At 41.6% G+C, this 144,179-nt stretch overlaps 1 protein-coding gene across 4 annotated transcripts; it reads left to right on the top strand.

Annotated features, from left to right (window-relative positions):
- The first annotated feature begins 44,645 nt into the window (after positions 1–44,645).
- On the top strand, positions 44,646–130,928 carry Cmpk (cytidine/uridine monophosphate kinase Dak1). Of its 4 annotated transcripts, none has more exons than XM_053772042.2 (5): positions 44,646–44,784; positions 78,527–78,653; positions 79,265–79,420; positions 127,781–127,909; positions 129,538–130,928. In XM_053772042.2, the coding sequence occupies exons 2-5, from the start codon at positions 78,531–78,533 to the stop codon at positions 129,745–129,747; spliced, it is 618 nt and encodes a 205-aa protein (XP_053628017.2). In that variant the 5' UTR covers positions 44,646–44,784; positions 78,527–78,530; the 3' UTR covers positions 129,748–130,928. The 4 variants fall into 4 exon arrangements, with proteins under 4 accessions (XP_053628017.2, XP_053628019.2, XP_053628016.2 ...); XM_053772044.2 differs by having other exon boundaries at positions 44,684–44,705; XM_053772041.2 differs by lacking the exon at positions 44,646–44,784 and adding an exon at positions 44,789–44,841.
- Positions 130,929–144,179: the final 13,251 nt, after the last annotated feature.

The following is a 144,179-nucleotide window of genomic DNA, read 5'->3' as shown; positions in this document are numbered from 1 at the left end:
GACCCAGGGCTATTGACCCAGGACTATTGACCCAGAACTATTGACCCAGGACTATTGACCCAGGACTATTGACCAAGAACTATTGACCCAGAACTATTGACCCAGGACTATTGACCCAGGACTATTGACCCAGGACTATTGACCCAGGACTATTGACCCAGGACTATTGATCCAGGACTATTGGCCCAGGACTATTGACCCAGGACTATTGACCCAGGACTATTGACCCAGGACTATTGACCCAGAACTATTGACCCAGAACTATTGACCCAGGACTATTGACCCAGGACTATTGACCCAGAACTATTGACCCAGGGCTATTGACCCAGGACTATTGACCCAGAACTATTGACCCAGGGCTATTGACCCAGGACTATTGACCCAGGACTATTGACCCAGGACTATTGACCCAGAACTATTGACCCAGGACTATTGACCCAGAACTATTGACCCAGGACTATTGACCTAGGACTATTGACCCAGAACTATTGACCCAGGACTATTGACCCAGAACTATTGACCCAGGACTATTGACCCAGGACTATTGACCCAGAACTATTGACCCAGGGCTATTGACCCAGGACTATTGACCCAGGACTATTGACCCAGGACTATTGACCCAGGACTATTGACCCAGGACTATTGACCCAGAACTATTGACCCAGGACTATTGACCCAGGACTATTGACCCAGGGCTATTGACCCAGGACTATTGACCCAGGACTATTGACCCAGGACTATTGACCCAGGACTATTGACCCAGGACTATTGACCCAGGGCTATTGACCCAGGACTATTGACCCAGGACTATTGACCCAGGACTATTGACCCAGGACTATTGACCCAGGGCTATTGACCCAGGACTATTGACCCAGGACTATTGACCCAGAACTATTGACCCAGGACTATTGACCCAGGACTATTGACCCAGAACTATTGACCCGGGACTATTGACCCAGGACTATTGACCCAGGACTATTGACCCAGGGCTATTGACCCAGGACTATTGACCCAGGACTATTGACCCAGAACTATTGACCCAGGACTATTGACCCAGGACTATTGACCCAGGGCTATTGACCCAGGACTATTGACCCAGGACTATTGACCCAGAACTATTGACCCAGGACTATTGACCCAGGACTATTGACCCAGGACTATTGACCCAGGGCTATTGACCCAGGACTATTGACCCAGGAGGATCATTGACCCAAGAGGATTATTAACCTTGAATAGTCTAACAACGCTATGTATTCAGGCTTCATTTCCATTGTGGTCCACCTCTCTAACGACAACCGACGACTTACTACTTGATATTTCTTCACAGACAGGTATGCATACATGGGCATTAGGTGTTAAAAGATTTGCTCATAATCGATACCAGCTCGGGAATCAAACACGGGTCCCTCGGTTGTGACCAAAGCGCTGTTAGCTTGTGAGAGGAAAGAAACCCTGACAGGCGTTGATTATAAGATGACATGTTCATTGGTACTGGCACTATGGTTGGGGTGCAGAAAGAGTATGTCTAAGGACACGTGAAAGTGGGGTAAGTGAAGGCCCTTTGGCGGACCAGCGTCAACGACCTCTGGCTTACCCAGTTTGATTCACTCAGTGGTCTGAGTGAGCCACAGGCTTTGACTACTGATCTGTATGTCAAGGTTAGAGAGCTATGTGAATGTTAGGGAGGTGATAATCGATAATCTCTCACAAACACTTGCAATATTCCCAAGAGTCATCGCTCAACAATTTGCCGGTGGGATTTATCAACGGCGGCTATAATAAATAAAGATCTGCTTATTCGTGTAAGAATCTTGCTTGTTGCACTTTAGTAACACTCATCAGTGTAAACACACAGGTGTAGCAATCACTGGTTGCTACATACGCCCTCACAGACAGGAAAAAAAAGTTTAGTGGTATGCATTTCTACCTCACACTGAGACCCTCTTCAGCAGACTATATAAGCTCCAGGTTTTAAACATAAGAATCCATGGATGACAAAGACACGTGAAACAGCGTAAGTCCTTATTATAACAATATTTCACTCGAGGAGAAATTTATTACGTTATACAGAAACTAGAGCAACTACTTATCGCATATATATATATATATATATATATATATATATATATATATATATATATATATATATATATATATATATATATATATATATATATATATATATATATATATATATATATATATATATATATATATATATATATATATATATATATATATATATATATATATATATATATATATATATGCTGTCTGGTCAGGGGAAGAGTGGAGGTCAGGACTTGGGTCATGTGACTGAGGTTACTGTGTGGGTGAGGTCAAGGGAAGGATGTTGATATTAAAGACTGTGGGTGAGAAATTTAGTATGTGCAAAAGTGCCTTGATTTAGTTCAATAATATTTTAGAATCGGATAAAAAGCGGCTTCAATGCATTTCCTTCTTACTCTGTCCTCCCTGTGTAATATGAGTTGGGCTTTTAACCTGGCTAAAATGTGTGCGTTCTTGTTCCTGTGTATTACATGTACGTTGTTGGTGTTGTGTATTCTACATAGGTACTTATGTTCTAAGAGTTGTGTGTAAAATCACGTAAGTCAGCAGAGGCGTCGCTAGAGTTGGTGTCACCCGGGGCGGAATCTTTGGTGTCACCCGGGGCGGAATCTTTGGTGTCACCCGGGGCGGAATCTTTGGTGTCACCCGGGGCGGAATCTGTGGTGTCACCCCCATGAAATTCAAGGGTGGGGGGATGGGGGGAGTAAACTGCAGTTACGTCACTACTACGTGACCAGTGACTAATGTTTAGCAATAAGAAAGTTTAAGGGCCATAAAATGAACAGGAGAATACTTCTCAGCTTTATTAATGATAAAATATATAATCGTAGTAATATTGAGGAAACATAAACTCAAATACCACTTTGAGTACAGCAAATAGATCCTACATTTATTCATCTTCAACAATGCAAAAAAAAAAAAAAAACTTGAAAAATAAAGAAAAACACTAGTTCCGATTTAACTTTGAGTACGGGTAACATCTCAGTGAATCTGATCTTACATTTCCTTGCCTTCAATTATGCAAAATCATCTATCACATCATCAAAATCATCTATCACATAATCAAAATCAATGATTTTTCCCTATATAGGCTTATTTGTACTTTCTTAATATATAATAGGCTATATGGAAACGAAGGATTCTTCTCTTATGTTGGTGCAGCATAATTTTGGTCATATGTGTCACCTTCTTTAGAGGCTCTATGGTGTCACCCCAAATATGGTGTCACCCGGGGCGCCCCCCCCTTACGACGCCCCTGTTAAATTCAGGATAACCCGGAGTAAGGATAACCCAGGGTCAGGATAACCCAGAGCCAGGATAACATAATGAAGTGTGTCATCGAGGACTGTCTGCCTTATTTCCATTACGGTTCTTTAATCGTGTCCCCCAGGATGCGACCCACACCAATCGACTAACGCCCAGGTACCTACTTGCTGCTAAGGTGAACAAGGGCAGCAGGTGTAAGGATTATTATTATTATAATTATGGGGAGCGCTCTACCCGTAGGATTATACAGCGCATGTGGGGGGGTATTCAGGCTCAATTCAAGGAACCGGAGCACAAATCTAATTCCCTAGATCAAGAGCCCCTCACCAGCGTCAAGGAACCTCCCTTGAGGGCAGGTATAAGTAAAAATGCTCAGTGTTCCCAACGTGGCTCTCTCCTATGTGGAATTTGTTTTACCCAGCACAGTGAATGGTGTAAATTTCAGCCGTGTTGTTAGACGTATTGGAAATACAGGATCTAGTAACGTTCTTAATATTTCTGGAGAAAAATACTGTCACATCAATTTTAACTTTATGGAGAATGTTTGCAACTGTTATAACGGTGTTACCGGTGGGAAGAACAATACACCTGGTGACCTTGTTCTCTCTCTCTCCGGGAGACTCCACGATACGTTGTGCCTTATGTTTGTAATTCTCATTAAAATTCTGGGGGCTCTTAAGCCTGGGAAAGCCGTCAGAGACATAGTGACACTCCTTTTCGAAATATACAATGATGCAAGCCTTGTAATCCAACTTCAAGTAATAATTGATTGCTTGTTGTTCACTTGTAATTCCTAAATTCATCTTTTTTTTTAACCTTCAGTGCTGTATAGCCCTTGTGGCTTAGCGCTTCTTTATTATTATAATAATAATTAACCTTTAGTGTCCATATACATAAACAATTAATTAGTTATTGCCATTTTTGTTTAAGTTAGGCTTAAGTTTGCCAGAAATGCTCTGCAAAACTATGAGATTTCTGCATGCATGCCTAAATGTCACCCATCTCTGTACATTGTATTATGTTGAAATTAAAATTATTATTATTATTATTATTGTAGGGGTTGAAGAAGAACCCGATCAGAAACCCACACTCGATTTTTTTTCTGTAATAGTGAGAGAAGAAATGGATAGGATCATAAAGACCATGACTTTCAACATCCTGGCATAGTAAAATATCGAGGAATGAGAGAATTGTCTCTCTTGCTCAAGAATGAATTACATAGACGATTGCACAAAGTCGAGTCTGTGTCTAAGTCCCTCAAGGTTGAGATATCCGAGGACCACGTCAAGGATGTCGTTCTTGTATCGTAACCAGGTGACTCATGTGGGGCGATTATGTTAAAAGCGATGGTTCTCAAAATGATCAATACAGAGGCTGGTCAGTACTGTACTAAAATGTGAACCCATGGCCATACCAAATTTCTGTTTAAGGAAGTTAACACCGACAGAAAATAATACAATGATTAAAGTGAACTCTTGGCGTAGCACTGAGAGATATACACATCTCAGTGTGTACTTATAATGATGAATATGCACTTCTAAGTATATGTGGAAAATAGTGTATATATTTTCCAGAAATACAGTAGTTATATGTAAATAGATGGCCATACTGTATTTAATAACAATTATGTTATAAAAAATGGGAAACTCTGCGCCTGCGCAGAAGAGACTCGCCATGTTTGAATTGAGACAACACAAACGTTAGTGAATAATAGGAAGAATTTTCGTGCTCTAGAGGTAAAATTGGACTGATACCTCTCAAATAGGAGCCGAAATTGTTGGATGTGCATTCCTGCATAACTTGAGATATCAGACGACTGGACAAGATAGTTCCAGGAACCTCAGATAAGCTATCTAGATTTGTGTTATAATTCTGGCCAGCATTATTTTCATAAATTTAGTTAGAATGAGATTTTTTTGAGTATGATACATATTAATCTCCAGTCAAATTGGTGAGTGATATTAAGATATATTCTCCTTCTGTTCTGTAAATGTGTGTATATATAATCATTTATTAATTTTAATATACAGTCCACAATTTATATATTTACCAGAATTCCTTGTGATACATATTTCATTTGTAATTATAGGTCTAGAGCAACTTGTGGACATGACAGTTGTAGGTATCGAAGGGGGACATTTTTGCGACCTAGGTGTCCCAAATTCCTACTTGTCTATGTAACTTTGATAAATAATAATTATATTTGTTATTTACTGGTATGTACCTTATAAATTACATCCAGACAAATGTAATTTTCCACAGTATATATATATATATACCTTTTGTAAAATCAAGACAATTTAAATAATGCATAACACAATTGTTGACGATCAGATTTATATTAAGATAATTAGATTTTGCAATTCATTTATATTAGAATAAAAGAAAAAAAATCCTAAATTGTAGTAGCAGCATTCTGTAGCGACTTTATCGTTAAATATCCTTAATTAAAGCTTTCAAGTGGTATGGTAGGACGATAATGACTCATCAGGGCACTGTCTGGTTATCACTCTCACCAAGATAACATTAATGTTGTCAGATATCCCCACACTTAGTGTAGATATAGGCTGCTTAACCTTCTTAATGTAGATCACTTCTACCACGGAACTAATACACAGTAATATTGTTAGCATCCGTATTTAAGATCTCGTCATTCGCTGTTTTTGATAAGTTTTTAGAAATATTTTTTTTAATTCTGGGATTACATAGCATGATACAATGTTTCTAGATAGAATGTTTAAGGCTCAAGTAATTATAAATTAAACTTAGCATCCTCCAGCCATGCTAAATGAACCACACGGTATATTATCACTGAGGATCTTATAATAAATACATCCTGTGTTGTATCACAGTCGTAGGAGATAATAATCATCTTCTGTATGTAACCTTCAGTACAGTTACCTATGAGATACAGTATCATTAGTGCCAATTTAGTCAATACATTATTTTTTTCCTCCATTGATTACGTAAGTTATATAACCAAGCAGAATATTATATCGGTTTAGTCTCTGGTTAAGTTTTAAAACACATGTCTGTGTGTTTTTTGATCGTAAATAAAGATGCAGGTCACTTTTTACACTTCATTGAAAAGCCACTATCTGGTATTGTGCCTTTTTTGTTCTTTAAAGGTCACTTACTATATCATTATCCTGTATTTATATGTATAATTGTATATACATTATATTCTACATCATTTACAGTGTATGCCTTTATACACAAAAACGTTCAAATTTATTGTTAACTTTGTACCATCTGGTTAATATAAACCACTACTAACTCTCAGCACCTGACTCACTGATGTTTACTTGTAGACAAGATAAGGAACGTTTCTTAACTTATATTTACTGTGCAATACAACGATGGAATTTTGAGTGAAGATGACAATGTTCCTTTATCCACGGTGAACATGTTAATGTTTACATATAACACTTAGACAGTCACTGCTTTAGTAGTGTGAAGGTGAGTTCGTCTTGAATATCACTTTCGTGTGAGGATAAATGCATCTTAAATATCATTCTGTTCTTCTTGAGTGAGGATTGGCTTTCTTTGGTAACGGTCAATATATTCTTGACCTTGCAAACATAAACTTTTTGGGTATAATTAACCTACTCACGTTAATCAGAAACAGGTTAAAGAGAGAGCTATAAGAGCATATCCATCAACGATCTCTCCACAGGACGCTGACATGTCCCTAGGGGAGCTCTGCATCAGGCTGCTAACGGAGTCACTGGCTTCTTGGACCTCTTGGGGAGGGTCGATGGTGCTCGTGTTAGCAGCAGATCCCAGGGCAACTTGCTGCTGTTTGCAATGGCTGTCTACCGAGGAGAGACAGGCACCTAGCAACATCTGTTGTTGGGGCAATGGATGAATTCCCTGCTATGTTTGTTAACTGCTCATTACTCTGTAATTTATCTATGATTGTAATCTTGTCATAACGTGTTTATCATTCATTACCTTTGAAACTTGTCATGATTTTGACCAGCTCTACCTGGAGCTCATTACCTTTGTAAATTCTCATGATTAATGTGTTTATGATTCATTACCTTTGCAATTATTCATGAGTGTGACCAGCTCTACCTGGAGCTCATTACCTTTGTAACTTGGTCATGATTATGACCAGATCTAGTTCATTACCATTGTAACTTGCTCAGCTATCAAAACTTTGGAGTCCAGTCCCTGGACCAATTATGTACCTCTGTAATCTTTTGACTACCGCCCACAGGATGGGTATGGGGTGCATAATAAACATATTAAACTAACTCCACACATGTGAAAAACTATTAAGTTACGTGAACCCACTTGTACAAATAGTTCGTAATAAGATTCGTGCACCTGTGTACCCTCGCTCTCTCCTCTCACTCATTTCTACCACCAGTAGTTGAATCCTGCCTCAGTCTATCACAACTCTTCATTAGCTGTAAAATGGTTCCACATAATTTAGCAACTGATCCTCGAGAGACTGTGTGGGCGGAGGGCAGTTTTCTCCTTCAATGAGGAACGTAGGTTATGAAGCTTAGCAATAGCATGTGAATCTCTCTCTCTACCTAGAGACAGGAGTCACTTCAAACGATTACAATAACTGGCTTCTTTTTATTATGGGACCATAAATCACTAAGCCAGGGTACCTCCCTTTTCCTGGGCAGGTATATGATTTAGTTCTAACAATAGCTGACTGCAGACAGGACGGCAGACCAAAAGGAAATTGAAATAATTAATGGAGAACTTGTTTTCATCCTGTCCAAAAATGTATCATAAGACACGAGAAAAAGGCTTAAAAGACTGCTTAAAGTAGTCTTTGTCTTTCTTTATTAACGAATTTAAGTGAATTCGCTTTGTGTGGCTACCCACATCAGCGTTATATTTTTACCAGGTTAGAACAAGAAATGTTTAATAATACTCCCTTAGCGCAGGAAGGTTTCTCTTTTATATTCCATCACACAGGATAGTCTTCCTATGAATCATATTTCATCACACAGAATGGCTTCCGTGCCATATTACGCCATATTCTATCACGCAGGATGGTCCCACCATCATACATCACACAAGATAGGTTTCACGCATTAGGTGAGGAAATTTACCAGCCTAAGCTTACAGACTTCAAGAGAACGATGGGGATATCGTCAGATATTTTACTAGGGATTCAGTAGCTAAGGTAGCTTCAAAAAATTCGTTCCAGCAAGGTTAGAGTTTCTGATACATGGGAAGTATCACTCTGGATAGCCTCTCGTACACGGAGTAACAATGTCGAAAACATTACGTTGTCTTAGTTTAATAAAACATCCTGTGGGCGGTAGTCGATTACAGAGGTACAAAAGGGACTGGGCCTCAAAGTTTTGATAGTAGGTGACTTACACAGCCTTTGTCATATGCAACACGTAGCTACATCAAGCTTCATACTCTGCTAAGAGGATCATTATATCAACGTTGTCAGTAGCTATGTTCTTGACATAACTGATAAAATATATGCTGAGTCACTTCTTACACTCAAATCTGTGTCTGTGCGTCCCGTTTTGGCACAGTAATTGTGACTATCATCCTTAAAGGTGCGGCGAAGAGGCTGGAGGCAGTGGTGTGATTTTTTATCACTTTTCGACAGTGGATTTGGGAAATTTTAGGCTACAACGTTTCCCAAGAGCGTTTAGTGTTCACTGTATAAGATAGCCATCAGTTTGGTAGGACGTATTTGCCAGAATGTATGGAGTACGAAGTATATGGTCTTCCATCTTACTGCAACTTTCACTATGGCGAAATTGCTTGTTTGTATACACAAATATCCCAAACATAGGAGAGAAAAGCTTCTGACGACGTTTTGGTCCAGCTTGGACCATTACAAGTGTGACTTGTAAATAATATAATATAATAACAATATAACTTTATTTACTACAAGCACATGTACAAGGTATACAGACATAGCTGACATTAAGACGCCTATAACAATCGGTGCCATTTACCGGATACCTCACACAAACATCCCAAATTTCAGTGAGAAATTAAAGTCACTAATAACAAACAGACAAATGAATAAGCACCACCTTCTCTTAGCTGGAGACTTCAACATCAACCTTGGCTTACTAGATGATCAGCCTGTAACTGATTTCATCAACAATATGAACAACACACTTCTCATACCAACAATAACTAAACCAACCAGGCTCACTGAGACAAGTGCAACCATAATAGACCACATATGGACCAATATACTAACCCCCCTTAAATCAGGGATAATCACAGATAGCACTACAGACCACTACCCTACCTTCCTCCTGACAAACATTAGTAAACCACCACTTGAATACAACAAAGTCTCATTTAGACTCCATGACGAGGCCTCAGTAAGGAAGTTCACAGCAGACCTAGAGACTGTTGATTGGCCTACAGAATTCTCCAAGGCCAATGGTATTGATGACTGGACAGACATCTTTCTTAACAAATTACTTAGACTATACAACAAACATTGTCCTATAAAAACAAAACAGATCACAAACAAACGGCTTGGTTGCCCATGGCTAACCAGCACCATTCTGAAATCCATAGACAAGAAACACCAATATGAAAAGCAATATAGACAGGGCTTAATACACAAAGATACTCTTAAACACTATTCATCAGCTCTCACCAAAGTAATAAAAAAAGCCAAACAACTATACTACTCCAGTAGATTCACAGACACTAGAGGAGATATAAAAAAGACCTGGAAAACACTCTCTCAGATTCTAGGGACCCACAAACTGAGAAAAACCAAGAATATTGTCCTAACTAAACCTAATGAAACACCACTACATCCCACTGACACAGCTAACAAGATAAACGACTTCTTCTCAAACATAGGATCTAATCTTGCCAGTAAAATCCCACATACCAATGCCCATGCCGGGGACTACCTAGATGGTAATTTCCCTAATTCCTTCTATCTTGCACCAACTGAGCCCACGGAAGTCATTGGGATCATAAAGTCACTTAAAAATAACTCGGGGAATCTGTCTCATGTCCCACCATTACTGTATAAGCGAGCGGCCCATGTCCTTTCGCATGCTATTTCATTACTTTTTAACAAGTCAATAGAGACTAGCACCTTCCCGAAACTACTCAAGATGGCAAGGGTTACACCAATACATAAAGGTGGTTACCCTACAGACTTAAACAACTATAGGCCAATATCTAACTTACCATTGCTATCCAAAATCTTTGAGAAACTCGTGTACAAGAGACTATATTCATTTATAACGGCTCAAAACATACTCAACCCCTGCCAGTTTGGATTCAGGAAAAATAAAAGCACTAATGATGCAGTCATAAAAATGCTAGATCTGCTTTACACAGCATTGGAAAATAAGGAATATCCACTAGGAATTTTTATTGACCTAAGAAAAGCTTTTGACACAGTAAACCACCAAATCCTACTCCACAAACTTGACCACTACGGTATAAGAGGCCATGCGCTTGCTTATTTCAAATCTTACATTATTAATAGGTATCAGTACGTCACCATTAAAGACACAGCATCAGCAACACGGCCACTTGATACTGGAGTTCCGCAGGGAAGTGTCCTTGGTCCCCTGCTCTTCCTCATATACATCAATGACCTTCCAAACGTATCCCAACACCTGAAACCCATTCTCTTTGCTGATGACACGACTTATGTCATCTCTCACCCTAATCTTGCCACCCTCAACACCATTGTGAATGAGGAGCTGATTAAAATATCGACTTGGATGACAGCCAATAAACTTACGCTTAACACTGACAAAACTTACTATATTATGTTTGGTAGCAGAGCAGGAGATGCACAAATTAACATTAAGATTGACAACACTCTAATTACCAGAAATAATGGGGGAAAATTCCTAGGCTTATACCTTGACAACAACCTGAATTTCAGCACCCATATCCAGCATATAGCCAAAAAAGTATCCAAAACGGTTGGGATCCTCTCCAAGATACGATACTACGTGCCGCAAAATGCTCTTCTCACACTATACCACTCACTTATTTATCCATACCTCACCTATGCTATTTGTGCTTGGGGATCAACTGCAGCAACACACCTAAAGCCAATAATAACCCAACAAAAAGCTGCAGTAAGAATAATCACTAAATCCCATCCCTGGCAGCACACCCCCCTACTCTTCAAAGATCTAAACTTACTCCCAGTTCAGTACATCCACACTTACTACTGTGCAATCTATATCTACAGGGCCTTAAACTCTAATATCAACCTTGACCTAAAACGCTTTCTTGATAGTTGTGACAGAACCCACAGGCATAACACCAGACACAAACATCTCTACGACATTCCCCGTGTCCGACTAAACCTTTACAAAAATTCAATGTATGTCAAAGGCCCTAAAATCTGGAATACCCTACCTGAGAACTCTAGAACTGCAGACACATTCATCACCTTCAAAACTACCATTAGAAAACATCTTATCTCCCTGATACACCCCGTCAACTAACTACACGAATACCACCTTGTGGTTCACACTTACACTTGCTCACTCATTTGACCATAAACAGAAATATTAATCTCAGTCTTAAAATAATGAATCCTGTGATACTCCAATACTGAAACTATATACTGTGCCAAAACAAAAGCATTCACATTGCTAAACTCATAAACTAGTATTTAGTCACTTAGCCATAAGACCAACTTACCTCATAATTTGTAATATTTTACAATTAAGAATAAAACTAAGTATGCCCGAAATGCCTAGCCATGCTAAGCGTTCTAGTGGTACACTCTGTAATCACAATTTTACTACATGTAAACCAAACAATAACCAAATTTCTGTAAACTCAGCATTGTAATCCTTATAGAGAATAAACTTTGAATTTGAATTTGAATTTACTACTATATAGAAAACCGCTTGTTATTACCTGGAGTTTACCTGCTGAGCATTTCAGGCATATTAGGTCAGTTTTGTCCCATGATGCAATCCACGCCAGTCGACTAACGCCCAGGTACCCATTTTACTGATGGGTGAACATAGACAACCTGTGTAAGGAAACACGCCCAATGTTTCTACCCTCGCCGGGAATCGAACCCGGACACTCACCGTGTGAAGCGAGAGCTTTTGTCACCAGGCCACTGGGCACCAAGCCGGACCGAAACGTCGTCATAAGCTCTCTCCTACGTACGGGTTATTTGTGTATTGTTCCAGTCACGGTATTGTGAATTTGTTCCTTCTGGTTGAATGTGTCAGTATTATGTTCATTTGGTCTAACAAGGTCGCTCTTTCCCAGGCTTCAGTGGCCTGATGAGGTCATACTATTGAAATGCCATGGAGCAATAAAGATTAAAACAGCCAAACCCTGAGATAAACACTGAACGTTTCAATCCCATCAAAGTCCGTGATTGTGAGAGTGATAAGATAACAAAGTTCATTTGTCAAGAAGATTTAAAATAAAGCCTTACAGTAGGCCTAGCGTTTCCTGTCGAATGAAGTCGAATTTCCTTATTTTATAAGTATCCTGATATGATCTTTTTTAATATTAACTACAGTGCCATTGTTTGGGACGTAATTTGTTAGTTGTAATTCACAAATTGTGGAAATGTGGAGAGTAATTCACTTGTTAACTTATTTGACTGTCGTTACTGTAATTATTAATTGATCATGTATTGCTGCGGTTATTTATTACTCTGATTTTGACTGGATTAATTTGCTATACATATGTCAGTTTTATATAGCGACACTCTCTCCCTCCTCCTCTCTCTCTCTCTCTCTCTCTCTCTCTCTCTCTCTCTCTCTCTCTCTCTCTCTCTCTCTCTCTCTCTTTTTACACAGGTTTGACAAGGTTAAGGATCCCTAGCTTTATTGACAAGTTAAGAGCTGTTACCTACGTCAGCTCATTTGAAAGCATTTTTATTGTTATGGAACATACAAGTATTTTTATTATTATGAGACATACAAGTAGGTAACAGGATGAAGTTGGAGCCATCTGTGGGCCAGCCTTTTAATCTGATCAACTGACTTTATCTCGTTGACATCATTATGCTGTACGAATGTGTTCCATACTCGAGTTATCCTGGGGATAAATGATCTCAGATGAAGTGATGTTCTGGAGAAGGGTACAGCCAGAGTGAAGTTGCTGCTTTCTGCCCGTCTTGTGATATAGAAGCTTGCTTCTCGAAGTGGATCCAAGTGTGATACTTCGACAATATTGGCCTTGTACGTAACAGTAAGACTACTCACACCCCTCCTGTGTTGAAGGCTCTGCTGAAATGACAGATCTATCCAGGATTGGTCCAGACGAGAGATGAGACGTTTTGCTCTGTTCTCTACTCTGTCAAGCAGTCGCAGATGAGAGGGGGGAGGCAAACCAAGAAAGTGGAGCATACTCAAGGTGTGAGCGTACTTGTGCCTCGTATAGAATCTTGCATCCCCTACTGTCAAGCGGATGCGAGATTCGGCGAAGTGCTGTAAGCTTCCTGGCTGCCTTGTTTGCAAGATTTACGTGGTTCTTCATGGTCAGCTTGGAGTCAAATTTCACCCCAAGGATAATGTGTCGGCTTTACTTGTTTCTCTTTCGAAAATCACCTCTTTCAACAGACTTTTGGTCTACCCATGGGCTCGCCACTCAGTGCCGTCCTGGCGAACTTATACATGGAACATCTGGAAGCCGAGCGTTTCTCCACCATTATTCCTTCGACTGTCACCTGGCTCCGTTATGTTGACGACATTCTCCTCATAACTCCCAGGCGCTTCAACGTTCAAGCTCTCCAAGACAAGCTCAACCAGGTCGAGCCCTCAATCCAGTTCACACTTGAAGAAGTCGACAACACTCTTCCTTTCCTTGATGTTCTTCTCTGCAAAACTGACCATGAACTTCGTTTTAAAGTCTATCGAAAACCAACCAACCAAAACGATCTCCACTTCTACTCTCACCACGACACCAAAACTAAACGTGGTGTAATTATAGGCTTCTTCCTGCGCGCACTCAGAATCTGCAGCAATGAGTTCCTTGAGGAAGAATGCACTATAATTGAACAAGCATTTTCTAAACTCCACTATCCTCGTCACTTCATCAGAGACTGCAGACGGCGGGCATTAAACATCTTCAACACACCCATAGAAGACACTGCCGAGAAGAGATACATAGTCCTCCCCACCAACTCCATTGCCAAACATGTTTCCAACATCTTGTCCAATACATCATTCCAAGTATCTACCTCCACAGCCACGACCATCAAGGACATCACCAGTAGTAGACAGGACAAGCTTCCATCCTCTGCAGGGGTATACATAATCCCTTGTAATGACTGCAACAAATTATACGTGGGCGAAACATCAGGAGACCTCCAAACACGTATTTCAGAACACCAATACGCAAGCAGGACTGACGATACAAGGAATGCCTGTGTACAACATCGCAATTCACACAACCATTTAATTAACTACAGAAACTCAAGACTTATCGCCACAGAAGACAACACTCAATACCGAAGAATCCTGGAATCATCGCTTATCTCTATAACCAACAATTTCAACCAGAACAATGGATTCTATAACATAGCTGAACCACTTGCCAAGAAGCTTCTTCATCGCTATCCCACATAAGAACATAGAACACTGCAGAAGGTCTGCTCACAACTTGTCCAATACCCCTGCCAAGCTACCCAAGACTCTATAACCCCACCCGGTAGATCATCAGATGCAGCATTCTCCACCTGACCTCAACATTCTGAACCTGACTATAAATACTCCCGTACCTTCCACCCCAGGTAGATATGTTTATGACATGAAAAAGGCCACTGTGTGGGCAAAACGTTGTCAATAAAGGATCACATTAAACTGCATATGCGTTTATGTTTCCATTGTGTCGGTATTTTATACCATTTCTTTTCACCTCGTTCTGTTGGGATCTTAAGTGTCGTAAAAACAGCCTTGTGGTCAGATGATCCAACGTAGCTGAGGGGTTGACAAGTGACTATACTTCTGCCAGATCACTCACTACTGGGTCAAGGGAGGAGCCAGAGATGGGAGTAGGGAAATCAACAAAGTTTCTCATGCCAAATACTGCAAGAAGGTCATCAAAGTCCCTTTGTATAAGGTGTTGGTTGAAGTCACCAACAATTATGACATGTTGACAGTTGTGTTGGAGCAGAAGGGAGTCAACATTTTCCATTAGGAAGTTGATGGGGTCTGCATGTTGCCATTGAGGTCTGTACATTGCACATGCTAGTACAGAGGTACTAGTGTTTATGCATAGCTTGAAGAACATCATTTCAAAATGATTAGGGATGGCAACATAAATGTGCTGGGCATGTACACTTTTAGAGAAGCACATAGCAACACCTCCTTGCCCTTGCCTGTCTCTTCTCATCCATGAGGTGTAGCCAGCAATTCTTGCAAAATTTTCTGGAGTCCTGTCGTCCAAAAATGTTTCAGCAACAGCTATCATGTCGGGACGTCGAGTGCTCTCCAACATTAGTAATGAAACCTCTAATGTTGGGCGACAGGATGCTGATAGACTGGCTCCTCATGATGTGTTCAGCTTGAGGTGGTGGGTGTGTAAGGTATGTAGGGTGCCTGCCCTTGAGAGAGGTAGGGCAGCGAGGCAGCTGCAGGGATGTAGGTCTGTGGTCTTGTATAAGGCACAATACCACCTGCTTTGCTGAGATAGGAGTAGCTGAGTGGGTGACGTGTGAGTGTGTTCACCAATTCAGAGATCCTGCTAGTTTGTTCCGAGAACAGGTCTCTAAACAGGTGGTCCTGTCTGTCAAGTTCCTTTTTCTTCCGACACTGGTCATCCTGTTGTCCTTTCTTGTGGCAGTAATTGCACCTGGTATCTCGCAGGCAGTTGTTAGTGGCGTGCCCCTTCCGGCGACAGCGAGAGCAATGCATAGGTGCCTGGGAGGGTGGATTAATATTTGTTGAACCTCCTGTGTTTTGCTGATTTGTCTGCAGGTTCTGCCGCTGGGACTGTGTTGGTGGAAAGTGAGACGGCTGTAGATGTCTTCCTCCTCCACATCCTCTTCTACGTCCTCTACCAAGTCCTCTACCATGCCCCTGTGCAGTTCTGACAGATGTATCCCTGCTGTTCGTGCTTTGGTGCAGTAGGTGTTCAGGTGCAGTGATAGTTCCCTGATTATTAACTGCACCAATCTCTGGGGGAGAAAAACCTGACTCAATACTTGCCGGTGAAGCACTGCTGCTAGATGTTGGAATAACGTCGACAGGTGTGAACTGTTTAGTATACTCTCCCTCCTCTTTTTTTTTTCTTTTGCACAGGGTTTGACAAGGTTAAGGATCCCTAGCTTTATTGACAAGCTATTTACAGCTTAAGGATCCCTAGGTTTATTGGCAAGCTAAAAGCTGTTTCCTACATCAGCTCATTTGAAAGCATTTTTATTGTTATGAGACATACAAGTAGGGAACAGGATGAAGTTGGAGCCATCTGTGGGCCAGCATTTTCATTTGATCAACTGATTTTATCTCGTTGACATCATTATGCTGTACGAATGTGTTCCATACACGAGTCATCCTGGGTATATATGATCTCAGATGGAGTGATATTCTGGAGAAGGGTACAGCCAGAGTGAAGTTGCTGCTTTCTGCCCGTCTTGTGGCATAAAAGCTTGTTTCACGCTGTCCTCGAAGTGGATCCAAGTGTGGTACTTTAACAATAGTGGCCTTGTACATAACAGTAAGGCCACCCACATCCCTTCTGTGTTGAAGGCTCTGCTGAAATGCCAGATCTATCCAGGATGGGTCCAGGCGAGAGATGAGACGTCTTGCTCTGTTCTCTACTCTGTCAAGCAGTCGTAGATGAGAGGGGGGCAGGCAAACCAAGAAAGTGGAGCATACTCAAGGTGTGAGCGTACTTGTGCCTCATACAGAATCTTGCAACCCCTACTGTCAAGCAGATGCGAGATATGGCGAAGTGCTGTAAGCTTCCTGGCTGCCTTGTTTGCAAGATTTACAACATGGTTCTTCATGGTTAGTTTGGAGTCAAATTTCACCCCAAGGATATCAACTTCTTCTCCAGGTGCCAACACCCTCCCATTCATCCTTACTACTGCACCAGCTTTACCATCATGGTGCCTAGAGACGATCATCATTTGCGTTTTCTCAGTTGCAAATGTTACTTGCCATCTATTTCCCCAAGCTGATATAGCTCTTAGCTGGTGATTGATGTAGCTTAGAGCAGCTGGCATTTCTTCTCTTGGATAAGTGAATGTCAGTGTACAGTCGTCTGCATATGCATGTGATTCTGGGATGAGATGAAGAAGGTCGTTGAAGTAGACATTCCATAACAATGGTCCCAGCACGCTTCCTTGTGGAACACTTGCCCCAATAGGATGTCTTGCTGATTCCGTTCCACTGAGAACTACACTTAGAGATCTACCATGAAGGTAATCACTGAGGAGACGTAGTGTAGAGCCTGCAATTCCCAGTGCTTGAAGTTTTGCTAAGAGGCCATGGTGCCACAACCGGTCGAAAGCGCCAGCAATGTCCAGTGCTACCACACAGCTGACTTTGGATTCATCCAGTGACTGGTGCCACTTAGTGGAGAGGTTTAACAACAGATCAGCAGCAGAGTAACCTTTCCTGAAGCCATATTGGCGATCACAAAGTAGTGAGTGGTAGTCAAAAAACTCTGTCATTTGTCTTGAGATTATTGTCTCGAGGATCTTACCAGTGATTGACAGGAGTGACACTGGTCTGTAGTTGCTGATTTCTGCTCTGCTCTTCTTTTTGTGAACAGGGACTACATTTGCCTCTTTCCATAGAGAGGGCCATTTACACTGTACAAGGCAGTGCTGAAAGATGCGAGTCAGAGGTGCTGCTAGCTGGTCTGCACTTCTTCTCAGCAATCTTGGGCTCAACTTGTCTGGGCCCACAGCCTTTTCTTGGTCAAGCGATTTAAGAAGGAAATGCACCTCTGACAGTTTTGACACAGTTCTTGCAGCTAGCCAAGGAGAGTCCCTTGCTGGATCAGGAACTTGCATTTTGGTAGTAGTGTTCAGCAAAGAGGTCCGCCTTCTCTTGACTACTAGTAGAGGTGGTTCTATCCTGTCGATTTAGAGATGGAATGAGTTCATCAGGCAGATAACCTTGTCTGTCCTTGACCAGGGACCACGAGGTTTTGGAGCCTACCCTACCTGATGCTAGCTTTCTTTTAGTGTCCACCTCCCATTTAGCAATGGCCCACTTTTGAACATCGCCCATATGCCTACAGGCTTGCCTGTGCAAGTTCCTGTTATAGGTGGTAGGATGTCTCTTATACGTTCGCCATGCTTTGTACTTAGCAGTAGCAGCCTCTCTACAACGAAAGCCAAACCAAGGCTGATCTGTAGGCTTCGTCACATATTGCCGGTGAGGAATGTGTTCTTGTTGTAGATTAAGGATGTGTCCAGTGAAGGCTTTCACTTGGTTGTCAACATCCCCTAGCTGCTCCGACCTCCATCAGACACTCACCACTTTAAAAAATGGGTCAGTATCATAATCTTTGGATACCCTCTCTGCATGGACCCATCCCATCTGACTCTAAGTGAGCATATCATCAAGCCTAAAAGACTTAAAGGAAAATCCCAAATTATTGCCAGTTGGGTAGGTCCTGTGCCCCTCCCCCGGAATATCTGGGTGCATGGTTTACGTTTCCTAAACATCGAAGTGTACCTACCCCCTAAACGTAGGTGTTACAAATGCCAGCACTATGGCCATGTTGCAGTAAACTGTGGAATACTACATTCTTGGTGTGGTAAGTGTGCTGGGAAACATTCCACTAGAGAATGCACAGTAGGCCCTGACAGCCGAAAATTTAAGTGTATTAACTGTAAAGAAGTTGGGGTTACAGTTTCCCACAAGGACTGCATTCAGAACCCAAACAACCTTCGATGTAAACCTGATAACAGTCCTTTAATGGTAACTGAGGATGGGGCCATCCAGCCTACCACAGCCAGATCTGAGACTGAACCTCTGCAAAGTGTGCAAGAACCCCACCTCACTGCAAAGGATTCTGGTGATACCAGAATGCCATCACACACACCAGCTGTGGAGGAGCTAGCCATCCCTGCTAGCACATATGGAACTACTGGTCTGCCACTACAGATACCTATGGCTACACCTGAATATGGGGATGAGTTTGTCATTTCTCCCAATACACACAACTACAACAGTCAGACGGACACCACACAGGTAACCTCCCTGGAAATTGGAGATGAGTCAGATGCGCAGGACCTACCTGCAATGAATGATGAAACAGAGAACACTAATGTAACCATGGTACCTGTTAAGGTGATAGGTGTTAAAGAAAGCACTAACCCAGAAGTGCCATCCTCCGGAGAGGCATTGGATTCGCCTGACCTTCCTCATATTATAACAACTTTCCAGAAAAAAATTGAGCATCTTGAACAGATCCTGACAAGTTTAATAAATATATGTAATCAGGATGATGATCTTGAGCATGGTGATGATGTCAAAAGTGCAGCAATCTCCGTTCAGCTTCCAGCAATTTGTGAGAAAGAAGCCCATAACTCTTGCCTTCAAAAATTGCCTTATCACTGGCTGCCAAAATGCCGAAAAATGCTTAAAAATAAAGGTCCTGAAGATAAAGACGTACAAACTATGCTATTTGCTCTTAAGTATCTGCACACTGTAGTCAAAGCATAATAGTTTTACCATCTTATGAGCAAGAGATTGTAATAACTCACTACAATGGATACATTACAAATCTTTTCATGGAACATTGCTTCCATCAGGAAGCGGTTGCCTGACTTACATCATATTAGTGCAACCAAGAATATTGATGTCATCTGTTTGCAGGAATGTAGATTGAAAGATGGAGCACCTCCACCAAACTTGCCTGGATATGCAGCTTATAACCTAAGGTCAACCAACTGTTGTGTGATGTATGTCAGAAAGAACTTGCCACATTCACTCCTTTCCTTGCAGAGTCGAGTTAACATGCAGTATCATGGTGTCAAAGTATATGCAGGCGATTTTTCCATAAACATTTTTAATCTCTATGCCCCAGCGAACCAGCTTCGACCTGATGCTTTACCAGATCGCATCAATAGTGAACCTACCATCATTCTTGGAGATTTTAATGCCAGACATAAGAATATTGGTGGGTCTATAACAAACACCAATGGAACTAAACTAGTGAGATTGCTAAATGAGCATGATAATGTTCGAATTGTGGGCACTACTGAGCCTACTCACATATATGGTGGCATACTAGATCTGTGTCTTGGATTTAATACCTGGAGTTTACCTGGAGAGAGTTTCGGGGGTCAACGCCCCCGCGGCCCGGTCTGTGACCAGGCCTCCTGGTGGATCAGCGCCTGATCAACCAGGCTGTTGCTGCTGGCTGCACGCAAACCAACGTACGAGCCACAGCCCGGCTGATCAGGGACTGACTTTAGGTGCTTGTCCAGTGCCAGCTTGAAGACTGCCAGGGGTCTGTTGGTAATCCCCCTTATGTGTGCTGGGAGGCAGTTGAACAGTCTCGGGCCCCTGACACTTATTGTATGGTCTCTTAACGTGCTAGTGACACCCCTGCTTTTCATTGGGGGGATGGTGCATCGTCTGCCAAGTCTTTTGCTTTCGTAGTGAGTGATTTTCGTGTGCAAGTTCGGTACTAGTCCCTCTAGGATTTTCCAGGTGTATATAATCATGTATCTCTCCCTCCTGCGTTCCAGGGAATACAGGTTTAGAAACCTCAAGCGCTCCCAGTAATTGAGGTGTTTTATCTCCGTTATGCGCGCCGTGAAAGTTCTCTGTACATTTTCTAGGTCGGCAATTTCACCTGCCTTGAAAGGTGCTGTTAGAGTGCAGCAATATTCCAGCCTAGATAGAACAAGTGACCTGAAGAGTGTCATCATGGGCTTGGCCTCCCTAGTTTTGAAGGTTCTCATTATCCATCCTGTCATTTTTCTAGCAGATGCGATTGATACAATGTTATGGTCCTTGAAGGTGAGATCCTCCGACATAATCACTCCCAGGTCTTTGACGTTGGTGTTTCGCTCTATTTTGTGGCCAGAATTTGTTTTGTACTCTGATGAAGATTTAATTTCCTCATGTTTACCATATCTGAGTAATTGAAATTTCTCATCGTTGAACTTCATATTGTTTTCTGCAGCCCACTGAAAGATTTGGTTGATGTCCGCCTGGAGCCTTGCAGTGTCTGCAATGGAAGACACTGTCATGCAGATTCGGGTGTCATCTGCAAAGGAAGACACGGTGCTGTGGCTGACATCCTTGTCTATGTCGGATATGAGGATGAGGAACAAGATGGGAGCTAGTACTGTGCCTTGTGGAACAGAGCTTTTCACCGTAGCTGCCTCGGACTTTACTCTGTTGACGACTACTCTCTGTGTTCTGTTAGTGAGGAAATTATAGATCCATCGACCGACTTTTCCTGTTATTCCTTTAGCGCGCATTTTGTGCGCTATTACGCCATGGTCACACTTGTCGAAGGCTTTTGCAAAGTCTGTATATATTACATCTGCATTCTTTTTGTCTTCTAGTGCATTTAGGACCTTGTCGTAGTGATCCAGTAGTTGAGACAGACAGGAGCGACCTGTTCTAAACCCATGTTGCCCTGGGTTGTGTAACTGATGGGTTTCTAGATGGGTGGTGATCTTGCTTCTTAGGACCCTTTCAAAGATTTTTATGATATGGGATGTTAGTGCTATTGGTCTGTAGTTCTTTGCTGTTGCTTTACTGCCCCCTTTGTGGAGTGGGGCTATGTCTGTTGTTTTTAGTAACTGAGGGACGACCCCCGTGTCCATGCTCCCTCTCCATAGGATGGAAAAGGCTCGTGATAGGGGCTTCTTGCAGTTCTTGATGAACACAGAGTTCCATGAGTCTGGCCCTGGGGCAGAGTGCATGGGCATGTCATTTATCGCCTGTTCGAAGTCATTTGGCGTCAGGATAACATCGGATAGGCTTGTGTTAATCAAATTTTGTGGCTCTCTCATAAAAAATTCATTTTGATCTTCGACTCTCAGTCTGGTTAGCGGCTTGCTAAAAACTGAGTCATATTGGGACTTGAGTAGCTCACTCATTTCCTTGTTGTCATCTGTGTAGGACCCATCTTGTTTAAGTAGGGGCCCAATACTGGACGTTGTTCTCGATTTTGATTTGGCATAGGAGAAGAAATACTTTGGGTTTCTTTCGATTTCATTTATAGCTTTTAGTTCTTCCCGCGATTCCTGACTCCTAAAGGATTCTTTTAGCTTAAGTTCGATGCTTGCTATTTCTCTGACCAGTGTCTCCCTGCGCATTTCAGATATATTGACCTCTTTTAGCCGCTCTGTTATTCTTTTCCGTCGCCTGTAAAGGGAGCGCCTGTCTCTTTCTATTTTACATCTACTCCTCCTTTTTCTTAGAGGAATAAGCCTTGTGCATACATCGAGTGCCACAGAGTTAATCTGTTCTAGGCATAAGTTTGGGTCTGTGTTGCTTAGTATATCTTCCCAGCTTATATCGGTTAGGACTTGATTTACTTGGTCCCACTTTATGTTTTTGTTATTGAAGTTGAATTTGGTGAATGCTCCCTCGTGACTAGTCTCATTTTGTCGGTCTGGGGCTCCACGCATACATGTCTGAACCTCAATTATGTTGTGATCTGAGTATATTGTTTTTGATATGGTGACATTTCTTATCAGATCATCATTGTTAGTGAAGATGAGGTCTAGTGTATTCTCCAGTCTAGTAGGCTCTATTATTTGCTGGTTTAAATTGAATTTTGTGCAGAGATTTAAAAGCTCATGTGAGTGTGAGTTTTCATCAGAGCTGCCTCCTGGTGTTATTACTGCAACAATATTATTTGCTATATTCCTCCATTTTAGGTGCCTTAAGTTGAAATCCCCCAGGAGCAAGATGTTGGGTGCAGGAGCTGGAAGATTTTCCAGACAGTGGTCAATTTTTAACAGCTGTTCCTGGAATTGCTGGGATGTTGCATCCGGAGGCTTGTAGACTACCACAATGACTAGGTTTTGGTTCTCGACCTTTACTGCTAAAACTTCCACTACGTCATTTGAGGCATTAAGCAGTTCTGTGCAAACAAGTGACTCTGCAATGTACAGGCCAACCCCCCCCTTTTGCCTGTTCACTCTGTCACATCTGTATAGGTTGTAACCTGGGATCCATATTTCGTTGTCCAAGTGATCCTTTATGTGGGTCTCAGTGAAAGCCGCGAACATTGCCTTTGCCTCTGCAAGCAGTCCACGGATGAAAGGTATTTTGTTGTTTGTTGCTGGCTTTAGACCCTGTATATTTGCAAAGAAGAATGTTATCGGCAAACTGAATTGTTTGCAATCCTAATGGCGCTAAAGCTAACCTATGACACTGAGCTTGACTCTATCATCATTACTGATTCTATGTCATCACTGAAGGCTCTTGACTCATATAATGACTCCGACAACATGCTCATTGGGGAAGCCAGGTATAGATACTCAAAAATTAGGGACAAAGGAATTAATGTACAATTGCTATGGATCCCATCACACATTGGATTACTCCTTCATGATAAAGTTGATATGTTAGCCAAGAAGAGTATCGAGAAGGAGAATGTAGAATATAACTTTGGTATAACTGTGTCTAGCATTAGGAATAATATTAGGAGAGAAGTAAATAATGAAAATGATTGTTATAGGAATGCAGTTAGAAGCCTGAGTAGATCTATAACCCACTATGATAACATGAACGTAGATAAGTATGTTTATGGAGCAACTTGCAATGTGAACAGACTGACTGATGTTGTAGTGGCCAGGCTTAGGCTTGGTTACAAGTACTTCTGGCAGTTTGGGAGACACACAGATGATGATCAAACTAAATGTAAATTATATGATCAGGCATATGGTCACTCTCTTGAACACTATGTGCTTAATTGTCCACTTATTGAGGAATACAGAGACAGACAGTATAATAACCTATGTGACATGTCAAGATATCTTATTAATGAAAATAAGATACCAGATATACTAAGCAAATTTCCTAAATTTGCTTGTAACAGATAAGTGAACTATAGATATGTAGATATAAATCCATATGTATTCCTGTTAACCCTTTGGGGCCTAGTTCCTAGGCCTTTTGTGTATCCATATGCTCTCGCGCTACCGTCCACAGGATGGATATGGGGTGCACAATAAACTAGCCACTTCGGTGGCAAAATCAAAAATCTAAATCCCTTGAAGAAGAGCATTCCAATCGGTGGTGGCGAGCTCAGAGCAAAGGGCTATCCAATTACCTCTTTCCCATAGCCAGGTTGTGCGTGTGGACTCCTCACCTCGTTCTGTTGGGATCTTAAGTGTCGTAAAAACAGCCTTGTGGTCAGACGATCCAACGTAGCCGAGGGGTTGACAAGTGACTATGCCTTCTGCCAGATCACTCACTACTGGGTCAAGGGAGGAGCCAGAGATGTGAGTAGGGAAATCAGCAAAGTTCCTCATGTCAAATACTGCAAGAAGGTCATCAAAGTCCCTCTGCATAAGGTGTTGGTTGAGGTCACCAACAATAATGATATGTTGACAGTTGTGTTGTAGCAGAAGGGAGTCAATATTTTCCATTAGGAAGTTGATGGGGTCTGCATGTTGCCACTGAGGTCTGTACATTGCACATGCTAGTACAGAGGTACTAGTGTTTATGCATAGCTTGAAGAACATCATTTCAAGATGATTAGGGATGGCAACATAAATGTGCTGGGCATGTACACTTTCAGAGAAGCACACAGCAACACCTCCTCCTTACCCTTGCCTGTCTCTTCTCATCCATGAGGTGTAGCCAGCAATTCTTGCAAAATTTTCTGGAGTCCTGTCGTCCAAAAATGTTTCAACAACAGCTATCATGTCGGGACGTCGAGTGTTCACAAGACTATGTGTGAGCTCTCCAACATTAGTAATGAAACCTCTAATGTTGGCTGACAGGATGCTGATAGACTGGCTCCTCATGATGTGGTCAGCTTGAGGTGGTGGGTGTGTAGGGCATGTAAGGTGCCTGCCCTTGAGAGAGGTAGGGTACTGAGGTAGCTGCAGGGATGTAGGTCTGTGGTCTGGTATAAGGCACAGTACCACCTGCTGGGCTGAGATAGGAGTAGCTGAGTGGGTGACGTGTGAGAGTGTTCACCAGTTCAGAGATCCTGCTGATTTGTTCTGAGAACAGGTCTCTAAACAGGTGGTCCTGTCTGTCAAGTTGCTTTTTCTTCCGACACTGGTCCTCCTGATGCCCTTTCTTGTAGCAGTAATTGCACCTGGTATCTCGCAGGCAGTTGTTGGCGGTGTGCCCCTTCCAGTGACAGCGAGAGCACAGCCTAGGTGCCTGGGAGGGTGGACTATGATTTGTTGCACCTCCTGTGTTTTGCAGATTTGTCCCCAGGTTCTGCCGCTGGAACTGTGTTAGTGGAGGGTGAGACGGCTGTAGATGTCTTCCTCCTCCATGTCCTCTCTCTCTCTCTCTCTCTCTCTCTCTCTCTCTCTCTCTCTCTCTCTCTCTCTCTCTCTCTCTCTCTCTCTCTCTCTCTCTCTCTCTTTTACACAAGGTTTGACAAGGTTAAGGATCCCTAGTTTTATTGACAAGCTATTTACAGGTTAAGGATTCCTAACTTTATTGACAAGCTTAGAGCTGTTACCTACATCAGCTCATTTGAAAGCATTTTTATTGTTATGAGACATACAAGTAGGGAACAGGATGAAGTTGGAGCCATCTGTGGGCCAGCATTTTCATTTGATCAACTGACATTTTCTCGTTGACATCATTATGCTGTTGTTTAATACTCGAGTCATCCTGGGTATATATGATCTCAGATGGAGTGATGTTCTGGAGAAGGGTACAGCCAGAGTGAAGTTGCTGCTTTCTGCCCGTCTTGTGGCATAAAAGCTTGTTTCACGCTGTCCTCGAAGTGGATCCAAGTGTGGTACTTTGACAATATTGGCCTTATACATAACAGTAAGGCCACCCACATCCCTCCTGTGTTGAAGGCTCTGCTGAAATAACAGATCTATCCAGGATGAGTCCAGGCAAGAGATGAGACGTCTAGCTCTGTTCTCTACTCTGTCAAGCAGTCGCAGATGAGAGGAGGGGGGAGGCAAACCAAGAAAGTGGAGCATACTCAAGGTGTGAGCGTACTTGTGCCTCATACAGAATCTTGCAACCCCTACTGTTAAGCGGATGCGAGATACTACGAAGTGCTGTAAGCTTCCTGACTGCTTTGTTTTCAAGATTTACGTGGTTTTTCATGGTTAATTTGGAGACAAATTTCACCCATAAGATATCAACTTCTTCCTCAGGTACCAACACCCTCCCATTCATCCTTATTACTGCACCGGCATTACCATCATGGTGCCTAGAGACCATCATCATTTGCATTTTTTCAGGTGCAAATGTTTCTTGCCATCGGTTTCCCCAAGCTGATATAACTCTTAGCTAGTGATTGATGTAGTTTAGAGCAGCTGGCATTTCTTCTCTTGGATAAGTGAATGTCAGTGTACAGTTGTCTGCATATGCATGGGATTTTGGGATGAGATGAAGAAGGTCATTGAAGTAGACATTCCATAACAATGTTCCCAGCACCCTTCCTTGTGGAACACTTGCCCCAGTAGGATGTCTTGCTGATTCCGTTCCATTGATAACTACCCTTAGAGATCTACCAGAGATCACTGAGAAGACATAGCGTAGAGCCTGCAATTCCTAGTGTTTGCAGCTTTGCTAAGAGGCCCTGGTGCCACACCCGGTCGAAAGCGCCAGCAATGTCCAGTGCTACCACACAGCTGACCTTGGATTCATCCAGTGACTGGTGCCACTTAGTGGAGAGGTTTAACAACAGATCAGCAGCAGAGGAACCTTTCCTGAGGCCATATTGACGGTCACAAAGTACTGAATGGTGATCAAAAAACTGTCATTTGTCTTGAGATTATTGCCTCAAGGATCTTACCAGTGATTGACAGGAGTGACACTGGTCTGTAGTGTAGACACTGGTCTGGTCTGCTCTTCTTTTTGTGAACAGGGACTACATTTGCCTCTTTCCACAGAGAAGGCCATTTACACTGTACTAGGCAGTGCTGAAAGATGCTAGTTAGAGGTGCTGCTAGCTGGTCTGCACATCTCAGCAATCTTGGGCTCAACTTGTCTCGGCCCACAGCCTCTCTCTCTCTCTTTTTTTTTTTTTACACAGGGTTTGACAAGGTTAGGTTAAGGATCCCTAGCTTTATTGACAAGCTATTTACAGGTTAAGGATTCCTAACTTTATTGGCAAGCTAAGAGCTGTTACCTACATCAGCTCATTTGAAAGCATTTTTATTGTTATGAGACATACAAGTAGGGAACAGGATGAAGTTGGAGCCATCTGTGGGCCAGCATTTTCATTTGATCAACTGACTTTATCTCGTTGACATCATTATGCTGTACGAATGTGTTCCATACTCGAGTCATCCTGGGTATGTATGATCTCAGATGGAGTGATGTTCTGGAGAAGGGTACAGCCAGAGTGAAGCTGCTGCTTTCTGCCCGTCTTGTGGCATAAAAGCTTGTTTCACGCTGTCCTCGAAGTGGATCCAAGTGTGGTATTTTGACAATATTGGCCTTGTACATAACAGTAAGGCCACCCACATCCCTCCTATGTTGAAGGCTCTGCTGAAATGACAGATCTATCCAGGATGGGTCCAGGCGAGAGATGAGACGTCTTGCTCTGTTCTCTACTCTGTCAAGCAGTCGTAGATGAGAGGGTGGCAGGCAAACCAAGAAAGTGGAGCATACTCAAGGTGTGAGCGTACTTGTGCCTCATACAGAATCTTGCAACCCCTACTGTCAAGCAGATGCGAGATATGGCGAAGTGCTGTAAGCTTCCTGGCTGCCTTGTTTGCAAGATTTACAACATGGTTCTTCATGGTTAGTTTGGAGTCAAATTTCACCCCAAGGATATCAACTTCTTCTCCAGGTGCCAACACCCTCCCATTCATCCTTACTACTGCACCAGCATTACCATCATGGTGCCTAGAGACGATCATCATTTGCGTTTTCTCAGGTGCAAATGTTACATGCCATCTATTTCCCCAAGCTGATATAGCTCTCAGCTGGTGATTGATGTAGCTTAGAGCAGCTGGCATTTCTTCTCTTGGATAAGTGAATGTCAGTGTACAGTCGTCTGCATATGCATGTGATTCTGGGATGAGATGAAGAAGTAGACATTCCATAACAATGGACCCAGCATGCTTCCTTGTGGAACACTTGCCCCAATAGGATGTCTTGCTGATTCCGTTCCATTGAGAACTACACTTAGAGATCTACCATGGAGGTAATCACTGAGGAGACATAGCGTAGAGCCTGCAATTCCCAGTGCTTGAAGTTTTGCTAAGAGGCCCTGGTGCCACACCCGGTCGAAAGCGCCAGCAATGTCCAGTGCTACCACACAGCTGACTTTGGATTCATCCAGTGACTGGTGCCACATAGTGGAGAGGTTTAACAACAAATCAGCAGCAGAGTAACCTTTCCTGAAGCCATATTGACGATCACAAAGTAGTGAGTGGTAGTCAAAAAACTCTGTCATTTGTCTTGAGATTATTATCTCAAGGATCTTACCAGTGATTGACAGGAGTGACACTGGTCTGTAGTTGCTGATCTCTGCTCTGCTCTTCTTTTTGTGAACAGGGACTACATTTGCCTCTTTCCATAGAGAGGGCCATTTACACTGTACTAGGCAGTGCTGAAAGATGCGAGTTAGAGGTGCTGCTAGCTGGTCTGCACATCTTCTCAACAATCTTGGGCTCAACTTGTCTGGGCCCACAGCCTTTTCTTGGTCAAGCGATTTAAGAAGGAAATGCACCTCCTCCTGCCTTATTGTCACCACTGACAGTTTTGACACAGTTCTTGCAGCTAGCCAAGGAGGGTCCCTTGCTGGATCAGGAACTTGCATTTTGGTAGCAAAGTGTTCAGCAAAGAGGTCCGCCTTCTCTTGACTAAGAGAGAGAGAGAGAGAGAGAGAGAGTAGAGGTGGTCCCATCCTGTCGATTTAGAGGTGGAATGAGTTCATCAGGCAGATAACCTTGTCTGTCCTTGACCAGGGACCACCAGGTTTTGGAGCCTACCCTACCTGATGCTAGCTTTCTTTTAGTGTCCACCTCCCATTTAGCAATGGCCCACTTTTGAACGTCACCCATATGCCTACAGGCTTGCGTGTGCAAGTTCCTGTTATAGGTGGTAGGATGTCTCTTATACCTTCGCCATGCTTTGTACTTAGCAGTAGCAGCCTCTCCACAACGAAAGCCAAACCAAGGCTGATCTGTAGGCTTCGTCACATATTGCCGGTGAGGAATGTGTACTTGTTGTAGATTAAGGATGTGTCCAGTGAAGGCTTTCACTTGGTTGTCAACATCCCCTTGGAGAAGAGCATTCCAATCGGTGGTGGCGAGCTCAGAGCAAAGGGCTGGCCAATTACCTCTTTCCCATAGCCAGGTTGTGCGTGTGGACTCCTCATCTCGTTCTGTTGGGATCTTAAGTGTCGTAAAAACAGCCTTGTGGTCAGACGATCCAACGTAGCCGACGGGTTGACAAGTGACTATGCCTTCTGCTAGATCACTCACTACTGGGTCAAGGGAGGAGCCAGAGATATGAGTAGGGAAATCAACAAAGTTTCTCATGTCAAACACTGCAAGAAGGTCATCAAAGTCCCTCTGTATAAGGTGCTGGTTGAGGTCTCTCTCTCTCTCTCTCTCTCTCTCTCTCTCTCTCTCTCTCTCTCTCTCTCTCTCTCTCTCTCTCTCTCTCTCTCTCTCTCTCTCTCTCTCTCTCTCTCTCTCTCTCTCTCTCTCTCTCTCTCTCTCTCTCTCTCCCCAATATTGCAACATTCAATTCAATTCAATTCAAGTTTATTCTCTATAAGGGTTACAATGTGGGGTTTACAGGATTTGGGTATTGTGTGGTTTACATGTTATAAAATACTAATTACAGAGGGGGCCACTAGGACACCTAGCATGGCTAGGCATTTCGAGCAGACTTAGATTAATTCTTAACATTAAATCCTTACAAATTATGGTATTAAGGCTAAGTGACTACATCATAATTTGTGAGTTTAGCAATGTGAATGCTTTTGTTTTGGCACAATACAAAGTGTCTATATTGGAATATCATAGGCAAACTTACGACTAGTTAGGATTTATTATTTTAAGATTAAGATTAGTATTTCTGGGTTTATAGTCAGTGGGTGAGTGAGTTTAATTTTGAACCACCAGGTGGTTATCATGTAGTTAGTTGTCGGGGTGGATCAGGGAGATAAGATGTTTTCTAACTGTAGTTTTGAAAGTGATGAATGTGTCTGCAGTTCTAGAGTTTTCAGGTAGGGTGTTCCAGATTTTAGGTCCTTTGAAATACATTGAATTTTTGTAAAGGTTTAGTCGAACACGGGGAATGTCATAGAGATGTTTGTGTCTGGTGTTATGCCTGTGGATCCTGTCACAACTATCAAGAAAGCGTTTTAGGTCAAGGTTAATATTGGAATTTAAGGTCCTGTAGATATAGACTGCACAGTAGTAAGTGTGGATGTTCTGAACAGGGAGTAAGTTTAGATCTATGAAGAGTGGGGGGGGGGGTGTTGCCAGGGATGGGATTTAGTGATTATTCTTACTGCGGCTTTTTGTTGGGTTATTATTGGCTTTAGGTGTGTTGCTGCAGTTGAACCCCAAGCACAGATAGCATAGGTGAGGTATGGATATATAAATGAATGGTATAGTGTGAGAAGGGCAGTTTGCGGCAAGTAGTATCGTATCTTGGAGAGGATCCCCACCGTTTTGGATACTTTTTTTGTTATGTGTTGGATATGGGTGCTGAAATTTAGGTTGTTGTCGAGGTATAGGCCAAGGAATTTGCCCTCATTATGTCTGGCAATTAGAGTGTTGTCGATCTTAATGTTAAGTTGCACAACACCTGCTCTGCTACCAAACATAATATAGTAGGTTTTGCCAGTGTTAAGTGTAAGTTTATTGGCTGTCATCCAAGTCGATATTTTGAGCAGCTCCTCGTTAGCAATGGTGTTGAGGGTGGCAAGATTAGGGTGGGAGATGACATAAGTCGTGTCGTCAGCAAAGAGAATGGGTTTCAGGTGTTGGGATATGTTTGGAAGATCATTGATGTAAATGAGGAAGAGCAGGGGTCCAAGGACACTTCCCTGCGGAACTCCAGTATCAAGTGGCCGTATTGATGAGGCTGTGTCTTTAATGGTGACATACTGATACCTATTAGAAAGGTAGGATTTAAAATATGCAAGCGCATGGCCTCTTATACCATAGTGGTCAAGTTTGTGGAGTAGGATGCCGTGGTCTACTGTGTCAAACGCTTTTCTTAGGTCAATAAAAATTCCTAGTGGATATTCCTTATTTTCCAATGCTGTGTAAAGCAGGTCTACCATTTTTATAATTGCATCATTAGTGCTTTTATTTTTCCTGAATCCAAATTGGCAGGGGTTGAGTATGTTTTGTGACGTTATAAATGAATATAGTCTCCTGTGCACGAGTTTCTTGAAGATTTTGGATAGCAATGGTAAGTTTGATATTGGCCTATAGTTGTTTACGTCTGTATTGTCACCACCTTTATGTATTGGTGTAACCCTTGCTGTCTTGAGTAGTGTCGGGAAAGTGCTAGTTTCTAGTGGCTTGTTAAAAAGTAATGCAATAGCATGCGAAAGGACATGGGCCGCTCACTTGTACAATAATGGTGGAATGTGAGACAGATTCCCCAAGTTATTTTTAAGTGACTTTATGATCGCGGTGACTTCCGTGGGTTCAGTTGGTACAAGATAGAAGGAATTTGGGAAATTCCCATCTAGGTAGTCCCCGGCACGGCCATTGGTACGTGGGATTTTACTGGTGAGATTAGATCCTATGTTTGAGAAGAAGTCGTTTATATTGTTAGCTGTATCAGTGGGATGCAGTGGTGTTTCATGAGGTTTAGTTAAAACAATATTCTTGTTTTTTTCAGTTTGTGGGTCCCCAGAATCTGGGAAAGTGTTTTCCAGGTCTTTTTTATATCTCCTCTTGTGCCAGTGAATCTGCTGGAGTAGTACAGTTGTTTGGCTTTCTTTATTAATTTGGTGAGAACTGTTGAATATTGTTTAAGAATATCTTTGTGTATTAAGCCCTGTCTATATTGCTTTTCATATTGGTGTTTCTTATCAATGAATTTCAGAATGCTGCTGGTTAGCCATGGGCAACCAAGCCGTTTATTCGTGATCTGTTTCGTTTTTATAGGACATTGTTTATTGTATAGTCTAAGTATTTTGTTAAGAAAAATGTCTGTCCAATCGTCAATACCATTGGCATTGGAGAATTCTGTAGGCCTCGTCATGGAGTGGTGGCTTACTAATGTTTGTTAAGAGGAAGGTTGGGTAGTGGTCAGTAGTGCTGTCTGTGATTATCCCTGATTTAAGGGGGGCTAGTATATTGGTCCATATGTGGTCTATTATGGTTGCACTTGTCTCAGTCAGCCTGGTTGGTTTAGTTATTGTTGGTATGAGAAGTGCGTTGTTCATATTGTTGATGAAATCAGTTACAGTCTGATCATCTGGTAGGCCAAGGTTGATATTGAAGTCTCCAGCTAAGAGGTGGTGTTTGTTCATTTGTCTGTTTGTCATTAGTGACTTTAGATTCTCACTGAAGTTTGGGATGTTTGTGTGGGGTATCCGGTATAGGGCACCGAATGTTATAGGCGTCTTGAGGTTTTTTACAGTAAAATTAGCAAAAATGTATTCCCCATATTCATCACTAAAGCAATTAGTGCTAATACAAGATACTTGGTTAGAGTAATAGATTGCAGTACCACCCCCAACTTGGTATGGTCTGCAGTTGTGGATTGCTGTGTATCCTGGTAGTGGGTAGATATCAATTGTGTCCTGCTTAAGCCAGGTCTCAGTAAGAATAATGCAGGAAAAGGGTGTCTTTAGTGATTCAAGGAGTGCCAGGAGGTCATCATAGTGTTTGCTTAAAGACCTGATGTTGTAGTTAAGAACTGATAGACTTTGAGCAGTGTTCAGGATAGTGCTTGCTTGTGATGCTGTGTAATAAAGGCAGTTACTTTCCAATAAGTTTTGATTGTGTGTTAGATTATGGAGGTTTAGATCAGGGTCAACGTGATCATTCATCTTTTAGGTTTAAATAATGGTTGTTTATATCCTGTATTATGTGGTGGGTTCTAATACTGATTTCAGTAGTGGTGGGAGGTTTGGATAAGTATACCGCTAAAGCACTTTGGTCATGTAGAGTATAGTCACTAATAAACATAATGAAATTGATATTTATTTATTTATTTATTTATTTATTTATTTACAATTTGAGCATACATACAGAGGTACAAAAAAATACAGATAAGAGCAGCATGCCAAAGCCACTTATACTATGCATAGCATTACGGGCTGGCTTAAAATTAACTAAGCAATGATGAAATCAGTGATAATACATTATTGTAAACAGATAACTATAAAGCACAAATGAGTATTACAAAGACAGGTCATATGGTTGCATGCATTGTTGCACATTCAGTCGTATGGAGTATTCTGTTAGGTAGTGTATTTAAAAAATAATAAAGTTAGATTGGGTTTTAGGTTTAACATTTATGTGATATAATTGTGAGAAACATTTAAGATATACAATTTATAAGGTTCAGTTATTCAGTATTTATTTGGTTTTGAGTGAGTAAGTGATCTTTGAGAAGAGACTTGAATTTATAAACAGGTAGTGTTTCTTTTATATTTACTGGTAATGAATTCCAGATTTTAGGGCCTTTTATGTGCATTGAGTTTTTGCATAGCGTGAGATGGACACGAGGAACATCAAAGAGTGATCTGTGCCTTGTGTTATGGTCATGTGTTCTGTTGAGGTTGGCAAGATGTTTGAGGGGAGGGTTAATATCAGAGTTAAGTGTTCTATGTATGTAATAGGTGCAGTAATAAGTATGGATGTTTTGTATGGTGAGTAGGTTTAGAGTATTGAATATTGGTGGAGTGTGCTGCCTGTAGTGAGATATTGTCTATGTGTTGTGCTAGAATGAGCTAAAGTACAACTAGGTATAAACTAATACTATAAAAAAAAATTACAAGTGGCACCAGACTCACTCTTGTAATTGCACTAAGGTCTAATATAATGAATTTATTGTTGTCTAAGTATTGAGCTAGAATGAGCTAAATTACAACTAGGTAAGTTAGTTTAGGTGTTGTCTAAGTATTGAGCTAGAATGAGCTAAATTACAACTAGGTATAAACTTATAATATAAAAATACAAATTAAAATGGTACTTGCAATTGCACTAGGATCTGATATAGGTTGTTAACAAGATCAAGAGTATAACTAGATTTAAATTGACAAAACAAAATTCACAAATTAAAGTACCAAAAGAATAATAAGTAAAAAATAACAATGGCAATGACTTGGTTATAATATGATAGTAAGATGGTAGACAGGTAGACAGGTACACAGGTACACAGGTAGACAGGTACACAGGTACACAGGTACACAGGTACAAAGGATAATATAAAGGTTGGAGTTGAATATACAAACTTGAAAATTTGGCAACAAAATGTTATGAAAAGTATAAAATAATGATTAATTTACAGAAGTAAAATTGACTGGTAGTAAATATGGCGTTTAATAAAATTTTAGTAAGTAATAATGATTACACAAAAGATTAATTACCAAAAAAAAGAAAAAAAAAGTGAAAAAGTAATGTTTATTTCAAATATTAAATTTTAAAAACAGTTATTTAGATTCAATATTGGACTGGTAGTTATACTAGAGGTTATCTGGTAGTACAAGGTAATTAAGAGTACTCTAAGATAGTAAATGTGGAATTAAAACAGGTTATGGTAATTAGACAAGTAATGGTAATTAAATGATGTCAAAAATGTTAAGAGTAAATTGTACTGATACTAAAAATTACCTGGAGAGAGCTCCGGGGGTCAACGCCCCCGCGGCCCAGTCTGTGACCAGGCCTCCTGGTGGATCAGAGCCTGATCAACCAGGCTGTTACTGTTGGCTGCACGCAAACCAACGTACGAGCCACAAACCGGCTGGTCAGGTACCGACTTTAGGTGCTTGTCCAGTGCCAGCTTGAAGACTGCCAGGGGTCTATTGGTAATCCCCCTTATGTATGCTGGGAGGCAGTTGAACAGTCTCGGGCCCCTGACACTATTGTATGGTCTCTTAACGTGCTAGTGACACCCCTGCTTTTCATTGGGGGATGTTGCATCTTCTGCCAAGTCTTTTGCTTTCGTAGTGAGTGATTTTCGTGTGCAAGTTCGGTACTAGTCCCTCTAGGATTTTCCAGGTGTATATAATCAAGTATCTCTCCCGCCTGCGTTCCAGGGAATACAGGTTCAGGAACTTCAGGCGCTCCCAGTAATTGAGATGTTTTATCTCCGTTATGCGTGCCGTGAAGGTTCTCTGTACATTTTCTAGGTCAGCAATTTCACCTGCCTTGAAAGGTGCTGTTAGTGTGCAGCAATATTCCAGCCTAGATAGAACAAGTGACCTGAAGAGTGTCATCATGGGCTTGGCATCCCTAGTTTTGAAGGTTCTCATTATCCATCGTGTCATTTTTCTAGCAGCTGCGATTGATACAATGTTATGGTCCTTGAAGGTGAGCTCCTCCGACATGATCACTCCCAGGTCTTTGACATTGGTGTTTCGCTCTATTTTGTGGCCAGAATTTGTTTTGTACTCTGACGAAGTTTTAATTTCCTCATGTTTACCATATCTGAGTAATTGAAGTTTCTCATTGTTGAACTTCATATTGTTTTCTGCAGCCCACTGGAAGATTTGGTTGATGTCCGCCTGGAGCCTTGCAGTGTCTGCAATGGAAGACACTCATGAAGATTCGGGTGTCATCTGCAAAGGAAGACACGGTGCTGTGGCTGACATCCTTGTCTATGTCAGATATGAGCTGCCTCAGACTTTACTCTGTTGACTACTACTCTTTGTGTTCTGTTTGTGAGGAAATTATAGATCCATCTACCAACGTTTCCTGTTATTCCTTTAGCACGCATTTTGTGCGCTATTACGCCATGGTCACACTTGTCGAAGGCTTTTGCAAAGTCTGTATATATTACATCTGCATTCTTTTTGTCTTCTAGTGCGTCTAGGATCTTGTCGTAGTGCTCCAATAGTTGAGACAGACAGGAGCGACCTGTTCTAAACCCATGTTGCCCTGGGTTGTGTAACTGATGGGTTTCTAGACGGGTGGCGATCTTGCTTCTTAGGACCGTTTCAAAGATTTTTATGATAGGGATTTTAGTGCTATCGGTCTGTGGTTCTTTGCTATTGCTTTACTGCCCCCTTTGTGGAGTGGGGCTATGTCTGTTGTTTTTAGTAACTGGGACGACCCCCGTGTCCATGCTCCCTCTCCATAGGATGGTAAAAGCTCGTGATAGGGGTTTCTTGCAGTTCTTGATGAACACGGAGTTCCATGAGTCTGGCCCTGGGGCAGAGTGCATGGGCATGTCATTTATCGCTTGTTCGAAGTCATTTGGTGTCAGGATAACATCAGATAGGCTTGTGTTAACCAAATTCTGTGGCTCATAAAAAAATCATTTTGATCTTCGACTCTCAGTCTGGTTAGCGGCTTGCTAAAAACTGAGTCATATTGGGACTTGAGTAGCTCACTCATTTCCTTGCTGTCATCTGTGTAGGACCCATCTTGTTTAAGTAGGGGCCCAATACTGGGCGTTGTTCTCGACTTTGATTTGGCATAGGAGAAGAAATACTTTGGGTTTCTTTCGATTTCATTTATGGCTTTTAGTTCTTCCCGCGATTCCTGACTCCTATAAGATTCCTTTAGCTTAAATTCGATGTTTGCTAATTCTCTGACCAGAGACTCCCTACGCATTTCAGATATATTGGCCTCTTTTAGCCGCTCTGATATTCTTTTCCATCGCCTGTAAAGGGAGCGCCTGTCTCTTTCTATTTTACATCTACTCCTCCTTTTTCTTAGAGGAATAAGCCTTGTGCATACATCGAGTGCCACTGAGTTAATCTGTTCTAAAAATGGTAGTTAATTATTAATTTTAGTAAGTAATATCAATTAATAATATTTAAATAAATATGAGGTAGTAATATGGACAGAGAAAGTATCAATTCAGCTAATATTTAAGCAAACAATAGAAAATAAGAAAATTACATAAGGTGACTTATGCTTACTAGTAAAATAAAAAATGAGGTATTTGATTATTTAATTACTAAGAGATTGTACTATGAAATTTGAACAATAATGGAGCAAAACATACACTACACTACGTAGGCTTTTAGGTTGGACATTGTTTAGTTATTCTCTGTAAGATTAGTATCCCTGAGAAATCGTGATAGATCATTCTCTTTCGTGATTGTGTACAGTTGACCTACATTTGTTTTCCTAACTAGAATTTTCTCATCCCGTGTGAAGTATTGGTGTATTGTGTCATTATTCTCCCGCTTAAGTTTTCTGACTCTATACAGGAGGTTCTGACGTTTTTTGGTAAGACACTCGTTTATGTATACCTCTTTCTTTACTTTGATAGATGCAATTATTAAGTCTTTTTTCCTGTCATGTGAGTGGAATCTAAGCATAACACTTTTTCTACCATGGGATCCTAGTAACCTGGCTTTCTTTATTTCTGACTCTGGTACTGTAACTTTTGTTTGGTCCTTTATGATCTGGAGAGTAATTTCTTTACTGTTCGTTTGGTTCATATCACTGGGAAAAAGTGGACTGTTAACCATTACTGCGTCCGATAGTTTATCTTGTTCAGTTTTATCTTCTTGGAGAGCAAAGTAGTCACTGAACTGGTTATCTAAGTTGTTCTTCCATTCTTTTACTGCTTCTTCAACCTTTGTATTAAGAGATATTATTTGTTCTGCATGGCTATCTATGACTGTTTGGATGGTCTTGCCATAGTTAGTCATTCCTGGTGTTGATAACTTTTGTTCAAGACTAAGGATTTTGTTCTCGAGTTGTGTCATCCTGGTGTCTTGTTTTGTTAGCGTCTCTCGAAGATTCATATTTTCAATAACTAAGGTAGAGATGCATGACTTTAGGGTATCTGGATCGTTGGTCATGCCTGAGAGACTACTTGGTAGGTTGAATCCGGGGAAGAGAGGGGTGGTTGGGCTGAGGGCAGCCATGTTTGTTGTTATTGTTGTGGTGTCGCCTTGAGCGGTGGTGAGAGGGGTGGTAGCTGGGCCGGCGTCCTCCTGGCTACACTTGTTGAATAGTTGATTTTTCGGTGTTTTCTTGCTGGCCTTGGTGCTGTTTCCTTTGAGACTGCGCCTCATAATACTACAGGAATTGTTGTAGTTAAGAAGAAGTTGTAGTTATACAAAGCTTAGGGTTACGTTGTTCGGCTGGCAGCGGGGTGTTGCTTTGGGTTTGAGGGCAGTCTTCCTCTGATCTCTATTATTTTCGATTTGTAGGTTTCACTGTTGGTAATCTTTGGCCATTCTGGGTGCTACGTTGGGTAGTGCAGTTTTGCTTGTAACTAGGTCATCATAGGAGCATTGGTGGCTCTGATAGTTGGAGAAAAGTACGGAGCTTGGAGGTCGCTGCTGTTGCTGCCACTAGAAGAAGCCGAAATGTAACTGGATTACACTTTTAAGTTAATTACACGCCGGGTCACCATCTGGAGAAGACCCGGGCCGGAAGTACCGGCAAATCATCAAGAAGAAGAAGTTAATTACATTTGAATCACTGCAGAAAGAAAGAGACAGATGCAGACAGACAGAGACATGTAAGCTGTCATTTCACTAAGGGCGGACGAAATTTACCGTGAGAGTCATACCCAAAATTTCACACGAAGACCATAAATAACATAAAAACCCATCTTACAGCCGGGCTGGAGAAGGAAAAAAATGGTCTAGCTAGGCTTGCCTCCCACACAAATAAATAAATACACGATTTTTTTTTTTACAAATGACCATAGCCAGTACAAACAGGTATATATGTGAAGCACTTGTATTAAATGTATGAAAACTCATGTAGCTGCTGTATCTACTTAGTGCAAGGCAGATTATTCTTGTCATCCACGGAGAACCGCTGAACCCATACTGGTCAATCAGCGCCTGGGGAATGGGAGGCATATAGGTTTGATTCGAGGAAGCGGGCTACGACCCACATCCGGGTTGTGGGTCGTACGATCGACTGCGAGCAGCCTTGGTCCACCATGAGGCCTGGTCACAGACCGTTCCGCGAGGGCGTTGACCCCCGGAACTCTCTCCAGGTACACTCCAAACATAGCCACAGTAGGAATACTTTCTTGTTATACTACATCACCCAGGATGGTTTTCTTCTCATAATTTTTGTTCAGGCTTCAAACACCTTTTACGGAACAGCGATGAAAGAGTGGAACAGACTACTTGCACAGGTCAAAGCCTATCCTAGCATAAGCCAGTTCAGGAAGAGAGCTGATGGGTATATGGTGAATGAAGTTACAAAGACGTACCTAATGAACGAAGCTACGGAAACGTACCTAATGAACGAAGCTACGGAAAAGTGCCTAATGAACGAAGCTACGGAAAGGTACCTAATGAACAAAACTACAGAAAGGTACCTAATGAACGAAGCTACGGAAACGTACCTAATGAACGAAGCTACGGAAAAGTGCCTAATGAACGAAGCTACGGAAAGGTACCTAATGAACAAAACTACAGAAAGGTACCTAATGAACAAAGCTACAGAAAGGTACCTAATGAACGAAGCTACGGAAACGTACCTAATGAACGAAGCTACGGAAAGATACCTAATGAACGAAGCTACGGAATGGTACCTAATGAAAGAAGGTACAGAAAGGTACATAATGAAAGAAGCTACAGAAAGGTTCCTAATGAACAAAGCTACAGAAAGGTACCTAATGAACAAAGCTACAGAAAGGTACCTAATGAACGAAGCTACGGAAAGGTACCTAATGAACGAAGCTACGGAAAGGTACCTAATGAAAGAAGCTACAGAAAGGTACCTAATGAACGAAGCTACGGAAAGGTACCTAATGAAAGAAGTTACAGAAAGGTACCTAATGAACAAAGCTACAGAAAGGTACCTAATGAAGGAAGCTACGGAAAGGTACCTAATGAACGAAGCTACGGAAAGGTACCTAATGAAAAAAGCTATAGAAAGGAACCTAATGAACAAAGCTACAGAAAGGTACCTAATGAACGAAGCTACGGAAAGGTACCTAATGAACGAAGCTAAGGAAAGGTACCTAATGAATGAAGGTACAGAAAGGTAACTGATGAACGAAGCTACAGAAAGGTACTTAATGAACGAAGCTACAGAAAGGTACCTAATGAACGAAACTACAGAAAGGTACCTAATAATGTAATACAGCTTACAAGGTACCTAATGAACTAATGAACGAAGCTACGAAAGGTACCTACAGAAAACTAATGAATGCTACAGAAACAGAAAGGTAACTGATGAACGAAGCTACAGAAAGGTACTTAATGAACGAAGCTACAGAAAGGTACCTAATGAACGAAACTACAGAAAGGTACCTAATGAATAAAGTTACAGGAGGGTACCTAATGAACGAAGCTACGGAAAGGTACCTAATGAACGAAGCTACAGAAAGGTACCTGATGAGCGAAGCTACAGAAAGGTACCTAATGAACGAAGCTACAGAAAGGTACCTAATGAACGAAGCTACAGAAAGGTACCTAATGAACGAAGCTACAGAAAGGTACCTAATGAACGAAGCTACAGAAAGGTACCTAATGAATGAAACTACGGAAAGGTACCTAATGAACGAAGCTACAGAAAGGGACCTAATGAACGAAGCTACAGAAAGGTACCTAATGAATGAAGCTACAGAAAGGTACCTAATGAACGAAGCTACGGAAAGGTACCTAATGAAAGAAGCTACAGAAAGGGACCTAATGAATGAAGCTACAGAAAGGTACCTAATGAATGAAGCTACAGAAAGGTAACTAATGAACGAAGCTACGGAAAGGTACCTAATGAAAGAAGCTACAGAAAGGTACCTAATGAACAAAGCTACAGAAAGGTACCCAATATACGAAGCTACGGAAAGGTACCTAATGAACGAAGCTACGGAAAGGTACCTAATGAAAGAAGCTACAGAAAGGTACCTAATGAACGAAGCTACAGAAAGGCACCTAATGAACGAAGCTACGGAAAGGTACCTAATGAACAAAGCTACGGAAAGGTACCTAATGAAAGAAGATACGGAAAGGTACCTAATGAAAGAAGCTACAGAAAGGTACCTAATGAAAGAAGCTACGGAAAGGTACCTAATGAAAGAAGCTACAGAAAGGTACCTAATGAACGAAGCTACAGAAAGGGACCTAATGAACGAAGCTACAGAAAGGTACCTAATGAATGAAGCTACAGAAAGGTACCTAATGAACGTAGCTACGGAAAGGTACCTAAGGAAAGAAGCTACAGAAAGGTACCTAATGAACAAAGCTACAGAAAGGTACCTAATAAACAAAGCTACGGAAAGGTACCTAATGAACGAAGCTACGGAAAGGTACCTAATGAAAGAAGCTACAGAAAGGTACCTAATGAACGAAGCTACAGAAAGGTACCTAATGAACGAAGCTACGGAAAGGTACCTAATGAAAGAAGATACGGAAAGGTACCTAATGAAAGAAGCTACAGAAAGGTACCTAATGAACGAAGCTACGGAAAGGTACCTAATGAAAGAAGCTACAGAAAGGTACCTAATGAACAAAGCTACAGAAAGGTACCTAATGAACGAAGCTACATAAAGGTACCTAATGAACGAAGCTACGGAAAGGTACCTAATGAAAGAAGCTACAGAAAGGTACCTAATGAACAAAGCTACAGAAAGGTACCTAATGAACGAAGCTAAGGAAAGGTACCTAATGAATGAAGGTACAGAAAGGTAACTAATGAACGAAACTACAGAAAGGTACTTAATGAACGAAGCTACAGAAAGGTACCTAATGAACGAAGCTACAGAAAGGTACCTAATGAACGAAGCTACAGAAAGGTACCTAATGAACGAAGCTACAGAAAGGAACCTAATGAACGAAGCTACAGAAAGGTACCGAATGAACGAAGCTACAGAAAGGTACCTAATGAACGAAGCTACAGAAAGGTACCTAATGAACGAAGCTACAGAAAGGTACCTAATGAACGAAGCTAAAGAAAAGTACCTAATGAACGAAGCTACAGAAAGGTACCTAATGAACAAAGCTACAGAAAGGTGCCTAATGAACGAAGCTACGGAAAGGTACCTAATGAAAGAAGCTACAGAAAGGTACCTAATGAACAAAGCTATAGAAAGGTACCTAATGAACGAAGCTACGGAAAGGTACCTAATGAACGAAGCTACGGAAAGGTACCTAATGAACGAAGCTACAGAAAGGTACCTAATGAACGAAGCTACGGAAAGGTACCTAATGAACGAAGCTACGGAAAGGTACCTAATGAAAGAAGCTACGGAAAGGTACCTAATGAAAGAAGCTACAGAAAGGTACCTAATGAACGAAGCTACGGAAAGGTACCTAATTAAAGAAGCTACAGAAAGGTACCTAATGAACAAAGCTACGGAAAGGTACCTAATGAACGAAGCTACGGAAAAGTACCTAATGAACGAAGCTACGGAAAGGTACCTAATGAAAGAAGCTACAGAAAGGTACCTAATGAACAAAGCTACAGAAAGGTACCTAATGAACGAAGCTAAGTAAAGGTACCTAATGAATGAAGGTACAGAAAGGTAACTAATGAAGGAAGCTACAGAAAGGTACTTAATGAACGAAGCTACGGAAAGGTACCTAATGAACGAAGCTACAGAAAGGTACCTAATGAACGAAGCTACAGAAAGGTACCTAATGAACGAAGCTACAGAAAGGTACCTAATGAACGAAGCTACAGAAAGGTACCTAATGAACAAAGCTACAGAAAGGTACCTAATGAACGAAGCTACGGAAAGGTACCTAATGAACGAAGCTACGGAAAGGTACCTAATGAAAGAAGCTACAGAAAGGTACCTAATGAACAAAGCTACAGAAAGGTACCTAATGAACGAAGCTAAGGAAAGGTACCTAATGGACGAAGCTACGGAAAGGTACCTAATGAAAGAAGCTACGGAAAGGTACCTAATGAAAGAAGCTACAGAAAGGTACCTAATGAACAAAGCTACAGAAAGGTACCTAATGAACGAAGCTACAGAAAGGTACCTAATGAACGAAGCTAAGGAAAGGTACCTAATGAATGAAGGTACAGAAAGGTAACTAATGAACGAAGCTTCAGAAAGGTACTTAATGAACGAAGCTACAGAAAGGTACCTAATGAATAAAGTTACAGAAGGGTACCGAATGAACGAAGCTACGGAAAGGTACCTAATGAAAGAAGCTACAGAAAGGTACCTAATGAACAAAGCTACAGAAAGGTACCTAATGAACGAAGCTACAGAAAGGTACCTAATGAACGAAGCTACGGAAAGGTACCTAATGAACGAAGCTACAGAAAGGTACCTATTAAACGAAGCTACAGAAAGGTACCTAATGAATGAAGCTACAGAAAGGTACCTAATGAATGAAGCTACAGAAAGGTACCTAATGAATGAAGCTACAGAAAGGGAAGAGAGTGATTTCTTGTATAGCTGCTGATCATCTTTCTCTTAATATAAATAATATAACATTACAGGTTTTCCAGGACACACAGTGGACATGAGTCACTGCCTGACTTTTTTTTCTGGGGGGGGGGGGTTATCCTTGGTAATTTATACTTGTATATTACTATGTATGATAATTGTACTTATGTTTACCTGTACCTGAATAACTTACTTACTTACTTACATGCTACTTACATCCTTATCTATCTACTTGCTTACTTATTTATGATGATTATCTTATATTCCAGAGCATCACGTTCACGCAAGAGTTAATATATTTTATCTCCATCACATTTTGTAAGATTTAGAGCGATATACAACTATATGTGTTTAACCCCCCTGTTTCCCAATACGTTTCATCATACATTATCTTTTTTTTCATTAAAGTTGAGCAATAATAATAAATTCAGTTATCTTGAACGCTACCAGTGTTACCACACACCACACCCATCACACTCAACTCCATTATTTTGTTTTACATGTTATATCCTTCGGGTTAATTAGCCATTTGAAAATATAACATTTATCTTATATAGAAAGTTAACATATACAACCAGATGTGGTAGGAAAATGCTTTCTATATATTGATTTGAAATTAAATATATACATATTTTTTGTTCTGGTAGTTGGTCAGCCCAACTTTAATACAAATATTGGTTCCTTTACGAATGATTAACAACAAGATATATATTTTAGAATTACGGGCTCCAATAGAGTAGAACAAGAACATTAAAAGTCACCTGAAATTATGGTTAACGTAGAGTTCCTTAGGGTATAGACTGGTATCAGGAGAGGCGCCTCACTTCACTTTTGACAGGTGAAGAGGTGAGTCTGGTGCGCCGGCTGGTCTCCTGGTTTATCATTACATTCCACTTTATTAAGATATTTCTAGGAAAGTTATCAGGTAAAATGGTTCCCAGTTTATGCATGGTAGCCCAGGCACCGGTACTGCGGAGCTCTGGTAACCTAACTGGCTTGTAATGGGGGTATTAACCTGTGGTGGTGGTCTACTGTAGTGTTTACCTTATCTAGTGTAGTTTACCTAGTAATTTAACCTATAATTCACCATGTAATGACTAGCTTTGTGTTAATTAATCTCTCCCCTCTCATGTTTAATAAAGTAGGAAGGTTTATGCTAAAGTAGACGGCAGCTGCTCTGTGGATTTCGGTCATTATTAATTTGGATTATTATTTTGTTTAAATGGTAGATGTAACCTAACCTTAAGTACCCTAACATTACTTAACCTTACCCGTCTTCAAGAATGCACTGGACAGGTACCTTAAGTCAGTACCTGACCAACAAGGCTGTGGTTCGTACGTCAGCTTGCGTGCAGCCAGCAGTAACAGCCTGGTTGATCAGACCCTGATTCACCATGAGGCCTGGTCTCAGACCTGGCCGCGGGGGAGTTGACCCCCGAAACCCTCAACAGGTACCCCGCCAGCGGTACTGCCGCTTCTTTCTTTACGTAAACAATGATGCATCGATCATAAACAAAGATACATCAGATGTAAACAATGATACATCGATCGTAAACAAAGATACATCAGATGTAAACAATGATACATCGATCGTAAACAAAGATACATCAGATGTAAACAATGATACATCGATCGTAAACAAAGATACATCAGATGTAAACAATGATACATTGATCGTAAACAAAGATACATCAGATGTAAGCAATGATACATCGATTGCAAACAAAGTTCAGATGTAAACAGATATATAAGATGTAAACAATGATACATTGTAAACAAACATCAGATGTAAACAAAGATACTTCAGATGTAAATAAAGATACATCAGATGTAAGCAAAGATATAAGGAATAAGCTCAAGGCTTATTCCTTTAAGAAAAAGGAGGAGTAGATGTAAAATAGAAAGAGACAGGCGCTCCCTTTACAGGTGACGGAAAAGAATAACAGAGCGGCTAAAAGAGGCCAATATATCTGAAATGCGTAGGGAGTCTCTGGTCAGAGAAATAGCAAACATCGAACTTAAGCTAAAGGAATCTTATAGGAGTCAGGAATCGCGGGAAGAACAAAAAGCCATAAATGAAATCGAAAGAAACCCAAAGTATTTCTTTTCTTATGCCAAATCAAAGTCAAGAACAACATCCAGTATTGGGCCCCTACTTAAACAAGATGGGTCCTACACAGATGACAGCAAGGAATGAGTGAGCTACTCAAGTCCCAATATGACTCAGCTTTTAGCAAGCCGCTAACCAGACTGAGAGTCGAAAATCAAAATGAATTTTTTATGAGAGAGCCACAGAATTTGGTAAACACAAGCCTACCTGATGTTATCGTGACGCCAAATGACTTCGAACAGGCGATAAATGACATGCCCATGCACTCTGCCCCAGGGCCAGACTCATGGGACTCCGTGTTCATCAAGAACTGCAAGAAGCCCCTATCACAAGCTTTTACCATCCTATGGAGAGGGAGCAGGGACACGGGGGTCGTCCCACACAACAAACAGCCCCACTCCACAAAGGGGGCAGTAAAGCAATAGCAAAGAACCACAGACTGATAGCACTAACATCCCATATCATAAAAATCTTTGAAACGGTCCTAAGAAGCAAGATCGCCACCCATCTAAATACCCATCAATTACACAACCCAGGGCAACATGGGTTTAGAGCAGGTCGCTCCTGTCTGTCCCAACTACTGGATCACTGCAACAAGGTCCTAGATGCACTAGAAGACAAAAAAGAATGCAGATGTAATATATACAGACTTTGCAAAAGCCTTCGACAAGTGTGACCATGGCGTAATAGCGCACAAAATGCGTGCTAAAGGAATAACAGGAAAAGTTGGTAGATGGATCTATAATTTCCTCACAAACAGAACACAAAGAGTAGCAGTCAACAGTCAAGTCTGAGGTGGCTACTGTGAAAAGCTCTGTTCCACAAGGCACAGTACTCTCTCCCATCTTGTTTCTCATCCTCATATCTGACATAGACAAGGATGTCAGCCACAGCACCATGTCTTCCATTGCAGATGACACCCAAATCTTCATGACAGTGTCTTCCATTGCAGACATTGCAAGGCTCCAGGCAGACATCAACCAAATCTTTCAATGGGCTGCAGAAAACAATATGAAGTTCAGCGATGAGAAATTTCAATTACTCAGATATGGTAAACATGAGGAAATTAAAACTTCATCAGAGTACAAAACAAATTCTGGCCACAAAATAGAGCGAAAAACCAATGTCAAAGACCTGGGAGTGATCATGTCAGAGGATCTCACCTTCAAGGAACATAACATTGTATCAATCGCATCTGCTAGAAAAATGACACGATGGATAATGAGAACCTTCAGAACTAGGGGTGCCAAGCCCATGATGACACTCTTCAGGTCACTTGTTCTATCTAGGCTGGAATATTGCTGCACACTGACAGCACCTTTCAAGGCAGGTGAAATTGCTGACCGTGAAAATGTACAGAGAACCTTCACGGCGTGCATAACGGAGATAAAACGCCTCAGTTACTGGGAGTGCTTAAGTTCCTGAACCTGTACTTCCTGGAATGCAGGCAGGAGAGATACATGATTATATACACCTGGAAAATCCTAGAGGGACTAGTACCGAACTTGCACACGAAAATCACTCACAACGAAAGCAAAAGACTCGGCAGACGATGCAACATCCCTCCAATGAAAAGCAGGGGTGTCACTAGCATGTTAAAGAGACAATATGATAAGTGTCAGGGGCCTGAGACTGTTCAACTGCCTCCCAGCATACATAAGGGGGATTACCAATAGACCCCTGGCTGTCTTCAAGCAGGCGCTGGACAAGCACCTAAAGTCGGTACCTGACCAGCCGGGCTGTGGCTCGTACGTTGGATTGCGTGCAGCCAGCAGTAACAGCCTGGTTGATCATGCTCTGATCCACCGGGAGGTCGGGTCACAGACTGGGCCGCGGGGGCGTTGACCCCCAGAACTCTCTCCAGGTAATACATTAGATGTTAACAGATGCATTAGATGTAAACAATGATACATTGATCGTAAAGAAAGATACATGATATGTAAACAAAGAGACATCAGATGTAAACAATGATACATCATATGCAAACAATGATACATCAGATTTAAAACAGATAAATCAGATGTAAACAGTGATTCATCAGTTGTAAATGATACATCGATTGTAAACAAAGATTAGATGTAAACAAAGATACATTAGATGTGAACAAAGATACATTAGATGTAAACAAAGATACTTCAGATGTAAAAAATGCAATGATCATAAACAAAGATACATCAGATGTCAACAATGATACATTGAATGTAAATAAAGATATATCAAATATAAACTGATACATGTGGAAGATACTTTGTAAACAAAGATACATTGAATGCAAAGATAGCTAACATGTACTTACAAGAACATAAGAACGAAGGAACACTGCAGCAGGCCTACTGGCCCATGCGAGGCAAGTCTCCTACCAGCTTAAGCCAATGCACCCAACCTAGTCAGGTCAGGTCACATTCTGTGATCTGATCCCCTCTCTTTAATGTTAATAACAAAGTTTAGCTTATTCCTAGTATATCTCTTTATTCTAAGTGCTTTTCACACAATTGAGTTACTTAGCTGTTTTAACATTTAAGGTTTAAATAGTATGATATTGCAAGGACCACAATGGAAACAAATCACTTTGACTTTTTGGGATTATCAGATTTAGGCTCAGATTCATTTATTTCTTTGCAAGTAGTACATGGAGATTATATTTTTACAATAATGGGTTACAGTGCAAAGAGAGCCTTTATTATGCCTTAGCATTATGGGCTGACTTAATTCAATGACTTACTGACTACTTATCACTGAAGAAATTATCATAGTTGTACAGTAGTTCTATTAATAATAAGTGAATCTAATTTACACAAACAAAAGGATATATTCATGTATTCAAAAATGCTTTTTATGAAACATGATTCAGTAGTAGTTTACAGCATGAGACTGCTACAATTTGGTGAAGGGTAGTACTGGTTTTGGTATCCTGGGTAATCTACACATATGCTGCTGTGTGTGGGGAGTTGTGTAACTTTGTGTACCTGTACCTAAATAAACTTACATTAAATGTAAACTAAGGTACATTGAATGTAAGCATACATTGTAAATAAAGATGCACTCAATGTGAACAGATGCAGATGCACTCAATGTAGACAGGGGAATTACCAATAGATCCCTGGCTGTCTTCAGGAAGGCACTGGACAGGCACCTGAAGTCAGTACCTAACCAGCCGGGCTGTAGTTCGTACAGCGGTCTTCGTTCGGCCAACAGTAACAACCTGGTTGATCAGACCCTGATCCACCACAAGGCCTGGTCTCAGCCTGAGCCAAGGGGACATTGACCCCCGAAACCCTCTCCAGGTATACTCCAGGTGTAGATACACTAAATGTAAACAAAGGTACATTCACTGTGAACAAAGATACATTGAATATAAACAGATACTTTCAGTATAAAAGATACATTGAGCATAAACAAAGTTACATCAGATGTAAAGAAAGTTAAATCAGATGTAAACAAATATGCGTTGAGTATTAACAGCTACATATAATGCAGGCAAAGATTTCATTGAATGTAAACAAACATGCATTGAACATAAGCAAAGTGCATCAAATGTAGTTTGCTTATGCTCAGTGCATGTGCATCACATAAAAAAGCTGCATCAAATGTAAATTAAGATGTGTCAAACATAAACAAAATGCATCAAATATAAACAGGATGCATCAAATGTAAACAGTGACCAGCCGAATGTAAACGATGACTCCTCAGCAGTAGACACATTAAATGTAAACAGATGAATCGAACGTAAAAAGATACATTGAACATCAACAGATACATCAAGCATAACGGCTGCATCACTCATTAAACAAGCAATGCATCAGTCATAAACAAAGATGCACCATTCCCACATCTACCACAGGCATAGTAAGGTTGTTACATTAACCTTCTCTTCTCTGTTTCTTAATGCCACTAGGACCAGCTTGAGAGTGGCTGGAGTCCTGTCTTGCAAAATAACTGTCCAGAGAGCTCTGTTTCTGGCGTCTCTTTAACTTTTCCCTAAAATGGGCCAAGACTTTGTCACTGTACATGTTGCCAACATGGCTTGCAACAGCCTTATCAGGGTGATGTTTCTCCATAAATCTTTCCATCTTACCCCACATTTCAAAAATCTCCTTAATTTCTGAAGAAGGCAAATTCTTCCATCTCTCTTCCTCCTCCTCTGCAGCAAAATTCTGAGCTGCGATCTGTTGCTGTTCCTGCTGAAGCTCTTGCAGCTCCTCAGTGGTGAGCTCTTCGTTGTGGTCTTCCACATCCTCCAAACTCACATCCAACCCCATGGAACTCCCCAGTGCCACAATAGATTTAACAACAGACAGGCTCATCAGGGTCAGCCCCAAACCCTTCAAAATCCCTCTTGTGGACACAATCTGGCCACAATTTTCTCCAAGCAAAGTTCAAAGTCCTGGTAGTCACTCCCTCCCAAGCCGTACCTATAAGGGTCATGCAGTGGAGGATGCTGAAGTGTTCTCTCCAAAAATCTCTTAGGGTCAAGTGAGTGTCTGAGGTCACATTCAAGCACCTTTGAAACATTGCTTTGGTGTAGAGTTTTTTAAAGTTTGCAGTGACCTGCTGGTCCATGGGCTGGAGGAGAGGAGTGGTATTTGGGGGCAAGAACTTTACTGTGATGAACCCAAACTCCTCGAAAATTAGGTCATCCAAGTTTGGAGGATGAGCAGGTGCATTGTCCATTACTAGGAGGTACTTGAGATCCAATTTCTTTTCCAGGAGGTAATTCTTCACACTTGGGCCAAACACTTCATTGAGCCACTTGACGAAAATTTCCCTCATGGCCCATGCCTTACTATTAGATTTCCAAAACACACACACTATTTACTCTTCATAACATTGTTTTTCCTGAACACTCTGGGATTTTCAGAATGGTACACTAGTAACGGCTTCACTTTGAAATCCCACTAGCATTAGCACAGAACATGAGTGCCAGCCTGTCTTTCATAGGCTTGTGTCCTGGCAGTGCCTTTTCCTCCTGTGCAATGTAGGTCCTCTTTGGCATTTTCTTCCAGAAGAGGCCTGTTTTGTCACACTTGAACACTTGTTCAGGTTTCAGTCCTTCAGCCTCTGTGTACTCCTTGAATTCATGCACATATTTTTCAGCTGCTTTTGGTCCGAATTGGCAGCCTCATCATGCCTTACCACACTGTGTATGCCACTACGGTTCTTAAATCTTAAATTCACTCACATCACCACTAGTTGCAGGCAATTTCTTTACCAGATCGTCGTGCAACTGCCTAGCCTTTTTACAAATAATCGACGTCATAATATGTACTATCTCCTGCTAGTTGTTTCTTGTTTATCTCAACTCAACCTCTTCGAGTATTGGTGATCTCAATTTTGTCAGCATATTTACCCCCTTTGCAACAGCAGCATCCTTGATTTCCTTTTTCTTGGCCACTATGGAACATATGGTTGTATAGGGTTTGTTATACATCCTGGCCAGTTCGGCCACATGTACGCCACTTTCATATTGTTCAATGATGTTTTTCTTAAATTCAGTCGTATTTCTCACTTTCTTTACCACAGGCTTGGCACTAGGAGCTTTCTTTGGAGCCATGGTAGCTTATTTAGTACTTGCAAGCACTAAAATGAATGGAATATTATGAAATATTTCATATGAGCAAGTGAGGGGACCGTCGCTCACTGGTGAACAATGCCACACTGGCTGGGAAGGGAGGCTGCCCCAGCTCAGAGCATGCGTACGCGTCCCAGACGAACTACTATTCGCGAGTCAGTCTACGATTAGCGAGCCCATGTTTCTACGAAAATATCGCTACGATTTCCGAAAATTACGACTCTCGAGCCCTACGATTATCGAGGGACCACTGTATTTGTAGATGGGGTTGTAAGAGGAGTGAATGCGAGGGTCTTGGCAAGAGGTGTGGAGTTAAAAGATAAAGAATCAAATACAAAACAAAGTGGGAGTTGTTACAGTTGCTCTTTGCTGATGACACTGTGCTTTTGGGAGATTCTGAAGAGAAGTTGCAGAGGTTGGTGGATTAATTTGGTAGGGTATGTAAGAGAAAAAAATTAAAAGTGACTATAGGAAAGAGAAAGGTTATGAGGATAACAAAAAGATTAGGTGGTGAAAGATTGGATATCAAATTGGAGGGAGAGAGTATAGAGGAGGTGAATGTATTCAGATATTTAGGAGTGGACGTGTCAGCAGATGGGTCTATGAAGGAGGAGGTGAATCATAGAACTGATGAGGGGAAAAGGGTGAATGGTGCACTTAGGAGTCTGTGGAGACAAAGAACTTTGTCTGTGGAAGCAAAGAGGGGAATGTATGAAAGTATAGTTGTACCAACACTCTTGTATGGGTGTGAAGCATGGGTGATGAATGTTGTAGCGAGGAGAAGGCTGGAGGCAGTGGAGATGTCATGTCTGAGGGCAATGTGTGGTGTGAATATAATGCAGAGAATTCGTAGTTTGGAAATTAGGAGGTATGGGATTACCAAAACTATTGTCCAGAGGGCTGAGGAGGGATTATTGAGGTGGTTTGGACATGTAGAGAGAATGGAACAAAACAGAATGACTTCGAGAGTGTATAAATCTGTAGTGGAGGGAAGATGGGGTAGGGGTCGACTTAGAAAGGGTTGGAGGGAGGGGGTAAAGGAGGGTTTGTGTGTGAGGGGGCTTGGACTTCCAGCAAGCGTTCATGAGCATATTTGATAGGAGTGAATGGAGACGAATGGTTTTTAATACTTTACGTGCTGTTGGAGTGTGAGCAAAGTAGCATTTATGAAGGGATTCAGGGAAACCGGCAGGCCGGACTTCGAGTCCTGGAGATGGGAAGTACAGTGTCTACACTCTGAAGGAGGGGTGTTAATGTTGCAATTTTATAACTGTAGTGTAAAGCACCCCTCTGGCAAGACAGTGATGGAGTGAATGATGATGAAAGTTTTTCTTTTTCAGACTACCCTGCCTTAGTGGGAGACAGCTGATGTGTTAATAATAAATAAATTAAATAATTTATCCTACCTTTAATCTGAAAGTATGTATAAGTGTATGCATCTTTCTGTGATCATTGATTGCTTTCATAATGTTCAATTTAGTCTGACTGTTTTTATGTTAATCTGTGTATAGTAGATACTTATATAAAGTTTAAATAGCAAAGTTTAACAGTAAGTTGTTTAAACTGTACATGGTGAAACAGACAAGGTGAACAGAACATTCAGCTTTCACCTCAGGCATAGTACAGTAGGAGTGAGATGGGGGTACATAATCTGCAACCTTGACCATTAAAGAGAGATTTCCTCCTCACAGTGAGTGGGTTGACTTGCTCACTGTCAGTGATCTGCCAGCAAGCTGGGCAGTAAGGCTTTGTTATTACCTACAGCACAGGTAATTTATATTTCTTACAGTATTTGTAGTTGCAGAGCTATGCTCATGGTGCTCAGTTTCCCCCCTCTTTTTTTTTTACGAAGAGAGGAGCTTACGACGACGTTTCGGTCCAACTTGGACCATTTACAAAGTCACACCAACAAAAAGGAGAGGAGGAGGGAGTATATATAGGCCAGGAGGTGGTAGTGGTAGTAGTGGAGGTAGAAGGTAGTAGTGGGGAAGGTAGTATGGTGGAGGTGGAGCCAGTCAAATACTAAGAAAGAGGAGCACTGCAAGGGAGCTAGGGGCCACAAAGGGTAGGAGCAAGAATACAGAGGGGGGGGGGGAATAAATAATTAAGGAACAAATACTCAAGGCAGAAGAAAGACAACCCAAAGGAGAAAGAGGAAAAAGGAAAGGGGAAGAGGGAGAAGAAGAAAAAGGAATCGGGTTAAGTCACGGGTGTTCTGAAGTTTGGAGCATTTTACAGTGTAGTGGGAAAGGAAGGCATCTACAGAGATGAAGCCAAGACTAAGATTCATACAAGGTCCTGGCTTTGTCTCTGTAGATGCCTTCATTTCCCACTACATTGTAAAATGCTCCAAACTTCAGAACACCTGTGACTTAACCCAGTTCCTTTTTCTTCTTCTCCCTCTTCCCCTTTCCTTTTTCCTCTTTCTCCTTTGGGTTGTCTTTCTTCTGCCTTGAGTATTTGTTCCTTCATTATTTATTTTTGCCCCCTCTGTATTCTTGCTCCTACCCTCTGTGGGCCCCTAGCTCCCTTGCAGTGCTCCTCTTTCGTAGTATTTGACTGGCTCCACCTCCACCATACTACCTTCTACCTCCACTACTACCTTCTACCTCCACTACTGCCAATACCACCTCCTGGCCTATAAATACGTACTCCCATCTTCTTTCCTTTTCGTTAGTGTGACTTTGTAAATGGTCCAAGTTGGACTGAAACATTGTCATAAGCTCCTCCCTTCTATGTGAGGGTTATTTGTGTATCGTTCCAGTCACGGTATTATGCCTTTTTTTGTTATCTACTACAATATTTTCCTGCCTGTTGTCGGTTTTAACAAAATCTTGTCTGTTTTCATTTCTTTTTACAAGAGTTTGATACATTTGTTTCAATTCTGCACTCTAATCAAATCTGAATTTGACACTTCCATCAGACCTTTGAATCAGGCATAGTTTACCCCCGGTTGTACTGGTTCATTAACCCTTTGACTGTCGCAACCCCCAATCCTGAGGTGTCTCCTGGTGTCGCAAAATTAAAAAAAAAAAATTATTTTTTCTTATGAAATGATAGAGAATCTTTTCCCGATTGTAATGACACCAAAAAAACGAAATTTGATGGAAAACTGACGGAATTATGCTCTCGCGAAGTTAGCGACCTCGGTGCTGTTTACAAATCGGCGATTTCGCCCACTTTGAGCCCTATTTTCGGCTAATTCCATTGTTCCAGTCGCCCAAACTCATAGCTATTTCTTTAGAACTCCATTTTTTCTATCGATTGAGTATAAGAAACTGCCCATTTACCGATTTCAACTACCTAATAATGTGGTCAGAAATTTGCAATTTGGGCAATTTCACGAAAACTAAAAAATATGACAATTTCAAAATAAGGTTCAGAATGAACAATGCAGACATTCCTGGCTCTAAAACATTTTCTTTGTTCATCAGTCATGTCTCCAGGCCCCTCTGATATTACTCTTGCTTTCTATTTTTAATTTTTATTCAAACAAAAAATAGAAGACTTACTATTATGCAGACTACTGCAATACTGAAATAATTGCATAAATAACATCAACCCATTCATGACTGCATATTAGAATGGCTAGTTGGACATTTATTGGACAATGGCATCATTTGTTTACTTTTGAACATTGGCAAAAATCAAACATTTCCCCTACTTTGAGCTCCATTTCTAGGTTCTTTTTATAGTAAAATCAATCAAAATCACCTCTATTTCTATAATATGTTTTCCATTCTATCAAATGAGACCAAGAAAACGAGAATACAACCATAAATACTATACGAAAATAGACCACAAAGTCGGCATTTTAATTAAAAAAAGCGGTCGGAGTTTTTTTTTCTCATTATGCACTGCGTGCTCCAGGATTTTTTTTTATATGGTGCACACTGACCACACAGACCCATTCTCTCACATGTGGGCCTACCAGCTTTCTCCTGCTTGATTTGAAGCCGCTAGAATTTATGAGTATACAGTGGACCCCCGCATAACGATTACCTCCGAATGCGACCAATTATGTAAGTGTATTTATGTAAGTGCGTTTGTACTTGTATGTTTGGGGGTCTGAAATGGACTAATCTACTTCACAATATTCCTTATGGGAACAAATTCGGTCAGTACTGGTACCTGAACATACTTCTGGAGTGAAAAAATATCGTTAACCGGGGGTCCACTGTATATACGTCAAACACGGTACCTCGTAAGACGTATATATATGGCCGCAACAGTCAAAGGGTTAAGAGAGACCCCTTGATAAGTGAACAATAACATGCAATACTGAAATAGTTATGTTAGGAATTAAATAACAGGTTTCATCAATGCCTGAGAGTGTCGAATATGGATATTGTGAAGTTCAAACCATGGTACCAGCTGGGCCAGCTGATCCAGTGGCTGATGCACCTGTCTAGAGTTTTACGACTCACTAGCCGCAAGTTCAGTCCCCACCTGTGCCATGGTTTGTTTGCAATCATATCATTACAATTTTGTGAGTCACGAGTATTGTGAAGGCCCTTTGATATTATATTTTACAAACAATGTTTGGGCACATGTAAAGCAATGTACCAGTACTGTAATTTTCCAAATTTAATTGTTTTATTTTTCTTTGTATTGTATTTTTTTTAATAATTTGAGCTGAAAATCTTATAATGTGTGTTTTCAGTATGTGAAGATGCTTACAAAAAATTAAAAGGATAGTTCTCTCAGTGTGTCACTCATGAAATTAAAAAAAGCTTGGAGGTTTTAAAGTTTATTTTATAAAAAAAAAAACTTTAAAATCATGCATACAGTGTGAGGTCAGATATAAGGCTGCAATCTGTGTAAAGAGGTGACTTTAGGTGCCACAGTGTGAGAAGCTGTGGGACCAGGCACAAGCCAACACCACATACCCAGAGCTTAGGTTATACACTCACAGAAACAGTACCAGGCTCTGGGTGCATGCAGTCTTCAATTCCAGGGAGAATTTTTTAAACTGTCAGGAAGTGTGTGGGTTACATTGAAAACCTACCTCTTCAGATTTAAAGTCATCATGCCTGGCATACTTTGTCTGCTGTTCTCTCTGACAGTTCCACCTTTACAGCAGAAACAGTTGATTTTTGAGCTGCTTTGTTACATATCTGATCTCTCTCCTTTCAGTTGATGCTCTCTCCCCAACTCCCTACCTCCTGCCAAAATTTTTAGACAGATTAACCCTTTCAGGGTCTGTGCCATAGCTCTAAGGCTTTATATTAACCCTTTGACTGTTTCCCACGTATAAATACGTCTTACGAGCCAATGTTTCTGATGTATTTATACGCATAAATTCTAGCAGCTTCAAATCAAGCAGGAGAAAGCTGGTAGGCCCATATGTGAGAGAATGGGTCTCCATGGTCAGTGTGCACCATATAAAAAAAATCGGGGAGCCACTGGTGCATTGTGGGAATGCCATTTCAGTTGTCCATTTTCAGCATGTCTAGCGATAAGAAATATGTGATTCCCCAGCAAATCTGGGACTCTTCCCAAGTGATGCTCTAACACAGATGGAAGTGTCAGTGAAGATCAATTTCATGATTTGGAGGAGTTTGAGACCAAAAGCAATGGAGGAGGCAGAGGGGGAGGAGGGGAGGAAGAGGAGGAGGAGGGGAGGAAGAGGAGGAGGAGGAGGAGAAGAGGAGGAGGAGGAGGAGGAGGAGGAGGAGGAGGAGAAGAGGAGGAGGAGGAGGAGGAGGAAGAAGAAGATGTAATAATATTGTTCCCTTGAAGCAAGAAAAAAAAAAGTCCACCCCATGACAGTGACAAGATAAGGGGAGATAACATCTGATAAGAGCTGACTTTGATGAGCGTAAAGGAGGGTAGAGCTAAGGAAATATTACATGACCATCGCCCTCCCTTTGTTTTTGCTGGTACACAAACATTTCTGTCTGTCTATTTGTCTGTCTGTCAAGCTCCCTGTCTGTCCATCTAGCTCTCTGTCTCAGAGAGAGCCACAAGACTGTGTCATCACTTTTACTCACATCTTCAAGCAGAGTATAGCACTTTGTCTGGATTTCTTGGGTTATCCTAGGTAATTTACACTATGTATACTTGTATTTATGTGTACCTGTGAGACAGAGATAGGCAGACAGATAGAAAGAGAGACAGATTGAAAGATATAGAATGAGGGAGAAAGATAATTAGATAGAATGGAGGAGGGGAAGCAGCATCCGACCCCATTGTTTTGACAGGCGGGAGGGGGAGTGAGTAATGAGACAATATGTCACTTTGACAGCTGCCGACTTCTGACTCAAAACAATTATAAGCCACACACTCGCACACAAGACAAGGAGGAGGAGAAGGAGGAGGAGGAGAAGGAGGAGGAGAAGAAGAAGGAGAAGGAGGAGGAGGAGAAGGAGAAGGAGGAGGAGAAGGAGGAGGAGGAGAAGGAGGAGGAGGAGGAGAAGGAGGAGGAGAAGGAGAAGGAGGAGGAGAAGGAGGAGGAGGATGATTGTTTGTTTGTTTTTGTAAACAAGTTTTGTAAACAATATATTGATAATTATGTTTGTGTGCTTATTGTGTTGTATACAACGAGTGTATATATGTACATTGCACCTTACTTTGGTCTCATAGGCCACATAAGTTATGTGAAAAAATAAAATAGTGAAAAAAACAAAAAAACCTTCAATTACAAGTAAACTAAAGTTTACCGGGTGAGCGGCAGTCACCGCTGTTGCCATACGCGGCTCATTTTCTGCAAACTTCACGGCTCTATATCGGCTCTATATCTCGGTAAGTACCGATGGCAAAAAATTTTTTAAAGGACTAAAACACTCAGAAAAATAATCTTAACATTTTCATTAGAAAAAATAATTTTTTTTTTTTGAATATTTGGCGACATAGAATGACAGTTTCAGAGAGGGGCCTGAAACAGTCAAAGGGTTAAGGGTTCAAACCGTAGATCTATGCCATGAGCTCAGCTCACTCGGATAAGCTGTGAGCGGTAAATTTGGGCCTAGATATGAGAGAATACATCTATGTGGTATGTGTGCACCACAAAACAAATCCTGCAGCAGAGTGCATAATGAGAGAAAAAAAATGAGACCATAATTTTCGATTAAAACAGCAACTTTGCAGTGTTTTTTCGTATGTTTTTTATAGTTGTATTTGCGATTTCTTGGTCTCATTTGATAGAATGGAAGATATATTACAGAAATAGAGATGATTTTGATTGGTTTTAGTACTGGAAATGGCTTGAAACTGAGCTCAAAGTAGCGGAAATGTTAAATTTTTGCCGATGTTCAAGAGTAAACAAATGACCTCACACGTCTAATACACGCCAGCTGGTGGGTCTGATATACGTTCACAAATCTGTTGATATTATTTATACAATTATTACAATATTGCATGACAGTAAATCTTCTATTTTTTGGTTTGAATAAAAATTCATTGTGAATAAAAAATCAAAATGGAATTCATTTGTAAAGCCTGAAAACATAACTAATGAACAGAGGAAATGTTAGTTTAGTGCCAGGAATGCCTGCATTGTTTATTCTGGACCATGTTTTGAAATTGGAATATTCTGAACTTTTCGTTAAATTGGCCAAATTACCAATTTCCGATCACTTTATTTTGTAGTTTAAACCATTGACTGGGAGATTTCTTGTGCTCAATTGATAGAATAGAAGTAATACTAGTGAAATAGCTAAGAATTTGGTCAACTGGAGTAATATAATTGGCCTAAAATGGGAGTCAAAGTCGGCGAAATCGCCAGTGCGTATTACCTGGAGTTTACCTGGAGAGAGTTCTGGGGGTCAACGCCCCCGCGGCCCGGTCTGTGACCAGGCCTCCTGGTGGATCAGAGCCTGATCAACCAGGCTGTTGCTGCTGGCTGCACGCAAACCAACGTACGAGCCACAGCCCGGCTGATCAGGAACTGACTTTAGGTGCTTGTCCAGTGCCAGCTTGAAGACTGCCAGGGGTCTGTTGGTAATCCTCCTTGTGTGTGCTGGGAGGCAGTTGAACAGTCTCGGGCCCCTGACACTTATTGTATGGTCTCTTAACGTGCTAGTGACACCCCTGCTTTTCATTGGGGGGATGGTGCATTGTCTGCCAAGTCTTTTGCTTTCGTAGTGAGTGATTTTCGTGTGCAAGTTCGGTACTAGTCCCTCTAGGATTTTCCAGGTGTATATAATCATGTATCTCTCCCTCCTGCGTTCCAGGGAATACAGGTTTAGGAACCTCAAGCGCTCCCAGTAATTGAGGTGTTTTATCTCCGTTATGCGCGCCGTGAAAGTTCTCTGTACATTTTCTAGGTCGGCAATTTCACCTGCCTTGAAAGGTGCTGTTAGTGTGCAGCAATATTCCAGCCTAGATAGAACAAGTGACCTGAAGAGTGTCATCATGGGCTTGGCCTCCCTAGTTTTGAAGGTTCTCATTATCCATCCTGTCATTTTTCTAGCAGATGCGATTGATACAATGTTATGGTCCTTGAAGGTGAGATCCTCCGACATAATCACTCCCAGGTCTTTGACGTTGGTGTTTCGCTCTATTTTGTGGCCAGAATTTGTTTTGTACTCTGATGAAGATTTAATTTCCTCATGTTTACCATATCTGAGTAATTGAAATTTCTCATCGTTGAACTTCATATTGTTTTCTGCAGCCCACTGAAAGATTTGGTTGATGTCCGCCTGGAGCCTTGCAGTGTCTGCAATGGAAGACACTGTCATGCAGATTCGGGTGTCATCTGCAAAGGAAGACACGGTGCTGTGGCTGACATCCTTGTCTATGTTGGATATGAGGATGAGGAACAAGATGGGAGCGAGTACTGTGCCTTGTGGAACAGAGCTTTTCACCGTAGCTGCCTCAGACTTTACTCTGTTGACGACTGCTCTCTGTGTTCTGTTAGTGAGGAAATTATAGATCCATCGACCGACTTTTCCTGTTATTCCTTTAGCACGCATTTTGTGCGCTATTACGCCATGGTCACACTTGTCGAAGGCTTTTGCAAAGTCTGTATATATTACATCTGCATTCTTTTTGTCTTCTAGTGCATTTAGGACCTTGTCGTAGTGATCCAATAGTTGAGACAGACAGGAGCGACCTGTTCTAAACCCATGTTGCCCTGGGTTGTGTAACTGATGGGTTTCTAGATGGGTGGTGATCTTCCTTCTTAGGACCCTTTCAAAGATTTTTATGATATGGGATGTTAGTGCAATTGGTCTGTAGTTCTTTGCTGTTGCTTTACTGCCCCCTTTGTGGAGTGGGGCTATGTCTGTTGTTTTTAGTAACTGTGGGACGACCCCCGTGTCCATGCTCCCTCTCCATAGGATGGAAAAGGCTCGTGATAGGGGCTTCTTGCAGTTCTTGATGAACACAGAGTTCCATGAGTCTGGCCCTGGGGCAGAGTGCATGGGCATGTCATTTATCGCCTGTTCGAAGTCATTTGGCGTCAGGATAACATCGGATAGGCTTATGTTAATCAAATTTTGTGGCTCTCTCATAAAAAAATCATTTTGATCTTCGACTTTCAGTCTGGTTAGCGGCTTGCTAAAAACTGAGTCATATTGGGACTTGAGTAGCTCACTCATTTCCTTGCTGTCATCTGTGTAGGACCCATCTTGTTTAAGTAGGGGCCCAATACTGGACATTGTTCTCGATTTTGATTTGGCATAGGAGAAGAAATACTTTGGGTTTCTTTCGATTTCATTTATGGCTTTTAGTTCTTCCTGCGATTCCTGACTCCTAAAGGATTCTTTTAGCTTAAGTTCGATGCTTGCTATTTCTCTGACCAGTGTCTCCCTACGCATTTCAGATATATTGACCTCTTTTAGCCGCTCTGTTATTCTTTTCCGTCGCCTGTAAAGGGAGCGCCTGTCTCTTTCTATTTTACATCTACTCCTCCTTTTTCTTAGAGGAATAAGCCTTGTGCATACATCGAGTGCCACCGAGTTAATCTGTTCTATGCATAAGTTGGGGTCTGTGTTGCTTAGTATATCTTCCCAGCTTATATCGGTTAGGACTTGGTTTACTTGGTCCCACTTTATGTTTTTGTTATTGAAGTTGAATTTGGTGAATGCTCCCTCGTGACTAGTCTCATTATGTCGGTCTGGGGCTCCACGCATACATGTCTGAACCTCAATTATGTTGTGATCTGAGTATATTGTTTTTGATATGGTGACATTTCTTATCAGATCATCATTGTTAGTGAAGATGAGGTCTAGTGTATTCTCCAGTCTAGTAGGCTCTATTATTTGCTGGTTTAAATTGAATTTTGTGCAGAGATTTAAAAGCTCGTGTGAGTGTGAGTTTTCATCAGAGCTGCCTCCTGGTGTTATTACTGCAACAATATTATTTGCTATATTCCTCCATTTTAGGTGCCTTAAGTTGAAATCCCCCAGGAGCAAGATGTTGGGTGCAGGAGCTGGAAGATTTTCCAGACAGTGGTCAATTTTTAACAGCTGTTCCTGGAATTGCTGGGATGTTGCATCCGGAGGCTTGTAGACTACCACAATGACTAGGTTTTGGTTCTCGACCTTTACTGCTAAAACTTCCACTATATCATTTGAGGCATTAAGCAGTTCTGTGGAAACAAGTGACTCTGCAATGTACAGGCCAACCCCCCCCTTTTGCCTGTTCACTCTGTCACATCTGTATAGGTTGTAACCTGGGATCCATATTTCGTTGTCCAAGTGATCCTTTATGTGGGTCTCAGTGAAAGCTGCGAACATTGCCTTTGCCTCTGCAAGCAGTCCACGGATGACAGGTATTTTATTGTTTGTTGCTGGCTTTAGACCCTGTATATTTGCAAAGAAGAAAGTTATCGGACTGGTGGTATTGTTGGTACTGGGGGGGGATTTTTTTTCCGGCATTAGTATCTGTATCTGTTGGTTTGGAGTGGAGGCCATCGACTGTGGTTCCACTCCAGGAGTGACTGGATTTGGTGTACGATTTCTGCCATTTCCTGCCAGTTTTTTTTCCTTCCTGGCACTAAAAAACCTCTCCCTCTTGAGTGGCTGTGGTTACCCAGGTTTTCCCATGGCCTGGATGTTTTGTATCTTTTTGTCCCCTTTAGATGGTATGCCTGTCAATTTAAGTTATAGCACAGTCTTTCCTGTACTGAAGAGGTACACAGTTCAAGGTGAAAAAGCTTACAGGAAGGGAGTTTGCATTTTCCTGTTGTCATATGGGCATGACATTTTCTAGGGTGGTCATAGTTGCACGTCCCATCTGTTTTTCCAGATTTCCCATGCCAGCAGATACCAAGTGCATAGTATGTGCACAGGCTTGGTTTCCGTTTGCCTTGGGTTTCTGTGACTGTATTGCTGACACATCAAAATTTGTGAGAGCATAATTTTGTAAATTTTCCATCAAATTTCGTACTTTGTTTTATTACCTTCAGAAAAAGATTCTCTACCATTTCATAAGAAAAAATAACAAATTTTTTTTTGAAAATTGTTGGACCCTGGTGCACACTTGGAAATTTGGCCTCTGGACCCTGAATGTGCTAAACTTATGAGTTTAGCACATTCCATGATTTTTCCTGAGGAAGGGTAGAGCTGCTCCCTTGTCTGATTCATGAGTTTTACTGGATCTGTTTCAATTTTGGTAATGGCCTAAACCATGACTGACTATTCTTGATTATATTTTGTTATCCAAGAAATAGAGTAAAACTTGATTTTTTTGTGATGTATTGAAAATAGAGGGCACATGATTGATGAACAGAGGAAAGGTTGCTGAAAAGCCTAAGTTTGACTTTGTTGATTTGTTATTAAATTGAAATTTGTTGAATATTGTGTAAAATTGGCCAAATTACTGAATTGTGTACTTTATAGGGTAGTTCTGATAGTTGAGTGGGCAGTTTCTTTTGCTCAGTCAATAGAATGGAAGGTATACTAGTGAAATAGCAAGGAATTAGTTTAAAATAGGATTAAAGTGGGTGAAATTGCCAGTGCCAAAAATGGCACCCAGATCACCAACTTTGCACCTGCATAATTCCACAAGTTTTCCATTCAGTTTTGCATTTTTGGTATCAATATCTTCAAAAAAAAAAAAAAAAAAAAAAAGATTCTCTACCATTTCTGAAGGCAAAATGCCATTACAGTTTTTTTATTAATTTCTCTTCGTATTAACTTTCTTATTTTAACCCTTTCACTGTTGATGCCATAATATTACAGCTTGCAAGCCAGTGTTGGTGCCATAGTATTGCACCAAAATTCTAACGGTTTCATATCTAGCGGGAGAAAGCTGGTAGACCTACATGTGAGAGATTAGGTTGGTGTGGTTGTTGTGTGCAGTATAAAAATAATCGGGGGGCCAGTGGTGCATTATGGGAATGCCATTTCAGTAGTCCTTGTTTACCATGCCTCGCGGTAAGGAATATCTCACTCCCCCGCTAATTAGGACTCTTTTTTTTTCTTCCCAAGTGATAGTTCTAACACAAATGGAAGTGTCAGTGAAGATGAATTTCATGGTTTTGAGGAATTTGTGACTGAAATAGTGCTGAAAACCCAGATGAACCTCAACCTTCCACCTCTGGTGCTGGCCCATTTTGTTCACGTTCAGTTGTACAAGGGCAAAAGAGGAAACTCATATTTTCCCATGTCCAGGACTCAGATGTGAGCAGTGTTGATGATAGTGATAGTGACTGGGATTTCCAAGTATAATAGACCATCGTTTAACACAGTAGTTATGTTCCTGAAAATGCTGTGTTAGGCAAAACCGTGTTAGACAAACTGAAGAATGTATGGGAAAAATAGGGTTACATTTCTGCGAGCCCCTCCAAAAAGCCAAACAACTTTTTTTTGGACCAGCATACAGACCTTACAAGAATGAAAGTGAATGTGTAATTGTAGTTCATTGTCGTGATATTTTATGTTGTTTTTACTGCGTAAGATTACAAATGCAACAGAAATAATAGTATTGTGGGTGCTGGTGTTTGTGGATGATTGTGAAGAGAGTGGAGAGTTATGCTGTGGTTCTACTGGGCTGAGGTGGATGGTAGAGGTATTGGTACTGAAGTCGATTGTAGTACTGGAGTGTGCATAAATTCTGTAAGGGATTTCTGTTCTGTTTTATCCTACAGTACGTTATACAATTTTTGGTAAGGCATCAGTTGCTCTAGACACCATTTCAGGGTCCTCTTCAGTGAAAAAAGTCTAACTTTAGGTCATTCAGTAAGTCAGTCAAGTCATTCAGTCAGTCAAGTCATTCAGTCAGTAAGTCAAGTCAGTAAGTCATTCAGTAAGTCATTCTGTCAGGCAAGTCAGTCAGTAAGTCATCACACAAACTCATATTTACCTCATTCTTTTTGTGTACAAAATGACGCTCTTGTCTAATACAGTGGTACCCTGAGTTTCATACAGCTCCCAACTCGAACAATTGTGTAAATGTATTATTGTAAGTGCTTTTGTAAGTGTATTTTTGGGAATCTGAAATGGACTAATCTAATTTACATTATTCCTTATGAGAACAAATTCATTCGGTAACAGCACTTGAACAGCCTTCTGGAACGAATTATGGCCGAAACTCGGGGTACCACTGTATCTATTTTCTTCGTTAAGTCTAAGACCCTTTCAGGGTTGGTGCTGTACTAGTATGGCTTGTGCGCCAGGGTTGGTGCCGTACTAGCATGTATAAATTCTAGCGGCTTCAAATTAAGTGGGGAAACAGCTGGTAGGCCTAGATGTGAGAAAATGGGTCCGTGTGGTCGGTGTGCGTGGTAGAAAAAAATTCTGGGACCCAGTGGCGCATTGTGGGAACGCCATTTTAGTAGACCTTGTTCACCATGCCTCGCGGTAAGAACCTCCTCACTCCTCGGCGAATTGGGACATTTTTGTTCCCCAGTGACAGCTCTAATACAGATGGAAGTGCCAGTGAAGATGAGTTTCAAGGTTTTGGTGAGGTTTTGACTGAAACTAATGACCATAATACCGGTAATAGTGAAAACCCAGACGACCTTCAGCCTTCCATCTCTGCTGCTGGGCCGTCTTGTTCATGTTCAGTTGTACCAGAATCAAAGAGGAAACTCCTATTTTCCCAAATCCTGGACTCAGATGTGAACATTGGTGATGATAGTGATAGTGAATACGAACTACAAGCTCTTGAAAACAGTTCCAGTAGCGATAGTGAAGTGGAATATTCTCCAGTGAAGCGTCAGTATATATGACGATATATGCGCTCTGGTAGTGTGCCGAATGGAGGAACACTGCAGAAGGCCTACTGACCCATGCGAGGCAGGTCCTTATCAAAACAACCTCTACCTTAAGCTACCCAAGAAATAACTCCCATATCTAATGACACCAATTAAACCCAGCCCCTCCCACTCATATATTTGTCCAGTCTCTTCTTAAAGACCTAAGGTCCTAGCCTCTATCACCCCACTGGGAAGACTGTTCCACGCATCTAGAACTCTGTTAGAAAACCAGTACTTACCTATGTCCTTTCTAAATCTAAATTTATCCAACTTAAATCCATTATTTCTGGTTCTTACCTGGTTCGACACCCTCAGTACCTTATTAACATCTCCCCTGTTCATGCCCGTCATCCACTTACACACCTCAATGATATCTCCCCTCATTCTACGCCTCTCCAGAGAGTGGAGATTTAAGGCTTTAAGTCTATCTTCATACGAGAGGTTCCTTGCACAGTAAATCATTTTAGTCATTCTTCTCTGTATGTTCTCTAATGAGTCTATATCCATCCTGTAGTAAGGGGATCAAAACTGAGCAGGGGAAGGAGTACATCTTGGAGTACATCCCGTGATTGTACAACAGGAACAGACAGTGAAAATGAAGATGATAGTGTTGCAACTGGGATGGAAAATGTGCATGGTGGTGGTAGTGGTGGTGCCGGCCGTGAGGCACCAGCAGTGGGCCATGCTGCCACCCATGCTGCCACCCACGCCGCTACCTCAGCTGATCTACAACAAAGGCCACCATCCCCCACCCACCCACCACACCAGCCTCCACAACCACCTGTCAATATCCAGTACTCACCAGCAGACCACACCTTGAATTGGCAGGAAGCTGCCAATTTTGTTCCCAGTCCCCATCACTTTGATGAAAGCCAAAGTGGAATACGGCTATCTTGTACACTTGGGAACAATGCCAGTGAACTGGAATGTTTTGAGTTATTCTTTGACGAACCCCTGATGGAAATTATTGTCAGGGAAAGCAACAGATACTATGAGTACACCATGGCAAACACAATACAGTGGACCCCCAGTTTACAATATTATTTCATTCCAGAAGTATGTTCAGGTGCCAGTACTGACCGAATTTGTTCCCATTCCCATAAGGAATATTGTGAATTAGATTAGTCCATTTCAGACCCCCAAACATACACATGCAAACGCACTTACATAAATACACTTACATAATTGGTCGCATTGGGAGCTGATCGTAAACCGGGGGTCCACTGTACTTTCACCAAACTCATGCCTACACCAGTGGAAGGAGACAACTGTGGGTGAGATGTATCTTTTGTTTGCCACAATAATGCTTATGCCACTTGTGTATAAGCACAGTGTGAAATCATACTGGTCAACAGACCACCTGATTGCAATCCCAGGTTTCAGTGATATAATAGGAGTGAATCGATTTGTGCCACCATTACGTATGCTTCACTTCTCAGACAAAACCAGGCCTGACCGAAATGACAGGTTATATAAGATCAGGAATGTGTTCATGTGTCTGAAACAGAAATTCAGTATGCATTTTTATCCCTTCAGGAAGCTTGTTATTGATGAGTCTTTGATTCTGTTCAAAGGAAGACTCTCATTCAAGAATACATACCAAGCAAGAGGAAATGCTTTGGTATAAAATTGTTTGTGCTTTGTGATTGTTACAGTGGTCTTGTATTGGATATAATTGTGTACACTGGAAGTAATACATTGCGAGATACCAGGAAGTTACTGGGTATCTCCGGTGATGTGGTTAGAACAATGATGGAACCATATCTTAGTAAGGGACATATTTTATATACTGACAACTGGTACACAAGCCCCTTACTCAGTGATTTCTTGTGAGTGAACATGACAGATGTGTGTGGCACAGTGCGTGCAAATCGTAAACATATACCCAGGTTCGACGCTGGCACTCGTAGAGGTGAGGTGCAAGCTTTTGCTGCCCATAACATCATGGCATTTCGGTGGCATGACAAGTGAGGCGTCACACTGTTGTCATCAGTTCACCCTAATGAAATGGCAGACACTGGCGGGCAGCATAGAGAAAGCAATGAACCCATTCTAAAACCTGCAGCTGTGATTGACTACACCCTCAATATGCATTCAGTGGACATATGTGACATGCAGATTGGGTTCGCAAGAGTTATAAGTGGTACATAAAACTCTTTTTCCATCTTCTGGACATTTCCATGCTCAATGCTTATAATATATATAAGATGAGGACCAGAAACAAACCGCCATATGGCAAATTTTGTTTGTCTGTCATCAGACAAATAATAATCAAGTACCAAGGAACAGCACCTGCAATAGAAAACCGCCCACGTAATTAACAACTGCCTTCTCGTCTGAAGCATGGTGATCACTTCCTAACAAAACTGCCTGCTACTGCTTTCAAGAAAAAGGCTCAGAAGAGGTGTTACATCTGTGCACATACAAAAAAACGCCCACAACAACGCAGAGACACTCGTTTTATGTGTGAGGAGTGTAAAACACCAGTGTGCATGACACCATGTTTCAAAGACTTCCACAGGCTGCAGAACTTCTAAAAACATGTCCTGTGACTATATATGTGTATATAAAATATAGAAAAAATAGTAATAAACAACATTTTGTATTGTTTGTTTGTGTAAATATGTTTTGTAGACAAAACAGTGACAACAGTGTTTATGCAGTTATTGTGTAGTATAGAAAAATAAATAACTTACAAAATAGTGCTCATATAGGTCTCACAGGCCATAAAAGTTACTTTGAAAAAAATTAAAAAATAATAGAAAATAGTACCTAAAAAAATAAAGTAATACCGGGTGACCGGCAGTCGGCGATGTTACCATATGCCGGTCATTTTCTGTCAACTTCAAGCCTCCATATCTCGGTAAGTATTGATGGTAAAAAATTTTTGTTAGCCTATAAAATTCAGAAAAAAAACACTATCTTTTCATAAGATTTTTTTTTTTTTTTTCGAATTTTTACCGACCCTGAGAACAGGTTTGGGAGAGGGCCTGCCGACCCTGAAAGGGTTAAACGCTTAAATCTTTTCTTGCAACTTTCAGCAACACTTGTATGCCTACTGGGTGCCATGGTTGCTTGGCAGATTTAAGATATGGCAATTATTACGTATCTAAACAAACACAGCGAGCTACTGGCACAGGTTTGTCCAACACACGTATGAAATGAACTGAAGGCTGGGAGGGTGGTGGTGGTGGCTGATGCTGGCGGGGGATGGCGGTAGGTCTTCCCCATTGACTCAGCAATGTAACCCACAGCCCATCCCGCCCTGCATTAATTGCATTAATGTAGTGCGGATGACAAGAAACAGATGATTGCTGATGTTATGAATGAAAAGAAGTTGGATGTCCTGGCTCTAAGCGAAACAAAGCTGAAGGGGGTAGGAGAGTTTCAGTGGGGGGAAATAAATGGGATTAAATCTGGAGTATCTGAGAGAGTTAGAGCAAAGGAAGGGGTAGCAGTAATGTTAAATGATCAGTTATGGAAGGAGAAAAGAGAATATGAATGTGTAAATTCAAGAATTATGTGGATTAAAGTAAAGGTTGGATGCGAGAAGTGGGTCATAATAAGCGTGTATGCACCTGGAGAAGAGAGGAATGCAGAGGAGAGAGAGAGATTTTGGGAGATGTTAAGTGAATGTATAGGAGCCTTTGAACCAAGTGAGAGAGTAATTGTGGTAGGGGACCTGAATGCTAAAGTAGGAGAAACTTTTAGAGAGGGTGTGGTAGGTAAGTTTGGGGTGCCAGGTGTAAATGATAATGGGAGCCCTTTGATTGAACTTTGTATAGAAAGGGGTTTAGTTATAGGTAATACATATTTTAAGAAAAAGAGGATAAATAAGTATACAAGATATGATGTAGGGCGAAATGACAGTAGTTTGTTGGATTATGTATTGGTAGATAAAAGACTGTTGAGTAGACTTCAGGATGTACATGTTTATAGAGGGGCCACAGATATATCAGATCACTTTCTAGTTGTAGCTACACTGAGAGTAAAAGGTAGATGGGATACAAGGAGAATAGAAGCATCAGGGAAGAGAGAGGTGAAGGTTTATAAACTAAAAGAGGAGGCAGTTAGGGTAAGATATAAACAGCTATTGGAGGATAGATGGGCTAATGAGAGCATAGGCAATGGGGTCGAAGAGGTATGGGGTAGGATTAAAAATGTAGTGTTAGAGTGTTCAGCAGAAGTTTGTGGTTACAGGAAAGTGGGTGCAGGAGGGAAGAGGAGCGATTGGTGGAATGATGATGTAAAGAGAGTAGTAAGGGAGAAAAAGTTAGCATATGAGAAGTTTTTACAAAGTAGAAGTGATGCAAGGAGGGAAGAGTATATGGAGAAAAAGAGAGAGGTTAAGAGAATGGTGAAGCAATGTAAAAAGAGAGCAAATGAGAGAGTGGGTGAGATGTTATCAACAAATTTTGTTGAAAATAAGAAAAAGTTTTGGAGTGAGATTAACAAGTTAAGAAAGCCTAGAGAACAAATGGATTTGTCAGTTAAAAATAGGAGAGGAGAGTTATTAAATGGAGAGTTAGAGGTATTGGGAAGATGGAGGGAATATTTTGAGGAATTGTTAAATGTTGATGAAGATAGGGAAGCTGTGATTTCATGTATAGGGCAAGGAGGAATAACATCTTGTAGGAGTGAGGAAGAGCCAGTTGTGAGTGTGGGGGAAGTTCGTGAGGCAGTAGGTAAAATGAAAGGGGGTAAGGCAGCCGGGATTGATGGGATAAAGATAGAAATGTTAAAAGCAGGTGGGGATATAGTTTTGGAGTGGTTGGTGCAATTATTTAATAAATGTATGGAAGAGGGTAAGGTACCTAGGGATTGGCAGAGAGCATGCATAGTTCCTTTGTATAAAGGCACAGGGGATAAAAGAGAGTGCAAAAATTATAGGGGGATAAGTCTGTTGAGTGTACCTGGTAAAGTGTATGGTAGAGTTATAATTGAAAGAATTAAGAGTAAGACGGAGAATAGGATAGCAGATGAACAAGGAGGCTTTAGGAAAGGTAGGGGGTGTGTGGACCAGGTGTTTACAGTGAAACATATAAGTGAACAGTATTTAGATAAGGCTAAAGAGGTCTTTGTGGCATTTATGGATTTGGAAAAGGCATATGACAGGGTGGATAGGGGGGCAATGTGGCAGATGTTGCAAGTGTATGGTGTAGGAGGTAGGTTACTGAAAGCAGTGAAGAGTTTTTACGAGGATAGTGAGGCTCAAGTTAGAGTATGTAGGAAAGAGGGAAATTTTTTCCCAGTAAAAGTAGGCCTTAGACAAGGATGTGTGATGTCACCGTGGTTGTTTAATATATTTATAGATGGGGTTGTAAGAGAAGTAAATGCGAGGGTCTTGGCAAGAGGCGTGGAGTTAAAAGATAAAGAATCACACACAAAATGGGAGTTGTCACAGCTGCTCTTTGCTGATGACACTGTGCTCTTGGGAGATTCTGAAGAGAAGTTGCAGAGATTGGTGGATGAATTTGGTAGGGTGTGCAAAAGAAGAAAATTAAAGGTGAATACAGGAAAGAGTAAGGTTATGAGGATAACAAAAAGATTAGGCGATGAAAGATTGAATATCAGATTGGAGGGAGAGAGTATGGAGGAGGTGAACGTATTCAGATATTTGGGAGTGGACGTGTCAGCGGATGGGTCTATGAAAGATGAGGTGAATCATAGAATTGATGAGGGAAAAAGAGTGAGTGGTGCACTTAGGAGTCTGTGGAGACAAAGAACTTTGCCCTTGGAGGCAAAGAGGGGAATGTATGAGAGTATAGTTTTACCAACGCTCTTATATGGGTGTGAAGCGTGGGTGATGAATGTTGCAGCGAGGAGAAGGCTGGAGGCAGTGGAGATGTCATGTCTGAGGGCAATGTGTGGTGTGAATATAATGCAGAGAATTCGTAGTTTGGAAGTTAGGAGGAGGTGCGGGATTACCAAAACTGTTGTCCAGAGGGCTGAGGAAGGGTTGTTGAGGTGGTTCGGACATGTAGAGAGAATGGAGCGAAACAGAATGACTTCAAGAGTGTATCAGTCTGTAGTGGAAGGAAGGCGGGGTAGGGGTCGGCCTAGGAAAGGTTGGAGGGAGGGGGTAAAGGAGGTTTTGTGTGCGAGGGGCTTGGACTTCCAGCAGGCATGCATGAGCGTGTTTGATAGGAGTGAATGGAGACAAATGGTTTTTAATACTTGACGTGCTGTTGGAGTGTGAGCAAAGTAACATTTATGAAGGGATTCAGGGAAACCGGCAGGCCGGACTTGAGTCCTGGAGATGGGAAGTACAGTGCCTGCACTCTGAAGGAGGGGTGTTAATGTTGCAGTTTAAAAACTGTAGTGTAAAGCACCCTTCTGGCAAGACAGTGATGGAGTGAATGATGGTGAAAGTTTTTCTTTTTCGGGCCACCCTGCCTTGGTGGGAATCGGCCAGTGTGATAATAAAAAAAAATAATTGAAATGCAATTAATCCGTTCCAGTGGAATCCTGTACTTCAATAATTTCGTTACTATCAACTCCTTGGCTTATTTATCTATCTCACTTCATCTAATATGACATAATAAACAATATAAATAACATAGAAACCTGATATATACTCTAAAATGAATAAAATATGTCATTCATGTAGTGGTATGGGCGGTGTCGGCAGTGGACGAGAGTTTGTCTGGAGACCGGGCAAAATACTTCATGAATAATTTCGCTAATATCTATATGACTTATTTATATATCACAGTTCATCTAATATGACATAACGAACAATATAAATAACATAGAAACATGATATATACTCTAGAATGAATAAAATGTCATTATGTAACAGGTGGAGGTGGCCACAACCGCTCCCTCTTTGTTGTGGTAAACACTGCCATCTGGTGACGGCCTTTTGAAGCCGTCTATTATTATAATTATATGTAGTACATTATTTTTTTTATTCACCATTATTATTATATAATTATTATTATTATACATATATTATTACTATTATTATTGTATTATTATACTATTATTATTGTATTATTATACTGTTGCCCAGAGGGCTGAGGAAGGGTTGTTGAGGTGGTTCGGACATGTAGAGAGAATGGAGCGAAACAGAGTGACTTCAAGAGTGTATCAGTCTGTAGTGGAAGGAAGGCGGGGTAGGGGTCGGCCTAGGAAAGGTTGGAGGGAGGGGGTAAAGGAGGTTTTGTGTGCGAGGGGCTTGGACTTCCAGCAGGCATGCGTGAGCGTGTTTGATAGGAGTGAATGGAGACAAATGGTTTTTAATACTTGACGTGCTGTTGGAGTGTGAGCAAAGTAACATTTATGAAGGGGTTCAGGGAAACCGGCAGGCCGGACTTGAGTCCTGGAGATGGAAAGTACAGTGCCTGCACTCTGAAGGAGGGGTGTTAATGTTGCAGTTTAAAAACTGTAGTGTAAAGCACCCTTCTGGCAAGACAGTGATGGAGTGAATGATGGTGAAAGTTTTTCTTTTTTGGGCCACCCTGCCTTGGTGGGAATCAGCCAGTGTGATGATAAAAAAAAAATTATTATATGTACTATTATTATTATTATACATATTAATTTTACATATTATTATTATTATTATTATTATTATTATTATTACTATTATTATTATTATTATTATTATTATTATTATTATTATTATTATTATTATTATTATATAAATTGTAATTTTTATTCACACAAAAAATAGAGGATTTACTGTTATTCCTTATTGCAATAAATGTATAAATAATGTCAACCCATTCATGACTGCATACTGTGAAACAGCCAAGCAATGGACCATTTCTCCTAGGTTGAGCTCTATTTCAAGGTACATTTCATCGAGAAAGCAATTAAAATCATATCTATTTCTGTAATATATCTTCCATTCTATCAAATGAGACCAAAAAAAACGAGAATGCAACCATAAAAGTCATTTGAAATTACCGCAAAAGGGTGGCTAATTGCTGAGAAGTGAACTCCATTATTTATGCTTAGATTTCTTTCAATTTTGGTGTACGTTAAGAAGCATCTTTCCATCATACATTGCCCAAGTTTCAATAAGATAGTCCAACAAATAATTGAGATACAATTCCCGAGATCAAGAGCAAGAGCCCCTCACCACTGTCAAGAAACCTGCTTTGAGGTCTGCTCGCTTGTGGAAATTTTGCTCACGTATAGAAGCAAAAAATCGACCCATCGACTGCTCGTATTTGGAAAAACTCGCAAGTGGACACGCTCACAAGTAGAGGTTTCACTGTACGTATTCGGAAATAGTAACGTTTTTTCATCAAAATATTGGCTTGATGATCGTCATTGAGCTTGGTAATAGTCATTTGTCCCAAACGCTTCCGCACGGCAACAGCAGCCTGACACTCAGTGTGTTGTTGTTAATCAGCCAGTGAGCACAATCCCACGCATTCATACAATACATTTCATATTATTCCATTATTTTTAGTGCTTGCAAGTAGTAAATAAGCCACCATGGGTCCCAAGGAAGTTCCTAGTGCCATCCAGCCCTTAGGTGAAGGGCTGAGAGAGAGGGTAGAATGTGCCTTCTTCAGTGATTCTGCGATATGTACAATACTAAAGCAGCAGGAGTCGATAAAGGCTATAGCGCCAGCCAGCAATAAGGTGTAGCATTAACAGTGTAGCAAGCAAATTAAGAGATTAATCGACAGAAAAAGGACAGCGCAAAACTGACTCCTCCAATATTGTTGGAGTTCTATAGGGTGACTGACAACACCGCCGTCTCTGCTGCCACCATCACCATCGCTATGTAAGGCTTATCTTTCAGTGGCCCTTATACACCCAACAACAAACAACACAGCATCACTCGTTGGTTAGGGAGAGAGACTTGACATATTTTATTCATTCTAGAGTATATATTTTTCTATGTTATTAATATTGTTTATTATGTCATGTTAGATGAATTGTGCTAGATAAATAAGCCATAGAGTTGATAGTGTCATATTGAAGGTCTATCTTGTCCTGTCTCTCAACACTCCCCTGCCGCCACCACAATTCCTAACGTATACCAGCGATGGGGTGCAGTGACTCAAGCTGGTCCTAGTGGCATTAACCCTTTGACTGTCGAGGTCGTATATATACGACTTACGAGGTACCTTGTTTGACGTATATATACTCATAAATTCTAGCGGCTTCAAATCAAGCAGGAGAAAGCTGGTAGGCCCACATGTGAGAGAATGGGTCTGTGTGGTCAGTGTGCACCATATAAAAAAAATCCTGGAGCACGCAGTGCATAATGAAAAAAAAAAAACTCCGACCGTTATTTTAATTAAAATGCCGACTTTGTGGTCTATTTTTGTACAGTGGACCCCCGCATAACGATTACCTCCGAATGCGACCAATTATGTAAATGTATTTATGTAAATGCATTTGTACGTGTATGTTTGGGGGTCTGAAATGGACTAATCTACTTCACAATATTCCTTATGGGAACAAATTCGGTCAGTACTGGCACCTGAACATACTTCTGGAGTGAAAAAATATCGTTAACCGGGGGTCCACTGTATACTATTTATGGTTGTATTCTCGTTTTCTTGGTCTCATTTGATAGAATGGAAAACATATTATAGAAATAGAGGTGATTTTGATTGATTTTACTATAAAAAGAACCTGGAAATGGAGCTCAAAGTAGGGGAAATGTTTGATTTTTGCCGATGTTGAAAAGTAAACAAATGATGTCGTTGTCCAATAAATGTCCAACTAGCCATTCTAATATGCAGTCATGAATGGATTTATGTTATTTATACAATTATTACAGTATTACAGTAGTCTGCATAACAGTAAATCTTCTATTTTTTGTTTGAAAAAAAATTCGAAATAGAAAGCAAGAGTAATATCAAAGAGGCTTGGAGACGTGACTGATGAACAAAGAAAATGTTATTTTAGAGCCAGGAATGTCTGCATTGTTCATTCTGGACCTTATTTTTGAAATTGTCATATTTTTTAATTTTCGTGAAATTGGCCAAATTGCAAATTTCTGACCACGTTATTGGGTAGTTGAAATCGGTAAATAGGCAGTTTCTTGTACTCAATCGATAGAAAAAATGGAGTTCTAAAGAATGAGCTATGAGTTTGGCCGACTGGAACGAAGGAATTAGCCAAAAATAGGGCTCAAAGTGGGCGAAATCGCCAATTTGTAAATGTTGCCGAGGTTGCTAAATTCGCAAGAACATAATTCCGTCAGTTTTCCATCAAATTTCGTGTTTTTGGTGTCATTACAATCGGGAAAAGATTATCTATCATTTCATAAGAATTTTTTTTTTTTTTTTTTTTTTTTTTTTGAAATTTTGCGACACCAGGAGACACTTCAGGATTGGGGGTTGCAACAGTCAAGGGGTTAAAAAACAAAGAAGGGAAGTAACCCAGGGAAAGGACTTCGTACCTAAAGTCTTTATGGAAGGGGATTCCCCTTCCAAACAATAGTAATTCTTCCATCCTTTCCCCTTCTCCCGTCTTCCTTACATCAATAAGTCTTCAATAAAGGTAAGTGTCATTTTATTATTGTTTTATTCTGCATGTCATTGTTTTCTGTGTAGGTAAATGTATATTTCATGTAAAAAAAATTTTTTAATGCTTTTGGGTGTCTAGAACGGATTAATTGGATTTACGTTATTTCTTATGGGGAAAATGAATTCAGAAATAGTCAGATTTGGGTTTAGTCACTCTCTCAGGAACAGATTAATTATAATAACCGGGGGTCCACTGCACTTTGCATAACCAGTGCTTTTTCAAAATGTATTAAATAAATGTCACCTTACTTTATTAAAGTTACCTGGTATACCTGGAGGGTATTCCAAGGGTCACTGCACCCATGGCCCGGTCCATGACCAGGCCTCGTAGTGGATTAGGGTCTGATCAACCAGACTGTTACTGCTGGCCGCACTCAAACCGATGTACGAACCACAGCTCAGCTGGTCAGGTACTGACTTTAGGTGCATATCCAGTGCCCTCATGAAGACAGCTAGGGGTCTTTTGGTATCCCCCTTATGTATATTGGGATGCAGTTGAACAGTCTTGGGCCCCAAACACTTAATGTGTTGTCTCTTAATGTACTCATGGCTCCAGTGCTTTTCATTGGGAAGATGTTGCACCATCTGCCGAGTCTTATTTTAATTTCAAGAGCTACTGGTCAGACCTTTTTTAACTGTAGCCTACAAATTTACATATCTTGATTAATTTTTATAGTTTTAACTTTTTTTTTTTTTAACAAGTCGGCCGTCTCCCACCAAGGCAGGGTGACCCAAAAAGAAAGAAAATCCCTAAAAAGAAAATACTTTCATTATCATTCAACACTTTCACCTCACTCACACATAATCACTGTTTTTGCAGAGGTGCTCAGAACACAACAGTTTAGAAGCATATACATATAAAGAGACACAATATATCCCTTCAAACTGCTAATATCCCAAACCCCTCCTTTAAAGTGCAGGCATTGTGCTTCCCATTTCCAGGACTCGAGCCCAGCTATATAAAAATAACTGGTTTCCCTGAATCCCTTCACTAAATATTACTCTGCTCACACTCCAACAAATCGTCAGGTCCCAAATACCATTTGTCTCCATTCACTCCTATCGAACACGCTCATGCACGCCTGTTGGAAGTCCAAGCCCCTCGCCCACAAAACTTCCCTTACCCGTTCCTTCCAACCTTTTTGAGGACGACCCCTACCCCGCCTTCCTTCCCCTACAGATTTAAACGCTCTCCATGTCATTTTACTTTGATCCATTTTCTCTAAATGACCAAACCACCTCAACAACCCCTCTTCAGCCCTCTGACTAATACTTTTATTAACTTCACACCTTCTCCTAATTTCCACACTCCGAATTTTCTGCATAATATTTACACCACACGTTGCCCTTAGACAGGACATCTCCACTACCTCCAACCGCCTCCTTGCTGCTGCATTCACAGTCCAAGCTTCACACCCATATAAGAGTGTTGGTACTCCTATACTTTCGTACATTCCCTTCTTTGCCTCCATAGATAATGTTTTTTGTCTCCACATGTACCTCAACACACCACTCACCTTTTTTTTTCCTCATCAATTCTATGATTACCCTCATCCTTCATAAATCCATCCGCCAACACGTCAACTCCCAAATATCTGAAAACATTCACTTCTTTCATACTCCTCCTTCCCAATTTGATATCCAATTTTTCTTTATCTAAATCATTTGATACCCTCATCACCTTACTCTTTTCTATGTTCACTTTCAACTTTCTACCTTTACACACACTCCTAAACTCATCTACTAATTTTTGCAATTTTTCTTTAGAATCTCCCATAAGCACAGTATCATCAGCAAAAAGCAACTGTGTCAATTCCCATTTTGTATTTGATTGTCCATAATTTAATCCCACCCCTCTCCCGAACACCCTAGCATTTACTTCTTTTACAACCCCATCTATAAATATATTAAACAACCATGGTGACATTACACATCCCTGTCTAAGACCTACTTTTACTGGGAAGTAGTCTCCCTCTCTTCTACACACCCTAACGTGAGCCTCACTATCCTCATAAAAACTCTTTACAGCATTTAGTAACTTATCACCTATTCCATATACTTGCAACATCTGCCACATTGGTATCGTATTGTTTACAATTCCTGTGGTATTTGCCAAACTCATAATTTTAGAGAACTCCATATATTTGTAATATTTTTAGTCCTAGTCTAGGTTGTTTGTAATGGTGTGCATACAACGGACTTTTGAAGTGATAGGTTTATGTATAGGGGTTTGAAAATAAAAATTTTAACTTATATTTTTAATTAGGTATGTAATACATAATTTTTGAATTGTATTTTACAGACAGTATTGGTATCACTAAATTTAAAAATAAATTCCAGGTGTATGTTGGTGAAGCGACTGCTGCGTGGGTTACAGTCTGCCATCATGTCTGACAAATACAATGTTGCCTTTGTACTTGGTGGTCCTGGTGCAGGTAAAGGCACTCAGTGTGAAAAAATTGTTAAGGTAAGGGATGTTAGTGTATCACATGGTAATTGCAGGTTTAGTGCTAGGAATGTCTGCATTGTTTATTCTGGACCCTATTTTGAAATTGGCATCCCTTGAAATTTGAGTGAAATTGGTCAAATTACCAATTTTTGACCACTTTATTGGATAGTTGAAATAGGTAAATGGGCAGTTTCTTGTGCTCAATCAACAGAATAGAAGGAATACTAGCGAAATAGCTACGAGTTTGGTCAACTGGAACAGTGGGATGGGCCAAAAATAGGGCATTAAGTGGGTGAAATGCCAGTGCGTAAATGTCACCATTGGGTTGAGTGTATTCTAACCTAGCCACTCTGTAATCCGGCAAAATCACTAGTCTGGTACCCTACAGGTCCCGATGGTGCCGGATTAGTGATAGTCAACCTGTATTAGAAGTATAATTCAAGAGTCCGAGGGATTTGTTTGGTCATGATGTACAGAAAGAGTAGACCAAGACTCTTAGTATGTATACATATCTGATTGGGAACTGGCTAACAAGTAGAAAAATTCTTAATTTAATTTTCAATACCAGTTAGCATTTTTATAATTTTGTTTCTGCTCTTGTATCTAATTTTGACTTTCATATTTTGTAGGAATTTGGATATGTTCATCTGTCAGCAGGAGATCTGCTTCGGGAAGAGCGGGCTAAGCCAGGAAGTGAATTTGGAGATATGATTGAAGAACATATTAAGAATGGTACAATTGTTCCTGTTGAAATTACTTGCTCTCTCCTTGAACGTGCTATGAAGGTACAGCATTAAGTGGATTTCTTTGATTATGTCTGTATTTCTGTTGGTCTGAAGAAGGGGAAAGTGATTAATGTTGAGTATACATGGTAAGGTATATGGTAGATTTATTACTGTAAGAATTAAGAGTGAGACAGAAAGCAGGATAGCAGATGAACAAGAAGGCTTTAGGAAAGGTAGGGAATGTGTAGACCAAGTGTTTACAATGAAGCATATAGGTGAACAGTATCTTATTGCATTTATGGATTTGGAAAAGGCATATGATAGGGTGTATAGTAGAGCAATGTGGTAGAAGTTGAAAGTATATACAATAGGTGGTAGGCTACTGGAAGCACCTAAGAGTGTGTTTACGAGGATAGTGAGGCTCAGATTAGAGTATGTAAGAGAAAGGGGGATCATTTCCCTGTAAAAATAGGCCTTAGACAGGGATGTGTGATGTTGCCATGGTTCAATATATTCATAGATGGGGTTATAAGAGAAATGAATTCTCAGGTGCTGGGAAGAGGTGTAAGATTAAAAGATAAAGAATCTAACACAAAGTGGGAGTTGTCATAGTTGCTTTTTGCTGGTGACACTGTGCTTTTGGGAGATTCTGAAGAGAAGTTGCAGAGGTTGGTGAGCAAATTGGGGAGGATATGTACAAGAAACTATAAGTGAGCATAAAAGAGAGCAGGGTAATGAGGATAACCAAAAATTTAGGTAATGAAGATTGGTTATCGGATTGGAGGAAGTGAATGTGTTCAGATATTTAGGAGTGGACCTGTCAACAGATAGGTCTATGAAAGGCAAAGTGAACCATAGAATTGACGAGGGAAAAAAGGTGAGTGGTGTATTAAGGGGAATGTGTCAGAATGTAGTGGTACCAACACTCATATATGGATGTAAAGCATGGGTTTTAAATGTTGCAGCAAGTAGGGGCTGAAGGTAGTGGAGATGTCATGTCTGAGGGTAATGTGTGGTGTGACTAACTGTTATGCAGGGAATTCGTAGTTTGGAAATTAGGAGGAGGTGCAGGATTACTAAAAGAATTACCCAGGGGGCTGATTAGGGGTTATTGAGGTGGTTTGTACATCTAAAGAGAATGGAGCAAAATAGAATGACTTGGAGGATGTATAAATTTGTAGTGGAGGGAAGGCAGATTCAGGGGTCATCCTAAGAAAGGCTGGAGGGAGGGGATAAAGGAAGTTTTATGTGCTTGTACATCCAACAGGCATGTGAGAACATCTTAGAAAGAAGTGAATGGAGGCAAGTGGTTTTTATGATTTGACTTGCTGTTGGAGTGTGAGCACAGTAACATTTATGAAGGGATTCAGGGAAACTGGTTAACTGGACTTTACTCATGGAGGTGGGAAGTACAGTGCCTGCACTTTGAAGGAGGGGTGGAAATACTGAAGTTTTGAGAGGCATCTGAGCCATTATGTCAGCACACCTCTGACAAGACAGTGATGGAGTAAGTGATAGTGAAAGTGTTTCTTCTTTTTGGGTCACCCTACCTCGGTGGGAGACAGCTGGTGTGTTATAAAGAAGAAATGGACCTCAACACTGATGTCGTAATATTTAGTTCTTTTTTTTTTAACACATTGGCCGTTTCCCATCGAGGCAGGGTGACCAAAAAAGAAAGAAAGAAAAAAAAGCTTTCATCACCATTCAACACTCACCAACTCACCATCATTCACACGCAGTCACTGTCTTTGCAGAGGCGCTCACATACGACAGTTTGGATTTCCTTCCAAACAGCCAGTGTCTCAAACCCCTCCTTCAAAGTGCAGGCATTGTACTTCCCACCTCCAAGACTCAAGTCCGGCTAACCAGTTTCCCTGAATCCCTTCGCAAAATATTTCCCTGCTCACACTCCAACAGCTCGTCAGGTTCTAAAAACCATTCGTCTCCATTCACTCCTATCTAACACCCTTACACACTCTTAATGGAAGTCCAAGCCCCTCTCCTTCAAAACCTCCTTTACCCCCTCCCTCCAACCTTTCCTAGGATAATCCCTACCCTGCCTTCCTTTCCCTACAGATTTATACACTCTCCAAGCCATTCTACTTTGTTCCATTCTCTAAATAACAAAAAAGGCACAATACCGTGACTGGAACGATACACAAATAACCCGCACATAAAAGAGAGAAGCTTACGACGACGTTTCGGTCCGACTTGGACCATTGACAAAGTCACACTAACCAGAGGTGGAGCAGGACGGCTATATATAGGCAGGAAGAGGTGGTGGTAGTAGTAGTAGTAGTAGTACAAGAATTGTATATAATACCGACAAGATGAAATTAAGACACATGCACAACACCCGGGCATCCCCATCGTAGACGTTTCGCCATCCAGCCAGCCACTGGATGGCGAAACGTCCACAACAAAGACAACCAGACGCCGCACATGTGTCTTAATTTCATCAGTAGTTGTAGTAGTAGTAGAGGAAGAAGAGGTAGTAGTAGTGGTAGTGGTAGAAGTGGGAAAACGAGCCAGTCAAATACAAAGGAAGGGGAGCACTGCAAGAGAGCTAGATGCCCACAGAGGGAGAGCAAGGGCACAGAGGTGCGTGAAAGGGGAAGTGGTGAAATAAATGAAGAAGGAACAGAAACACGAGACAGGAGAGAGAAAGACAACCCAGAGGAGAAAAGGAAAGAGGAAAGGGGAAGAGGAAGAAGAAGAAAAAGAAAAAGAAAAAATGAAGATTCAGGTTAAGTCATGGGTGTTCTGAAGTTTGGAGCATTTTACAATGTAGTGGGAGAGGAAGGCATCTACAGAGACGAAGCCAGGGCTAAGGTTCATACAAGGAAAGTTGTGTATTAGAGAGGATTCAACTAGACGGCGACTGTTCGAGTTGGAAGTAGGGAAGGCAGTTTTAGCAGAAGACCAGTCAATAGGATGGCTATGATCTCTGACGTGACACCCCTCAAGGAAGGTTCCTTGATGTTGGTGAGGGGCTCTTGATTTAGGGAATTGGATCTGTGCTCCAGTTCCCCAAATTAAGCCTGAATGCCTTCCACATCCCCCCCCAGGCGCTGTATAATCCTCCGGGTTTAGCGCTTCCCCCTTGATTGTAATAATAATAATCTGACGTGACAGAAAAGAGCATTGTTAGTGTCGGCAAGCCTAACACTATTTTTGTGCTCCCCAAGTCTGTCAGAAAGAGATCGACCAGTTTCTCCGAAGTATTGAAGAGGACAGGAGGAGCAAGAAATAGAGTAGACACCAGGAACATCTGTAGAGGGAGGAGAGGTATGAACGAGATAAGTGCGAAGAGTGTTAGTCTGGCGGAAGGTAAGCTTGATGTCTAAGGGACGGAGAGAATTGTTAAGATTAGAAAGACCGGAAATGTAGGGAAGGCAGAGGATAGAAGAGTTCCCATGAGTAGAGAGTTTGGGAGAGAAGAAATTGCGTTTAGCACGTGAGAGGGCAGAGTCTATGAAATGGGAAGGGTAACCAAGATGGGAGAACGAATTATGAAGAGTGGAAATTTCTGCTGGAAGGAACTGAGGATCACAGATGCGGAGGGCATGGAGAAAGAGGGAGATAAGAACACTTTTCTTGACAGGGGAAGCATGATAGGAAAGGTAGTGAATGTACATGCCACTGTGCATAGGTTTACGGTAAACGGAAAAGGAAAAACCTGTATCTGAGCGGTGGACATGGACATCAAGGAAAGGAAGCAAGGAATTAGATTCCCATTCAGCTTTAAACTTATTGGAAGGGGCAAGATTATTAAGAGCTTCAAGAAAAGGTTGGAAGAGACTGGAGTCATGAGGCCACAGAGCAAAGATGTCATCCACATAGCGGAGCCAGAGTGAAGGTTGCACATCGAGGGTAGGAAGAAAAACAGTCTCGAAGTATTCCATGTAAAGATTAGCAAGGACAGGAGAGCCCATAGCGACACCGAAGGTTTGAGAATAATATTTCCCTTGGAAGGAAAAGGAGTTAGAGTCCACACAGAGGTGGATCAGATCAAGAAAGACATCAGTGGGGATAGGGAGATGAAGAAACCCTTCATGGGCCTTCTCTCTAAGGAAATCAAGGACATCATCAAGAGGGACATTGGTGAAGAGGGACTCAACGTCAAGACTAAGCATCTTACAGGTTGGGAGAGAGCGAACCCGTTCAATGAAGTCTTGAGAGTGACGGAGGTGGGCAGGAGAAAAAGTACCAAGAAAGGGAGTGAGGGTTTTGGCCAGCCAAGAAGCAAGAGAATAAGAGACAGAACCTCTAGAGGATATGATAGGACGAAGAGGAATATCAGGTTTATGAGTTTTGGGAAGGCCATAGAAATAGGGAAGAGAGGGACAGATGACACGAAACCGTTGAACAAGGTCAAAGTCAGGAGGACAGAGGTCGGAGAGAGTCCTTAGTTTTTTGTTGAAAGTTCTCTTGATGCGATCAAGAGGGCTGGAAACGAGAGGAGTGTAGATGTGTGAGCCAGAGAGCAAGACATCAGCTTTACGGAGGTAATCCTCGCGATCAAGGATAACTACGATGGGGATGCCCGGGTGTTGTGCATGTGTCTTAATTTCATCTTGTCGGTATTATATACAATTCTTGTACTACTACTACTACTACCACCACCTCTTCCTGCCTATATATAGCCATCCTGCTCCACCTCTGGTTAGTGTGACTTTGTCAATGGTCCAAGTCGGACCGAAACGTCGTCGTAAGCTTCTCTCTTTTATGTGCGGGTTATTTGTGTTCCATTCTCTAAATGACCAAACTACCTCAACAGCCCCTCTTTAGGCCTCTGACTAATACTTTTAGTAACTCCACACCTCCGAATGAACCCATTCTAAAACCTTCAGCTGTGATGGACTACACCCTCAGTATGCACTCAGTGGACAAATGTGGCATGCAAATTGGGTTTGCTGATTGTGTTCGCAAGAGTTACAAGTGGTACATAAAACTCTTTTTTCCATCTTCTGAACATTTCCATGCTCAATGTTTATAATATGTATGAGGACCAGCAACAAACCACCATATGGCAAATTTTGTTTGTCTGTCATCAGACAAATAATATTCAAGCACCAAGTAACAACACCTGCAATAAAAAACCGCCCATGAAATTATCACCAAATGCCATCCTGTTTGAGGCCTGGTGATGACTACCTAATACATCTGCCTCCTACTAAGAAGAAATTTGCTCAGAAGAGGTGTTCTGTCTGTGCACATACAACAAAATGCCCACAAAAATGCAGATACACTCATTTTGTGTGTGAAGAGTGTAAAACAGTGCTGTGCATAACACATTGTTTCAAAGAGTTCCACAAGCTGCAGCACTTCTAGGAACATGTCCAGTGACTCTGTATGTATATCCATATATATATATATTATAGAACAATAGTAATAGACAACTTTTTTTATTGCTGGTTTGTATAACCAAGTTTTGTAAACAGTATAATGGTAATGGTTGTGTGGTTATTGTGTTGTGTACAACGAGTGGAATGATTTTAATCCGTTCCAGAGAGCTTGTCCTTAACCGATTTTATCGTTAGCTGAATTAATTTTCCCCATAAGAAATAATGGAAATCCAATTAATCCATTCCTGCTGTCAGCAGCTGAACTAGAAGTGACCTATGGATGTGAATGAAGTAAATGGTGGTGAAGGCAAATTTGAACGTTATAGAAGTAAGGATGCTTTGAAAAAAGAAAAAGGATTTCAAAGGAGGCTTGCTGCAAGAAACAACAAGAGCAACAACAGCCATCGCAGAACGGTTACGCTTGATTTCCCTGCTAACAGTGAGTTTGAGGTCAAGTTTAGATGGTTTTACGAAGCTACACTAGACAACCCAGAAGAAAACCTTCGGATTCGCTTTCGTCATGACAAGGATAATTACATTTTTGTTACTAACTACCCAGCATTCATAGAAAAACTTCTTACTCATAAATATGCTAACATCCAACTCCAAGCTGCCCCACCAAGATCACCTAAAGTGCTTATTGTTATCCACAATGTCAATAAGTACTTGGATCCTAAATTCCTATTGTCAGATCAAGTTGCAAACCCTCGTCGACTTCCAAATGATCTGATATTGGCTGAGTGGATTGGCCAAGGGACTCCACCATCATATATCTACTCTCGTGCAGCGCTTAACAGGAGTTACGAAATAGCTTTGTACAAACCACCTCACTGTAGATGCTACAAGTGTCAGCGCTGGGGTCACATTGCTTGGAAATGCCCAGCTAAGCCACACTGGTGTGCAGTGTATGCCAAGGCCCATCCTTCTCACCAGTGCTATGATATGATCAAGAAACACCAGACCGTTGCATTACAATGTATCAATTGTAAGACTCCAGGAGTCACAGCTGCTCATGCTGAGCAGAGTGAAAGCTGCCCACATCGCCAGCCGCAGGGCTCCCGCCTCACCCATCACTCCCCATGATGAGACAGTAGGCCTACGAGATACTTCATGTCTGAATATTCACCCATGCCTGATTTCAGACAATGTGGTTGAGCGAGTCACCCTGGGAGTACATCAACAGAGCACGATCATGTCTGCTATCAACACTAGTAATGCTGCTGGTGTTGACACCACCTGTCTGGCTGAGTCAGCTGTCAGTCAGCCACCTGACTCAGCTGACCGGGACTTCATACCTCCAGATGAAGTCTTGCTGGAGTGGTACACAACATGCAGCTGCCCATAACAGTACTGGAGAAGCAACAATGGTGTTTGAAACAACTTGAGCACCACGAGGAAAAACTTAGAGGTTGCAAATGAGTACATGAACCCACAGATTGTCAGCCATTATGAAAATGAGTGTGGTGATGATGAACAAACTGATGATTGCAGTGGTGTTAGTAATTACAAAAATGATGAATCTGATAGTGGCATTTACAATCACAGTGAAGATGATAAGGGCAGTGAAGACCATCATGATAGTCAAATTGATGAGTGTAATGTATTGATAGATACTGAGTGTGGAGATGACCCGGTTGTCGATAATGGTGTATGCATCACTGGTCATAATGATGAGGGAAGTGGTACATGCGATGATAGTGATGAGTGTAATAAAAGTGGAGAGGTGAGTGCGAGGGATAGTGTCACCTTCCATACATTCACAGACAAAGAATGCCGTGACCTCTGTAAACAAAGACTCCCAAGAGGTCTCCATAGTGAAAGTGCACTTAAGAAACTCATGGATAAGGATAATACTGATGATATTGATATTGATTATGTCTGTTTGCTATTTAGTAAGTTTTTTCATTTTGCTGAGAAATTGAATTCTATCCCTGGACTTTTATAATGCAACCAAACTGGTATAAACTATCCATTTTAAGTTGGAATATTGCGTCACTTAGAAAAAGATTTTCTGACCTTCATCATAAAGTAACTACTGAATCCATTGGTATTGTGTGTCTACAAGAGTGCAGAGTCCCTGAAAAATCCCAACCCCCTAAATTGCCATCATTTGTTGCTTATAACCTCAAATCTACTAACTCTTGTGTTCTATATATTAAAAAATCACTTCCCCATCAACTTCTTGCACATAAGAAAACAGAGGGGCTACAGTATCACGGTGTTAGGATTTATATTGGGAGCTCTGCTGCCAACATATTTAACTTGTATGCTCCTGCTGATAAGTTTAATTACTTGGAGCTCCCAACTTGTGCTCAGTATGAACCTACTCTTATTATTGGTTATTATAATGCAAGACACAAAATCATTGGAAACTCTCAGTTTGGTAATCGTAATGGTAATCAACTGTTGTCACTCTTAAACAGTCATGATAATGTACAAATTGTAGGTGACCTTGAACCCACACATATCTATGGAGGCATCCTTGATCTGTGCCTGGGTTTCAACATTACTTCTGCCAGCTGTGAGTCTTCCATTGTAACAGATATATCATCAGATCATTTCCCAAGGCTAACCTCCCTAGATATTGGTAATACGTACTATCCTCCCTGGTGAGATATTCAAACAGAAACGTTTTAATGTTCCCCCTGATCAGCATGATGACTTTGTTGCACATGTGACTGACTGGTATAATTCCTATGAGTGTACCTCAGTCGAGACTTTTAACAATGACCTTGTGAGCAGTATTCAGAACTTCTTAGAGCCGCCTCTGAAACCTCCTACTACTCTAAATCCAAATGACTTCCATAATAATCATAAGTCTTATAAAAACCATACCTATTACAATGATTCTAAACTTCAAACATTGAAACGTACTGCTCACAGACTAGGCCTAGCCTATAGAAACCATCGTACCCCTGAAATGCTGAGCCTCTTCCAAACTGCCCTTGCTGCTGCCAGAGAGTGTATGACAGAGCTGTGGCAAACAGACTGGGAACAATTTGTCAATGGTCTCAATGCTCACACCCCACTTAGCCGGGCATGGAGGGACATAAATAGAATTAAGGGTAACAGAACTGGGCTGATCGCGCACCCTCATCCCTTGCATTGGGCGAATGAGTTAGTCAGTGCTTGGGCTGCTACATCTAGCTATGACAATCTTCCTAGTACCACACAGGCAAAATTAAATGACAAATATGATGCAAGGGAGAGACTTGTTTGCTTTATGCCCAGCAAAACAGATGACTGCAACATTCCTTTCACTAATTATGAACTTGATGCAGCACTAACTAAGGGCAACTCCACGTCACCTGGTGAGGATGGTATTACTTACAACATACTCAGATTGCTGTGTTGAGTACCAGGTAATCCTTTACTTGAATTATATAACGAGCTATGTCACTGGGAAGCTCCCTAAATCATGGACCAACAGCCTCATTATTACCATTCCGAAGCCCAATCAACAAAACTCATTTCGCCCAATATCCCTTACTAGCTGCTTGTGTAAAACATTCAAAAGGATGATTCTTAATCGTCTTATGCACAGAATTAAGCAATTCTTGTCTCCCCGGTTGCATGGCTTCATGCATGGAAGGAGTGTGCATCATTGCATTACCACCTTTCTCACTCTGCACACTGACAGCTCATACACTACCTTCCTTGACCTTAAATCCGCTTTTGATGTAGCCAACTGACATGTAATCATTAGTGAACTTGCCAGAATGGATGTTGGAGGATGGCTTCTCCACTGGATTAAAGGTTACCTGTCCAACAGAAAGTTGTCTGTGTTGTTCCAGGGACATAGAAGTGTAACTAAAGATTTTGAATTAGGAACCCCACAGGGAGGTGTGCTTAGTCCCACCCTTTTCAATATTCTGATTAATGCCTTACTTAATGCTATGCCTAGCCAGCCCCATCATTATGTGGTTAGTTTTGCTGATATGATGATTCACACCACCGGATTCTCCAACACCCAAAACATTCTTAATCATGTACTAGCCTCGTGTCAGGACCTGGGGTTAATCTCAGGGGATAAAACAAAGATACTCAACAGGCGTCCTCCTCGACAGAGATGCACAGTTCGTCAGATCCAGTTGCATGATGGGTTTCTTCTAGAATATGTAAGCAGATACAGGTATCTAGGCTTTGAGGTTCCTCTACTTGGACGTTGTAAGGAGACTTTGTCGCCAATACAAAGAAAGGCTGAGAGCACTTAGAGTTGTGGCAGGTTTTCATCCCAGGTATGGAGCTAATGTTAAAATTGTGAAAATGATGTATCTTGCTTATATTAGATAATTGGTTGATTATGCAGCGCCACTACTTGCACTTGTGTCTGACTGGAAGCTTGGAGGGCTGGAAAAACTGCAAAACGAAGCAATGAGGATCATCCTAGGATGCCCTCGTACTGCCAAAATTTTAAATATGCGGAAATAACTTAATATTCCGAGCATTAGAGATTGTTACTGAAAGAAATATCCTTATTGGGGTCAATATGCTTAGGTTAGCCCATTCAAACCCCTGCACAGAAGCCCTCCAAACTTTCCTCAGCACTGGTGAACATCCTTCCAGATGGATCGAAAAAACTGGAACCGACCCCCACATGAACCGGCTACATGATCTATGTCAAGTTAGACAACAGAGACACTTCCCTGCTCCATGGGATATTACCCCATTCCAAACTACCATTCCTCCATTTCCCCCCAAAACTCTTCTTAAATCACAACCAAAGCTTCGTCTTGAAGCCAAACATGATGCCTTAAGCTGTACTGATAACTTAATCACACAGAACACTCTTTCACAAATTATTTACGTTGATGGTTCTGTTCACCAGTCCACTGGTGCAGCTGGTAGAGCTGCTGTTATACAGAGTGATGGCTCTCATGAAGAAATTGGAGCACGCATCAGTAACTGGGCCTCTACCCTTCAAATAGAACTGTTTCCATACTCCTTGAACTCAAATGCGTCCTTGTATCTAAGGTTGATACTTTAATTGTAATTGATTCTCTGTCATCCATAAATGCTCTCAACTCATTAAGAATAAATTGTGGCATGCTTGTGTCAGAAGCCAGACATAGGTATGGTAAGATTGTGGACAGTGGAGTCAGAGTGCACATGCTGTGGATTCCATCTCACATTGATCTTCAGATGCATGATAGAACTGATAAATTGGCTAAGCTGTATGCTTTCAAAGAGGGGGGTAGATTACAATCTTGGGTTGTCAGTTAGCAGTTTGAGAACAATAATACGAAAAGAACTTCAATTGAACTTTATTGACTTAAGACTTAGGGAGATTGACACAAGTCAGTCCATCTATCATCATTCCATCATGCAGGAGGAGCCACATATCTATGGTGCATCCAACAAGATAAGCAGACTCTTGGATGTCACTACAGCCCGGCTCCGGCTGGGTTACAAGTATCTATGGCAGGTTAAATCACCACCACCAAATGTAGACCAAATGAAATGTAAACTTTGCCAGATGGACTACTGTCACACCTTGTGTCATTATGTACTGGAGTGTGATCAAATTAATGAATTTAGAAACAACTCACTCAGAAATGTTCAAGAAATGGCAAAGTATTTTATCCACAGTGGTATATTACAGACCATTCTGGAGAAATACCCTGACTTTGCTAGCTGTAAATAATGCCTAATCATGCATGTGTGTGTGTGTGTGTGTGTGTGTGTGTGTGTGTGTTTGTGTGTGTGTGTTTGTGTGTGGGTGTGTGTGTGTACTCATCTTGAGGTTGCAGGGGTCGAGTCCAAGCTCCTGGCCCTGCCTCTTCACTGGTCGCTACTAGGTCACTCTCCCTGAACCGTGAGCTTTATCATACCTCTACTTAAAGCTATGTGTGGATCCTGCCTCCACTACATCGCTTCCCAAACTATTCCACTTCCTGACTACTCTGTGGCTGAAGAAATACTTCCTAACATCCCTGTGATTCATCTGTGTCTTCAACTTCCAACTGTGTCCCCTTGTTGCTGTGTCCAATCTCTGGAACATCCTGTCTTTGTCCACCTTGTCAATTCCTCTCAGTGTATGTGTGTGTGTGTGTGTGTGTGTGTGTGTGTGTGTGTGTACTCACCTAATTGTGGTTGCAGGGGTTGAGACTCAGCTCCTGGCCCTGCCTCTTCACTGATAGCTACTAGGTCCTCTCCCTCTCTGCTTCCTGAGCTTTGTCATACCTCTTCTTAAAACTATGTATGGTTCCTGCCTCCACTACTTCACTTGCTAGGCTATTCCACTTCCTGACGACTCTGTGAATAAAGAAATACTTCCTAACGTCCCTGTGACTCGTCTGAGTCTTCAGCTTCCAGTTGTGACCCTTTGTTTCTGTGTCCCCTCTCTGGAACATCCTATCTCTGTCCACCTTGTCTATTCCCCGCAGTATCTTGTATGTCGTTATCATGTCTCCCCTGACCCTTCTGTCCTCCAGTGTCGTCAGTCCAATTTCCCTCAACCTTTCCTCGTACGACATTCCCCTGAGCTCTGGGACTAGCCTTGTTGCAAACCTTTGTACTTTCTCTAACTTCTTGACGTGCTTGACCAGGTGTAGGTTCCAGACTGGTGCTGCATACTCCAGTATGGGCCTAACATACACAGTGTACAGTGTCTTGAACGATTCCTTATTAAGGTATTGGAACGCTATTCTCAGGTTTGCCAAGCGCCCGTATGCTGCAGCAGTTATTTGGTTGATGTGTGCCTCTGGTGACGTGCTCGGTGTTATGGTCACCCTAAGGTCTTTCTCCCTGAGTGAGGTCTGTAGTCTTTGTCCACCTAGCCTATACTCTGTCTGTGGTCTTCTTTGCCCCTCCCCAATCTTCATGACTTTGCATTTAGCACGGTTGAATTTGAGAAGCCAGTTTCTGGACCACATGTCCAGCCTGTCCAGGTCTCTTTGCAGTCCTGCCTCATCCTCATCCGATTTAATTCTTCTCATCAACTTCACATCATCTGCGAATAGGGACACTTCAGAGTCTATTCCTTCCATCATGTCGTTCGCATATATCAAAAATAGCACTTGTCCTAGAACTGACCCCTGTGGGACCCCGCTCGTCACAGGCGCTCACTGTGATACCTCTTCACGTACCATGACTCGTTGTTGCCTCCCTGTCAGGTATTCCCTGATCCATTGCCTTGCCCTCCCTGTTATATGCACCTGATCCTCCAGCTTCTGCACTAATCTCTTGTGGGGAACTGTATCAAAGGCCTTTCTGCAGTCTAGGAAAACACAATCAACCCACCCCTCTCTCTCGTGTCTTACTTCTGTTACCTTGTCATAAAACTCCAGAAGTTTTGTGACACAGGATTTGCCTTCCATGAACCCATGCTGGTTTTCATTTATAATCTTGTTCTGTTCCAGGTGTTCCACCACTCTCCTGATAATCTTCTCCATGACTTTGCACACAATACATGTCAGAGAGACAGGTCTGTAGTTTAGTGCCTCATTTCTGTTTCCTTTCTTAAATATGGGGACTACATTTGCTGTCTTCCATTTCTCAGGTAGTTGCCCAGTTTCAAGGGATGGGTTGAAGATTATGGTTAGGGGCACGCACAGCATCTCTGCTCCTTCTCTAAGAACCCATGGGGAGATGTTGTCCAGTCCCATCGCCTTTGAGGTATCAAGGTCACTTAGCAGCTTCTGCACCTCCTCCTCGGTTGTTCGTATGTCATCCAACACTTGTTGGTATATTCCCTCTTGATGTTCCCTTCTGTGCTGTCTTCCCAGAGCCCTTCCTGTCTCTACTGTAAAACTTCCTTAAATCTCCTGTTTAGCTCCTCACATACCTCCTGATCATTTCTTGTGAGTTCTCCACCTTCTGTCCTCAGTCTGATCACCTGGTCTTTAACTGTTGTCTTCCTCCTGATGTTGCTATACAACAGTTTCGGGTCAGTCTTGATTTTCGATGCTATGTTATTTTCATACTGTCGCTGGGCCTCCCTCCTTACCTGTGCATACTCGTTCCTGGTTCTGCAACTGATCTCCATATTTTCATGTGTTCTCTGCCTTCTGTACTTTTTCCATACTCTATTGCACTTTGTTTTTGCCTCCTTACACCGTCGGGTAAACCAGGGGCTCGTTCTGGTCTTCCTATTGTTTCTGTTGCCCTTGGGAATAATCCTTTCCACTGCCTCCTTGCATTTTGTTGTTATATATTCCATCATTTCATTTACTGGCTTTCCTGCCAGTTCTCTGTCCCATGGAACCTCCTGCAGGAAGTTCCTCAACCCTATGTAGTCCCCTCTTTTATAGTCAGGCTTTTCCCATTCAACTCCTGTTACTCTCTCCACTTGCAACTCTACTATATATTCAAAGCACAGAACCACGTGGTCACTAGCTCCTAGGGGACTCTCATATGTGATGTCCTCAATGTCTGAACTGCCCAGGGTGAACACAAGGTCCAGTCTTGCTGGTTCATCCTCCCCTCTCACTCTGGTAGCATCCTTAACATGTTGGTGCATGAGGTTTTCCAGCACCACATCCAACATCTTGGCTCTCCATGTTTCGGGATTCCCATGTGGCTCCAGGTTTTCCCAGTCAATCTCCCTGTGGTTGAAATCCCCCATAACCAGCAACTTTGCTCTGCTGGAGTGAGCTCTTCTTGCCACCTCAGCAAGTGTGTCCACCATTGCTCTGTTGCTCTCTTCATATTCCTCTCTTGGCCTCCTGCAGTTCTGTGGTGGATTATACATCACTGCAATGACCACTTAGTGCTCCTCAGACTGAAGTGTACCTACTATGTAGTCTCTTTCTCCTGTCTTGTCTATGCCTTCCATTTTCTCGAATTTCCATCTGTTTTTTACGAGCAGAGCAACCCCACCTCCCGCCCTGCCCCTTCTGTCTTTCCTCATGATCTGGTATCCTGGTGGGAAGATTGCATCTGTTATTGTCTCCTTGAGTTTTATTTCTGTAACTGCCATGATGTCTGGGGACTTCTCATCGATTCTTTCTTGCCATTCCTCATATTTATTCGTTAATCCATCCACATTTGTGTACCAAATCTTCAACTTCTGTTCTTATACTGTAACTGTGGTCCTGGGGGAATACTGGGGTTGGGAGAGCAGAAGGCCTGGCAGGGGCCTGTGGGGGGTTGCAGTGGAGGTGGAGGAAGAGCTCCCATAGGGGGTTGTGTGTGTGTGTGTGGGGGGGGTGTGCATGCTTATGTGTAAGCATATATTTGTATGCTCGTGTGCATATGTGTGCGTGCGCCCTCATGTGTGTATGTGTGCGCGTGCGCTAGTGTGGGTTTATTACCCACTTAATATTTGTATTTATAACTCATTACAATTGTGACCAGGTGTGGACATATCAGTGGCTCATTACTTTGTAATTTGTTCATGACTGTAACCATGTATAGGAGTGAGGCTGATTCATTACCTTTGTAACTTGCCATGATTGTGACCAGATCTACCTGGAGTTCATTACCTTTGTAGTTCAGCTATCATAACTTTGGAGTCCAGTCCCTGGACCCATTATGTACCTTTGTAATCTTTTTGACTTCTGCCCACAGGATGGGTATGGGGTGCATGATAAAGATATTAAACTAAAACTAAACTGCTGTCAGGAGGCTTGACAAAATAGTACTTCAATATGACGCTATTATCAACTCTACGGCTTATTTATCTATCACAGCTCATCTAATATGACATAATAATCAATATTAATAACATAGAAGCATGATATATATTCTAGAATGAATAAAATATGTCATAATGTAGTGAGGAGAAAGTGCTGGAAGTGCTGTTGTTGGGTTTATAAGGACCACTGAGAGAAGCAGTACATATTAGTGGTGGAGGAGGCTTCTGCCACCACCATTATCTACAAACAATATATGTACATAATTTATAAATAAGAAATATTTACATTTTAATTTATAAATAAGAAAAAAATGCACTTACCTTGGAAGAGATGTTAGTTTAATTATGTAGTTAGTTTGATGGAGGATAGCAGATATGCAGGGAGTGTAGCAGGCATGCAGGGAGTGTAGCAGGCATGCAGGGAGTGTAGCAGGCATGCAGGGAGTGTAGCAGACATGCAGGGAGTGTACCAGGCATGCAGGGAGTATAACAGACATGCAGGGAGTGTACCAGGCATGCAGGGAGTGTACCAGGCATGCAGGGAGTGTAGCAGACATGCAGGGAGTATAGCAGACATGCAGGGAGTGTAGCAGACATGCAGGGAGTGTAGCAGGCATGCAGGGAGTGTAGCAGACATGCAGGGAGTGTAGCAGGCATGCAGGGAGTATAGCAGACATGCAGGGAGTGTACCAGGCATGCAGGGAGTATAGCAGACATGCAGGGAGTGTACCAGGCATGCAGGGAGTATAGCAGACATGCAGGGAGTGTAGCAGACATGCAGGGAGTGTACCAGGCATGCAGGGAGTGTAGCAGACATGCAAGGAGTGTAGCAGACATGCAGGGAGTGTAGCAGGCATGCAGGGAGTGTAGCAGGCATGCATGGAGTGTAGCAGGCATGCAGGGAGTGTAGCAGACATGCAGGGAGTGTAGCAGACATGCAGGGAGTGTAGCAGGCATGCAGGGAGTGTAGCAGGCATGCAGGGAGTGCAATAGTCATGCAGGGAATGTAGCAGGCATGTGGTAAGCGAGAGGAATGTGAGTTTATTGTGCTTCAGTGTGACGCTAATATCATCTCTACGGCTTATTTATCTATCACAATTCATCTAGTATGACATAACAAACAATATTATAACATAGAAATATGATATATACTCTAGAATGAATAAAATATGTCATAATGTATGTGAAGATAAGTGATGGAAGTGTTGTTGTTGGGTTTATAATGGCCACTGGTGGTGGAGGCTTCTGCCACCACCAGTATCCACAAATAATATATGGAGACAAAGAAGGGAATGTATGAAAGTATAGTTGTACCAACTCTCTTATATGGGTTTGAAGCTTGGGTTGTGAATGCTGCAGTGAGGAGGCAGTTGGAGGCAGTGGAGATGTCCTGTCTAAGGGCAGTGTGTGGTGTAAATATTATGCAGAAAATTCGGAGTGTGGAAATTAGGAGAAGGTGTGGAGTTAATAAAAGCATTAGTCAGAGGGCTGAAGAGGGGTTGTTGAGGTGGTTTGGTCATTTAGAGAGAATGAATCAAAGGAGAATGACATGGAGAGCGTATAAATCTGTAGGGGAAGGAAGGCGCGGTAGGGGTCATCCTTGAAAGGGTTGAAGGGAAGGGGTAAAGTAGGTTTTGTGGGAGAGGGGCTTGGACTTCCAGCAAGCGTGTGTGAGCGTGTTAGATAGAAGTGAATGGAGACGAATGGTATGTGGGACCTGACAAGCTGTTGGAGTGTGAGCAGGGTAATATTTAGTGAAGGGATTCAGAGAAACTGGTTATTTTATATAGCCGGACTTGAGTCCTGGAAATGGGAAGTACAATGCCTGCACTTTAAAGGAGGGGTTTGGGATATTGGCAGTTTGGAGGGATATGTTGTGTATTCTTTATACATATACAGTGGACCCTTGCCTAACGCTATTAATCCATTCCTGAGAGCTCAATGTTAGGCGAAATTATCGTTAGGCGAATTAATTTTCCCCATAAGAAATAATGGAAATCAAATTAATCTGTTCCTGACACCCCAAAGTATTACCAAAAAAAAAATTTTTACCATATGAAATTTTAATTTTAATATACACAAACTGAAGAAGACATGCACAGTTACATGACACTTACCTTTATTGAAGATCTGGTGATGATTGATGGGATGGGAGGAGGGGAGAGTGTTGATGGTGTTTGTGTTTAGAAGGGGAGTCTCCTTTAATTAGGACTTGAGGTGGCAAGTCCTTTTCTGGGGTTATTTACCTTCTTCTTTTAATGCCACTAGGACCAGCTTGAGAGTCACTGGACCTCTGTCGCACAACATATCTGTCCATAGAGGCCTGTACCTCCCGTTCCTTTATGACATTCCTAAAGTGTTTCACAATATTGCCAGTGTAATAGTCACCAGCACGGCTTGCAATAGCTGTGTGAGGGTGATTTTCGTCAAAAAAGATTTGCACTTTTAGCCACATTGCACACATTTCCTTAATCTTTGAAGTAGGCAACTTCTTCAATTTCTCTATCCCCTCCTCCGAAGCAGTTTCCTCAGGAGTGGCCTCTTGCTGTTGAAGATGATCTAGCAGCTCATCAGTGGTTAGTTCTTCATTGTCCTCCTCCACCAACTCTTCCACATCCTCCCCACTAACCTCCAACCCCAAGGACTTCCCCAATGCTACAATGGATTCCTCAACTGGCATAGGATTCTCAGGGTTAGCCTCAAACCCTTCAAAATCCCTTTTGTCTATACATTCTGGCCACAGTTTCTTCCAAGCAGAGTTCAAGGTCCTCTTAGTCACTTCCTCCCAAGCCTTACCTATAATGTTTACACAATTGAGGATGCTAAAGTGATCTCTCCAAAACTCTCTTAGAGTCAGTTGAGTTTCTGAGGTCACTACAAAGCACCTTTCAAACATAGCTTTTGTGTACAGTTTCTTGAAGTTGGAAATGACCTGCTGGTCCATGGGCTGCAGGAGAGGAGTGGTATTAGGAGGCAAAAACTTGACTTTAATGAAGCTCATTTCCGCAGAAAGTCGCTCTGCCACGTCTGAAGGATGACCAGGAGCATTGTCTAATACCAGGAGGCACTTAAGGTCTAATTTCTTTTCAATTAGGTAATTTTTAACAGTGGGGGCAAATGCATGGTGTAACCAGTCATAGAAAAAGTCCCTAGTGACCCATGCCTTACTGTTTGCCCTCCACAGCCCACACAAATTAGCCTTGAGGACATTGTTTTTCCTGAACACTCTGGGAGTTTCAGAGTGATACACCAATAAAGGCTTGACTTTGCAATCACCACTAGCATTGGCACACATCAACAGAGTAAGCCTGTCTTTCATAGGCTTATGTCCTGGGAGTGCCTTTTCCTCCTGAGTAATGTAGGTCCTGCTTGGTATTTTCTTCCAAAACAGGCCTGTTTCGGCACAATTAAACACTTGTTCAGGTTTCAGTCCTTCACTGTCTATGTACTCCTTGAATTCCTGCACATATTTTTCAGCCACTTTGTGGTCTGAACTGGCAGCCTCACCATGCCTTATCACACTATGTATGCCACTACGATTCTTAAATCTCTCAAACCAACCTTTGCTGGCCTTAAATTCACTCACATCATCACTAGTTGCAGGCATTTTTCTAATTAAATCGTTATGCAACTTCCTAGCCTTTTCACATATGATCGCTTGAGAGATGCTATCTCCTGCTATCTGTTTTTCGTTTATCCACACCAATAACAGTCTCAACATCTTCTATCACTTGCAATCTCTGTTTCGAAAACAAAGCTGCACCTTTTGCAAGAACAGCTTCCTTGATTGCCGTTTTCTTTGCCACAATAGTAGCGATGGTTGATTGGGGTTTTGTGTACAACCTGGCCAGCTCGGAGACACGCACTCCACTTTCATGCTTAGCAATGATCTCTTTCTTCATATCCATAGTAATTCTCACTCTTTTTGCTGTTGGATTGGCACTAGAAGCTTTCTTGGGGCCCATTGTGACTTATTTTGCAGGTGCAATCACTAAAAGGCTGTGATAATATGAAATGTTCTGATTGTATGCTTGGAAGTGACCTCGGTGGCTGGCTTGTAAACACTGGCACCCACGGAACAAGTGAGGCAGGCTCAGGCCGCACGTGGACGTGTCTCGAACGAATCGCGTTGAGCGAGTTTTTTAGCGCTAGCCGAGGCAAAATTTTTGCGTTAAAATGTATCGCTAGGTGGATTTAACGTTATGCGATGTTTTCATTAGGCGAGGGTCCACTGTATACTTTTAACCCTTTTGAGGGTTTCGGACGGACTAGTACGGCTTAAGCACCAGGGTTTTTGACGTACTAGTACTCCTAAATTCTAGCGCCCTCAAATGTAGTGAGAGAAAGCTGGTAGGCCTACGTATGAAAAAATGGGTCTATGTCGTCAGTGTGCGCAGTGTAAAAAAAATCCTGCAGCACACAGTGCGTAATGAGAAAAAAAAACTTTGACCATGTTTTTGGATTAAAACAGCGACTTTGCACTGTATTTTTGTATGGTATTTATTGTTATATTCTAGTTTTCCTGGTTCTTATTTTATAGAATGGAAGACATATTACAGAAATTGAGATGATTTTGACTGGTTTTACAGTGAAAAGTACCTTGAAATTGAGCTCAAAGTAGCAGAAATGGTCGATTTTTACCAAAGTTCAAAAGTAAACAAATCATGCTACGCATCCGATACACTTCAACTGGTGAGTCTAATATTCTTTCACAAGTGCGCTGATATTATTTATACCATTTCTACACTAATGCAGTAGTCTACATAACATAAATCTTCTATTTTTTGTGAGAATAAAAATTCAAAGTGGAAAGCAAAAGAATGTAAGAGGGGCGTGGGAACATGACTAATGAACAGAGGAAATGTTATTTTAGTGCCAGGAATGTCTTTCTTGTTTTATTCTGGACCCTATTCAGAAATTGGCATCTTTTGAAATTTGTGTGAAATTGGCAAAATTGCTAAATTCTGACCACTTTATTGGATAGCTGAAATCGGTAAATGGGTGGTTTCTTGTACTCATTCGATAGCAAAAATGGAGTTCTAGCGAAATCGTTATGATTTTTGTCGACTTGTACACTGGAATTGGCCGAAAATGGGGCTCAAAGTGGGCAAAATCACCGATGCGTAAACATCGAGACCGCTAACTTCGCGAGAGCATAATTCGGTAAGTTTTCCATCAAATTTCATACTTTTGGTGTCATTATGATCAGGGAAAAGATTCTCTGTCTTTTCATAAGAAGAATTTTTTTTTTTTTTTTAAATTTGGCGACCCTGAGAACAAGTCTCGGAGAGGACCTGGCGACCCTGAAAGGGTTAAACTGTTGTATTCTGAGCACCTCTGCAAAAACAGTGATTATGTGTGAGTGAGGTGAAAGTCTTGAATGATGATGAAAGTATTTTATTTTTGGGGATTTTCTTTCTTTTTGGGTCACCCTACCTCGGTGGGAGACGGCTGACTTGTTAAAAAAAAATATATATATAAATAAGAAATATTTACATTTTAATTTATAAATAAGTTTATTCAGGTATACACAAATACAGTTACGTACATAGATTATTATACATAGCAGCATATGTGTAAAGTACCTAGGATAACCAAAAAAAGTCAGAGGGGTCCTTTTTTTTATATTTACACTTTTATATTTACACCTACCTTGGAGATGTTAGTTTAATTAGTTTGATGGAGATGCTGGCAGAGGTTTAGAGTGGTGGAAGATATTGCTTACTTGCTTAACTTACTTGCTACACTGTTAATTCTACACTTTGTTGCTGGCTGACACTATAGCCTTTATCAATACCTGCTGCTTTAGTATCGTATATATCGTAGAATCACTGAATCACTGCAGAAGGCACATTCATCCCTCTCTCTTCCTCCTCCACTTCGATACTTTGTTACGAGTTTTTTCTTGAATTTTTTTTTGTGTTTCTTTCCTTCTTTATCACAGGGCTGGCACTAGAAACTTTCTTTGGGCCCATGGTGGCTTATTTATCCAATAAATGTCCAACTAGCCATTCTAATATGCAGTCATGAATGGGTTGATGTTATTTATACAATTATTACAGTATTGCAGTAGTCTGCATAATAGTAAGTCTTCTATTTTTTGTTTGAATAAAAATTCAAAATAGAAAGCAAGAGTAATATCAGAGGGGCTTGGAGACATGACAGATGAACAAAGAAAATGTTATTTTAGAGCCAGGAATGTCTGCATTGTTCATTCTGGACCGTATTTTGAAATTGTCATATTTTTTAATTTTCATGAAATTGGCCAAATTGCAAATTTCTGACCACATTATTGGGTAGTTGAAATCAGTAAGTGGGCAGTTTCTTGTACTCAATCGATAGAAAAAATGGAGTTCTAAAGAAATAGCTATGAGTTTGGTCGACTGGAACAATGGAATTAGCCGAAAATAGGGGTCAAAGTGGGCGAAATCGCCGATTTGTAAATATCGCCGAGGTCGCTAACTTCGCGAGAGTGTAATTCCCTCAGTTTTCCATCAAATTTTGTGTTTTTGGTGTCATTACAATCGGGAAAAGATTCTCTATCATTTCATAAGAAAAAATAATTTATTTTTTTTTTTTTAAATTTTGTGACACCAGGAGACACTTCAGGATTGGGGGTTGCGACAGTCTAGGGGTTAATGCTGCAATTTTATAACTGTAGTGTAAGCGTGCCTCTGGCAAGACAGTGATGGAGTGAATGATGGTGAAAGGTTTTCTTTTTCAGGCCACCCTACCTTGGTGGGAAACTGCCAATGTGTTAAAATAAAATAATATATGCTTCAATGTAAATACTTGATCTGCACGTCTCCTACCCATTCTAAAGCCTCCTTGTTCATCTGAAATCCTGCTCTCTGTCTTACCTCTAATTCTGTCAATAATAACTCTACCATACACAATATTATATGTTGTTCAGACGCAAGACTGTCACATTGAAATTAGGATATTTGGCCGCCTTACCAATACACCACTGTTACAAAAACCACGATATCTAGTAATGATAGAGATCTCCAGTGAATACTAGAAAGGACTGCCCTTCTAGCATCCAGCCTGTTACTGGGTTTTTGTAACAAATAGTATCCTGGTCCAATTATCCATTAGAATTTAGTAAGATTCAATAGTGCTTCAGGATCACAACTGGTAGGCTACTAACTAAAGAAATTAAAATTTAATAAGTTTATTAATAACAATAAAGTTGTCTAGGTGTATAAGATCAAAGTAAATTATAGTAATCAATTGAATATAATATAGGATACAAGTTCCTACACTTCTTTCGTGTACAGTAGTATTGTGCTGAAGGCACATATCACATCTTTATGGCTTTTAAGTACCGTCTGGTACATTGTTAGCATTTAATAAAATACAAATACAGTGGACCCCCGGTTAACGATATTTTTTCACTCCAGAAGTATGTTCAGGTGCCAGTACTGACCGAATTTGTTGCCATAAGGAATATTGTGAAGTAGATTAGTCCATTTCAGACCCCCAAACATACACGTACAAACGCACTTACATAAATACACTTACATAATTGGTCGCATTCGGAGGTGATCGTTATGCGGGGGTCCACTGTATATACAAGTAAGTTTGTGTGTATGTGTGTAAATGCTCTAAGTAGTTCACTATGTCTCAAGACTCGACTAGACTTAACCAGCGACTGACTAAAAGTCCTCACATAAACTAACTTCTTGACCAACCTGGCAATCAGAACAGCTTGTTTGAACAATAAAAACGACTGATAAGCCGAACAGCAATATAACAAGCAACAGCGACACAGAATCAGGAACAAGAGATAATATAACAACACTAAGTAGGGACCATCTGCAGATCCTCCACAAAAGTCACAAAACTCCCATACTACTGAATCTAAGTTCAGCATTAGAAAGTCCCCGACTGTGACAGTACACAGATACCAGTACAAATTAGGTCAGAAGCTACAACTCAGGACCTGAGTTTCTCAGTGTGTCTATGAGAGAGACAACCTCAGTACAACGCCGAAAATCACTAAGTCTAGGCCATGCTCTGTGAACAGTTACACAGAACCAACAACAAGAAAGCGACAGAGACGATCTTCCAACAAGGGAGAGCTAGAGAGGCACATCTTGTTAGAAGCAACGTCAAACAGACAAGAGCTAGTGCAGGCCTGGCCGACTCTCCCTCCAGGTGAGGTGTGATCACCCCACCCTGATCACGTGACTCTCCATGAGCTACTGCAGCCCAGCAACACTCCGCTTGTTTTGCTACCGGCAAAACAAGCGGAGTGAAAATTACAGTAGTTAGACAATGCTGTCAGCTACTTAACACTCGAGCTATGAGCACTGAATAATATATAAATGTTACATCCTACCTAATAATATAACTAAGTCAAATAATGATATAAAGCAATATATTTACGATTTAGCTAATATCGCAAATATAAGCAATATAAAATTATATGAACAGGTAATATACATCATATACATTGTGACCCATTCAGGGGTCTCAATACCCCCCAGCACGACAAACGGTCGCACTAGGAGTTGCATTAGTGTCTTTCGCATGATTACTGTGATATCTCATGTCACTTTAACCCTTTGACTGTCACAACCCCCAATCCTGAGGTGTCTCCTGGTGTCGCAAAATTTAAAAAAAAAAAATATTTTTTCTTATGAAATGATAATCTTTTCCCGATTGTAATGACACACAAAAAAACGAAATTTGATGGAAAACTGACGGAATTATGCTCTTGCGAAGTTAGCGACCTCGGCGATATTTACAAATCGGCGATTTCGCCCACTTTGAGCCCTATTTTCGGCTAATTTCATTGTTCCAGTCGACCAAACTCATAGCTATTTCTTTAGAACTCCATTTTTTGTATCGATTGAGTACAAGAAACTGCCCATTTACCGATTTCAACTTCCCAATAATGTGGTCAGAAATTTGCAATTTGGCCAATTTCATGAAAATTATAAAATATGACAATTTCAAAATAAGGTCCAGAATGAACAATGCAGACATTCCTGGCTCTAAAATAACATTTTCTTTGTTCATCTGTCATGTCTCCAGGTCCCTCTGGTATTACTCTTGCTTTCTATTTTGAATTTTTATTCAAACAAAAAATAGAAGACTTACTATTATGCAGACTACTGCAATACTGTAATAATTGTATAAATAACATCAACCCATTCATGACTGCATATTAGAATGGCTAGTTGGACATTTATTGGACAATGACATCATTTGTTTACTTTTGAACATTGGCAAAAATCAAACATTTTCCCTACTTTGAGCTCCATTTCCAGGTTCTTTTTATAGTAAAATCAATCAAAATCACCTCTACTTCTATAATATGTTTTCCATTCTATCAAAAGAGACCAAGAAAATGAGAATACAACCATAAATACTATACGAAAATAGACCACAAAGTCAGCATTTTAATTAAAAAAAATGGCCGGAGTTTTTTTTTCTCATTATGCACTGCGTGCTCCAGGATTTTTTTTATATGGTGCACACTGACCACACAGACCCATTCTCTCACATGTGGGCCTACCAGCTTTCTCCTGCTTGATTTGAAGCCGCTAGAATTTATGAGTATATATGCGTCAAACACGGTACCTCGTAAGACATATATATACGGCCGCGACAGTCAAAGGGTTATTAACACAATTTAGAGTCACTCTTGTGCCAGGCAGTTCTTACATTTTACAATGTCTATTTCACTATAAGTTATTCCCCTCGTACTAGGGCAGTACACAGCGTATCTTATCTCTGCATACTCGTGGTTATGTACATCAATGTAGACAGGATAGCGTAGACAAGAATGACACGTTGTGGCTTGATCATAGTAGTGGAGACTGTATATTAGAACAGCAGTCAGTGTGATAGACAGGAGACGACATTCCACTCTTAAGTAGTGGTAGTGGAATGCGAGGCAGTATGAACATCTGCGTATGAGAAAGCTAGAGTGCAGTAACTTAGGTGTGTAGAGAGGGGGGGGCTCCGGCAGGACTGTGTTCCGCCACTCGGTAATTAACATTGCTCACACAACACTCGACACACTCGTCACTCAGTTTCTATCTCCAACTGTCTCCTTCCCACACCAACATATATCACCACTACTGTGAATATATAAATAGAATAATTAGACATGAGTATACATAGTTAACATGGGCTTGATAGATTACGTTACCTTACTAAATTTGACGTAGCAAGTAACAAAGGTATTTGGGCATAAAATTACGTTAATTTAAATGTAACAATGATAATTAAGGACGTGACAGAGCGTCAGCAGTTACATTACAATGACCACTGATATGTTGTATACTAATAGAGTATGGCTGGATTCTGAGAGCCCACCTCATGATCCTAGCATTTTTACTCTTCATTGTGTTTATGTAGGTGAGTGGATTGTGGTCTGAAAAAAACGTTAATTTTAAATTGGGAAGTACCCAAATACACGTCAAAATGTTCCAAGGACACCACAAGAGCTAGAGCCTTTTCTCAATAGTGGCATAATTTTTCTGGTGTCGCTTGAGCTTAGATGAATAGTAACATATAGGATGGAGAATGTCAGTGGATGTTGACTGTTGGAGCAGCACAGCACCCACTGCATAACCACTCGCACCTATATGAAAAAGAAGGGAAGATTGAAATTAGGACTCCTCAATACAGGAGCAGAGGAAAGCAGATACTTCAACCTTGTAAATGAGTCTGAACAATCCCTAGTCTAGATGAACTGAACTTTGCTACTAGTGAGCTCAGTGAGAGGTGGAGGTGTGTGTGCTGGCTTGCCTGTCACTTGATAGACGTGGCAATGTTGCACATGATCAGCTACTGTTTCCTTCATTTTTGGCCAAGTAAAATGTTTTGCCAGTTTACCGAGTGTCTTCTTGACACCCAAATGTCCTCCAATGGGACTATTGTGAGCCAAATGAATGGCTTGTTCATTAAATGTAACTGGTAACACTATGAGATGCTTGACTGTGGTAGAAACACTATCAGCTGACAACTTGCATGTATTTTTCTCCATCAGTACACCATTACTATAATAGTAACAATTATCGAGATCCTTTGCTTCACTCTCAGTAACTGTGACTGATCAACAAACTGATCCTTGATTAAATCATCATGAGTTAGAAATTTAACGTCAGTTGTGTCCTGACTAGGTTGATGACAGAGGAGTCAGTGTTAATGATCCTGGGTGCAGAGCATCACTAAACAACATATTCAAGCCCAAATCATTGTCATCCACTAACTCAACAGGAGACAAGGATGGTTGTTTTATCTTTGGCATAGCTCTAGTAATTGCGCTGAGAGGAAATAAAATAGGCTTCTCTCTACAAGCTTCAATGGCATAATTATCATCAGTGGTATTATCAGTCAGGATCACAAGTGGTTCCTTACATATACCAGCATGAAGGATATCGTTCCCTATCAACAAGTCCACTGACCTGATGGGAAATACACCACTGGATATACCCACTGAAATATCACCAGTATAATAGCTTGTTTCAATGTAAACTTTGTGCAGAGGTACTTTTATAACAGCCCCACCATAGGCTTCTAACAATACATCTATCTTCCAATAGGTATCATCAGTTATGGGCAGTACATCTCTCAATAACATGAGATAACTGCCAGTGTCTCTGAAAGTAATTATCTCAGCTAAATGTGATTCATCAAGTCCTACTTTGCCTCTCGATAAGTAAGGACTCATCGCTGAACGAATCTTTTCATCAGATACACTTTCTGACGCTAGTCATCTATCCTGAGTAATATTATCTAAAACAGTGGGATCAGAGGTATTACTAGGATTTTGGTGACTTTATTGCACGGAAGAAGATACAATGTGTGGGAGCACCAGCCGCACGACCGCTTCTCGTACCTCTTTCTAACTTATAGCAATACTCTCTAGCATGTCCTTTTCTGTTACAATAGGTACATTTAACTTTCTTCTTCTCGGTATCAGATTTCTGTCTAACCACAGAGACAGATTCAGGATTGTGAGTTTTCCTGGTAAAGGTACGAGAAATTACAGTTTACAGTAGCAGGTACATCACGCGGGCACTGATCAGCTGATTTAGGTTGCCAACTTCTAGGACAATTTTTAGTTACCTTGTTTCTCTGTGTTTTAGTACATACAAGTTTGTGAGAAATCTCGTAATTGTCTGCTAATGCTGCAGTTTCCAGAATATCCGAGGCAGTATGATCGATCAGATATTCTTGTATGTCAGCAGACATACAGTTGTAAAACTCCTCATGAAGTAACAACTGAACCAGACTGTCAAAATTATTGCACTTAGCAGCTCTGCACCACCTCTCAAATGCAACTTTTTTCTCACGAGCAAACTCTACACAAGTTTGATCTTGTGGTCGTTGTAATGTACGAAATGCACGTTGATAACTTACAGGTAACAAGTTATATGTCTAGAATAGTTTCCTTGGCAGCGTCATAACTAATGTATTTGGCAAATGGTAAAGTAGCAGTACAAGTTTGAGCTCTTCCTGTCAAAGCTGTGTGCAACAAGGTAGCCCAGTGCTTACGTGGCAGTTCATAGCACGTGCCTGGTTCTCAAACACATCAAAATAGGTGTCTAAGTCACTCTCAAAAAACTTAGGAACCATTGAGGCAGCTTTCTGCACATTAAATGTGTACTGTGTTGTACTAACAGGTTTATCAACTTTGTCAGATCTGTTAGTCTGTTGTCTTCCGAGATGAACATTTTCTCTCTGGAAATCTTCTTCATTAAATTTCCTCTGTGCCTCTATTTGTGCAGTCTGCAACATAATGAGGCATTCCATCCTCTCAAATTGTTCCTCAGAGATAGGACCAATAGGTAACAGAGGAGTGGGGAAATTAACATGTCTTTCTGGACGGTCCTTAGGTCGGACACCTTGTCCAGCCATCCCTAGAGAGTCTATATCTGGTCTAGGATAAGTAGATACAGGTGTAGCATACATGGTACTAGTATGAGGCTGAGTCATACTACCAGCTACACTCTGTACTATCGTGTTAGTCAGGCGGGAAGGTGTGAGTGTGAATGGAGTTACACTAGGCTCAGACATTTTGCCGTAGTTGCTCCCTCTTCTACGCCACCCAATAGAGTCATACTTCCTAATAGAGACACTAGGCTCTCTGCATCTGAATCATAATCAGACATCTCTGCATGAGCAGGAAACAATATATCTTTAATTAACGCTCTGACAGTTTCTGCGGTGTAATTCCTGTTATACGTCACACCGAGATATTTGGCTACTTGCCAACATGTCTGAAGTTTTAAAGTTCTCAACTTCGACAAAGTCAGAGTATCAATTAACTGTTTCACTTTGACGTACATCACGAAAATAAGTGCACTATGAGAGAGTGATTATGGGAAACTATAATCCTAATAGGAATTTTAGTGTTGGTTGTCTTAGAGCTAGAGCTCATAAACAGTATTTCCATCTCCTTGGGTCAAGAGAATCAGTCAAGTACATACATCCACGTATTATGTTGTATAAGACTAAACTCGAAATCTTCAGATTAGGAAAGCACTCAAAGTGTTTGGCCATAGTTACTAGTATGTCAGACTGGACAATTTCTCCAACACCTTGGATCAAAAGCCTCCCAGACAGGCCCCCATTTGTTACAAATACCTCTTCAAGGGGGGGGGGGGGCTCCTTGTTGTGGTGAAGAGGCTCTTGGTCTGAGGAATTAGACCTGTCGGTCTCCTTCCTCAGACTGAGCCTAATTACCCCCCAATCCCCCCTTCCCTATCCCATCCTCCCCATCCTCCCCTTTTTCCTTTCCTCCTCCTCCTCCCCACCCCTCCCTTTTGCCCTTCCTTTTTGGCCTTTGGGATTTTTTCCCACAGGCACGCTAGTTCCTAGGTAGGGGAAAGGGTACCGGGGTCCATCCCATTCCAGTGAGGTTCTTGGCAGTGGCGTAGTTTGCCGTAGAATCTGGCTTGCCTGGGGATGTCCCGATCGCTCTCCGGTATCCCGGAGGGTGGCTTTGGGTGTCTCTCGGGCAACGGGTGTATCTCTGGAAGCCACCTTTCGGATTCCGGGGGTGGTGGCCGAAGGAGGTATGCTTTGTGGTGGATATCCAGCCGCCCTCTCTTTTGTCCACCGAGGTAGCTCGGCAGATGTGAGGTTGCTATCCCGGATTGCTGGTTTACTGGCATGATGGGTAGGGTATGGCACGGGTTCCATGCTGCATCTACGCTACTTGCGGTGCTGAGGTCCTCTTGGGCACGGAGGGAGATTTCTGGCCCTTTCATTCCTCCTAGGAACTATCCCTCCCCGATCCCCCCTTTTTTTATTCTTTTTTTTATTTTTATTTTATTTTTTATTTTTTTTTTCTTAAAAACAAAAAGAAAGAAGTAACCTAACCATGGAGAACCCAATCCACGAACCTGCTACCCCCGGGCCCCTTCTTGATACTGCACCCTGTTCTGATCCCGTCTCATCTTTCGACCACTCTTCGGACACTCCTCATGCCTCTGTACCTCTTGCCGGTGCTGTTTCCTCACCCACTTCAGGTACTGAGGCCTCGACTGACTCCTTCGATTTATCTGACCTCCTCTCTCCTTTGACTATGCTTCCGGCCTCTCCCTCTATGGTGCGGCAATTTTCGAATTGCCGGCCCGTTTCACGTCAGACCAACTCTGGTCCCACGCCTAAACGCCAACGACAATTACCTGCTGATGATACTTCTCCACCTTCTCGTTCTTCTCAGAAAAGATCGACACGTCCTGCACTCCCTTTCCACGCTCAGTTTCAGAATGCACAATGGACTAAATTCTTCACTTTACGACCGACTTCCTCTACTGCCTATCTTTCCAACCACAGTATTGGCAAGGCACTCCTATGCCATGTTGGTAAAGATATTTCTTTTCATGCTCTTAAGAGCGGTACGCGCATCATCACTGTACAGAATGCTACCCAAGCTCATGATCTTTGTCTTCTTTCCCATATAGATACTGTTCCTGTCACTATTGAAAAACATCATTCCCTCAATTCTTGTAGTGGTACCGTCATTCTGCCCCATACCATAGTTCAACAAAATTTCCAGACATGTGGCAATGACATTCTTGAACAGCTGGAACTCCAAGATCTCCCAATCCTCAAGGTAGACACTTATGTTCTTCCTGCCCGCGGGCGGAGACGATACCCTAGCAATGTGGCTCTTTTAACTTTTGACAGCCGTGAACTCCTGTCCTCAGTTTGTATAGCAGGACATCGGTTACAAGTTCGAAAGGTGATCCCTACACCGCAACAGTGTAGGAATTGCTGGCGATTTGGCCATCCAACGAAATATTGCAGATCTATAGTCGAATGCCCAGTCTGTGGTTCCGATGACCATTCAAATACGTCTTGCAATCGACCTCCCTCTTGCCTTAATTGTCATGAGGCTCACCCTTCATACTCTCGCCATTGGCAAGTCTACTTAAATGAGCGGGAAATCCGTTACCTCAAAGAGGCAGAAGGTCTCCCTTATGCCATGGCAGTTTCTCATCTCCGCCTCCAAGGGAGACTACCTCGTGTTTCTTATTCCCGTGTTTCAAAACGTCCCCCACTTCTGGGGTCCCATCTTCTGCAGCCTCCTCTGTGGTTACCTCTCCCATAGTCACTCCTGTATCTAATTCTTTTACTGTCCTAGGCTCAGTCTGTTCTCGCTTCGTGTTCTCCCTCACAAGCCTCAGTATCGACGAGATCTCATATGACACCTCCTCCCAATCGTCCCTCTACTTCTCAGAAGTCAAAACAAGGTCCTTTAACCCCTCCTTCCCTTCTTCCACCTCCTCATTTTACTTTCCCTGTCTCTGTACCGGGTTCTTCCCCTCTCACTGGCTCTGTTACAAGTGTAGAGGTTCACCCTCCTCCTCGTACTATACCTACCTCCCCTGTTCCCTCCCAAGTTTCTTCCTCTTCTGCCACCTCCCAGGTTTCTGCCTCTTCTGTCCCCTTCCACACTTCCTCTCCAGTTCCCTCCACCCTTTTGCCCCCTCCCCTACCTTGGTACAGTCCATTACAGTTCCAATCTTTACTCATCCTCCCCCTACCATCTCCAATATTGTCTCCCATACGACGTCTCTGAATTCCGAAACACTTGAAGCAATCTCTGAATATATGGCAGAGACCAAACCATCAATGGACACTGATCCACCCTCTGTTCCTTCTCTCTCCTCTCCTCCATCTGCGCAACTCCTTTCTTCACAGCGCACCGTTCCTTCGCTGCTTGAACATTTTCCGCTGCCTCCGCATGTGGACTTTTCTAACCCCTCTAGTCTGTAGGAACCCTTACCTGCAGATTTCAGGTATCTTTTTCATTGCCAATCATGGCCTATTTACAGTGGAATATATGCGGCCTCAGGGGTAATCGGGGTGAGCTTCAGATGTTACTCTCCCAGTTTTCCCCTGTTGGTGTTTGCTTACAGGAACCAAAATTACACTCTGCTGTTATCTCTCCCATCTCAGGCTATAATTTATTGTATTCATCAGATCCTTTTTCTGATGGGACCTTTAATGAAAGTGTCCTTCTTCTACGCACTGATATTCCGTACCATTAGCTATTTGTTCGTACTTCGCTGCATTAGACAGCAGCCTGTATCCACTTGCATAGGTGGTATACGCTCTGTTCTTTATATCTCTCTCCTTCTCAGCCATTATCTGTTCTGGATATTGCCTTTCTTGTTTCATCATTACCGCCACCGATTTTGTTACTTGGTGATTTTAATGCCCACCATTTCCTCTGGGGGGGGTCTCACTGTGATTCCTGTGGAATTCAGTTAGAGGCTTTTCTTGCCACCTACCCCCTCCATGTTTTAAATACAGGTACTCACACCCATTTTGATTCTCAGACTCACACTCTCTCTTGCATCGATCTCTCAGTCTGCTCTTCCTCTGCCGCATAAGACTTCACCTGGTCTGTTCTCCCAGATTTACATGACAGCGATCATTTCCCAATCATTTTTACTTCCCCTTCATATTCACCACCTCTTCGTATCCCACGCTGGCAATTTGATCAGGCAAATTGGAACCTTTACTCACAACTAACTGTTTTTAGTGAGGTTCCTTCTTCGTCCTCCATTGATGAGCTTTTACACCTCTTCTCGTCCTCCGTTTTAACCGCAGCTTCTCATTCTATACCCTAAACTTCGGGCAGGCATTCTCAGAAATGCACGCCTTGGTGGTCTCCTGCTTGTACTCGTGCAGTACATTTGAAACACGCTGCATGGGGCAGGTACTGGTACAATAGAACCACGGAGAGACTTCTTGATTTTAAGCAGAAGCGTGCGATCGCTCGCCGTGTCATCCGTGATGCTAAACGCACTTGCTGGCAAGATTATGTCTCCGCCATCACTTCTGCTTCCTCTATGAGGTAAATATTCTCCTGACCCGGCTCCTGTTCTGCGGGTTGCCGGTGTTGATATAGCAAACCCACTAGATGTTGCCAATGAAATTGGCAATCATCTGGTCCGTATTTCTCGGGGAGCTCCATCTATGCCCCTCATTTCTTTCCTCAAAGTCTGCCAGAGAGTTAGCACCCTTGGACTTTTCTTCTCTCAGAGAAGAACAGTATAATGTGCCTTTTACACTTTAAGAACTGGAGGCAACACTCTCAGCTTGCCGATCATCGGCAGCTGAGCCCGACGACATTCATATTCGTATGCTACAACATTTACATCAGTCAGCCCTTGCAGTCCTATTATGCCTTTTCAGTCTTATTTGGTCACAAGGAGTTCTTCCACAGCTGTGGAAATCTGCCATTGTTCTCCCTTTCCCCAAACCAGGCACTACGGGACATGAAGCCTCCCACTATCGTCCCATTGCTCTTACCAGTGCAGTTTGCAAAGTGATGGAACGCCTGGTAAATAGACGTTTAGTGTGGTATTTAGAGACACACAACGGTCTCTCCACTCGTCAATATGGCTTTCGTAAGGGATGTTCTACCATAGACCCCTTACTAAGCTTGGATACGTATGTTCGTAATGCCTTTGCGAATAACCACTCGGTTATTGTCATATTTTTTGACCTTGAGAAGGCATATGACACAACTTGGAGGTATAATATTTTGGCCCAAGCCCACTCCTTAGGCCTCCGAGGCAATCTACCATCCTTCCTTAAGAACTTTTTAGCTGACAGGCATTTCCGTGTTCGGGTTAATAATGTGCTCTCCCCGGACTTTATCCAAGCTGAAGGTGTCCCCCAGGGATGTGTTCTGAGCACAACACTTTTTCTCCTTGCTATAAATGATTTGGCCTCTAGTCTTCCATCAAATATTTGGTCATCACTCTGTGTTGATGACTTCGCTATTGCCTGTGCAGGCGCTGACTGTCACCTCATTACAGTTTCTCTCCAGCATGCGGTCGACCGTGTTTCCAATTGGGCCAACACATGGGTTTAAATTTTCCAGCGCCAAGACTCGCCAAATTACTTTCACTAGACGCTCTGTCATCTCCGATCATCCTTTGTACCTCTATGGCTCCCGTATCCCTGAACGTGATACAGTCAGGTTTCTGGGCCTCTTCTTTGACCGTAGGTTATCCTGGAAACCTCACATTACCTCTCTGAAGGCAACTTGTCACAGCCGGCTGAGCCTTCTTAAAACCCTTGCTCATCTTTCCTGGGGAGCTGATCGTCGAACTCTCCTTCGCCAACATTCCACCGTCATTTTATCGAAACTTGATTATGGTGACCAGATCTATTCAGCGGCCTCTCCTGCTACTCTCTCTAGCCTTAACCCCATTCATCACTAAGGATTACGTTTATGCCTTGGTGCTTTTCGCTCTTTCCCTGTTGAGAGCCTCTATGCAGAAGCGAATGTTCCATCCTTATCCAATCGCCGTGATGCCCATTGCCTTCGCTACTATGTACGCTTTCATGATCTCCACAATCCTTCCATTTATAGAATGGTCACTGATATTAGTAGACATTCTTTATTTGTTCGCCGCCCCTGTTTACTCCGTACCTTCTCTCTTCGCTTACATTCGCTCTTGTCTTCTCTTCAATTACCACCTTTCTATGTTCATGTAGCATCTCACTTTTCCCTACACCCCTGGGAAGTTCCAGCTGTTCGAGTCTGTTCTTTCTCTCTCCCTTGCTCGAAAGCCCAACTGCCTACGGTCGCTTCCCGCTCTCTTTTTCTTGACCACTTCCACTCTCATTCTCATGCCATTGCAGTGTACACAGATGGCTCTAAGTCTTCTGAGGGCGTAGGATTCGCAGCAGTGTTTCCGGACAGTGTCGTACGAGGGCATTTACTATCTTCGGCTAGTATTTTTACTGTTGAATTGTATGCCATTCTTGCAGCACTTATCCATATTGCATCTATGCCTGTGTCATCATTTGTGGTTGTCTCAGACTCCCTTAGTGCTTTACAGGCTATACATAAATTTGATACACCTCATCCCTTAGTCCTCCGTATCCAACTTTGGCTACGCTGCATCTTTACCAAGCATAAAGATATTGTTTTTTGTTGGGTCCCTGGTCATGTTGACGTACAGGGCAGTGAACAGGCAGATACTGCTGCGCGGTCAGCAGTACATGACCTACCAGTTTCATATAGAGATATTCCATTTATGGACTATTTTGCTGCAATAGCTAGCCACCTTCACACCCGTTGGCAACAACGTTGGTCTGCTATGCTCGGTAACAAACTTCAATCTATTAAACCGAGTATAGGTTACTGGCCGTCTTCTTGTCACCAGTGTCGAGGTTGGGAGACTACTCTCTCCCGTCTTCGCATTGGCCATACTCGTCTTACTCATGGATATCTCATGGAGAGGTGCCCTGCTCCTCTCTGTGAGAATTGTCAGGCTCCATTATCAGTCAGCCACATTCTGTTGGACTGCCCACTTTATCAACGAGCACGCAGAATTTACCTCCATCATTGTCTTCGCTCCGCTGCTCTCTCTTTACCTTCCCTTCCCTTCTCGCTGATGGACCCACCTTTCATCTGGACACTCTCATTGACTTTTTGACAACAACTGACTTACTTCTCAAACTCTGATGCCTTCAGCCCTTTTTAACTCAATCTCTTGCTACCCTCTACCCTCGCACTATCCCCTGCCCCGCTGTTTTCTGTAACCTACTGATCATCCCTCCCCCTTCTGCCGCCCAATACCCTCGCTTCCTTCCCTACCCTGCAGCGCTGTATAGCCCTTGTGGCTTAGCGCTTTTTTTTTATTATAATAATTGTTACAAATAATGCGATATCTAGTAATGATGGAGATCTCCAGTGAATACTAGAAAGGAGTGCCCTTCTAGCATCCAGCCTGTTACTGGGTTTTTGTTACAAATAGTCAGTATCCTGGTCCAATTATCCATTAGAATTTAGTAAGATTCAATAGTGCTTCAGGATCACAAGTGGTAGGCTACTAACTAAAGAAATTAAAATTTAATAAGTTTATTAATAACAGTAAAGTTGTCTAGGCATATAAGATCAAAGTAAATTATAGTAATTAATTGAATACATATAATACTATAGGATACAAGTTCCTACACTTCTTTCGTGTACAGTAGTATTGTGCTGAAGGCACATATCACATCTTTATGGCTTTTAAGCCTCTTCAAGGGGGGCTCCTTGGCGTGGTGAAGAGGCTCTTGGTCTGAGGAATTAGACCTGTCGGTCTTCTTCCTCAGACCGAACCTAATTACCCCCCAATCTCCCCTCCCCTATCCCATCCTCCCCATCCTCCCCTTTTTCCTTTCCTCCTCCTCCTCCCCACCCCTCCCTTTTGCCCTTCCTCTTTTTGGCCTTTGGGATTTCTCCCACAGGCGCGCTAGTTCCTAGGTAGGGGAAGGGATACCGGGGTCCATCCCATTCCGTTGAGGTTCTTGGCGGTGGCGTAGTTTGCCGTGGAATCTGGATCGCCTGGGGATGTCCCGATCCCTCTCCGGTATCCCGGAGTAGCTTTGGGTGTCTTTCGGGCGATGGGTGTATCTCTGGAAGCCACCTTTTGGATTCCGGGGGTGGTGGCCGAAGGAGGTATGCTTTGTGATGGATATCCGGCCACCCTCTCTTTTGTCCACCGAGGTAGCTCGGCAGATGTGAGGTTGCTATCCCGGATTGTTAGTTTACTAGCATGATGGGTAGGGTATGGCACGGGTTCCATGCTGCATCTGCGCTACTTGCGGTGCTGAGGTCCTCTTGGGCGCGGAGGGAGATTTCTGGTCCTTTCATTCCTCCTAGGAACTATCCCTCCTTCGGTCCCCCTTTTTTTTTATTTTTTTTTATTTTTATTTTCTTTTCTTTTTTTTTTCTTAAAAACAAAAAGAAAGAAGTAACCTAACCATGGCAGCCCTAGTCCATGAACCTCCTACCCCCGGGCCCCTTCTTGATACCGCACCCCGTTCTGACCCCGCCTCGTCTTTGGACCACTCTTCAGACACTCCTCATACCTCTGTACCTCTTGCCGGTGCTGTTTCCTCACCCGCTTCAGGTACTGACTCCTTTGATTTATTGGACCTTCGCTCTCCTCTGACTATGCTTCCGGCCTCTCCCTCTACGGTGCGGCAGTTTTCAAATCGCCGACCCGTTCCACGTCGGACCAACTCTGGTCCCACGCCTAAACGCCAACGACAATTACCTGCTGATGATACTTCTCCACCTTCTCGTTCTTCTCAGAAACGATCGACACGTCCTTCACTACCTTTCCACGCTCAGTTTCAGACTGAACAATGGACTAAATTCTTCACTTTAAGACCGACTTCCTCTACTGCCTATCTTTCTGACCACAGTATTGGCAAGGCACTCCTACGCCATGTTGGTAAAGATATTTCTTTTCATGCTCTTAAGAGCGGTACGCGCATCATCACCGTACAGAATGCTACCCAGGCTCATGAGCTCTCTCGTCTTTCCCATATCGATACTGTTCCTGTCACTCTTGAAAAACATCATTCCCTCAATTCTTGTAGTGGTACCATCATTCTGCCCCATACCATAGTTCAACAAAATTTCCAGACATGTGGCACTGACATTCTTGAACAGCTGGAACTCCAAGATCTCCCAATCCTCAAGGTAGACACTTACGTTCTTCCTGCCCGCAGGTGGAGACGATACCCTAGCAATGTGGCTCATTTAACTTTTGACAGCCGAGAACTCCCATCCTCAGTTTATATAGCAGGACATCGGTTACAAGTCCAAAAGGTGATCCCTACACCGCAACAGTGTAGAAATTGCTGGCGATTTGGCCATCCAGCGAAATATTGCAGATTTATCGCCGAATGCCCAGTCTGTGGTGCTGATGACCATTCTCATACGTCTTGCAGTCAATCTCCCTCTTGCCTTAACTGTCATGAGGCTCACCCTTCGTACTCTCGCCGTTGTCAAGTTTATTTAAACGAGCGGGAAATCCGTTACCTCAAAGAGACGGAGGGTCTCCCTTATGCCATGGCAGTTTCTCATCTCCGCTTCCAAGGGAGACTCCCACGTGTTTCTTATTCCCGTGTTTCAAAACGTCCCCCCACTTCTGGTATCCCATCTTCTACACCCACCTCTGTGGTTACCTCTCCCATAGTCACTCCTGTATCTAATCCTTTTGCTGTCCTCGGCTCAGACGTCCCTACTTCAACGCCTCAGTCTGATCTCGCTTCTTCGTGTTCTCTCTCACAAGCCTCAGTAACGACGAGATCTCGTATGACACCTCCTCCCAATCGTCCCTCTACTTCTCAAAAGTCAAAAAAAGGTCCGTTAACACCTACCCATCTTCCACCTCCTCATTTTCCCTCCCTGTCTCTGTCTCTGGTTCTCCCCCTCTCACTGGCTCTGTTACAAGTGTAGAGGTTCACCCTCCTCCTCATACTGTAGCTTCCTCCCCTGTTCCCTCCCAGGTTTCTTCCTCTTCTGTCACCTCCCAGGTTTCTGCCTCTTCTATCCCCTTCCACGCTTCTCCAGTTCCCTCCACCCTTTCGCCCCCCCCCTACCTTGGTACAGTCCAATACAGTTCCAATCTTTACTCATCCTCCCCCTGCCATTTCCAATATTGTCTCCCATACGACGTCTCTGAATTCCGAAACACTTGAAGCAATCTCTGAATGTATTGCAGAGACCAAACCATCAATGGACACTGATCCACCCTCTGTTCCTTCTCTCTCCTCTCCTCCATCTGCGCAACTCCTTTCTTCACAGCGCACCGTTCCTTCGCTGCTTGAACGTTTTCCACTGCCTCCGCATGTGGATTTTTCTAACCCCTCTAGTCCGTAGGAACCCTTACCTGCGGATTTCAAGTATCTTTATCATTGCCAATCATGCCCTATTTACAGTGGAAGATACGTGGCCTCAAGGGTAATCGGAGTGAGCTTCAGATGTTACTCTCCCAGTTTGCCCCTGTTGGTGTTTGCTTACAGGAACCAAAATTACACTGCTGTTATCTCTCCCATCTCAGGCTATAATTTATTGTATTCTTCAGATCCTTTTCCTGATGGGACCTTTAATGAAAGTGCCCTTCTTCTGCGCACTGATATTCCGTACCATCAGCTATTTGTTCATACTTCGCTGCATTACACAGCAGCCCGTATCCACTTGCATAGGTGGTATACACTCTGTTCTTTATATCTCTCTCCTTCTCGGGCATTATCTATTCCGGATATTGCCTTTCTTGTTTCGTCATTACCGCCACCGATTCTGTTACTTGGTGATTTTAATGCCCACCATTTCCTCTGGGGGGGGTCTCACTGTGATTCCTGTGGAATTCAGTTAGAGGCTTTTCTTGCCACCTACCCCCTCCATGTTTTAAATACAGGTACGCACACCCATTTTGATCCTCGGACTCATACTCTCTCTTGCATCGATCTCTCAGTCTGCTCTTCCTCCACCGCATTAGACTTCACTTGGTCTGTTCTCCCGGACTTACATGACAGCGATCATTTCCCAATCATTCTTACTTCCCCTTCATATTCACCACCTCTTCGCATCCCACGCTGGCAATTTGATCGGGCAAATTGGAACCTTTACTCACACCTAACTGTTTTTAGAGAGGTTCCTTCTTCGTCCTCCATCGATGAGCTTTTACACCTCTTCTCGTCCTCCGTTTTAACCGCAGCTTCTCATTCTATACCCCAAACTTCGGGCAGGCATTCTCAGAAATGCGTGCCTTGGTGGTCTACTGCTTGTGCTCATGCAGTACGTTTGAAACTCGCTGCATGGGGCAGGTACCGGTACAATAGAACCACAGAGAGACTCCTTGATTTTAAACAGAAGCGTGCGATCGCTCGCCGTGTCATCCGTGACGCTAAACGCACTTGCTGGCGAGATTATGTCTCCACCATCACCTCTGCTTCCTCTATGAGTGCAGTCTGGAGAAAAGTACGAAAACTGAGTGGTAAATATTCTCCTGACCCGGCTCCTGTTCTGCGGGTTGCAGGTGTTGATATAGCAAACCCACTAGATGTTGCCAATGAAATTGGCAATCATCTGGTCCGTATTTCTCAGGGACTCCATCTATGCCCCTCATTTCTTTCCTCAAAGTCTGCCAGAGAGTTAGCACCCTTGGACTTTTCTTCTCTCAGAGAAGAACAGTATAATGTGCCATTTACACTTCAAGAACTGGAGGCAACACTCTCAGCTTGCCGATTATCGGCAGCTGGGCCTGACGACATTCATATTCGTATGCTACAACATTTACATCAGTCAGCCCTTGCAGTCCATACTTTCTCATTGCGGCAGCGGCAGCAGCGACTTCCAAGCTCCGTATTTTTCTCCAACTACCAGAGCTACAAATGCTCCTATGATGACCTAGTTACAAGCAAAACTGCACTACCCAACGTAGCACCCAGAATGACAAAAGATTACCAACAGTGAAACCTACAAATCGAAAAAAAGAGAGATCAAAGGAAGACTGCACACAAACCGAAAGCAACACCCCGCTGCCAGCCGAACAACGTAACCCTAAGCTTTGTATACTACAACTTCTTCTTAACAACAACAATTCCTGTAGTATTATGAGGCGCAATCTAAGAGGAAACAGCACCAAGGCCAGCAAGAAAACACCGAAAAATCAACTATTCAACAAGTGTAGCCAGGAGGACGCCGGCCCAGCAACCACCCCACTCACCACCACTCAAGGCGACACCACAACAATAACAACAAACATGGCTGCCACCAGCCCATCCTCCCCTCTCTTCCCCGGATTCAACCTACCTAGTAGTCTCTCAGGTATGACCAACGATCCAGATACCCTAAAGTCATGCATCTCCAACTTAGTTATTGAAAATATGAATCTTCGAGAGACGCTAACAAAACAAGACACCAGGATGACACAACTCGAGAACAAAATCCTCAGTCTTGAACAAAAGTTATCAACACCTGGAATGACTAACTGTGACAAGACCATCCAAACAGTCATAGATAGCCATACCCAACAAATAATATCTCTTAATACAAAGGTTGAAGAAGCAGTAAAACAATGGAAGAACAACTTAGATAACCAGTTCAGTGACTACTTTGCTCTCCAAGAAGATAAAACTGAGCAAGAAAAACTATCGGACGCAGTAATAGTTAACAGTCCACTTTTTCCCAGTGATATGAACCAAACAAACAGTAAAGAAATTACTCTGCAGATCATAAAGGACCAAACAAGTGTTATTGTACCTGAGTCTGAAATAAAAGAAGCCAGATTACTAGGATCCCATGGTAGAAAAAGTGTTATGCTTAGATTCAACTCACATGATAGGAAAAAAGACTTAATTATTGCATCTATTAAAGTAAAGAAAGAGGTATACATAAACGAGTGTCTTACCAAAAAACGTCAGAACCTCCTGTATAGAGTCAGAAAACTTAAGCGGGAGAATAATGACACAATACACCAATGCTTCACACGGGATGGGAAAATTCTAGTTAGGAAAACAAATGTAGGTCAACTGTACACAATCACGAACGAGAATGATCTATCACGATTTCTCAGGGATACTAATCTTACAGAGAATAACTAAACAATGTCCAACTTAAAAGTCTACGTAGTGTAGTGTATGTTTTGCTCCATTATTGTTCAAATTTCATTGTACAATCTCTTAGTATTTAAATAATCAACTACCTCATTTTGTGATTTTACTAGTAAGCATAAATCACCTTATGTGATTTTCTTATTTACTATTGTTCGCTTGAACATTAGCTGAATTGATACTTTCTCTGTCCATATTACTACCTCATATTTTTTTTAAATACTATCAATTGATATTACTTACTAAAATTAATAAATATCATTTTTACTAAAATTTCAATTTACTCTTAACATTTTTGACATTTAATAACCATTACTTGACTAATTACCTTTACCTGTTTTAATACCACATTTACTATCCTAGATTACTCTTAATTACCTTGTACTGCCATATAACCTCAAGTATAACTACCAGTGCAATATTGAATGAAATAAACATTACTATTTCACTTTTTTGTAATCATTATTACTTACTAAAATTTTATTAAACACCATATTTACTACCAGTCAATTTTACTTTTGTACATTAAACATTATTTTATACTTCCCATAACATTTTGTTGCCAAATTTTCAAGTTTTTATATTCAACCCCAACCTTGTATTATCCTTTGTACCTGTGTACCTGGGTACCTGTCTACCATCTTACTATCATATTATAACCAAGACATTACCATTGTGATTTTTTACTATTATTCTTTTGGTACTTTAATTGTGAATTTTATTTTGTCAATTTAAATCTATAGTTATAACCTTGATCTTGTCAACAACCCATACCAGACTCTAGTGCAATTGCAAGTACCATTTCAAATTGTATTTTTATATTATAAGTTTATATTATAATTCCTACCATCTGTCCATTTAACTTTGCTTACCATTACTTAATTTTAGTCCCTTTTATATTTTCTCCTTTATTTTAGCTTTATATAACTATCCTAGTTTATATATCCACAACTGTTAAAATAATCAAGGTGCTATTCTCAGGTGCTAAAGTAGAATAAGCTCACAATCTTGCCATTATATTCCAAAGCTCATTTATTCACAACCTATATTAGTCCCTTTTTATTATAATTTTAAACTATAATTATAACTTTAAAAAATTACCTTTATAGTACTACCTACTATCATATTCCCAAGCACTATTATATGATCATCACTTTATTTGTATTAGTCCCTTAGCTCATTATTTTACATTTGTTAAATAATTCAGGTGCTATTTTTTAGCTTAAGACTATTTACTTTGTTTTATACTTAATTCTAACTATAGATTCACTACAAATCTTATGATTACAAGCATTGATCCTGATACCAACCTCTTATTTAATGACTTAAATGAATCAAACAGTTACTGTAATTACTACACTGCAGAACAATCAAAGGCACTTCTCAGTGCCAACAACAACATAACTATCTTTAACTACAATATCAGATCTTTAAGCAAGCATTACGATGACCTCATAGCATTACTAAATTCCTTACATGCCAATATGTCCATCATTACACTAACTGAAACCTGGCTAAAGCCTGATAGTACAGATGTCTATGCCATTCCTGGTTACACAGCCATACACAACTGTAGGCCAGACCAACAAGGGGGTGGCACAGCCATATACTACTCAGACCAACTAGAATGTATCACTAATACTTGCACAAGGGATGAACATGGGGAATATATAATAGCTAAATTCAAATCCAAATACCTACAAAAACCTCTCACATTGATAAACATCTACAGAGTTCCACAGTCAAACATTAGCCAATTTAGTCAAAATCTAGGAAGTATGATAACTGATGCACGCATGAACAAAGATCACTTACTACTCTCAGGTGACTTCAATATAAATCTCCTGCAAGACCAGGACCCACACGTTACTGAATTCACAAACACAATGAGTAACTGTATGTTACTACCAACAGTAACAAAACCTACAAGAGTTACAGAGACTAGTGTTTCCCTACTTGACCACATCTGGACCAACACCATATCCCCTTTAAAATCAGGCATAATTACAGATAATACCACAGACCACTACCCTACTTTCCTCATAACAACTCTTGGTAAACTACCCCAAGACACTACTAAAGTCACCTTCAGACTTCACAATGAGGCAGCCATTAATAACTTCGCAACAGCATTAGCAAACATTGATTGGCACACTGAGCTAGAAATCTATACAGATATTGACGAATGTATTAATAATTTTCTAAAAAAGACCCAATACCTCTATAACAAGCACTGCCCTAAAAAAACTAAACAGATGACAGCAAAGAGACTGAACAGTCCCTGGCTAACACCCAGCATTCTCAAATCCATAAATACAAAACACCAATATGAAAAACAGTACAGAATGGGTCACATAACCAGAGACCAAACAAAACGTTACTCGTCAATCCTAACCAGCCTGATAAGAAGGGCAAAAAAATTGTATTATGAGAACAGATTATCCAACTTACGAGGTGATATAAAAAAGACCTGGAAAACACTATCTGAAATTCTGGGAACAAAAAAGATATCACGAAATAGCGAAATAAAATTAGCAAAATCAGATGAACCCCAACTCCCACCAACAGAAACAGCAAACAGACTCAATGATTTCTTCTCCACTATAGGACAAAACCTTGCCCATAAAATCCCAAGCTCAGATACCCCACCAAATAACTACCTCACCGGCAACTACCCGAACACACTGTTCCTAGCTCCGACTAACCCATACGAAGTCTCCCTTATTATCAATGCACTAAAAAACAAGGCAGGAGATTTAAGTACCTTACCACCCTTTATATATAAAAAAGTGTCACAAGTGCTATCTCCAATCATTGCAACACTCTTTAACAAATCCATTGAATCCTCCACCTTCCCTACAGTACTCAAAATAGCAAGGGTCACCCCGATCCACAAAGGAGGAGACCAAACAGAGTTGAATAACTATAGGCCAATATCCAACTTACACCCTCTCTCAAAAATCTTTGAAAAACTAATTCATAAACGAATCTACTCCTACCTTATCTCCCAAAACATACTCAACCCCTGCCAATTTGGATTCAGGCCTAATAAAAATACTAATGATGCTATTATACACATGCTAGAACATATATACACTGCAATAGAGAAAAAAGAAGTCCCACTGGGGATCTTCATTGACTTACGTAAAGCTTTTGATACAGTTGACCATGACTTGCTCCACGTAAAATTGTCACACTATGGTATAAGAGGGCACTCCCTCAATTACCTCAAGTCATACCTCAGCAACAGAAGCCAATATGTGTACGCAAATGGGGCAAACTCTTCTGCGCAACCAATTACAGTTGGTGTCCCACAGGGAAGTGTCCTTGGCCCTCTTCTCTTTCTCCTATACATAAATGACCTTCCAAATGCTTCGCAATTACTCAAACCCACACTATTTGCAGATGACACTACATACGTCTTCTCTCACCCGAGCCCAGTCACACTAGCCAATACTGTAAATACCGAATTACAGAAAATATCTACCTGGATGAGGACTAACAAACTTACACTAAACATTGACAAAACCTACTTCATTCAGTTTGGTAACAGAGCTACAGATGTCCCTCTTAACATAATGATAAACGGATCACCTATCACAAAGCTAACAGAGGGAAAATTCTTAGGAATCCACCTTGATAATAGACTCAAATTTCATACACATATACAACAAATTTCTAAGAAAATTTCCAAGACTGTAGGCATACTATCGAAGATACGGTACTATGTTCCACAGTCAGCCCTCCTGGCCCTATATCACTCTCTTATTTACCCCTATCTCACCTATGGAATTTGTGCATGGGGCTCAACAACAGTTAACCATCTCAGACCACTAATTACCCAACAAAAGGCTGCAGTTAGAATGATAACAAATTCTCACTACAGGCAGCACACTCCACCAATATTCAATACACTAAACCTACTCACCATACAAAACATCCATACTTATTACTGCACCTATTACATACATAGAACACTTAACTCTGATATTAACCCTCCCCTCAAACATCTCCTTGCCAACCTCAACAGAACACATGACCATAACACAAGGCACAGATCACTCTTTGATGTTCCTCGTGTTCATCTCACACTATGCAAAAACTCAATGCACATAAAAGGCCCTAAAATCTGGAATTCATTACCTGTAAATATAAAAGAAACACTACCTGTTTATAAATTCAAGTCTCTACTCAAAGATCACTTACTCACCCAAAACCAAATAAATACTGAATAACTGAACCTTATAAATTGTATATCTTAAATGTTTCTCACAATTATATCACATAAATGTTAAACCTAAAACCCAATCTAACTTTATTATTTTTTAAATACACTACCTAACAGAATCCTTCATATGACCTGTCTTTGTAATACTCACTTGTGCTTTATAGTAATCTGTTTACATTAATGTTTTATCACTGACTTCATCATTGCTTAGTTAATCTTAAGTTAATTTTAAGCCAGCCCGTAATGCTATGCATAGTATAAGTGGCTTTGGCATACTGCTCTTATCTGTATTTTTTTTGTACCTCTGTATGTGTGCACAAATTTATAATAAATAAATAAATAAATAAATAAATAAATAAATGTCATCTCATTACAGTTTCTCTCCAACATGCAGTCGACCGTGTTTCCAATTGGGCCACCACACGTGGGTTTAAATTTTCCGGCACTAAAACCCACCAAATTACTTTCACTAGACGCTCTGTCATCTCCGATCATCCTTTGTACCTCTATGGCTCCCGTATCCCTGAACGTGATACAGTCAAGTTTCTGGGCCTCCTCTTTGATCGTAGGTTATCCTAGAAACCTCACATTACCTCTCTGAAGGCAACTTGTCACAGCCGGCTGAACCTTCTTAAAACCCTTGCTCATCTTTCATGGGGAGCTGATCGTCGAACCCTCCTCCGCCTACATTCCACCCTTATTTTATCGAAACTTGATTATGGTGACCAGATCTATTCAGCAGCATCTCCTGCTACTCTCTCTAGCCTTAACCCCATTCATCACCAAGGATTACGTTTATACCTTGGTGCTTTTCGCTCTTCCCCTGTCGAGAGCCTCTATACAGAAGCGAACGTTCCATCCTTATCCGATTTCCGTGATGCCCATTGCCTGCGCTACTATATACGCTCTCATGATCTCCGCAATCCTTCCATTTATAGAATGGTCACTGATATTAGTAGACATTCTTTATTCGTTCGCCGCCCCTGTTTACTCCGTCCCTTCTCTCTTCGCCTTCATTCGCTCTTGTCTTCTCTTCAACTACCACCTTTCTATGTACATGTAGCATCTCACTTTTCCCTACCCCCCTGGGAAGTTCCAGCTGTTCGAGTCTGTTCTTTCTCCCTCCCTTGCTCGAAAGCCCAACTGTCTACAGTCGCTTCCCGCTCTCTTTTTCTTGACCACTTTCACTCTCATTCTCATGCCATTGCCGTGTACACAGATGGCTCTAAGTCTTCAGACGGCGTAGGATTCGCAGCAGTGTTTCCGGACAGCGCCGTACAAGGGCATTTACTATCTTCGGCTAGTATTTTTACTGTTGAATTGTATGCCATCCTTACAGCACTTATCCGTATTGCATCTATGCCTGTGTCATCATTTGTGGTTGTCTCAGACTCCCTTAGTGCTTTACAGGCTATACAAAAATTTGATGCACCTCACCCCTTAGTCCTCCGTATCCAACTTTGGCTACGCTGCATCTTTACCAAGCATAAAGATATTGTTTTTTTGTTGGGTCCCTGGTCATGTTGACGTACAGGGCAATGAACAGGCAGACACTGCTGTGCGGTCAGCAGTACATGACCTACCAGTTTCTTATAGAGGTATTCCATTTACGGACTATTTTGCTGCAATATCTTCCCACCTTCACACCCGTTGGCAACAACGTTGGTCTACTATACTCGGCAACAAACTTCAATCTATTAAACCGAGTATAGGTTACTGGCCGTCTTCTTATCACCAGTTGGGAGACTACTCTCTCCCGTCTTCGCATTGGCCATACTCGTCTTACTCATGGATATCTCATGGAGAGGCGTCCTGCTCCTCTCTGTGAGAATTGCCAAGCTCCATTATCAGTCAGCCACATTCTGTTGGACTGCCCACTTTATCAACGAGCACGCAGAATTTACCTCTGTCGTCGTCTTCGCTCCGCTACTCTCTCTTTACCTTCCCTTCTCGCTGATGGACCCACCTTTCATCCAGACTCTCTCATTGACTTTTTGACAACAACTGACTTACTTCACAAATTCTGATACCTTCAGCCCTTTCTACTTCAATCTCTTGCTACCCTCTACCCCCGTACTATCCCCTGCCCCGCTGTTTTCTGTAACCTGCTGATCATCCCTCCTCCCTTCTGCCGTCCAATACCCTCGCTTCCTTCCCTACCCTGCAGCGCTGTATAGCCCTTGTGGCTTAGCGCTTCTTTTTGATTATAATAATAATAATATGGCTTTTAAGTACAGTCTGGTACATTGTTAGCATTTAATAACATAATACAAATATATACTAGTAAGTTTGTGTATATGTGTGTAAGTGCACTAAGTACCTAGTTCGCTATGTCTCAAGACTCCACTAGTCTTAACCAGTGACTAACTAAAAGTCCTCTCATAGACTAACTTCTTGACCAACCTGGCAATCAGAACAGCTTGTTTGAACAATAAAACGACTGATAAGCCGAACAGCAATATAACAAGCAACAGCGACACAGAATCAGGAACAAGGAGATAATATAACGACACTAAGTAGGGACCATCTGCAGATCCTCCACAAAAGTCACAAAACTCCCATACTACTGAATCTAAGTTCAGCATTAGAAAATCCCCGACTGTGACAGTACACACGTACCATTGCAAATTAGGTCAGAAGCTACAGCTCAGAACCTGAGTTTCTCAGTGTCTATGAGACACACAACCTCAGTACAACATCGAAAATCACTAAGTCTAGGCCATGCTTTGTGAACAGAGTTACACAGAGCCAACAACAAGAAAGCGACAGAGACAATCTTCCAACAAGGGAGAGCTAGAGAGGCACATCTTGTTAGAAGCAACGTCAAACAGACAAGAGCTAGCACAGGCCAGGCCGACTCTCCCTCCAGGTGAGGTGTGATAACCCCACCCTGATCACGTGACTCTCCGTGGACTGCTGCAGCCCAGCAACACAGAAGCCGGTAGCAAAACAAGCGGAGTGAAAATTACAGTAGTTAGACAATGCTGTCAGCTACTTAACACTCGAACTATGAGCACTGAATAATATATAAATGTTACATCCTACCTAATAATATAACTAAGTCAAATAATAATATAAAGCAATATATTTACGATTTAGCTAATATCACAAATATAAGCAATATAAAATTATATGAACAGGTAATATACATTATATACATTGTGACCCATTCAGGGTTTGCAATAACCACTGTACCCTTCCATACAAGCTTAGCACAGAGGGAAGTAATTTGTGCATGGAAGCAATGCATATTTGAATGAATTGTGTGAAAGGATAGGTTGGCATAACCTGTGAATTGAGAAATGAACATTTTTGTAAATGCGAGTTTGGGGCTTTGCAATTCATTAATGTATTTCATTTTTCAGAATTCAGAAAAAAATGACTTCCTGATTGATGGTTTTCCTCGCAACCAAAACAATCTAGAAGGTTGGAACAAGCAGATGGGAGAAAAAGTTAATTTGAAGTTTGTTCTTTTCTTCAATTGCCCTTTGGAAGTAAGTACAGGAATAAAGTTACATATCAATACAGCAGGCATTTGTGAATGTATTAGCTAGGAATGAGTGGAGATGAATGGATTTTGGGACTTGACAAGTTGTTGAAGTGTGAGCAGGGTAGTATCTTGTGAAGGGATTCCAGGAAACCGGGTAGCTGGACTTGAGTCCTTTAGGTGGGAAGTACAGTGCCTTTACTCTAAAGGAGAGGTTTAGGATATTTGCTGTTTAGAGTGACATCTAAACTGTTGCATCTGCACACCTCTGGCAAGACGGTGATAGTGTGAATGATGGTGAAAGTGTTTCTTTTTCAGTTTACCCTGCCTCAATGAGAGACGGCCAGCTTGTTAAAAAACAAAAATCAACATTTCAGAAGTGTTGATTAATCGTTTTCACCAGAAATTTTTCACGATAAAAACATTATCTTTGAAAGGAAGAAAATATTTAACGTAGGTATTGTGTGTATTGGGCCTCCATTATATTTGGGGTATTAGGAACATAAAGGAGGAACACTTCAACAGGCTTACTGGCCCATGCTAGGCAGATCCAACTCTCACCCACCCACACGTGTGTAGATGAATGGTTCAGAGAACTGACACGTTGATAAATTAGACACACGTGCAACTCTTAGGTATCTTTATTGAGGAAACGTTTCGCCACACAGTGGCTTCATCAGTCCATACAAAGGAGAATCGTGTTCTTCACGATTCTCCTTTGTATGGAATGATGCAGCCACTGTGTGGCGAAACGTTTCCTCAATAAAGATACCCAAGAGTTACGCATGTGTCTAATTTATCAACCCACACATGTACTTGTCTAACCCATTTTTAAAGCTATTTTAAGGTTTTCACTTTAATAATGCTACTCGGGAGTTTGTTTCACACATCCACAATTCTGTTACCAAGCCAGTACTTTCCTATATCCTAGGGCAGTGTGTGGTATGAGTATTATATAGAGAATTCGAAGTTTGGAGATTAAGTGTAGAGTTACCAGCAGTAATATTCAGAGGGCTGAGGAGGAGGTTTAGTTGAAGTGATTTGTAGAGATTAAGATGATGGAAAAAAAATAGGATGACTAGGAGGCCATAAAAATTGGAAGTGGAGGGAAGTAGGGGCAGGGTCTTCTTAAGAGTTGGAAGGGATAAAGGTGTTGAGTGCTAGGGGGTTGGACATCCAACTAGATGGGAACTAGTGGAGGCAAATTGTTTTTATAATTTGGCATACTATTGGAGTGTGAGTGAGGCAATATTTATGAAGAGATTCAGGGAAACCAGTTTGCTGAACTTCAGTCTAGGTGGTGTTCCCTCTGAAGGATGTTGGGCTTTGGAGGGTCATCTGAACTGTGATGTTAGTGCCCTTCTGTGATTGCATGAGTGACAGTAAAAGGGTTTTCTATCTTGTCAGGTCACTACCTAAGTGGAAGAGGGCCAAAGTGTTAAAAAAAAAAAGTGGTGAGCTGCATTTGCAAGATGGATGTGTAACACGCAACTTATTTTCTTTACGATAATAGGCTCAGGGTTTCCAAGCTACTTTTTAGGAAGCCCTTGTACGTGCTTTATTTTAGTTAATTAAATTGTGGCTTATGAATATTACAATATTTGCCATGTTTAAACACTTTATACAAACTTGCAGGTATGTACCCAGCGTTGCCTTGACAGAGGGGCAGCTGGTTCAGGGCGTTCTGATGACAACATGGAATCTTTAAAAAAGAGATTTGACACCTACATGAATGCCACAATGCCCATCATAGAGCATTATGAAGCACTGAACCTTGTTCAAACAATTGATGCAACTCGATCTCCAGAAGAAGTTTTTGAAGATGTGAAACCACTCTTCAGCTAAATCCAGTGCATTGTATAATGATCAGTGAAGAAGACACAGCATACCTGCTTTATAATGAATTACAAGATTCTTCTGGAATCTTCATGATGCACTTTAGCAGTTGAAAAGACAGAATTCCAAACAGGTTTGTAGGGACCGTAATACATGTAGTAGCATATACAATATTCATCAAGGTACTCTCATTGTTCATTTTTACCTAAATGTTAAGATACACAAAATGTTTTAAGTGGTTGTCTGTGTTATAATATAGTAAATATTTCTTTGGTTATTTCTGTACCTGCTTCCTTGAAAGTGTGTACTTACTAAGGTGCACCACATTTGTTACAGAGAACTTTCAATTTATATTTATTCCTGGAATCACTACCTCTATTTATTTCTTCCTAAAATAATTTTATCACATTCTGGTATATATTACCAGACATATTCACCCAACACTTTTATATTAAGTTTAAGGATTTTTTCTTTTATTTGAATATTTGCATTCTTAGTGCTATACAAATACTCTTAATATGATGAAAATGTAATATATTTTAAGAATTGTTATTGCTTGTTAAAACTCTCTAGAATTTAGTAAGTTTATAACAGTGAACTATTATTTTTATTGTATTTTATCTCTGCCTTCTCATCCTTCATGTCTGGGGGTCTGTGCTGACTACATACACCTGTGACTTACATGCTTGTGATCAGTTTCTATTGGGAAACTGAATCACTACCTTCAAGTGCCAGATCAACCAAGCTGTTATGGCTTTGTGGTCATGTGGGCTGCCAACAGCAACAACCTGGTTAAACAGGCAACCAACAGAAAAACCTGGCTCCAGGCTAGGCTGTGAGGGTAGAAAGACTCCTGAAGGCAGTCACAGGTATATCCCTCTTGTATGACACTAATTCCTTACACATTTCATTTTACTTAGGTCACCACTTAGATGATATCAGTCACACCAGTCTAGGACTGGCATGAATATTCCATGCAGTGTAAGTTGTCTTCACCTCTTAGGTTTGTTTACATTTCATTTTGGTTCATTTAATGTTTCTTAATCCACATGGACAATAGATGTAATGAACTTAATATTATAATGTTAGTATATAGTATGCAAGTTATAAAGTGAACTTATTTATTATACAATTGTCACTTGATATTCTTCAGCACTTGCAATAACAAACAAAAATAAAGGTACTGCTTATTTCTATTTTAATAATACCATGGGCTATTCATAACCATTTTTTTTTTTTTTTGACATGCCTTCTGTTATCTGATTACAATTCAACAGAGCATACTTTGCTTGAGATAAGGTTTCCTTCACATTAGGGGATATTTTTGAATCCTACAAATTTTTATTTACATCTTAAATTGAAAGCAGATAGTATAGAAATTGCCTTTAGAATAAGTTTTAACATTATTTGTTTTTTTGTTTAGTGCAGTAAACACTCGATTAACATGAAATTAGATTGTGTGATTTTGTGTTAAATCTATTGAGAATGTGTAACCAAAAATTCATAGCATGCTAAAACATTTGATATTATGTACCATAAAGCCCATAATTCTCCATATTCATATTCTTTTCTTCTTTCAACGTACCAGCCATATCCCACCGAGGTGGGGTGGCCCAAAAAGAAAAACAAAAGTTTTTCTTTTTAAATTTAGGAATTTATACAGGAGAAGGGGTTACCAGCCCCTAGCTCCTGGCATTTTAGTCGCCTCTTACAACACGCATGGCTTACGGAGGAAGAATTCTGCTCCGCTTCCCCATGGAGATAAGGAGATAAACAAAACTAGAAAGAAAATAGCAGAAAACCCAGAGGGGTGTGTGTAATATATATATGCTTGTACATGTATGTGTAGTGTGACCTCAGTGTAAGTAGAAGTAGCAAGATGTACCTGAAATCTTGCATGTTTATGAGACAGAAAAAAGGACACCAGCAATCCTACCATCATGAAAAACAATTACAGGCTTTTGCTTTACACTCACTTGGCAGGACGGTAGTACCTCCCTGGGCGGTTGCTGTCTACCAACCTACTACCTATGATATTCATATTCATATAGTTTATTTGGACATGATACATAGTTGTACAAAGAATTATAGTACTAAATAACAAAAAGGCACAATACCGTGACTGGAACGATACACAAATAACCCGCACATAAAAGACAGAAGCTTACGACGACGTTTCGGTCCGACTTGGACCATTGACTTTGTCAATGGTCCAAGTCGGACCGAAACGTCGTCGTAAGCTTCTGTCTTTTATGTGCGGGTTATTTGAATTATAGTACTAGTTGGGTGTACATGCCAAAAGCCCCTTGTATACAAAGCATTATGGGCAGGCTTAAAATTAACTTATAATAAACAAGCAATGAAAAGTTTAGTGGTAGAAATTACAGTAAACAATTTACAATATAAAGTACAATTGAGTATTTGAAACAATGAAATTTGAACATTTTGATATTGAAGCATTATAGTTGTACAAATTTGTCGCATTACAATGTATAACAAACAAGATCAATTTACTATGTGTTGTCTTGAAGTTTTAAGATTTAAGTAATTGGGAGAATTATTGGTAATGTTAAATATTGAGTGTTGATTATTTAGTCCTGGGCAAGTAAGTGGTTTTTTTAGAAGAGTCTTAAATTGATTTTCAGGCCTGGTTACTTTAGTATATTCTGGTAATGAATTCCAGATTTTGGGGCTCTTTATGTGCATAGAGTTTTTACACAGTGTGATATGAACATGGGGTACATCAAAAAGAGTTCTGTGTCTTGTGTTATGGTCGTGTGTCCTGTTAAGGTTGGTGAGAAGTTTGAGTGGAGGGTTTATGTTTGCATGTATTGTTCTATGTGTGTAGTAGGCACATGAATAAGTGTGGATGTTCTTTATGTTGAGCAAATTTAGACTTGAATAGAGGTGGAGTATGCTGTCGCGAGTGGGAATTTGTTATCATTCTGATTGTAGCCTTTTGTTGGGTTATTAAGAGGCCTTAGGTGATTTGATGTTGACCCCCATGCACAAATTCCATATGTGAAATAAGGGTAGATGAGTGAGTGATACAGTGCAAAGAGAGCTGATTGTGGAACATAGTACCTTATCTTTGATAGCATGCTTACTGTCTCAGATTTTTTTGGAAATTTGTTGTGTATGTGTCTGGAATTTGAGGCTGCTGTCTAAGTGGATTCCTAGGAATTTTCCCTCTGTGAGTCTTGTGATGGGTGATCCATTTAGTGTTAAGTGGAATATTTGCAGCTATGGTTCCAAACTGAATGAAATAGGTTTTGTCAGTATTTAGGGAAAGTTTATTCGTCATCATCCAGATAGATATTTTCTGCGATTCAGCATTGACAGTGTTGGCGAGTATGGCTGGGTTTGGGTGTGAGAAGACGTATGAAGTGTCATCTGCAAATAATATGGGTTTGAGTAGCTGTGATGCATTCGGTAGGTCACTGATATAGATGAGAAATAGGAGTGGTCCCGGGACACTTGCCTGTGGGACTCCTACTGTGCTTGGTTTTGTGGAAGAGTTTGCACCATTTGCGTACATGTATTGGCTTCTGTTACTAAGGTATGACTTTAGGTAGTTGAGGGAGTGGCCTCTTATACCATAGTGTGTTAATTTAGTGTGCAGGAATTCATGGTCGGCTGTATCAAAAGCTTTACGTAAGTTGATGAAAATTCCCAGTGGGACTTCTTTCTTCTTGAGAGCAGTATATATTAACTCTAGCATGTATATAATAGCATCATTTGTGTTTTTATTATTCCTGAATCCAAACTGACAGGGGTTTAGTATGTTGTTTGAGATGAGGTAAGATTAGATCTGACTATGAATTAATTTTTCAAAGATTTTAGAGAGTAGTGGTAAGTTAGTTATTGGTCTATAGTTATTCAAGTTGGCTTGATCACCTCCTTTGTGGATCGGGGTAACCCTCGCTATTTTGAGAACTGCTGGGAAGGTGGAGGATTCAATGGATTTGTTAAAGAGTGTTGCAATAATTGGTGACAGTACTTGTGAAGCTTTTTTGTACGTACATAAAAGTAGGCAAGTTGTGTATGTCTCCTGCCTTGTTCATAAGGGTGTTGATGATGAGCAAGACCTCTGTTGGGTTGGTTGGAGCTAGGAATAGTGTATGCGGGTAGGTGCCTGTGAGGTAGTCTGATGGATAGGTGTTTGAGCTTGGGATTTTGCTTGTTAGATTCTTTCCTATGGTGGAGAAGAAAATATCGAGTCTGTTTGCTGTTTCAGTTGGTGGGAGTAGGGGTTCGTCTGATTTTGTTAATTTGATTGTTTTGTTTTTGGATATCCTTTTAGTTCCCAGAATTTCAGATAGGGTTTTCCAGGTCTCTTTTTATATCACATTTGATGTTTTGTAATCAGTTTTCATAATGCAACTTTTTAGACCTTATCAGGCTGGTAAGGGCTGACGAGTAACATTTAGACTGATCTCTAGTTATTTGACCCATTCTGTACTTTTTTCATATTAGTGCTTTGTGTTAATGGATTTGAGGATGGTGGGTGTTAGTCAGGGACTATTTAGTCTCTTTTCTGTGAGCTGTTTAGTTGTCAGGGCAATGCTTGTTATAGAGGTAGTGGGTTCTTTTTATAAAATTATTAATACTACATTCATTAGTGTCTGTATGTGTTTCAAGCTCATTATGCCAGTTGACATTATTCATAGCTGCTATAAAGTTATTTACAGCTGTTTCATTATGCAGTCTGAAGGTAACTTTAGTAGTGTCTTGTGGCAGTTTACCTAGGTTGGTTATGAGAAAGATAGGGTTGTGGTCTGTGGTGTTGTCTGTGATTATGCCTGATTTTAAAGGGGATATGGTGTTAGTCCAGATGTGGTCCAATAAAGAGATACTATTCTGGGAGATTCTTGTAGATTTTGATATTCTATGGGGAAGTGGAACAGAATTCTATAAGCCGTGCATGTCGTAAGAGGCGGCTAAAATGCCAGGAGCAAGGGGCTAGTTATCCCTTCTCTTGTATACAGTAGACCGTCATTTAGCACAAGTTTATTTGGCACGATTTGAGTATTGCACTATTGAAGAATTGCAGCACAATTTTATATAACATGTATAATTAATTGAACACGATTCTGTTTGTGGGAAGGAAAAAAAAATTGTCCTTTGCTCAAGCAGCCGCCTTGCTGTGGAGCAGCCGAGGAGCTCTCCCACTACCCCACCATTCCAGCATTTGTAATTCATAGGTGTCCAGTCCAGTCTTTCTCTGCTACAAGGCAGCTGTGTGTGTGAATTGTGTTATGATATTTTAATTACTATATCTTGTATCTGCCAAGCAGTCATGACACCAAGTAGCCATACCAGTGTTGCTGAAAGTGGCACGATTTAAAGGTATAAGCACTGAAATTTTAGAATTAATGAAGAAACAAAGGTATTAGACGAGATAACTTGTAGCCGTAATGAAGTGTTACTTTGTACACAGAAAAAGAGGTAAACATGAGTTTGTATGACTGACTTACTAAATGACTGACTTGCTGAGTGACTTGACTGACTTACTGAATGACTTACTGAGTAACTTGACTGACTTGACTGAATGATTTACGAGTGACGACTGACTTACTGAATGACTTGACTGACTTATTGAATGACTTGACTGATTTACTGAGTTCCTTGACTGACTTACTGAGTGACTTGACTGACTCTCCGACTCTGACCGCGGGTTCAAATCCCGCCCGTGCTATGGTTTGTTTGCAATCGTGTCATTACGATTTCGTGAGTCGAGTTACTGGGTGACTTGACTGACTTACTGAGTGACTTGAGTGACTTACTGAATGACTTGATGGAATTACTGAAAGACTTGACTGATTTACTGAGTGACTTGTCTGACTTACTAAGTGACTTGACTGACTGAATGACTTAAAGTTAGACACTCCAGTACAACCATCAACTTCAGTACCAGAACCTCTACCATCCACCTCAGCCCAGTAGGTCCACAACATAACTCTCCACTCTCTTCACAATCATCCACAAACACCAGCACCCACAATTTAAATTAAGAAGTACTATTATTTCTGTTACATTTGTAGTCTTAAGCAGTGAAAACAACATAATACATCACAACAGTGAACTACAACTACATATTCACTTTTATTTTTTGTAAGATGTGGAGGCCTAAAAAACAGTTGTTTTCCTTTTTGGGGGCTCCCAGGAACATAACACTATTTTTCCCATAAGTTCTTCAGTTCATCTAACACGATTTTACCTAACACGGCATTTTCAGGAACGCAACTACCATGCTAAATGACGGTCTACTGTACATTACTAAAGTTAAAAAGAGAAACTTTTGTTTTTCTTTTTGGGCCACCTTGCCTCGGTGGGATACAGCTGGTTGGTTGAGAGAAAGAAGAAAGCCTGAAAAAAATGAACAAAGCATAAAGTTGGTAGGTAAGACAGATAGGCAACAGTTAGACAACTTTATTTTGAAATGTTTTGCCTACACAGTAGGCTTCTTCATTTGAGTACAAAAAGTAGGCAGGAGCAGTAGAGATGTGAAGATGATGTAATCACTCCATCACCCTTAAAGTCGTAGATTTGAGGTTGTCAGTCCCTCAGCCTGGAGAAGAGCTCTGTTCCATAGTCTGAAACAATCTGAAGACCAACTGACAGTGTGGAGACTCATATACTGTCAGAAGGAGAGGTGCAGAATAGTAGTAGAGAGAATGTAGCCACTGAGAGGTCACATCCCTCTCAGATCAAACAATTCTCACTTGAAAAAGTTGTCCAAGGTGTTCTTTCTTCTGTACCAAGATGCCATTGTGTTGCAGTGTCTGACAGAGTGAATATCAGTATGGTATACAATACCGACAGGTTGATAGGTAAGACACATAGGCAACAGTTAGGCAACTTAATTCCGAAATGTTTTGCCTACACAGTAGACTTCTTCAGTCTAGTACAAAAGTAGGCAGGAGCAGTAGTGATGTGAAGACGATGTAATCAGTCCATCTCCCTTAAAGTCGTAGATTTGAAGACCAAGCGACAATGTGGAGACTTATATACTGTCGGAAGGAGAGGTGCAGAGTTGTAGTAGAGAGAATGTACCCAGTGAGAGGTCACATCCCTCTTAGATCAAACAATTCTTGGTACAGAAGACAGAACACCTTGGACAACTTTTTCAAGTGAGAATTGTTTGATCTGAGAGGGACATGACCTCTCAGTGGCTATACGCTACTACTACTATGCACCTCTCCTTCCGACAGTATATAAGTCTCCACACTGTCGCTTAGTCTTCGGATTGTTTCAGACTATGGAGCAGAACTTTTCACCAGGCTGAGGGACTGACAACCTCAAATCTACGACTTTAAGGATGATGGACTGATTACATCGTCTTCACATCTCTACTGCTCCTGCTTACTTTTTGTACTCGACTGAAGAAGTCTACTTACTGTGTAGGCGAAACATTTTGGCATAAAGTTTTCTAACTGTTGCCTGTGTGTCTTGCCTACCAACCTGTCGGTATTGTATACCATATTGATATTCAAAGCATAAAGTTATGTGCGAAAATTTTGGAGTCTATAACATGGAATTTTCTCCCTCCAACTGAAGTTGATTGAGCCTCTGGGTTGAGTGTTTGGAGGGGCGCAACTTTTTCCATCTTGCACTGTCACAAACTCTGCCTACAGTTGCATTCTAGAAGTGTTGGGTGTGCACTTCTGTTCTGAGAGAATCTGTCATTCATACAGCTGGATACAGTAAAAAGAAAGTAGATAGTGCAATGAGCATTGCAGACAGTGACCTAAAAATAATGACAGAGGTAAGTACAAAGAAATGGGCTCACTTTATGTTCAGATAAAAAGGTAATGCAGGCTGTCCTTTTCTACTTATTCTTATCCAGTTTCCCAAGAGTCCATTATTTAGTTTTCCCCTCTCTTCCTCAGTACGTCTGTCCAGTAAGTTTTTCTGTCGGAAGTTCTATAATTTCTTAAGTATGTCCCAGTGAATGTTCTGGGTCCTATATACAGCCTATGATGAATGTGTTGAAGATAAAAGAGCTTTACAGTCTTAGTACTGTTATGGATGCAGCTATGATAGAAGCCATTTCAGCTAATTTGATACCCATTGTTCTGTAGAATCTGATTCTTCCACAGACTGATAATTGCCCAGGTAATCTTCAACACAGTAAAGGGTTTAAAGACTCGCTCCCCTCCCCTGCCTGACCAGACCATTAAACATCGCATCTGTAAGCTTATTTAAACAAAATCTACTCCACTGACTTCTTATCACAGCCTATTAATCCTGTTTTGTAAGTCTTTTATGAACTCTTACCCTTTACCATCAGTCTAACTTCATTGATTATTCAACTCTCTGTCTTACATTAGAATATTAAAGGATACAGGGGCAAGTGGAGAGAGCTCCAGGTGTTGATATTCTGGTTTTCTCCTGTATGCATGTCTCGAAGAAACTGAAGTTTACCAGTTCACTGCTTTCCTATTTTTGGCTACATTCTTTTACAGTCTGTCCATCCTTACCCAGATGTCTCCTATAAGTTAAGTGCATGGGCTGGTGCACACTGATATTCTGTATATCAGATTGTTTATCCAAACTCCACTCACTCTGTTGTAACGAGGCAAACATTTTCAATAGGTGGTATACAGTCTGCTCTTAGTGCCTTTCTCCTCGGCACTTATCTTCACATATCCTATGATACCTAGTTTTATTCTTACCTGAACTTGCACTTCTTTAGATTTTAATTGCCATCATATTCTTTGGTGTCATAGTCTTCTTATCCCCTTTATATTAATATGTCTTATATACTGGAGAGAAATAAATGGGATAAGGTCAGGCGTGTAATGAAAGAATTAGAGCTAAAGAAGGAGTAACAGTAATGTTGAATGATTAGTTATGGAAGGAAAAGAGGGAATATTGAAGTATAAATTCAAATAATTTTTTTTTCAACAAACCAGCCATATCCCACCAAGGCAGGGTGGCCCAAAAAGAAAAATGAAAGTTTTTCCTTTTAAATTTAGTAATTTGTACAGGAGAAGGGGTTACTAGCTCCTAGCTCTCGGCATTTTAGTCGCCTCTTACAACACACATGGCTTACAGAGGAGGAATTCTGTTCCACTTCCCCATGGAGATAAGAGGAAGTAAACAAGAACAAGCACTGGAAAGAAAATAGAAGAAAACCCAGAGGGGTGTGTATATATATATTTTTTTTTATTTATTTTTTTTTTTTCAACAAGTCGGCCGTCTCCCACCGAGGCAGGGTGACCCAAAAAAGAAAGAAAATTCCCAAAAAGAAAATACTTTCATCATCATTCAACACTTTCACCACACTCACACATTATCACTGTTTTTGCAGAGGTACTCAGAATACAACAGTTTAGAAGCATATACGTATAAAGATACACAACATATCCCTCCAAACTGCCAATATCCCGAACCCCTCCTTTAAAGTGCAGGCATTGTACTTCCCATTTCTAGGACTCAAGTCCGACTATATGAAAATAACCGGTTTCCCTGAATCCCTTCACTAAATATTACCCTGCTCACACTCCAACAGATCGTCAGGTCCTAAGTATCATTCGACTCCATTCACTCCTATCTAACACGCTCATGCACGCTTGCTGGAAGTCCAAGCCCCTCGCCCACAAAACCTCCTTTACCCCCTCTTTCCAACCCTTTCGAGGACGACCCCTCCCCCTCCTTCCTTCCCCTATAGATTTATATGCTTTCCATGTCATTCTACTTAGATCCATTCTCTCTAAATGACCAAACCACCTCAACAACCCCTCTTCTGCCCTCTGACTAATGCTTTTATTAACTCCACACCTTCTCCTAATTTCCACACACCGAATTTTCTGCATAATATTTACACCACACACATTGCCCTTATACAGGACATCTCCACTGCCTCCAACCGTCTCCTCGCTGCTGCATTTACCACCCAAGCTTCACATCCATATAAGAGTGTTGGTACTACTATACTTTCATACATTCCCTTCTTTGCCTCCATAGATAACGTTTTTTGACTTCACATATACCTCAACGCACGTATATATATATATATATACAGTAGGGCCCTGCTTTACGGCGTTTCACCTTACGGCATTCCGCTAATACGGCAGTCAGATTACGACCAAAATTTGCTATACGGCAAGCGGTCTTTCAAATACGGCACGCCCTACCTGGTTTGTTTACATTCTCCATGACCACATCTATTATTGTCAGGAAACTTTCCAAAATTTCAAGTGTTTTAAAGTTACTGCGTATTTTATATGTACTCTGATAATTATGCTTATGTGTACCTGTACCTAAATATACTTACACACTGTGCTGGTGTGCAGGTACACATTAAAATCACTAAGTCTCTCTCTACTCATGATGCCAATACTACATAATAACAATCGCTCTTGGGCACACTAAATGTCTTGTTTTACATTAATATAGGCATTTTCATTAATCCATCTATGATATTTTCCTCAAAATTATATATGAAACCCTTTACATAGCATATAAACATGATACATACACTCACAGAATAGAAATTGATGTAAATATGAGATTTGTTTACAAAGCAGCTGTGTAGGTAGTCAAACTGGGGGATAACTGTAGAAAAATATTCTTTTCGTATGCCTTCACTCTATATATAGCAATTCACGACCCTTGTGGGTTTAGTGCTTTTTATAATAATAGTAATAATAATAATAATAATATCTTCATTCACTCTAAAAATGGTGTGTTGCAGTTTGTTTATTCTGTACTAACTTGTACAACTTGTACACAATGTAAGAGTATTTGTATTGAGGTAATTATTATAATAAAAAAATATCGAGGTAAATGTTTTACAAACTCTTACAAACGTACGTGAATGAACTAAAAGTAAACTCATATTAATACGCATTTATTTCGCCTGACCAAGTGATCGCCCACTATCTGTTCAGTTTGTATTCTTACATTGTCTGAACTCTGTATCTCGTTCTCTCTCTCATTTACTCTTTCGTTAACTAGTTGGCTGTCATTGACGATGGCGTCTAAGGTTAGTTGTGATAAAAAGAGGAGTTGTAAACCTCTTGCTTTAAGTGCTAAGTTAGAGGATGATGGTGTGCCATTCTGATTTTATTCAATAAACACCCTGCCACCCACCTCTCACACATTAATATTAATATTTTAAGGTAAGTACAGTGGACCCCCGCATAACGATATTAATCCGTTCATGAGAGCTCATTGTTATGCGAAATTATCGTTATGCGAATGAATTTTCCCCATAAGAAATGGAAATAAGTTAGAGAGTCCTCGATGATGCACTGACTTTCTTGGGTTATCCTGGGTGGCTAACCCTCTGGGGTTAATTGTTTCTCGGTAATTGTTTCACGTTAAGCCACACCAACAACACTCTCTCCACATCTTCGAGTAATACAGCTGATGGTGGTGCAGCAACAACAACAGCTGTGGTGCAGCTGACCATGGTGCAGCAGCAGCTGGGTGCAGCAACAGCTGACCATGGTGCAGCTGCAGCTGTGGTGCAGCAGCAGCTGTGGTGCAGCAACAGCTGACTGGTCCAATTTATCAGCTGACCATGGTGCAGCTGCAGCTGTGGTGCAGCAGCGGCTGACTGTGGTACAATAGTATTTATCACCCTTTTTACCACAGGGTTGGCACTAGAAGCTTTCTTTGGGCCCATGGTGGCTTATTTAGCAGTTACAAGCACTATAAATAATGGAATAATACAAAATGTATCGAATGTATGCATGCAACCAGCCACCCTGGCTTGTAAACAATGATGGCAAGGCAGGCGCTCAGGCTGGACAGACAGGTTCGGGACGAGTCATGTTCAGAAACAGCTGATGGTGCAACAGCAGCTGACCGTGGTGCAGCAGCAGCTGACTGATCCAGCAACAGCTGACTGGTCCAGCAACAGCTGACTGGTCCAGCAACAGCTGACTGATCCAGCAACAGCTGACTGGTCCAGCAACAGCTGACTGATCCAGCAACAGCTGACTGATCCAGCAACAGCGTTTCTTAAATCTCTCAAACCAACCTTTGCTGGCTTTAAATTCACCAATATGAGCACTAGTTCCAGGCGTTTTTCCCTGTTCACCTGGGTGTTAGTCGACTGGTGTGGGTTGCATCCTGGGAGACAAGATTAAGGACCCCAATGGAAATAAGTTAGACAGTCTTCGATGACACACTTTTTTGGGTTATCCTGGGTGGCTAACCCTCTGGGGTTAATTGTCTCTTGGTATTCTCAATAAGCCACACCAACAACGGTGCTACAGCAGCAGCAGCAGCAGCCAGTGCTACAGCAGCAGCAGCAGCAGCAGCAGCAACTGACAGTGCTACAGCAGCAGCAGCAGCAGCAGCTGACAGTGCTACAGCAGCAGCAGACGATGCTACAGCAGCAGCAGACGGTACTACAGCAGCAGCAGCAGCAGACGGTACTACAGCAGCAGCAGACGGTACTACAGCAGCAGCAGCAGCAGACAGTACTACAGCAGCAGCAGCTGAGTGGTACAGCAGCAGCAGCAGCTGACTGTGGTACAGCAGCACCAGCAGCTGACAGTGCTACAGCAGCAGCAGATAATGCTACAGCAGCAGCAGACGGTACTACAACAGCAGCAGCTGACGGTGGTACAGCAGCAGCAGCAGCTGACAGTGCTACAGCAGCAGCAGCAGCTGACAGTGCTACAGCAGCAGCAGATAATGCTACAGCAGCAGCAGACGGTACTACAACAGCAGCTGACGGTGGTACAGCAGCAGCAGCAGCTGACGGTGCTACAGCAGCAGCAGCAGCTGACAGTGCAGCAGCAGCAACAGCTGACTGGTCCAGCAACAGCTGACTGATCCAGCAACAGCTGACTGGTCCAGCAACAGCTGACTGATCCAGCAACAGCTGACTGATCCAGCAACAGCGATTCTTAAATCTCTCAAACCAACCTTTGCTGGCTTTAAATTCACCAATATGAGCACTAGTTCCAGGCGTTTTTCCCTGTTCACCTGGGTGTTAGTCGACTGGTGTGGGTTGCATCCTGGGAGACAAGATTAAGGACCCCAATGGAAATAAGTTAGACAGTCTTCGATGACACACTTTTTTGGGTTATCCTGGGTGGCTAACCCTCTGGGGTTGTCTCTTGGTATTCTCAATAAGCCACACCAACAACGGTGCTACAGCAGCAGCAGCAGCAGCCAGTGCTACAGCAGCAGCAGCAGCTGACAGTGCTACAGCAGCAGCAGCAGCTGACAGTGCTACAGCAGCAGCAGCAGCAGCTGACAGTGCTACAGCAGCAGCAGACGATGCTACAGCAGCAGCAGACGGTACTACAGCAGCAGCAGCAGCAGACGGTACTACAGCAGCAGCAGACGGTACTACAGCAGCAGCAGCAGACAGTACTACAGCAGCAGCAGCTGAGTGGTACAGCAGCAGCAGCAACTGACTGTGGTACAGCAGCACCAGCAGCTGACAGTGCTACAGCAGCAGCACCAGCAGCTGACAGTGCTACAGCAGCAGCACCAGCAGCTGACAGTGCTACAGCAGCAGCAGATAATGCTACAGCAGCAGCAGACGGTACTACAACAGCAGCAGCAGCAGCAGCAGCTGACAGTGCTACAGCAGCAGCAGCTGACAGTGCTACAGCAGCAGCAGCAGCAGCAGCTGACAGTGCTACAGCAGCAGCAGCAGCAGCAGCTGACAGTGCTACAGCAGCAGCAGCAGCAGCAGCTGACAGTGCTACAGCAGCAGCAGCAGCGACAGTGCTACAGCAGCAGACAGTGCTACAGCAGCAGCTGACAGTGCTACAGCAGCAGCAGACGATGCTACAGCAGCAGCAGACAGTACTACAGCAGCAGCAGCAGCAGACGGTACTACAGCAGCAGCAGCAGCTGATGGTGGTACAGCAGCAGCAGCAGCAGCAGCTGACGGTGCTACAGCAGCAGCAGCAGCAGCTGACAGTGCTACAGCAGCAGCTGACAGTGCTACAGCAGCAGCAGCAGCTGACAGTGCTATAGCAGCAGCAGACGATGCTACAGCAGCAGCAGATGGTACTACAGCAGCAGCAGCAGCAGACAGTACTACAGCAGCAGCAGCAGCTGATGGTGGTACAGCAGCAGCAGCAGCAGCTGACAGTGCTACAGCAGCAGCAGCAGCTGACAGAGCTACAACAGCAGCAGACGATGCTACAGCAGCAGCAGACAGTACTACAGCAGCAGCAGCAGCAGCAGCAGACGGTACTACAGCAGCAGCAGCAGCAGACGGTACTACAGCAGCAGCAGCACCTGACTGTGGTACACCAGCAGCAGCACCTGATGGTGCTACAGCAGCAGCAGCAGCAGCTGACAGTGCTACAGCAGCAGCAGACGATGCTACAGCAGCAGCAGATGGTACTACAGCAGCAGCAGCAGCAGATGGTACTACAGCAGCAGCAGCAGCAGCAGGTGGTACTACTTCAGCAGCAGCAGCAGCTGACAGTGGTACAGCAACAGCAGCAGCA

This window comes from Cherax quadricarinatus, chromosome 8 (genome assembly GCF_038502225.1).
Source record: "Cherax quadricarinatus isolate ZL_2023a chromosome 8, ASM3850222v1, whole genome shotgun sequence".
NCBI classification, from domain to species: Eukaryota; Metazoa; Arthropoda; class Malacostraca; order Decapoda; family Parastacidae; genus Cherax; species Cherax quadricarinatus.
Note: the sequence above shows the minus strand (reverse complement) of the source record. Positions and strands in the feature narration are given on the sequence as shown.

Bases quoted from the DNA above. Each gene is read 5' to 3' on its own strand.
- Cmpk (XM_053772041.2), top strand. From the start codon at position 44,804: ATGCATGGTAGCCCAGGCACCGGTACTGCGGAGCTCTG. The intron at 78,654-79,264 runs GTAAGGGATGTT...CATATTTTGTAG, and splicing joins AGTGTGAAAAAATTGTTAAG to GAATTTGGATATGTTCATCT. The intron at 79,421-127,780 runs GTACAGCATTAA...TTCATTTTTCAG, and splicing joins TCCTTGAACGTGCTATGAAG to AATTCAGAAAAAAATGACTT.